The sequence below is a fragment of the Panthera leo genome, chromosome B4 (assembly GCF_018350215.1).
Source record: "Panthera leo isolate Ple1 chromosome B4, P.leo_Ple1_pat1.1, whole genome shotgun sequence".
Taxonomy (NCBI): domain Eukaryota; kingdom Metazoa; phylum Chordata; class Mammalia; order Carnivora; family Felidae; genus Panthera; species Panthera leo.
In genome coordinates, this window is record NC_056685.1 from 124546243 (window position 1) to 124690421 (window position 144179).

At 43.1% G+C, this 144179-nt stretch overlaps 1 protein-coding gene and 1 pseudogene across 1 annotated transcript; one reads left to right on the forward strand and one right to left on the reverse strand.

The window, feature by feature from the left end:
* Positions 1-4885: 4885 nt before the first annotated feature.
* CB4H12orf75 (chromosome B4 C12orf75 homolog) lies at positions 4886-81400 on the forward strand. Its single transcript, XM_042948340.1, has 6 exons — positions 4886-5017; positions 42563-43125; positions 75234-75269; positions 76380-76459; positions 77271-77305; positions 80529-81400. Exons 1-5 carry the CDS (start codon positions 4886-4888, stop codon positions 77273-77275), a joined length of 816 nt encoding a protein of 271 aa, XP_042804274.1. The 3' UTR covers positions 77276-77305; positions 80529-81400.
* Positions 81401-110564: 29164 nt separating this feature from the next.
* LOC122223727 lies at positions 110565-111006 on the reverse strand (annotated as a pseudogene).
* Positions 111007-144179: the final 33173 nt, after the last annotated feature.

The following is a 144179-nucleotide window of genomic DNA, read 5'->3' on the forward strand; positions in this document are numbered from 1 at the left end:
AAGTCCCAGTTCAAGCCTTCCAGGTACCAGATGTGTGACCCTCCTCCCTGGGCAGCAGACGTGGGGAAACTGGGTGTGGGGGTGGGGAGGGTGCTTGCAGTTTTCCAAGGGAACTGTTTCCCTCAGGACACCTGAAAGACCTCCATGTGCTCTTTTTAGTTTGTGGCCGTGGGTCATTCCATTCCTAAACCATGAAATTTGCCTGGACAATAGTTTTTCACTGAAAGAAGAATGCTATCAAAGAGAAAACCTTTGTTTACAAAACCTCTAAAGGAACCAGATATAAATTGTTGATTTACCTGTGTGCTTATTTTTCAAATGAAAAAAGAAATATCTTTTAAAAAATTGCTCGTCATACAAAACATATTGACATTACAGGTTTGTCTTGTTTTTTTGTTTTTGTTTTTGTTTTTTGTTTTATTTTTTGCTATACTATTGAGAGGCTGAGGAAAGTCCTGTTACATTTAAAATTCTTTTTGTATTAAAAAAAGGGACTGGAAATAACTACATTTGGATGGTTCAAGGATATCAGAATGAGGGGCGCCTGGGTGGCTCAGGTGGTTAAGCATCCGACTTTGGCTCAGGTCATGAGCTTACGGTTTGGGAGTTTGAGCCCCGCATTGGATTCTGTGTTGAGAGTTCAAAGCCTGGAGCCTGCTTCGGATTCTGTGTCTCCCTCTCTCTCTGCCCCTTCCCTGCTCACATTCTCTCTCTCAAAAATAAATAAACATTAAAAAAAATTAGGGGTGCCTGGGTGGCTCAGTCAGTTGAGCGTCCCATTTTGGCTCAGGTCATGATCTCACAGTTTGTGAGTTTGAGCCCCGCTTCCGGCTCTGGGCTGACCATTTGGAGCCTGGAACCTGCTTCAGATTCTGTGTCTCCCTTTCTCTCTGCCCCTTCCCCACTCATGGTCTGTCTCTCTGTGTCTCTCAAAAACAAATATTAAAAAAAAAATTTTTTTTAATTAAAAAAGAAAAGAATATCAGAGTGAGAATCTGATTTGGATTTTAAAGCCTATCAGTGTCCCAAGCAACACTGTCGGTGACTACTTTGCAAGAGTACAAGCTAAAAGATACAAACTGTTCAATAAACATAGAAAATTACTGAGTTTGGAAAAGAGTGTCACTTTCTAGCTATTGCTGCTGAGAAGTGCTTTGCAGCATCTTCTGGGTATTTTAAAGCAAACAGGTCAAGATTTGCTTTCTGGTTTGAGGTAAGAGCAGCCTGAGCCGCAACCAGCAAATGTTACTGGTTTGTTCACTTTTCACATACTCTTCCTAAAGAACACCATGGAAAGTCACTAGTTTGATGGGTCTCCTTCTGACATTCTTTAGTATTACCCTTTTGTTCATAGACTGATTTCATTCAAGCCTTGTCAACAAGTTGTTAGTTTTGTTTTTTTACCTGCTGATTTCTCCTAACTTACGTTTCATAGGCTGTGTCTCATGATACATTTTAACTCTTCTTGATTTCAGCCTTTTTACTTACCCAGTTACTCGAACTATCTACTGCGTGTAATACCCAAGGTTTCACACCCTATTCTGTTCAAAGAAATGACCAGAAAACCCCAAATAGAGTTCTTTTTATTTGCAAACTCACATAAGCCCTCATTTGGGACCGAGATTTCCTATTTGCTTCTCCATTTGGCAGAGCTTTGATTTTTACTTCCTGTCTGTTTGGTTCCAGAGTTCATGCATTTTCTTTAATATCACACACCTCTCTGGCTGAGTGCAAAACTAAAAAAAAAAAAAAAAAAAAAAGAAAGAAAACCTTTATCTTTTTTTAAAATGGGTTTTTAATTTTTTTTAAGTTTATTTATTTATTTTGAGAGAGACAGAGACAGCACGAGGTGAGGGGGTCAGAGAGAGAGAGACACAGAGAGAGAGAGAATCCTAAGTAGGGTCCATGCTGCCAGCGCAGGGCCCGATGTGGGACTCGAACCCACAAAGCCGTGACATCATGACCTGGGTGGAAACCAAGACTCAGACGCTGAACCTACTGAGTCACCCAGGTACCCCCAAAATCTTTATCTTTTTTGTATGATTATATGATCAGTATTGCTGATATATCAGGACCAAGAGATAGGAAATTCATAACAAACAGCCAGCAGTAATCACCTCTGAAGTGCTTGAAATCGGTTGGGAAGTATTTTCATAATCTTAACAAAAATTTTTATTTCTTTCATTTACCTTTTCTAGTCATTTTGGAGTTGTTCCCCAGCACAGGTATTTAAGATGAAAAAAAAAAAAAAAAGCATTCCTTACTCACTGTGTTTGCTTTTATATTTACTTTCATTACTGCCATTGAAACATCTCGTTCCTACCATTTTCCCCACAAGTAGGTAGAATTTGAGCAAAATCAAGGCATAAATAGGCTTTTGAGGGCTGATCCAGGAACCCTACCCCTTAGAAATTGCTTTTATGAGAAAAGATGTTCCAATTCTAAAAAAACAAAACCAAACCAAAGCAACCAACCAATCAATCAAACAAAAAAAAAAACCAATTAGAACACAATGCTTTTGTACTTTGGACATGGCTGATTTGTACCAGGTTAATGGAATGGATTGAAAGTAAGATAAACTGAATTCACATCCTGGCTCTGCTTCCAGTTAGCTGTGCCATTTTAAGCAAGTTTCTGAATTCCCAACCTCTATTTCCTCTTTTATATCTTGGGGGAAATACGAGTTAGTTACTGCAGAGGGCTGCTATGGGGTATGAATGATATAATGTATATGAAGCACATAGTAAAAGCTCAACAAATACTATCAGGATCATGTTCCTAAGGTCACCTTTAGACCCTGAACTATGCAAGTTGGAACTAGAAAGATCAGGGCTCAGACCAAAAGTCCTTTCTAAGAGATACCCAGTGATTTATTACAGAGAGATTTGCACTAGTAAGGATTCCTTGTATGACCCTGGAAAATTTCAGTCTTTTGTGTCTCTTTTTTCTTCTTTAGGAGAGGTGTCATAATAATACCTGCCTCTCTCTTCTTTTTTCCTCCACCTTAATAGCTCTATACATGGATACATGTAAGATTGTATAAGTTTGATGTATACATTGTCATGATTTGACACATGTATATACTGAGAAATGATTACTACAATAAAGTTAGCTGACACGTCCATCACCTCACATAATTACCACTCTTTTAGTGGTAATAACACTTAAGGTCTACTCTCTCAACAACTTTCAAGGATAAAATACAGCGTTGTTAACCACAGCCACCATGCTGCACATTAGATTCTCAGAACTTATTCATCTTATAATTGAAAGTTTGTAGGGGCACCCTGCTGGCTCAGTCAGAAGAGCATGTGACTCTTGATCTGGGGGGTAGTGAGTTCGAGCCTCACATTGGGTGTAAAGATTACTTAAAACAAACAAACAAACAAACAAACAAACAAAAAAAACAAACTTAAAGAAAAGGAAGTTTGTAGCCTTTCACCAACCTGGCCCCAGTTCCCCTACCCCCATCCCCTGACATCCACCATTCTGCTATTTCTATAAGTTCAAAAACCTGCCTCACTTTAACTCACAGGACTACTGAGAAAATAAGGAAAGAGTCTTTGCTCAAGGTCTTTGAACTAAACAATGCCACACGTAAGGTGTCATGAACCTCAGACGTGGGCAACTTTACATATACACTCATTCTTCTTTGGCGAGTAAGCGGCTAAGAGCACAAATGAGAGAGGGCGCTGCAGCCACGTGGATCTGTGCTGGGATGATTGGGTTCCTCACATTCCACGCTTTCTCACAAGCTTCAGTGGCATTGAAGAACTTTGGAGATGGATTGATTCAAGAGCTGGTCCCAGCTCTGCCACTTACCAGCTATGTGACCTTGAGCAAGTCAGTTCATTGCTCATGGGTAACAGCAGTATTTCCCTCAGAGGGACATGGTGAGGATGAAATGAGATGTTGTACACGGCACACTTATGACAGTGTTTGACACAGGCTCAGCACTCAAAACATTAGAGATGATGATGGTGGTGATGATGATGGTGGTGACAGTGATGATGGTGATGATGGTGATGGTGATGATGATACTAATGATGGTGGTGATGATGTTGGTGATGATACTGGTGATGATGGTGATGGTGGTGACGATGGTGGTGATGATGGTGATGGTGGTGATGATGATGGTGGTGATGGTGATGGTGGTGATGATGATGGTGATGATGATAGTAATGATGGTGGTGATGGTAGTGATGGTGGTGATGATGATGGTGATGATGGTGATGGTGGTGATGATGATGGTGGTGATGGTGATGGTGGTGATGATGGTGATGGTGGTGATGATGATGTTGGTGATGATACTGGTGATGATGGTGATGGTGGTGACGATGATGGTGATGATGGTGATGGTGGTGATGATGATGGTGGTGATGGTGATGGTGGTGATGATAGTAATGATGGTGGTGATGGTAGTGATGGTGGTGATGATGTTGGTGATGATACTGGTGATGATGGTGATGGTGGTGATGATGATGGTGGTGGTGGTGATGGTGATGATGGTGATGGTGGTGATGACAATGGTGATGATAATGGTGACGGTGGTGATAGTGGTAATAATAGTGGTGACAGTAACGGTGATGACAATGATGGTGGTAATGATTATGATGGTGATGGTGGTGATGGTAATGGTAATGGTGATGATGGTGATGATGGTGGTGGTGATTATGATGGTAATGATAGTGTGATGGTGATGGTGATGGTGGTGGTGGTGATGATGATAATGGTGATGATGGAGATGGTGGTGATGGTGGTGATGATAGTGGTGATGGTGATAATGGTGACAGTGGTGATAGTGGTAATAATAGTGGTGACAGTAACAGTGATGACAATGATGGTGATAATGATTATGATGGTGATGGTGGTGATGGTTGTGATGATGGTGATGATGGTGATGGTGGCAATGATGACGGTGGTGACAATGGTGATGATAATGGTGATGGTGGTGATAGTGGTAATAATAGTGGTGACAGTAACGGTGATGGTGATGATGGTGGTGGTGATGATGATGGTAAAGATAGTGTGATGGGGATGATCATGGTGATAGTAATGGTGATGATGGAGATGGTGGTGGTGATGATGATGATGATGATGGTGGTGATTTTGCTAATTTACTGCTTAGCTGTCTGCCCTTAAATATCACAGCTACTCATTTTTGGCTTTGAGTTACTGCTGTTACTATAGCCACAGGGGCTTAAAGTATAGACCTGAGCTCTCCAAAGTTATTCCCTTCTCTATTTTCTTTTTGAAACTGTTGCCCAGTTAAATTACAGTGTTGTTTCCATATCTACCTTCTATTTTATAATGCACATAATTTTTAAAGCAGAGAGCAAGGGAAAGAGAGGATATTAGACAGTATCTTTCTACATTTTCTTTTTTCATTTAATGTAATGAGTTTTCTGTGGGTTTTTTGTTTGTTTTTTTAAGAAATGATGATACTGACAGAGTGTGCAGATTGTCATTTTGATGGGTCCTCCTAGCATATGACAAGATTTGATCAAGTTTTCAAAAACTGTTAGGTTTGTCAAAAGTCTACCCTGTACTTTGTCCAGACCTGCCATCTTCCACTACAAACATAGGACTCATCAGATAAAAGTGTTATCACAGCAGGGGTTGGCAGTCAGTGCTCCTCGGGCCCCCGTGCCACCTTCAACCTTAATAGCTACAATTTTAGGGGCGCCTGGGTGACTCAGTTGGTTGAGCATCTGATTTCAGCTCAGGTCGTGATCTTGCAGTTCGCGAGTTTGAGCCCCACATCAGGCTCACTGCTGTCAGCGCAGAGCCCGTTTCAGATCCTCTGTCCCCGTCTCTCTCTGCCCCTCCCCTGCTTGTGCTTTCTCTCTCTCTCTCAAAACTAAAATAAAACATTTTTAAAAATAGCTATAATTTTATATCCTGCAATTACAGATAAGATTTCACTTGAAAAGAGGTTCCACTGCTAAAATGTTTACACTTTTATATATGCATGTCTTCCCATGGGCTTACACAAGATATATATTTTACAAACAGGGAAAAACAATTCTAATTAGCCGGTTGTAGTGGGTCAGAAATATAAGGGAGGAATGATGAGAAGCATAAGGAAAAAAGTGAGGGAGATAAAGACAGACAATATGCACTTGAGCAAGGAGGTACAGTTTTAACATGTTTTGTTGATGGAGGTTTAACACATCCATGAAATCTGAGTCAACCACCAGCTAGCTCCTTGAGGATGGGAAACTGGGTTTTGAACATCCTTAGGAACTGATCTGGTAGCATGCAGGTGTGGCTGAATCCAGAAACTCAAAGACTGATTAGTTACTGCTCCCTTTCTTCCACCTCTAGGTCCTGCTTCCTTTGACTTCATGTTCAGACAGGATTTTGCCAACAGCAGTGGTGCCTGCTGCTTCCACAGTCCTTCTTTAGTGATCCCGGGGGTAGAGGATTAAGGGCTGGAAAAATATTCTTCCAGGGGCACCTGGGTGGCTCAGTCGGTTAAGTGTCCAGCTTCGGCTCAAGTCATGATCTCACGACTCAGGAGTTTGAGCCCCGTGTGGGGTTCTGTGGTAACGCTCGGAATCTGGAGCCTGCTTTGTATTCTGTGTCTCCCTCTCTCTTTGCCCCTCCCCCTCTCAAAAATAAATAAACATTAAAAAAAAAGAAAGAAAAGAAAAATACTCTTCCAATATTACACGGAACATTTCTAGGCTTGACTCTCATTAGCCTGACTTGAGTCCCGTGCCCATCCCTCAACCAATCACTGTGGTTAACAGGACAAAGCACTCTCGTTAGACATTTCTGGGTCACATGTTCACTCGTGGAGCTAGAGTGAGAAAGCGAATCCCACCTGACATTCATGAATGTGAGTGCAAAAAGGAGGTGTTACCCCAAAGGAAAATCAGGATGCTATTCTCAAAGAGGAAAACAATTGATATCTATTACAGCCCCGAGGTTACCCTCTCGTTTCTCCTCTGGTTCACTCCAAAAATTCTTTTTTTTTATTTAAAAAAAAAATTTTTTTTAACATTTATTTTTGAGACAGAGAGAGACAGAGCATGAACGGGGGAGGGTCAGAGAGAGAGGGAGACACAGAATCTGAAACAGGTTCCAGGCTCTGAGCCGTCAGCACAGAGCCCGACACAGGGCTTGAACTCACAGACCATGAGATCATGACCTGAGCCGAAGTCGGACGCTTAACTGACTGAGCCACCCAGGCGCCCCCACTACAAAAATTCTTAAAAGTGAATATTGTAAAGAAGCCGTCAAAAACACCAGCTTTGAAATAAGACATTCTGTGTTTAAATTCTGTTACTGCCACTTGGTGAGTCCTGGGACAAATGACTTAACCTCATTGTGTTTCAATGTTCTCTTTTCTAAAATAAAGATAATAGTGGCATTCATTTCATTGTTTGCCGAGAAGAGTAAATGAGAGGAGGCTAAAGTAACACTTGGATGCTTGGATCTAGTCAGTATATAATCAATGTCATATCTCACAGAAACTTTGTTAACTATTGTCTACTTAACCCATCCATCTGATGAATGTCTGTTCTTTTCTTTTTTAAGTTTATTTATTTATTCTTGAAAGAGAGAGAGAGGGTGTGCATGGGTACACATGCAAGTGGGGGAGAGGCATAGAGAGAGAGGGAGAGGAAGAATCCCAAGCAGGCTCTGCACTGTCAGCGCAGAGCCCGATGTGGGGATCAAACCTGCGAAATGTTGGATCATGACCTGAGCTGAGATCGAGAGTCAGACACTCAACCGGCTGAGCCACTCACGTGCCCCTGGAGTCCATGCTTCATTCTCTCTTAAAACATACAGACAGACACCCACAACGCGTCCATGGTATGCTAAATATCTGGGCACTTCTGTTCTCACCTTCTGAGTTCCAATTGGTCCAAGACCTGTTTATTCCAGTTGTGCCTGTTGTGATTACATATTAATTATATTAAACCAAGGTCATGTAAATGTGAACAGAGAATTGTTTCTCTGAAACCTCTTTTGGATGCTTTGTGGATGTTTTGGAAAGACTTGGTTAAAAGGGAATTGCTAAAAAGAATAGCTACAAAGCAAGATATGAGCATGGCTGTGTTGTAAAACATTGGGGGAAATAGTAAAGCTCCAGAAGGATCCCACCTGCAAAATGGTTTACAAGTGTGGTTTATTCAAGAAACATGATACGGAACTCTAATCACAGACCTACACTCAAGTAAAATTTTGGCTGTAGTGTATCAATTGACTGGTGATTGCATATAAAATTATATGTTTCAAATTTTATTTTATTTTTAAGTAGGCTCCACCCAGCATGGAGCCCAAGGAGGGGCTTGAACTCACAACCCTGAGATCAAGACTTGAGCTGAGATCAAGAGTTGGATGCTTAACTGACTGAGCCACCCAGGTGCCCCGGTATATGTTTTAAATTTTAAATCCAAATAATGTCTGAGGCGTTTATGGTTTTTTTATGAATCCATGCTCTAGCTAGTTTTTTAAAATTAAGTGTACAATAACCAATCTCAATCTCGCTAATAGAAAATGGCATCTGCTGATTATTAAAACCTTCCTATACTTCCTATACCTACAGTACCTATACTCATTACCATCACGTTTTAGTCTCCCATCTACCTCTCAGCTGTTTACCATCCGGCATCTATAACCGTGACTCTCCTGAAACTTGTATCTAAGAAATGGCCAACCTCAGTTCTCTATTTGCTGTTTAAACATCGAGGCGTCTCAGAATTCTGCCCCCGCTGAAATATTCAGACCACAAGGGATTACTTCTAAATGAAAGAACTAGAAGAAGTCTATTAGGTACGGGTCCACTTTTCAGTACTACCAATGCATCCACCGACGACTCACCTGGTACAGTCCCTGGATCCTTGTCCTCTTCTGTAGCACGCCCTTGTTGGCCCAAATACAGGCATAGGTCTCTATCATGGCCGCCAACATTCCTAGTCCTGGATTTACCCTCACATACTCTGTCACGGCGCCTGCAACAGGTGCACCTTGGCAGGGGCTCCGGAGCCATGGAACTGCCTTAGCCACATGCTGGGATGAGCCCCGCCCCGGGACCCTGGTGTTGAGCCCGGGCCTCCCCGTCCTTCTGGAGGATTCCTCCAAGCCCCTCTGCTGCCTTTCTCTCTCAGCTGAATGTGATTAGAACAATCTGTGTCCGGAGAGGTTTGTAGGAAAAATGGTCAAAGACTTTAAAATGAAGCAAAAGATTCCTGAGTGTCTTTAATGAAAAAACAAAATGCTATCTAGCTGGTTTTTTTTCTGGATTATCTGATTCTGTGCGAGCTCTGTGCCTTTCATTGTCTTTGAGGGATTTTATAACTGTAATGGGTCAACAACTGCTAGCAATGTGTGTAAATCGTCTGTTGTAAAGACAAGCGTCCCCCTCTCTTCACCAGGAGAAGCCAGTTTTGCATTTCTTTGTAAATTCGTTTTAGTACTTACATCCGATCTTTGCAAGTGTGGCACTTTGAATTGTTTCGAGCTGACTGCAGCCTCTTCTGGCTCCCTAATTAATTAATGAGTTAAATAAAAGTTTTTAACCAGCGTCCATTTTACATTTAGATGAGAGTCGCGATTTTACCTTCTTTAAAAAAGCATTCTTTAACAGCTTTTGATATTTTTGATCCTCCAACAGCAGGGTCCTGTTACAACCTCCCCCAGGACAATAGGTACCAACCAACCTTCCTCCCTTTTACACCACCAAGAGAAGCCGCCCACGCATTTCTTCCCAGAACAGAGAAACTCTGCACCAAGATGATATGCTCTTTCCATTTTTAAAAGGATCTGGCAACTCTTAAAGGGCGGCTTCTCTCCCTCAAGTAACTTCTAACCAGGGACCTCCTTAAAGAAGTTCACAGAAGCATTTTTCACGTTCTGTGGGAATGTGTTCATTTGTACCTCGGATCACCCAACCCTGCCACCCACTCTTTGACTCTTTTGGACTGAAGACCCGTCTTTTTCATCTTTGTAGTCCCCACAGTGCCTAAAACTGTGCCTTGCAAATAGTAGGTGCTCATGAAAATGTAGGCTGAATATATTTCCTACTGTGGGGTGAAGAAAAATAAAATGGCAGCCAGTTAGAGGAAGGCTCTTAAACTATAATATTAGGCTGCCGGAATTTTATAATTAAAAGGAACCATAACCATCTTCTGGTGGATGTGATGAGAGGAGAAATAAAGTGGGAGTGATAGCCAACAGTCATTTCTGATGTCCCTTCATAATGCCAAGGTCACTGGTTCCCTCATTGCTCCAAGGGACAATGTGTCCCTACACTCCTATGGGGCCTCACTGTACTTGGATCAAGAATGGGCCTTTACAATAAACAAGGGTAAAACTTTGTATCGTTTCAAATCTGGGACACTCTGAACTAACAAAGGCTGAGTGATTATGGGCCAAATAATAACTTGGCCCTGGCTGTGCAGGAATTCTAGATAAAGAGAAAGATATTCTGTAATACTTCGAGATTCCTTGTTAGCTAGCACTCGCTGATCCCAGAAGAGATTAAAAATACCACCAAAACTTCTTTTCGCGAAACGAATCCACAATGTCATGAGTTTAATGGAGAACACATGGCTTTGGCCATTCTTCTGAAACTTATTTTTATTACAGAAAAATATAAAAACAGTGCTGTGCATGAGCATATCAAGGAGATGTTTGTTCTTTTTATACTTGTAAATGAAATAATATAGGATAAGTTAATCAGTCCCATTCATTTGGGGAGTGCCAAATTTAAAATCATAGACTTTCAGGGGTACCTGGGTGGCTCAGTTTGTTAGGAGTCCGACTCTTGATTTTGGCTCAGGTCATGATCTCACGGTTTGAGAGACTGAGCCCCGGGTTGGCCCCTCGCTGTTGGCACAGAGCCTCTTGGGATTCTCTTTTTCCCTCTGTCTCTCTGTCCCTTCTCTGCCCGTGTTCTCGCTCCCTCTCAACATAAATAAACTTAAAATACATAAATAAAATTACAGGCTTTCAGAACCACAGAGCTAGGATTATCTTAGATTTTCCAACTTAACACCAATGAAAAATACAATGTTTATATTTTGTGAATGTGTTCCAACATCAACAGAGAAAAAGACTCTAACTTCCCAAGTAATAACCATCATTAACTGAGCACTGTCAGTGTCCTCCAGCCAAAGGAACTTGTTCAGACCCCAGGAACACACCCTGTGGTTGAGCAGCCTGGGTTTATTACTCACTGCAGCCACGGAGATCACATACCACGGGGAACCGTGCAGCATCTCAGTAAGAAGAAGTGTTAGAAAAAACTTACAGGATTGGTGCATTGGTTGGGTAATTTGGGGGAGGGTCTGATGAAGCAAAGACTCACTCTAGACTGGGTACCATCAGAAAGCCAGAGCAATTCCAAGATTGAGCATCTCAAGAAATCTAACCTCTAGGGAGGGCAGACTAGAGTTGGGGAAAAGCTGTAACTGGTAAAGGAGTTGTGGTCGCTCGCTTTAGCAGAGAGAGGGGGATGTTGGGTACTTTGTGGGCTGCACAGAAACCTTGTTTTGTCTTTATCATGGTCTTCAAGTGACCTTGTCTAGGTCAGCGTGCTGTGAGATTGTGTTCTATAGGAGAACCATGTGGTCTGGCCGAGAGATCAGTGCCCGGATGCCACAGGCTGCTTTCTCAGTACGAAGTAGGTGCTAAGTGCTTCCCACACAGCATTTCATTTAATTCCTTTCATTATTCTGTGAGGCATATATTCTGAGTCCCATTTCTCAAGTGAGAAAATAGGGATGTGAAGAATTTAACGTTAGCAGCAAGGAAATGGCAGGCGGAGTCAGGAGTGACGGAGCCTGACTCCAAAGTCCCACCCTGGGAACACACAACACATGGTGCCCAGGGGTCTGAGAACTGAGGGAAGGACAGAGGGCGTGTGTGGGGGGGAGGGGTGGTGGGGGAACACAAGCTGGACCACAGAACCTTGGCCTCTGACTTTTTGTTTCCTGCCTTTACTATCTCTGGGACCTTCACCATCCCTTACATCAGCCACCTACCGTCCCCGTACTCCCAGAGTCTGGACCCCCAGAAATTCTGGAGAGAATTTTCTCTCCAACCCTTTTGGCCACCTCTACTTGTCCCCACAGCCCCCATCACACCTTGGGACCTGCCATTTCATCTCTAGAAATTAAAATTCTGAAATTTCTTTCTTACCCCAGCAACATATCAGCCCACCTCTTCCTTATACTCCTTTTATCTTCCCCTCTTTGCCCCTCCCTATCCTTCAAGCCTGTCTCCCCCCTCATGGCTTTACTCTATTTCCTCCCCCGTCTCCCTTGAGCCATATGACCCATCAATTAATTCCCCAGATCTCCAAACCTGCTCACCTCCTTGACCTTCTGGTGGCTGTCCTCCCTGACTCAATGATGGTTTTCAACTTTTGGACACGTTTCTCAGCTCTTTTCAATGATTAACCCATTTAACTATCACAACAATTCTGTGAGCTAAATCCTATTATACCCTCATTTTACAAGCGAGGAACAGAGACGTTCAGAGCCCTTAAATAACTTGCCTAAGGTCAAACTGCCAGTAGGTGGCAGAGTCAGGACTGGAACCTAGGCGGTCTTGCTCCAGAGTACCTGCCGGTGAGAGTAGTACTCTGCTGCCTTAACTACAGTACTCTCCTGCTGCTCCTCTCTGTCCTTCAGAGCTGCCTCTGGTTATTGAATAGTTTCCTAAATCGGCTTCGTTCAGTGCCTGCAAGAAGTCCTCACTTGACTCACAAAGCTAAGTTCACCAAGACCTGTGCCTTCTGCCTCAAATTTCTCTGCATGCTTATGATCTCTTCTCTCCTTTCATCAGGGAGAAAGAGCCATTATTTGTAATATAGTAATTTGATTTTCTGTGTACCTATCTCCCCATGCTGCAAGCTAACCGACTCCCAAAGACATGAATGCCAAGGGTACACTCGGCCACATTTACAACCTATAGGCTCAGATTTTAAGCCAGTGCTCACCAAGCACATATAATGCCCCCATTTGCGTGGCAAGTAGGAATTGGAATTTTAGTTCTTCCCAGGATGGGTATTTATTGGCCCTGCTACCCCAGGAGCCACCAGCTCTAGCTAGCCTTCCTTTTTCACCCACCCTGTGTGTCTGTTTTGACTGGCAGAGCTAACTCGTGACTTGGGTGACCATAACTCTTGCCAATCTTTCCCCAAGGGGAAGGGGGTGAGGGCTGAACCATCTTCTCTTTCCTGTCCATTGGCTGGAATCTCCCTTCACCCCTGATGAAGTTCCTCCTGGAAGCAAAATAATGCCACCACCTTGAGATGCATTGTGTTGCTGCCTAAAAACCACTGTGGCCACCCCCTACCCGTGGGCATGGGCCACTCTGATCAGTGAGTCATTGTTTTGTGTCATGAACACACATGGATATGCTTGAGAATCTACTGAAGGTTTAAAAGATCTGTTTATAAATATATGACTCATTTAAGAAAGTATCTTGAAGTTTTGCAAAAATTTTAGGGGTTTTCAGACTTCCCTGAAATTTTTTTTGTAGAACTACTCATTTCTGTACACAGTATAGTGTCTCAGATGCAGCCCATAGTAAATATTTATGGAATTGAATTTCATGGACTAAATCACAACTTCATCTGAAGTACAAAATCAGATTTATTGTCTTATTCTTTGTCTTTTCCCACAAAGTAACTTAAAGTGGTTAATGCTCAGACATTTGCTTTTTTAAAGTATCTTTCTCAGTACCTTGGCCTCAGTAGGAACAAATCCCCTTCTCACTTAATTCAACAAGGACTCAGAATTCTGTAAAGGCAATATCATTGGAACATGAAGTGAAAAAACAAAAGCAAGTCCCTCAAAATCCATTAAAAGGCATAAAACTGAATGTATGTACAGTCTGGATATTCCTTATCACTGTGGTTCTTAACCTTTCCCCCTAATTCAACGAAGCCATTGGGAACAGTGTCTCACAAACACACGGATTCCAATGCAGGTTGGCCTTGGCCGTGGGTCACGTGTCCTTGGAGGTCACAGCAGGATGTATGGGCAGAACTGTAGCTCAGAAAAAGCCCTTCAGGAAATTCTGGTGCCCCTACCTCTGCTCTTTACATTCTTATTTCCATCCGTATCCTAAAAGAACAATGCCTACTCAAACACTAACTCAGTTTGGCCTTTTGGCTGCTGGCCCTGCTGTGCCTCAGTTCCACTAATTCCATTGGCTGTCAACAGCCATCTCTTCCTTCCTTCCTGCTAACAGAACATGGATCTGTTCAGGTACTGTCACTACCTCACCTCACCTCAGGTGGCCCTATCTCTTATTCCAGCCGCAGGGCATGAATTCTGACTGGTCAAAAATAGTCATCGAAATCTCTGCCCTTTTGGCCGGGAATTAGTCCAAAGGTAGGCTTGTCACGGTGAGAGAGATGTGTAGGCTAATCGGCTGATGGGTGTGGTGGGGGGAGAATCCATCCCAAAGACGAGACAAATCCTTGAAAGGAGAAACTCTTCCTCATTCTCCCTGCCTGTGTGCTGACATAATATGGGAGATGTAGCAACTATCTTATGGCTTGAGAAGGAAGGGCAACACGGTGAGAAGGAAGCAGTGGAAACGGAAAGAGCTCGGTAGTTAATTGTGTTGTGGAGCTTCTGCTTCCGCTGTGAACTCAGACTTCTTATCCAGTGAGAAAAAGAAACAATTCATTTGTCAAGCCCCACGAAATTTTGTTACTTTCAGCTGAATGCGTTCCTATCTGATTTACTCAGCTTCTGATTTATAAAGCAAGAATAAAAATAGTACCAACTGAAATGAAAGAAAATTATCTGTTTTCACATAACATGGTCTTAGATGTAGAAAACCCTAGAGTCCACCAAGAAACCCTGTTAGAATTAATAAACAAATTCGACAAAGTTGCAGGATGTAAAGTCAACACACAGAAATGAGTTGTGTTTCTTTGCACTAACAATGAACAATTTGAAAAAGAACTTAAGAAAATGATTCCGTTTACAATAGCACCAAAAAGAATAAAATCCTTAGATGTACACTTAACCAAGGAGGTGAAAGACTTGGAGACAACTATAAAACGTTCCTGAAAGAAATTAAGGAAGTCACAAATAAATGGAAAGATATCGTGTGTTTATGGATCAGAAGACTTAATATTGTAAAGATGTCAATATTACCTCAAGTCTACAGATTCAGTGCAATCCGAACCCATGACTTTTTTTGCAGAAGCAGAAAAATCCATCCTAAGATTCATATGGACTCTCAAGGGATCCCAAATAGCCAAAGCAATCTTTAAAAAAATTTTTTTAATGTTTATTTATTTTTGACAGAGAGAGAGAGAGACAGAGACAGAATGTGAGCGGGGGTGGGCAGAGAGAGAGAGGGAGGGAGTTGCAGAATCCAAAGCAGGCTCCAGGCTCTGAGCTGTCAGCACAGAGCCCGACGCAGGGCTTGAACTCTTGAACCACGAGATCATGACCCGAGTGGAAGTTGGATGCTTAACCGACTGAGCCACGCAGGGGCCCCACCGAGGCAATCTTTAAAAAGAAGAACAAAGTTGGAGTTGTCACACTTCCTCATTTCAAAAGTTACTACAGGGGCACCTGGGTGGCTCAGTTGGTTGAGCGTCCAACTCTTGATTTTGGCTCAGGTCACGATCCCAGGGTCATGGGAGGGGGCCCTGGGTCAGGCTTTGCGCTGAGCATGGAGCCCGCTTAAGATTCTCTCTCTCTCCAGGGACGCCTGGGTGGCTCAGTCGGTTAAGTGGCCAACTTCGGCTCAGGTCATGATCTCGCAGTCCGTGAGTTCAAGCCCCACGTCGGGCTCTGTGCTGACAGCTCAGAGCCTGGAGCCTGTTTCAGATTCTGTGTCTCCCTCTCTCTCTCTCTGACCCTCCCCTGTTCATGCTCTGTCTCTCTCTGTCTCAAAAATAAATAAACGTTAAAAAAAATTAAAAAAAAAAAAAAAGATTCTCTCTCTCTCCCTCTGCCCCTCTTCCCCACTCGTGTGCTCTTTCCCTCTCTCTCATAAAAAATATAAATAAATAAATAAATAAATAAACAAGCAAACAAACAGGGGTAACTCCTATGAAGCACTAGGCAAAGTGCTTAACACACAGGTCAAACTCAACCTGAGCGATAACTTGTTTCTTAATGGTACTGCTTGGACTTAGTGTAAACTGAAGAAATCCTTCCTTGGGGGTGGGCTGAAGTGCTTGGTGATTAATGAGCAAGCATTAATTTCACAAGAAACTCATGTGAGTGCCCAATGATTTACACACAGGTTGTCAATGGGGCGTGATCTTTAAAATCTGAAAAGGCAAACATCAGCTTTCACATCTGCTGTGCTGTACCACATCTGGGTTCTTGAACCCCCATTTCTTACTTATTAAGAAATATTCTCTACTACCAGCAGGTAGAAAATACTCATTTTCTTTAGAGAATAGCCATCAGTATATGCTGCTTTCAATTGTTCAGACGAATTGGCCTTACCTTATAGACTCAGTTGTGGGAATTATTCCAGGATTATTTACTTTAAATAAGTTATTAAAGATAGTTAAGGCATGAAAGAAAAGTTGATTTTTTAAGGTTCAGCCAGAAAAAGGAAAAATCAGCCTCTGTGACAGTTTTTAATTTCCAAAATGCTTACATATGAAGAATACCTCCCCCCTAAATTCTTTTTTTATTTTTATTATTATTTTTAATGTTTATTTATTTTTGAGAGACAGAGAGAGGCACAGTGTGAACAGGAGAGGGGCAGAGAGAGAGGGAGACACAGAATCAGAAGCGGGCTCCAGGCTCTGAGTGGTCAGCAAAGAGCCTGACACAGGACTTGAACTCATGAACTGTGAGATCATGACCTGAGTCAAAGTCAGATGTTTAACTGACTGAGCCACTAAATTCCCACTAAATTCTTGAGATTACTCTGCTCATTTCAAGAGTGTCTCCTGCTGCTGAGTAATACAGATTCCTTGCTTTTGAAACATGTTCGTCTGTATAATAAAGGAAATGAATGTGAATTTACTTTGTTTAAAAAGCTAGAAAACAATTTCAAAACAATCCTCAATGCACTAATGTGACAAAATTTAAAGAAAAATGTAAAAAAATCAGTATTCTTGGAAAGGAAGAAAATTTATTTTTAGATGTTCCTGATGATTGACTGCAAATTTCTCTAACATTTATTCTGATTCTAGGTACTCCTTCTTTATGCTAAATTGTAGTAAAAATGTTCATTTCAGCAAATCAATTTTAAGGAAAGCAAAGCAAACACTAGAGAAAATAGGTGTTTCTTTTCTGAAGTCTAAAGGGGAACATTATTCTCACTGCTGGTGATCACATTCTGAGAAATCCAGGGTAACCTAACGTTCATTTGTGATTTCTGTTTTTCTTCCTTCATTTTCATCATGTCCCTTTACTGCTCAAAATCAAAAGAATACAACTTTTATTCTTTTAAACAAGATTTTTTAACTCATAAAGAACAAAAGGGTAAACAAAGAAGTATCTTCCCCTAGCTCCCTAGCCACTTAATTACCCTTCCTAGCGTCAACCAACCTAGCGTTTTTGCTTGACCCCTCCTTCCAGATATTTTATGCATTCTCACGCAAACACATATATGCATGCTTACGTATGTCCATGCCTTTTGAAAAACAACATGATATTTTGAACTCGTTTATGAATCACAAGAAGTTGCAAAAATGGTACAGAGAGTTCCTGGGTACACTTCACTCAGCTTCCCTGACGATAACACCTTATAAAAGCACAGCATGCAGTTAACAGCAAGGAATGTGACATTAGCATCATTGGTATAATGCTGCTGACTCAAATGCAGACGTTGTTCTATCCATTTGTTTTCATCCATTCTCTTTTCATATAACAATGTGTTATGCTATAATAATATAGCATATTGTATTAGGATAGTAGTGTGTTATTGATTCTGTTCAGCATCTCACTTTTCTACATTTAGCAAGAAAACTTGGAAATCATCTCATATCAATACATAAAGCTCTTCATTTTTAATTTTTTTTAAGTTTACGTGTTTATTTTGAGAGAGAGAGCAGGATAGGGGCAGAGAGAGAATCCCAAGCAGGCTCCTCATTGTTTGTTTTTTTTTTTTTAATGTTTATTTATTTTTGAGACAGAGGGAGACAGAGTGGGAGTGGGGGAGGACAGAGAGAGATGGAGACACAGAATCCAAAGCAGACTCCAGTCTCTGAGCTGTCAGCACAGAGCCCGAGGCAGGCTCGAACCTACCAGCCGTGATATCACGACCTGAGCCCAAGTTGGAAGCTTAACCAACTGAGCCATCGAGGTGCCCTGAGGTGACAACTATTAATAGTTCTGTGCAGATGAAGCTGTGGTTTTTAGGAAGGGGTGTGGGAGCCCCTCCTGAGGGATCCCCTGATCACCACGCCTCTAAATTTCACGGTCCTCCAGCTGATCTTTACTCACTGTGGTTCCATGCTCACTTTGTGCTGTTCACAGATCCTAATTCAGGGACTCCAACCACCCCCACCCCTCCCCTCCCCCACCTCTCCCAACCACAGGTGATTGCCGTGTCCCCAGTCCACTTCCTCATAGGGATCAGCAAGTGCATATAAACATGGAGTTTCCAATTGGGACTTTACCATTTACTTCCCTTCTCAGTATTAAATCAGAGAAAGTAGAAACCTTACTAAAGGGGCGCATACAACATTTAAAATAGCTGATAATAATTCTGGAGGCTAATCTGGCAATTTCAAAATTACAAATCCACATAGCCTTTGATTCAGTCATCCTACTTCTAAGGATTCTTTCTACAGATGTACTCATATATGTGCAAAATCACTTACGCAGAGAATTATTCATTATAAAATTGTTGATGATTGCAAAAGACTGAGAACACCCAACCTGAAAGCCTACTAATAGGAATCTGGTTAAATTGATATTCCATGCAGTGGTATCCTACAGTTTTTTTTTAAAGGATGAATATGGGGTGCCTGGGTGACTCAGTTGGTTAAGTATCTGACTTCTTATTTCATTTCAGGTCATGACCTTCGGTTTGTGAGTTTAAGCCCCATATCGGACTCCACACTACCAATGATGGGGAGCCTGGGTGGCTCAGTCGGTTGAGCGTCTGACTTCGGCTCAGGTCATGATCTCGCGGTCCGTGAGTTCGAGCCCCGCGTTGGGCTCTGTGCTGACAGCTCGGAGCCTGGAGCCTGCTTCGGATTCTGTGTCTCCCTCTCTCTTTGCCCCTCCCCCACTCGCACTCCGTCTGTCTCTCTCAAAAATATATAAACGTTAAAAAAATTTAAAAAATAGTTGTTACCTCTGGCCTATAGGATTGGGAAGGGGAAGAATCTAATTTTCGACTTGCGTACATTTCCAAATTGTCTTTTTTTTTTTTTTTTTGCAAAAAATTTAGTACTCTGATACTGATGAGGTAAAATGTGGTTTAAAAAGTAAAGGGCACATAACTTCATAAAGACAGAAAGTAGAATGGTAGTTGCTAGGGGCCAGGAGGGGGAAGTGGGGAATCATTTAATGGGTATAGAGTTTTGCAAGATGATGTTTTGAACATGGGTCGGACAGCACTGTGAATATATTTAACACTATTGAACTGTACACTTAATAATGGTGAAGATGGTAAATTGTATGTTATGTGTATTTTATTGCACTTTAAAAAAAAAGGGAAAGGGAAAGGGATTTTTTTTGGCATTTCAGGAGGCAGAACTTAATTTACTGCTGGAATGTAGCCAAGATCCAGATAAAAAGTTTTCTAAGTGTTTAATAAGCATGTATGGGCAGTCCCTGGAAATCATGATCATCTGAAAATTTTAAGCCTTATATTTCTCAATGAGGGCAAAAGGGAGCCAGTGAAAATATCTCTGGTCATTTTTCATAAAAACGCTGTTGGATATTGATCATAGTTTTAGGCTAGAGAAGGCAAAAAAATCTAGAATTTGTTCCTTAACATTACTCTCCATCAAAATCCTGAAATCGTTAAGTCAAAGAAGCTCTGATGTGCAACCCTCCATATAAGTTTATTGTTATGAACAGCCTACTAACTAGATTTCTGAGCAAAGATTATATTACCAGGCATCAAGAAGGATAAAGGTAATTTCGTCATGATAAAGAGGCCAATTAATCAAGAGGACATAATAATCTTAGATGTTTTTAAGGGTCATGTGTCTATCCCTGATATTCTAATTGGGAGCCACCGGCAAAGCCACCTGAGGAGTGGAGGAGTTAAGAAGTTTAGAAGAGGGAGGAGTTCTTGCAAGGCTGGAGAGGCCAGTAGAAAACACAATAGATACTCATTACAGAGATGCTTGGTTTGCCTCCAAGGATATATACAGAGACACGGTACAGAATCTTTGATGTTAGAATGCTCTGGAATGTCCAAGGGCTACCTTAAGCAAATCTATACAACATCCCTTCCTTTCTGCTCTCAAGCGTGCTTATTTTTGGACACGTGCAAGACAAGAAGCTGTCAATGACACCTCTGACATTGACATTTTTATTGATTTAATTTTTCAGGGACAAGCCAAATCATTTTATGATAGAAGTGTGGCTGGTTAATGATATAATACGTCTGAGAAAGCTAACAGGGTTTTAAAAATCCATGGTTGTTCGTTTATTTGACAGTACACAATACGCTTTCCACTACTCAAGGACAGTGACCTTTTGTCAAGTATAGCTCTTTGATACCTGATTACTTCCCAGCTCCAGTCCTCTAAACCTATGATTTCTAGGTTTGGTTTGCAAAGACACACTGAAGGCAATACGTGAGTGTGGAGTGACCCACAGTGTGAAAAATGTCATTGAGTTCTATGTCTATACTTTTTGGACAATGATTGCACAATGTATCTCCACATGAATTTCTCTGCCTTTAACATGGCTTCACATACATGATCTCTTCGTAACTTGATTCAAAAGGTTTTCTCCCACATCAGGTTTGAGGAGGCATTGCACCCCCATTGCCGGGGACCTGGTGAAGGGAGCACCAGTCTCTTCACGCGGGCTGATTATAGTCTCCTTGGAGCGGGTTCCTTGTCAGTACACAAACAGGGTACTTAAGGAAATCATCTGCATCACCGTTGTGGAATTCTAGTTCACAGGAATGATTTGGAATCGGTTTCATATTTATTTGAGGACTTAATGGGTCTCTTGGGAAAAATTAAAAGGAGCTATTTAGAACTGAGGGTTGGACTTGGAAACATTTTCTTTCTTCTACAAATACTTTCTCACTCTCTCTCTCTCTCTCTCTCTTTTTTTTTTTTTTATAAATAACCCCCCTTCTTCCAAAATAGACAAGTTTTCCTTGGGGAAAAAATGTCAGGAAACATTGATTTGCAGAAGAAAACATTCTATTTAGAAAAAACATTGTCTAGAATATTGGTCAAGCCAATTTCTATCCTCTCTAAATGATGATAAATTTTTGGCAAACCTCTTTTCTACCGCTTGGTCACCTGCTGTCTTTGCATTGTTACATAGCTGTTTCAGGCTTGTATATCTTTTATTCCCCACCTCTAGGGGAGAAGGTGGATTTTCTTCTCTTTGAATATTCTTCAGCACTTAGTATATCATCCGGCAGATAATACATATGCAACAAGCATTTGCCACATGAATGAGTAAATGGATGAATTAATGACTGCTAAAAGAGTGACAGTAGTGAGTTTATCTACCAATACTTTTAATGCACTGTGAATTAAATTATAATTTGCTTTATAATAAAGAAATCTGTAAGGAGGCATCTCATATTTAGGCACATTTATATCTTGATATATATATATATATATCTTTATATATATATTTATATATATATATATATTTATATATATATTTATATATATTTATATATATTTATATATATATATAAATATATATATCTTTATATTTCAAGTGTTTATTTATTTTTGAGAGAGAGAGAGAGCAGGGGTGGGGCAGAGAGAGAATGAGACAAAGAATCCCAAGCAGGCTCCGTGCTGTCAGCACAGAGCTTGTAATGGGACTGGAACTCAAAAGCTGTGAGATCATGACCTGAGCCGAAACCAAGAGTCGGGTGCTTAACTGACTGAGCCACCCAGGCACCCCTACATCTTGAAAATACTAATGACAGAAAGAGGCAAGACAAACTTCTTGGATTAGGGGAGAGTTGGCCTCCCAAGTTCAAAATGTGAAAATGTGAGGAGTCTTTGGGAACAAAGAGACTTTGGGAAAAAAGAAAAGAGAGATTTTAGAGAAATGGGTGACCAGATGGCATGACACAGGGGACCACATTGGCCTGCTAACCTGTGCATTTTAGCTCTACAGATAATAGAAAACTCCAGGGGCTTAACTGACTGAGTCAATAGATACTCATTACAGAGATGCTTGGTTTGCCTCCAAGGATATATACAGAGACACGGTACAGAATCTTTGATGTTAGAATGCTCTGGAATGTCCAAGGGCTACCTTAAACAAATCTATACAACATCCCTTCCTTTCTGCTCTCAAGGGTGTTTATTTTCGGCACATGTGCAAGACAAGAAGCTGTCAATGACATCTCTGACATTGACATTTTTATTGATTTAATTTTTCAGGGACAAGCCAAATCATTTTATGATAGAAGTATGACCTGGTGGAGGAAGAGCCAGTCTCTAGGGGGCTCAGTCCGTTAAGCGTCTGACTTCGGCTCAGGTCATGATCTCACGGTTCGTGAGTTCGAGCCCCGCATCGGGCTCTGTGCTGACAGCTCAGAGCCTGGAGCCTGCTTCGGATTCTGTGTCTCCCTCTCTCTCTGCCCCTCCCCAGGTCATGCCCCCCGCCTCTGTTTTTCTCTCTCTCTCTCAAAAATAAATAAACATTAAAAAAATAATAGAAAACTTCATTCGGTAGCTTAAACACAGATGTTTATTTGTCTCGTGTGTGGGGGGGTCAGTGCAGGACTGGTGTGGTGGCTCAGTAACACCATCAGGGTCCCAGTGTTTTCCATCATTCCATTCTCCTTCCATATAAGCCTTTATCCTCCTACATCTCATCTTGGGTTGTAACATGATTGCTGCATCATCGGGCCTCACCTCCAAATTCTAAACCAGAAAAGGAATGGGTAGGTGGTGGGCAGTGAAGAACAAAGGGGCAGGGGCATTTGCCTTTTTACTGAGGAAGGGATGTGTTCCCTGGGGACTTTTGCCTGTACCTCATTGGACAGAACTGTGTCATATGACCATCCTGGCTCCAGAGTAAACTGAGAACTTGCATATTTTCAGTTGCCTTGAACAAAACTGAGCTTCTCCTAGTAAGGACAAGGGTGAGGGTGGAAGTCGAGGAAGCAACTTCCATCTGCCAAAGCATGATTAGATGATTAGAGCAACCTGGTTGGAGAAGCTGATAACTGGAATGTATCCAAGTGACCAGAAGAGACCAGGCCGGAAGAGAGGTACCAGTTCAGGGAGACTTCCATGACTGAGAGGCCCACTGAGAATTACCGATCAGCCCTTTGGGGCAATGCTGTGGTCTTGCCTGGTCTGGCCCAGAAAATAACACTTAGAGACACCCAAAGCAAAGGACCTTGATGCTTCGGTTTCCAGGAAAGCCCATAAAGAATGTTCTTGCATGGGGTTGGTTGACAGAGAATATTTCTTCTCAATTGTAAATAGCTCTGTGTTTTTGTTTTACAGGTGGGTGGAGGGAGGGTGGGGAATATATACATTTGTTGCATGAGTAAATGAGTCAGACCTTTAGTATAAGCATGTGCCCCTTTGATGGACAGGACATTGTGTTGAACATAAGCACCTTGGTCACTAACTCCCTTTAAATAGCTATAAAGGTTTTAGTTCTGTATTGATTCAGTTGCTGTAAAAGCTTGGTTTTATTTTTTGTAGGACTTAATGGCTAAGAATTAGAACTAGCAAAGGGCTGCTCTGTTGAAGTATTGTAAAAAGTAATTATAAATAAACATGTGAGCCTTTAAAACTTAAAAAAATAATGTCCTTTCATTAAATAATGACAGAAACAGCTGGATAAGTAGGAAGCAACATGGAGAGTTTCCATAAAGGCCTGATCCCCGTGTTAATTTATAGTACCACAAAAATTTAGAGGTAGAAAAGACCTCAGAGATGATTATAATGTAATCCTTCATTCAATAGGGAGAAACTGAAGGCCGATTAAGACAATGTGACTTGCCCCAAATAACCAAGGTAGCACCAGACTTCAGCCTATAAAATCTAAGTACTTTTAATTCTCAGTTCAAAACTGTGTTCTCTCCATTGTTTTTCACATAAGGAACAGCAAAATCATGTGGGGGACTGGCTAAAATTCAAATTCCTGGGTCCAGTACCCAACTTATTGAATCCACATTTCAGATATGGGTGCTAGGGATCTGAATGTTGACCTGGCTGAAAGCCATCTATCTGTGTCTTCCTAAATTCCTACCTGCAGGAATTTCTGTCTTGAGATTTGTTTTATGTGTCTGTTAAGTTGCTTTGATCTCTAAAGGGCTAATGGCAGGGCGGGCATTGGGCCAAGGGTCTGGCGTGGATGGAGGAAGATGAAAAAGAGCAAAAGTGTATAAAAGCTAGAAAGCTGTCACCTAAAGAGTAGAAGATTCTTGCTCTTTGGCTCGTGGCAGTGGGATATTACTATTGAAGAATGCTAAAGAACATTACATCTGGGGCTGACTCAGCCTACCTATATCAAAATGATTACAATTCTTTAAAAAAAATTTTTTTTTAACATTCGTTCATTTTTGAGAGATGGAGAGAGACAGAGCATGAGTGGGGGAGGGGCAGAGCGAGAGAGGGAGACACAGAATCCGAAACAGGCTCCAGGCTCTGAGCTGCCAGCACAGGGCCTGACGCGGGGCTCAAACTCACAAACTGTGAGATCATGACCTGAGCCGAAGTCGGACGCTTAACTGACTGAGCCACCCAGACACCCCAAAATGATTACAATTCTTAACAATAGCACTCCATATGTTGGCCACTGACCACCCAACTTTTCAGGAAGGAACCAAAGCAATAAAAATTTTAGCTTGCCTCATGGATCTTTTCACTAAATGAGACAAAGTATTCTGTGCATCAGACATATAAGATAGTGGGTAGGAATTTAGCTTCTCAGTTGGCCACCTTTGTAAAAGTAGTTGTAAGACTTATTTCTTCCTGAGCTATAATGTTCCCACTTCAATTTCAATGTGGGCTATTTATTCCCCCGCATTATTTATTCTCTTTTTTTACTTTCTCTGCAGCTAAATGCTAGCAGGTGTCAGCGTTGCTTGGAGGTCTGGCACTCACAGGATAATTGGAAGAACCTGCATCTTGAAGGAAACCCGGTTCCTTTAATTGAGAAATTAAACTAATAGACTTTTATCTCATTTGCTTGGTGCGATGGTCCCTGAAATTGTTGATGATCAGAATGCCCTGGAAAGCTTTTAATGTACTGTCACTGTTGATTAATTAATTTCAGTTGTAAAGGCTGTTCCATGCTATCAGTTAAAATAATTCAGAAAAGTGCCAAAGGGTAAAAGTGGAAGGTAAACCCCTTCTCCTCCATTTTGCGCTTCCTAGAATAACCCCACCGTCAACATATTTTTCCGTATTGTCTTCCAAATACTTTTGTACATAGTATCATCATGGGCATGTTTATATCTTTTTTTCACAGATTTGATCATTTCCGCATCTACTGTTCTGTACCATGCTTTTCCAAGCCCTTGCCTCTTGGACACTTTTGTACCTAGTCCGTTTGGTTACACTTCAGTCTTTCAAATGGACACGTGTTCTGTTAAAACAATTGATTCATTCATTCCCTGGGTCTGTGTTTTTAAAAGAAGCTCTTCTACTATTCTGGAGGTAAGCTAGTCCATGAACTAGCATTCAGAAACCACTGTCTTAGCTCATGTGGCAAAACATGTTTTAAGAAATACCATTCCCATGTTCGGCTGAAACTTTTCTTCATTGGGATTAGAAACTGTGTTTTCCTTCCCACTGCCTGATAAGAATAAGAAATAAACAATTGCCTACAAAGATTTTTTATTTATTTATTTATTTTTTTAACGTTTATTTACTTTTGAGACAGAGAGAGACAGAGCATGAACAGGGGAGGGGCAGAGAGAGAGGGAGACACAGAATCCGAAACAGGCTCCAGGCTCTGAGCTGTCAGCACAGAGCCCGACGCGGGGCTCGAACCCACGGACTGTGAGATCATGACCCGAGCTGAAGTCGGACGCTTAACCGACCAAGCCACCCAGGCGTCCTGATTTTTTTTTTTTTTTATAAAGGTGATAAAATTCTATACACACAAGGCAAGGAAGTTTCCTTGGCAACTAGTGGCAAGTATGGAAGATAATAGGTGGCATTTATCATAAGAATAAGGAAACATTTGTAATGGGAGAGTGTCAGAAAGAAGTGAGCTAAACACAGTACTTACAGGTCTATGCATAGAGTCTTGGAACAAACACCTGATGTTCATAGATAAATAGATGAATCACGGCAAAGCTGTTCAAATTAAACAGCCCCTTCCCTTTTAAGCCAGAAGTCTTTAACTTCTGTCAAAATCATCTTTACCTTGAAATTGAGTCCTGGTGAACTGTCTTGACCATTTTTTTCTTGCCCAAAGATAAGACTGCAGTTTTGAAAAAATGCTATCCAAAGCCATGGTGGAGGTTTCGGACAGTCTTCTAGAAACAATTACAAGTCAGCAAACCTGCCAAGGAGCTTCTTTAGGGCTTTTCAACATTAGCAGCTTGTCACCTCCAGCAGTGAACTGTTTTTCTGTAGGATGAATCTTGGCCTGTCAGATTAAGACTTGCCAACAACACTAATTAAAGTAATATAAGTTAGAGTCTATTTTATCCCTTGGGAAATATTACAAATGGTGTGGGGGAGGGGACTTGAGATTATGGTCCATTCAATTCTTTAGCTTGGAAGAATGGACCTGTCCCTCCAACCTGAACATCTCCCAGCTTGTGACAAGTATCAGAAACGATGGGCGCCCCAGGCATGAAGACTAAGCTTTATTTTAACTACATGTTTTCCGAATGAGAAACATAATCAAACAAAACTCATAAGATCTTTTAGGCATTTTTTTTTTTTGCCATGCATATATAGGAACAACTGGAATAGAAGCCGAACACTTTTTTTTTAGTTTATTTATTTACTTTGAGAGAGAGAGTGAGAGAGAGCAGAGGAGGGGCAGAGAGAGGGAGAGACAGAATCTGAAGCAGGCTCTGTGCTGCCAGTGCAAAACCCGGGGTGGGGCTCGAACTCACAAACCGTGATATCATGACCTGAACTAGAGATCATGACCAGGTGCCCCCGAATGCTTTCAAAGAACATTCTCAGAGATTCCAATTTGGGTTTTATCAGCCATGGGACTATCCCATTTGGGAAATTACCACCTTCAGAAATCAAGCTGCATTTGAATGCATATTCTAACTTTGATCTAACTTTGCTACCTTTGGAAGAACTGCATTTTTAGTTTGCACTTCTAAGTTAATTTCTGAAGGAGCATTTATTAATTAATATATTTATTAGTCACTATGTCAGTTACATTCCTGTGGTTACAGTTACCAAGTCAGGTTAACCTAAGAAAAATGGGATATGTTGAAAGAAAATGGCATGGTTCTACAGAATCAAGGGAGGAGTTTGTCCTATGAATAGATAAATAATGGCAAAGTAATTAAAATTACACTCGATCTTAGCCAAAAGGCCGAGAAGCGATTCAAAGTAATTAAAATTAAATAAAAAAATTTTGTAAGCTAAAAGTATTCCCTTCTATCAAAATCATCTTTACTTCAAACTTGGGTCCTCGTGAATTGCTTTAACTGTTTTAGTTAACAGCGGGCCTTAGGAAAACAATAACCGTGGAAGCTTTGGAGATTCCATGAACAGGCTGCTTTGGGCATTGCCATCGGGGTGACGGCTCCAACTGCTTTCTACCCTGGTGTCACTCAGCTCACGAGCAGAGTCCCGGGAGAGAGCTGGATTGGTCCAGCTTGGACCACAGTCCACCTGTCATCCAATCCTTGTGCTTGATGAGTTCTCCTGGCTCATAATCCCATCAGGACCCCATGAAATAGGAAACAAAGGGTTACCCAAAGGAGAGTCAGGTGCTTGTGATGAGAAGAAGGGGAAGAAATGCTACACAAACGAAAACCACCCCTGTCACTCAGTGTACCACTTGGGCTGAGTTCAGTGGCATGTAGCAACACCTGACAGTATCATGACCCGTAGACTAGGACCGCGACAGGTGTTACATGTCTCACCACCTTCCAACTCCAGAGGTCGGTGGACCCAGAAGATCCTCAACAAATACTCATGACAAGTAGGCAGGGAGACTGTGGAAAGATAGGAAGCAGGCCATGAAGTGGGGAAGTGAGAAGAGCTAGAAGGAGCAGTGGGGAGAGAATCAAAAAGTAGAATTTATTTCTATAAATGGGAGAGATCTTCCTACTCTTAGAGCCAGAGAAGAGGTAAGAACTGATATTCCTTGTGAGGGACTTGAAAGTGGTAAAAATGAGAAGTCCTGGGGCACCTGGGTGGTTCAGCCGGTTACATGTCTGACTTCAGCTCAGGTCGTGATCTCAGAGTCCGTGGGTTCAAGCCCTGTGTTGGCCTCTGTGTGGACAGCTCAGAGCCTGGACCCTGCTTCGGATTCTATGTCTCTCTCTCTGCCCCTCCCCTACTCATGCTCTGTCTCTCAAAAATGAATAAACGTTAAAAAAATGCTGGGTGGGGTGCCTGGGTGGCTTGGTCGGTTAAGCATCTGACTTCGGCTCAGGTCATGATCTTGCAGTCCGTGAGTTCGAGCCCCACGTTGGGCTCTGTGCTGACAGCTCAGAGCCTGGAGCCTGTTTCGGATTCTGTGTCTCCCTCTCTCTCTGCCCCTCCCCCGTTCATGCTCTGTCTCTCTCTGTCTCAAAAATAAATAAATGTTTAAAAAAAATTAAAAAAAAAAATGAGGGGTACCTGGGTGGGCTCAGTCGGTTAAATGCCAGACTTTGGCTCAGGTCATGATCTCATAGTCCATGAGTTCGAGCCCCGCATTGGACTCTGTGCTGACAATGCCCATTTCAATTTTTCAGGAGCGTGGCCACATTATGGGATGGCCCCAGCTGCCCACCCCTGGTGATGTGGTGAATGAGAGAGAAAAAAAAGGTTGCTGGTTTTAGGTGCCCTTATTCTGCTTTTGCTGCCATAGGTGTTCTTTTGTTAGGTGTTGTTCATTCCCAGTGACGTTGGTGAAGCACTTCTCAGCACCATGTTGTATGTGACCTGGGGGCCAGCTCCCTGCTTCTAACTGGAGAGTCTGAATCGATCTCATCTATGTCCCTGGCAAGCTGTGGAGGGTAAGAATTTCTGTGCCCATGGGTGGAAATTGCTTCCAGTTTATTGTGCAGGGAAACCTAGGCCATGATTTCTAACATCTGGTGGGAGCTCACTGGATGTCAAGAGGAGGTCAGATATCAGGACTGTGTGCGTCATGGGCACGTGGGACTCCCAAGGTGTAATTTATTCCATTTCTTTTTTTCTGATTGGCTGTACATTTCAAAAGCAAGTGCTCAGGAAGCTAAGGAGAGAGAAGGTCAGGAAATGGTGCTTGATTTCCCTGCACAAAACTGCTGTCAACAATCCATGAGCTGGTAGATTGACTCCTTCCCCAGCAAACATTGCTTATACTAACTTCGTGACTCAGTGAGTGTTTGCTTAGCAACCATCAGAGAAATAATAGCTCAAGTTTATCAAGAGCGTATCACGTGTTTGGCTAAGCTCTGGGAACCTAAAGTCCAATAAAACCTTGACCTTGCGGAATTTGTGTGTTAGTGGGGGCACAGGGGGAGAGAGAGAAACGAGATGTAATGATACAATGTGGTAAAGAGTGTGCCTAAGGTGTAGATGGTGGAGGAATTATTTCTTCCCAGGAAGACAGGAGAAAACTTGCCGAGGAGGTGACATTCGATGGTGCTTGAAGGTGGAGTGTGAAGGTGCAGGGTGGGGGACGGAGGAGAGGGAGGAAGGATGTCACACAGAGGCACCTGTGTGAACCAAGGTGAGAAGCCCAAATGGAATGCGCAGAACATAGTGCTCACGAAGAAGAGTGGCTGTCGATGGGTTTACAAAGCAGGTAGGGCCAGATGATAAAAAAAGGCTTTGTTTTGGGGCACCTGGGTGGCTCAGTCAGTTAAGCATCCAATTCTCGATGTCAGCTCAGGTCATGAATGATCTCATGGTTGTGAGATCAAGCCCCAGGTCGGGCTCTATGCTGGCCATGAAGCTTGCTTAAGATTCTCTCTCTCCAACTCTCTCTGCCCCTCCCCTGCTCTCTCTCTCTCTCTCTCTCAAAAAAAATGCCTTTGTTTGAATGCCTACTAGCCTTTGTTTCCTTGGCAGTGAGAGGTCCAGATGGGATGTAAAAGAGAGAGTGATAAGATGAGGTACGTCGGGCCAGAAAGCACCCCCTGGCAGCAAGCGTGGGGTGTGGCTGCTTCCTCTCCTGGAACGCCTGTTGACTTCTCCATCTGGCTGGCACTGTACATATTTAATAGATTCAGCTCGAGTGTCCTCTTCTGTAAGGAGCCCTCCCTGATCTGCCTGCTCTGGGATGCCATGGAATCCTATATAAACATGTAGCATAGCACCCAAGACACTGTTATCGCACACTTGTTTCCCTGCCTGCGTGAGTGCTGCTGGGAGCTGGCCTCCGGTCTCTGCTTCTCTGTGTGGTCAGTGCCCGGCACAGTTGGTCGCTAGAAATGTCTATTGTCAAATGAAGGAGAATGAGCACCCCTGCCTTTATGTCTTCTGAAGCAGTAATAATAAGCACTATTGATTGAATATTTACTCCTTGTGAGGCGGTTTGTGATCTCATTCAGTTCCCATACAATTATTCAGTGACAGCGACAGTGACGTTTCTGCTACCACTACTGAAAGCTCCTATGGCCCTTGCCATGTGCCAAATACTGATGTGATTTACATATATTAACTTATTTCATTCTCAGAGCAACCTTCTGATGCAAGTACCATTCTTTTTCTTTTTCTTTCTTTTTTTCTTTCTTTCTTTCTTTCTTTCTTTCTTTCTTTCTTTCTTTCTTTCTTTCTTTCTTTCTTTCTTTCCAAATAAGGAAACTGAGACAGAGAGTAAGTAACTGGCTAGTAAGTGATGAATTAGATTTGGACCCAGGCAATCTGGCTCTAGAGTCTGGGTGCTCTCTGTTGTTTAGATTGGGTGCATACCATAGGTTTAAAGAGGTTAGGGGGCTTTAGGTTATTCTGTTATAAATGTCAGGAAGTGGCCCCATATCTGTCTGACTCCAGAGTCCTAAGGCTTCAATTCCCTGCCATGTTCCACTGTAAACACAGTATGAGTGTTCACCGGGTTATCATCGAGACATTCGGGAAACTGAAGGTCCGAAAAATTAAACAAAGCAGTGTAAGGAGAAGTCTGATTCATGCTTGGGTGAGAAGCAGCCAGTTGTGGGGGCGGCTGGACAAACTCAAGGTGGGTGGATGGAGAGTCAGTAAGAAATTGGGATTCAGAGTGCAACTTCAGTCCAGGAAGTTTCCAGCATGAGGCACTGGATCTGAAATCACCGTTTAAGACCTTCAAGCTGGGAACCACTGTATTAGTTTAATCAAAACAATGTTTTTGTCATTTGTTGTTGAAGGATTTAAAATCGGAAAGTGGTGTCCTCATTATTTCTCTGAATCCTGGCAGATTTTCTCTACTAAAAGGGCTTGAATTTGGAAATCACTTCCTTTTAGAAATCCCTTTGAGTCTAGACACAGGAGTCCAAATTCCATGTGCTTTAGCTAATGATTAAATGCCTCCTTTTCACCTTCCAAGTTCCCTCCCTCTTTTCCAAGCAATTTAATCTTAATCATTCATGTATATTGTTCAGTTAGTCATGGCAACGAGGCCATTTGACCAATTAACAACTGAACTTAGACTCCATATTGATGGTCCAGCTGTGATAGCCACAGTTTTGAGATCCTAGCATAAGGGTTTGACTGACCTCCATGAATGGACAATAAACTTGGAAATTATGGGGTTGTAACTAAAGAAGTTTCCTTGGTGTGTTAGAATGCATCATTTTGGCTTTTAGATATACGTATAAGGCAATCACGGGGGTGAACATGCAGCTCATCTGGTTTCAGTAAAAGCAGATTATTTTTATGAAAAAAATAATCCAGAAGGGAGAGAAATTCCTTTTGAGGAAATGAACTTCTCTTTTTTTTTTTAAATTAAAAAAAATTTTTTTAATGTTTATTTTTGAGACAGAGAGAAACAGAGCACAAACAGGGGAGGGGCAGAGAGAGAGACACATACAGAATCCGAAGCAGGCTCCAGGCTCCACACTGTCAGCACAGAGCCCCAGGCGGGGCTCAGACCCCGCGCCGATCATGACCTGAGCCAAAGTCAGACACTCAACTGACTGAGACACCCAGGTGCCCCAAGAACTTTCCAAGGGAAATGTAGATTTCAGAATTTCAATACCAAGCTCCCTTTTATTTTCCTGTTTAGAGAAACAAACATGTAATTGCTAAAAACCCCATTTTTAAAATCGAATTTATAAAATGACAGTCCATTGTAATGAAGACTTCATATACAAGCATCTTAACTGTCACTCACAGGTTTCCCTAAGACTCGATTGTATTTTATAATTTAAAATATATGATATTAAGTGTAATTCAAGTGAAAGAGCATTTACAAGTTTAACATTAAACTTGTAAATGAATATATAACATTCCTTGAAGGAAAGAGTCCTTCAAGGTATCAAATATTACTCTCATGTCTCAAGTCTTCAAAAATAATATGCTATAAAATACATAAACAAAGAAAATTTCAGGCAAATCACTTCCTGCTCATGGTTTGAATTCCCGATTTACCTCTCTTCCTTTCGTCGTCCGCTCCACACAGGCTAACAAATGCCTTTCACATTGTGAGTGTTCAGAGATCCAGGGAAAACGTTCACAGTTGTCCCCCGGAAATGAGGATATTTTCTTAATAGTTTGCTTCAGAGAAAATGACACGGCAGTATTTATTTTACATGTGCATTAGACTTTCATCATGATGCTGATTATACACCGAGCAATAGGCTGTCACTTGCCTGCTGTAAGTCTCTACCTGGTTCCTTCTCAATTATTGTAAATAACCACTGACTTCTGAATAAAACCTTTTATCCTAGAATCTCAGTTAGAGCTAATTAGTCTATAAGTTTATGGTGGGGGAGGGACACAAAGCAATGTACAAGCTTTTATAATGCAAGAATACTATTTAAAATGCAGTAGCATCACCATTTGTAAAAAAAAAAAATTCTTAACGTTTATCTATTATTGAGAGACAGAGAGGGACAGAGCATGAGCAGGGGAGGGGCAGAGAGAGGAGGAGACACAGAATCTGAAGCAGGCTCCAGGCTCTGAGCTGTCAGCACAGAGCCTGACGCAGGGCTCGAACTCACAAACCGCGAGATCATGACCTGAGCCGAAGTCTGATGCTCAACCGACTGAGCCACCCAGGAGCCCCATAACATCTCCATTTGTAAGGAGTAGCCAGAATGGGCAAATTCATAGAGGCAGGAAGCAGATTAGAGGTTGCCAGGGGTTGGGAAACGGGGGGAGGGGGGACCGAGGAGTGACCGCTCACATGTACAACGTTTCCTTCTGGGGTGATGAAAACGGCTTGGAACTAGATCGTGGTGATGGGAATACTAATTGCCATTTAATTGAACAGTTTAAAATGGTTTATTTATGTTACAAGAATTTGACGTCAAGTTTTAAAAATTGTAGCCACATCCAGTTGTGAGGGCCAGTAATGGTGAGTGGTGAGGGAAAAGGGTGCTGGACAAGGAGACTGAAGTCACACGCCTACTTTTGACTTCTGTCCCACCCCCTCCCTTTAAAAACAGCAAACTCATTAGGTGTCAGCCTAGAGAAAGGAAAGCAGATGCTTTGTGTGAGCCCTACTATGGGGTCCAGCAGGAGGGCGCTGGACCACATTTCCTGGGACCCCTTCTGGTTCTGAAATCCTAGGAAATTTGCTGAGCACACTTCTCTCCACTCTCGGGCACCGCAGGCTCTTTGATTCCAAGCCCAGGGTCTTGGTGCCCTGAGGTGGCCATGTCTGAGTGAAGCACGAAGCCAAGAAGCTTAAGAGCCCAGATCCTTCCTTTCCTCAGGTGTCACCTTAACCATAACCATGACCATCTAAGTAGCTTCTCTACCTGTGTTTTTAGTCTTAACCTGTTGTGTGGATGAATATCTTCCTTGCATTTACCCCAAATGTGCTTTGGGGGCATCTTTTTGATTTGGGGATTTTTTTTTTTTTTTAGTTCTGTCTTCTTCTCTAGAAGGTCAGCTCCTCGGTGGCATGAGTGAATGCTCACATATATTCCTGGGCCAGCTTTGGTCCAAACACTGAAGGAGGTGATAGAGAAGCAACAGTGAAGCCAAACCAGGCCTGGTCTCTGTGCTAACAAACAAAATCTAATGAGAGTGACAGACATTAAGCCAAGAATCACATGGATAGCTAATGCTGCAATTGTCACAACTGCTCAGAGGACCCAGAGTCTCTGTAACAGGGACATTTAACCTCATCGGGGAGGTGAGGCAGGCTTCTCTGAAGAAGTAATTCTTGAGTCAAGCTTGAAGGCCAAGATGAATTAATCAGGCAAGGAGGAGAGAGACTATTCCAGGCAGCAAGAACAGCTAGTGCAAAGGCCCTGTTGTGGCAGGGACAGGAGAAGAACGAGAAAACAAAGAAGGTCGTGAAAAGAGGACAGAAGCAGGAAAGTGGTTAGAGGTCAGACCAGGTGAGGCCTTGTAGGCCAGCTTTAGGACTTTTGTTTTTATCGTGAGAGTAGTGGCAAGTTCTTGAAGATTCTCAGGAAGATGGGAGGGGTTGACTTGATTAGACTTACATTCTGTAAAGGATTCTGGTGCAAGGAATGGAGAGGGAGGAGAAGCCAGCCTTGACGCCTGACTAAGGTCTGGCCTGCCCTTCCTTACTTAGCCCTGCAGTCCGAACAGAGAGGCAGGGGTGGAGCAGACCTGGCCAATCAAATTTCTACACCCTCTTGTCCCCCGCGACTGGTTCATGGGTGAGCATGGGATGGAAAGCTGGCTTGGTCAGAGTGACTACGGGGAATTCAGTAAGAATTACCACGTGCATTCTCTTTGGCCTTGAACCGAAGCACACACGAAGAGCTGCTATAGCTGTCTTTTCCACCACGATGTGAAGAGTCTGATGCTACCAAGGCCACCAAATGGGACCTGAGGATGGGGCCCAGCTGCGGGGGGGTGCGAAGCTGAGTCCTGCTGGCTTTCGGTCTCTTGTCAAAGCTCAGTCGAACATGTCCTTGCTTATGTACTTTTCAGTTCCAGAAGCCAATGTCTCCCATTTTGCTTTTGCCACAGTTCACCCAAAGCGTGAGAGGGCTGCCGGCAGTTGGGGAGCATGGAAGCCGTCTCCCTGGGGGCACGCCCATCTGCTGCTTTAGGACTGTGGGAGAGACAGGGACTCCTATTTCAACTAGTCCTGCCGAGCAGAAGGGGCATCAGAGCGGTGGGCGGGAGAGAAATGGCCCCATGGCCTGGGAAGATGCATTTTTGGGTGTCTGATAATCTAATCTAGTTAGGAAAGTTTGATGAACATTACCCTTCCCTATGGTGGAAAGGGTACTGTTGTCTCTAGGGATCCTAGTAAAGTTCCTTCAGGAAACTTGGGCGCTGATGGAAAGGGGGAAGGGAGGGAACCAGGGAACAAGAGAGGCCAGAAAGGCCTGGAAGCTGTGGGGTGCAGGAGGGGTGTGGCAGCCACTGAGGCCAATGAGCCTGTGGCCAGGCCCCAGGGAAATCCTTCTCTCCTACCCACGATGGGGAGGTCCCTGCTAAGTACCTCCCAGCACTGCCTCCCCAGCCAGTAACTCCCTGGGCTTCTCAGCCAATTCTCTAGGTTTTCAGAGCCAAAGCCACATCCCAAATCTGATGGTTATTTGAGACCCAAAGGTTAGCCTCCCTCAATCTCTCATTCTCCCAAAGGAAGAATAATATGGGCAAGGGAGGAAGATAGCGAGATGCCATCAGCTCGGTGGGCCTTTCAGGATAAGAGGGGCAGAACGAGTATCATTGAGAGAGTAGAACAGGAAACAAGAAGGCATGGGTTCAAGTTCTTACTCTTAACTATTAGTTAATAGTGCAATGGTGGGCTAGACCTCTCTGCTAGCATTGGATTCAACGTTCTTAAATCAAGTGGTAAGCATAGTATAGTAGATTACTGCCTTTAAAAACTACTCAGGAGGGGCACCTGGGTGGCCCTGGCGGTAAGCGTCCGACTTCAGCTCAGGTCATGATCTCGCTGTTCTTGAGTTCGAGCCCCGCGTCGGGCCCTGCGCTGACAGCTCAGAGCCTGGAGCCAGCTTCTGATTCTGTGCCTCCCTCTCCCTCTGCTCCTACCCTACTCACACTCTGTCTCTCTCTCAAAAATAAATAAACGTTAAGAAAAAAAATTAAAAAAAAAAATAAATAAAAACTACTCAGGAAAGTGGCACCTGGGTGGCTCAGTTGGTTAGGCATCTGGCTTCAGCTCAGGTCATGCATGATCTCACTGTCTGTGAGTTTGAGCCCTATGTCGGGCTCTGTGCTGAGAGCTCAGAGCCTGGACCCTGCTTCGAATTCTGTGTCTCCCTCTCTGCCCCTCCCCTGCTCGTGCTCTGTCTCTCTCTCTCTCTCTCTCTCTCTCTCTCAAAAATAAATACACGTTTAAAAAAATTTTTTTAAAACTACTCAGGAAATGAACTCTCTCTCAAGTTTGGCGAAATCACCTGCTGTGTTAGTCACGATGGGAAGCAGAGATCCCCACTTCTCTCTCAGCTGGAGGGAGGACAGCTTCTTTCTATCTCTGACCCTACATGGCATTGGACCTTGAATCTTCCCTCCTGAGGCTTTACAGAATGGCCCGTAGCTCAGTGAGGGTGGGGTTGGGTTTGTGACAGCAGCCTTGGTGGATCGAGGCAGTGGCAGCTGCAGTGGTGCTGATGGACAGGCACCGTGCACTGAGGCTATATTGTCCCCAGTGCCCAGAATCCAAGCTTCCTGACTGTTTCCCAGCCTTCGTATTAAGTCTGGGAACCATGCAACAGAACCAACGCCCGAGAGAGTTTTTACGAGGATTAAATGAGATAATTCATCAAAGTAGTCAGCATTGTGCCTGACTCATGGGAAGAGCTCAAAATGTTCATTATTATTGTTTTCAGAAAGATGATGCAAATTGTCTTGAAAAACCAGCCCTAGGATTAATAATGGCTGTTGGACAAAAAAAATGTTTTTATGATTCTGTCTCTCACTTCTCTCCGTTCACACCCACACAAAAACATTTTTACCTGCTTTCTTTGTGCAGTAAGGAAACACAGTGTGTAAGACCCCATCCCTGTCCTCAAGGAGCTAAGAGTTTAATTAGAGAGATACAACTTACCTACATTCAGTGTTGTCTGTTAAAACACATCATTTGTGGGCTGAACGATAGCCTGTGCCAGAAGAAAATGTGTTGAAACATGTTCGAAGGTTAAGCATGGAGAATGGCGGGGGAAGTCCCTATATTGCAGACCATCACTTTTCACAGCCAGTAACTCTCTCCAAGACCATGGGTACATTTTAAAACGAAATTCATATGGTAACAAAAGAGTTCTCAATGACTCATGCATTAATAGATAATGGAAGTTACAAAGTATCTATAACTGAACAACAGTGAAATTAATGAAATATGAAAACTTTTGGATGCAACATAAACCATATTGAGGAGAGGAAAGAAGGAAGGAAGGCAGGAAGGAAGGAAGGTAGGAAGGAAGGAAGGAAGGAAGGAAGGAAGAAAAGAAAGGAAGAAAGAAAGAAAGGAAGAAAGAAGGAAAGACTTAAATGAGTTTGGTGTTTAACTTAAGAAGTTATAAAAATAGGGCCACCAGGGTGGTTGGTTAAGTGTCCAATTTAGGCTCAGGTCGTGATCTCACAGTTTGTGAGTTCGAGCCTCACATTGGGCTCACTGCTGTCAGCACAGAACCCCTTTTGTATCCTCTGTCCCCCTCTAGCTGTGCCCCCTCCCCTGCTCATTCGTTCTTCCTTCCTTCCTTCCTTCCTTCCTTTCTTTCTTTCTTTCTCTCTCTCAAAAATAAATAAACATTAAAAAAAGGAGTTATAAAAATAAGAGTATTCTCAAAGAATTTAGAAAAAAGAAAATAATAAGATAAGGGCTGGAAATAAATGGAAAACAAAACAAAAAGAGATGGCCAAAAAAACTAAAAGTGACTCTGAAAACTCCAATAAAATGGACAAATGTACAGCTAAACTAGTCAAGAAAGAAAAAGTGCAAGGAACACTATAGGAAGGCAGAAGGGGGCACAACCACACACATAAAAGAGACAAATCACCGTGGGTAAATAATCAATCAATTTCGTGATCAGCTTCATGGCATTTAAAAGTGTCTATGCAGCAGACACAGGTGCTACCACATCTGCGTTATGATCCGTTATGAACCCTGTGCTGTTTTTATATGTTAATGGTTTGTCATGATAACACAACCCTAACATCTCAATGGCTTAAACACAATAAAAATTTCTTGCTTGCTCATTCTTCAGGTCCAGCACGAGTGTGGGTGGGGACCTGTTTGATGTAGTGACTTAGGGATCCAGGCTGATGCAGGATGCAGCCCTTTCACACGTGCTGCCAGGGTCCTTGAAACTGGAGAATCTAGAACTCTCAGTCAAGAGTGTCTTCCTGTGTGGACGGCTTGGAGATGAGATGTTCAGATCGCCCTTCAAGAGAGAACTTGTTGTGAGGAGTGGGGTTGGCTCACTGCCCCCAGCTTTTGGCACCTTTGGATCTGCTGCTGTGCCCCAGCTGAGGCCAAGATCTCTCTGGGCAGCTCACAGCCCAGCCAGGTCCCTAGGGCCTGGCCATCTCTGCCCAACAAGGGGTTCCCCCACAAACAATCTGCATTTGAAGTTCTCCTTGGCCTTGGTCAAGACTTTCTCAGAGCTGCATCGCAATCTGGGGTTCTTCCTACCTAGTCCTCTTTAGATATCCCTCTTTTTTTTTTTTTTTAAGTTTATTTATTTTGAGGGAGAGAACATGGGACAAGGGGAGAGAGAGAGAGACAGAGAGAGAGAGAGAGAGAGAGAGAGAGAGAGAATCCCAAGCAGCCTCCCAATTGTCATTGCACAGCCTGACGCGGGGCTCGAACTCATGAATCTCGAGATCATGATCTGAGCCAAAGTCGGACACTTAACCAACTGAGCAGTCCAAGCGCCCCATATACATATCCCTCTTCTTATTTCCCCCGTGGGTGTTAGACCTCCAATGCAGCCTGAAGGCTTTCCCTGCCTACTTCTGATCCTGCCCCCTGGATCTTTCAGGTAGTACCCATAACAAATCTCTTCTATACCTGTCTACTAACTCCCAACAGACCAGAAGTCACAGAGCCTCTGACTCATATTTCACTTTTGTTCACACTTTATTGTCCAAAGCTAGTCATATGTCTGTGCCCATCTCCAAGGGGGTAGGGAGCCTAATCTAGAAGAGAACTAATCTAGAAGAGAGAGATAGTACAAAGGGACACATAAGTTCTATCTATGACTACTACTGGTTAAGCAGCTACACTCTTACCCCCCTCCATGCCGGCAGAGCCCCAATTTTGTTCAGGTGTCTATCCTGCACTCCCTGTCATGACTCAGGGATAAATTGTAACTTAACCAGAGCCAATTACAGCCATCCTATTCACCTTCCCAGTGGTTGCATCAGGAAGAGTCATGTGATCCAAATCGTGGCCAAAGAAGTGGGAGAGGAAGCGTTCCCAGTGCCTCTCAGCTTGGACCCAAAGGGGGAAAACAAAATCCCCCTTTTGTTGCTGAGTTCTGTTGTGTCCAGTGGCTGAGCTACCCAGAGCCGAGGCAGCTATCTTGCAGCGTGTCCAGAGGGAAAAGGAGAGAAACAAAAATAAAATTCGGGTTGCCAAACTTCTTGGTGGGGAACTCTTTATGGAAGAAAAACCATGAAAACAGACTATTTAGCTCCACGTTCTCCTGTGTCTTGCTTTCCTTCCTGGCCAGATCAATTTCAGCCATGCACATCTTCTCTCCTCCTCACACCACATCGGTTCTTGTCTGAAGAATGAAAACAACAGCTCAATGGTGTGATTTAACTGGCACAGAGAATGAAGGCAAAATTGACCAGTCGGGAAATGAGACATGTATTAATGATTTTCTTTTGACTCATTGTTTTTGAAAACATCCAGATGCAATTAACTGTTATTTATAAAAAATAAAATAAATTCCTAAAAAGGATAAAGGAGACACTAGACTTATTCTTTCACTCCACACTAGGGAGAGGATTGACATTTATGGGGCACTTACTATGTGCCTGACACTTTATCAGGAACTTTGCCTATATTGTCTCATCAAACGACTTCGCATCGCCCTTTGAACACAATTTTAACTCCTTACAAAGCCCATCATACCCAGTGTGATCTGGCTTACCTCCCCAACTACCCCTCTCTATCTCTGCTCTAGACCTGTCATGCTGGCCTTTTGTTCTATTTGTGAACCATATTCAGCATGTTCCTGCCTCAGGACTCTTGCACTGGCCATTTCCTCTGCCTGGGATGCTCTTTCCTTGGTCTTTACAGGTTTGATTTCTTCTCTTCAATCACACCTCAGCTAAAATACCCCTTCTTTGGAGAGGTCTTCCTTGATGATCCTACCTGAAATAGTACCTCTCCTTCTACCCCTAGTCACCTATTTCAGTGCCCTGCTTTATTTTGTTTCCATCACACTTATAGTATCTAAAATTATCTTTTGTTTGATTCTAATCTGTCTCCTCCCACTGGCTTTTTCTTCTGTGCCTTGTTCACTGTTTCATCTCAAGCATTTAGAAAAGTGGTTAGCACAAAGGAAATACTCAATGGTGTTTGTTGAAAGAATGAATAGATAACACACTCTGTAACCTTATAAGGCAGACTACATATCACTCACAAGGGTCAATGTCCTCCAACCTGAGACCACCAGGAACATGCTGGTAGTTGAGCAAGTTGGGTTTACTGCTATTGCAGTGAAAGAGAAGCCACACCATAGGCAACCATCTCACTAACAGAATGTTAGGAAAGAATCCCTGGGACTTGGGTTCAAGTTAAATGATTATGGTTGGGATTTGAGAAAGCAGGACTTTTTGGGGCACCCGGGTGGCTCAGTCGGTTGAGCATCTGACTCTTGATCTTAGCTCAGGTTGTGATTTCATGGTTCTTGGGATCGAGCCCTCCTTCGGGCGCTGGTCTCACTTCCGCAGAGTTATAGAGTGTCCTGGTCTGATATTGGTGTTCTGTGTAACTGTGCTTAACAGAAGAACACAAAGGCCTGGCGGTGTCAGGCCACTTACTAGATGTCAGGATCTGTTTCTCTCTTTCTTGCAAGTGTCCTAGGGCTGGAGTCCAGTGTCAGCACAGAAATAAACAAGACTGTTTCCTTTGGCTGTTTGATAGTCCTCCCCTCCTCCTCTGCCCACCAATTTTGGGTTTGTATGGGGGTAGCCACTGAACAAAGATGGCGGAGGCCAAGGTAGAGAAACGGTGCTTCTAGAAGTCAGACAACTCAGAAACACCTTTATTTGCCGAAGAATTAGTTACCACCTCAGAAGGTGCCCAAATCTATTTAATTTTCAAATGAGGGATGGTGTATCCTGAATGGGATTACCCCATGTTTACCATTGCCTCAAAGGTCATGTTAATAGTCCACCAGGGTCTTGGTTCTAGTTCAAGGTTTTCTCTAAATACAACTGTATTGTTTTAGAAAAGTGTTTTAACCAGGATCCCAGCATCCTCTGGGCTCCCGTAGCACCCTCTATTCCTTTGCTAACATCCCTGCTTATATTGTAATTAATCTGTTTATAATCTGTCTGCCTGGTTAGACTGTCTCCTACATGTTTGTATCACTGGAACTTAATTTTAACTAAGGACTTGGCACAGGCTACGTTCTCTATAAATATTAAATGGATTTAAAATGGAGATTTAATTCCTGGCCTGAATTCATCTCACAAAACATTTATTGTGTCTGTACTACAAGCCAGGAAGACACTATGATAAAACTGATAGTCCTTACCTTCAGGGAATTAGTATTCGATTCTAATAGACTTAAGAACAAGAAGAGCTGGCCTTTATTTAGGATCGGGCACCGGGTTACGTGCCTGAGTGATTACTGCCATCTTAGAACAGCTGATACACTAATGGGTTAAGTAACTTTGATGAGGCCACACAATTATTAAGGGGGCAGAGCAGGGGTTGTAAATCAGACAGTCTGACTCCTGTCACACTTGCCCAAATGTTAGGCTGAAAGGTGCCAAGTAAATTCAATTCTGTTATTAAATGAGTGGAGGTCCTTTAGGCTATCAACATTGCAGCAAATGCAATTAAAGTGGAGTAGGTTAGTAGCACCAAGCTAGGGAAGACTTTATGCTCTTTACCAAAGAGCTGCATTAGCTCTCTGTTTCAGCAGAAATGGATTTCGGTGTTGGCTTCAGATCTGAGGATCATTCAGTCAGTAACATTTATTGGGCGCCCACTGTATGCAAATAGCTGTTTCTGCCACTTCCTTTCCTACCCACATCCTGAAGCAGGGAGGGGAAGTGGGGAAGAAAAGGCAAAGAGGGCGTGGAGGTCGGCAGGTGGGCATCTCCGGTCGCCTCCAGCCTCACCCCACTGCCGGCGCCGGCCACGCCCCCAGCCTCGCCCTAGCCCCCCAAACCCACTTTAAACTCCCGCCCCCTCTTAACGACGACCAATGCCCGGCCGGGGAGGCCGAAGGAGGCCGAGGATTGGCCGGCGCGGCGGTTGCCGAGGTGACGGGTGGGTCCGGCGGGGACCCCGACCGCTGCGGGGGCGAAGGGTGCGGGGCGGCTTCCGCCCCCGGGCCGCGCCGGCTCCTCTCGCGCGCCCCCTCCCCCCGCGTCCCAGCCCGCACCGCTCGGCTGCGGGAGGGGGCGACCCGGCTCTGCCCCCCTCCCCGCGGCCCGGCGCGCCCCGCGCGCCCCCCGCCGGCCTCCGGCTCGGGGCGCACCGCCCTCCGCCTCCGTCTCCGCCCCCAGGACCCGCGGCCGCCCGCTCCCGAGCGCGGCTTCCCCGGCCAGCGGCGCGATGGGCTGCGGGAACTCCACCGCCACGAGCGCGGGCGCCGGCCGAGGTGAGCGGGGGCGCGGGCCGGGGATTCGGGGGCGGCGGGGAGGTCTGCGGGGCGGGCCGCCCGTGCGGGAGAGGCCGGGGTAGGGGTGGGGGGAGAGGCGGCGGGGCGGGGACCCCGCGAGGCAGGGCGCGCAGCCCCCCTCTCTCCCCGTTCCCCATTTTCGGGCCGGGGGGCGCAGGCCGCCCGCTCTCGGAGGGACCCAAGGCAGGGCATTTCCCCACCCCGCGCGGGGGCGGTCTCGGCGGGACGCGGAGAGCCTGCGGGGCGGTCCTGCGGAGGGTGCGCGGGGAGGACGCGCGGCGGGGCTCCCCTGCAGCGGGTAGCCCGGCGCCCTCCGGGGGCAGAGGGCTCCTGCGCGCCGTCCGCAGCCGCTCCCTCCGCGCCCCGCCGCCTCGCGGTCCTCGCCCCCGGCCCCTCGGACCCCTGGCGCTGCGACAGGCAAGTGCGGCAGGGCAATTCAGGACTTTCTCGGTGGTGCTCGTGGCGGTGGGGTGCGAGTGGGTCGGGCAGAGCCGCAGACGGGGCTCCGAAAATTCATCCGAGTCGGTCCTGACGCCTAAACCCGGCCGGGCTGCCCGAAGGATTTCTCCGAGAGGCTGCAGTTTCAAGGATGCTTTAAGACAAAGTGTGACAAAGCTTTCATATTCGCAGTGATCGCTTCATGTAGTTTTCACTGGAAATTCTATTGAAACTTCTTTTACTCCGCTTCATTTTGTGGATTGGCAGGCGACAGCTCCCGAGGTTTCCCCCCTGTCAGCCAGGCTTTCTTGTCGAGTGACTTATTCTAAAGCTCAACTCTTCTTCGCATTTAGCCCAGCTAGCGTCTCCCACTTAAATAGTCAGGATCTGTTTGGAGTAATGTCTGCTGGCCTGTTTTGGTGATTCTTCTGGTTAAAGAGCTTCTAGTCTCCTCCAGTTGAGATCAGTCAGATGCCACATCCTATCCCCACCGGCAGGTGCAAGCAGCATTCCGATGCGGCAGTGTTTCCTAGGACGCTGGTGTGGGCGCCCTGTCAATAACTTGGTGACCTTGGGCCTGTCACTTCCCTTAACCCAGACCTCCGTGGAAGATGGAGTTTAAAATTCGAGCCCTGTTTGTTTATTTACTTTAAAGTTTATGTTGGCGTTTTGCTTAGTGGGATCAGATGTGGAAAGCTGCCCTGTTAACTGGCCAAGTTTGTTTTCTCCTGTTTGTGGGTAATCTCACATGGAATATTCCGTTTTCGGAGAAGGCGCTAAAATATGTGGGCTTCTAGTCTCAGAGCTGTGAATTAACCCAGGTGAAGGATTCACTGAAAAGTTGATCTGTTACAGGTGATCTTTATCATCTTGAATTAAATTCTTGTTCTTGGGATATGCAGAGAGCCACCAGGGAGGTGGCTTTTCCATCCATGTAACAGTGAGACGGGTTAGTAAGCACCTTGTGCTAACGAGGACAAACAGGATTCTAACCTGACAGTGGCCAGAATGCTCTGGTTGGAAACCTGGAACAGTGTCAAGGCCACATCCTGCACCATGCGTTGTGCCTCTCAATCTGACGTGCACCGGGACCCCGTGCAGGCCACTGCAAGGTTAAGAACAGGGCATCTGGGTGGCCCTGTTGGTTGAGCGTCCGACTCCTGATTTCGGCTCGGGTCATGATCTCACGGTTCTGGAGTGTGAGCCCCGCTTCTATCAGTGAAGAGCCTGCTTGGGATTCTCTCTGTCTTCCTCTCTCTCTGCCCTCCTCTCTCTCTCTCTCTCTCTCTCTCTCTCTGCCCCTCCCCCACTGGAGCATGCGCTTTCTCTTTCTCAAAATAAGTAAGTAAACTTAAAAACTAAATAAAAATTGGGGGCGCCTGGGTGGCTCAGTCGGTTGAGCGCCGACTTCGGCTCAGGTCATGATCTCGCGGTCCGTGAGTTCGAGCCCCTCGTCGGGCCCCTGTGCTGACAGCTCAGAGCCCGGAGCCTGTTTCGGATTCTGTGTCTCCCTCTCTCTGACCCTCCCCCATTCATGCTCTGTGTCTCTCTGTCTCAAAAATAAATAAATGTTAAAAAAAAACAAAAACTAAATAAAAATTAAAAGAAGGTCAACAATTATCCACATTAAAAAAATCATAGGAAGGATTTCTAACATTTTCTTTAAAGTGGAGCTATACGGTTGGTTAGTTCATTTGCGTTTTTATTTATTAATGAACTGCTTGTCAGATTTGGGGCCAGGAGGGAGGAATACTGTTGCTACATCAGAACAACGATAAGGTAATTTGGAAATGGTAATGTAAGAAAATGGGAAAACATGATTCTTTTTACAGATATTTGGTTGACCTTTTCTTTTTTTTCCCTAGGTGCACATCCCTTATTACGTAAAAGGAGGTATAGTTCTGTTGAACAGTACATGCAAAGTGCATGTCTTCTGGTTGGGTAGCCTCTCTTTTGTTTATGAAGAAGAGTTCACATAAGAGCATGCTGTTCTCTCCTCTGGCTTGCTCTTTGCTAAAAATTACTTTTCGTTCAGGGAGGAACAAGATAGCGAGTGCAGACCGTGAAACATGACAGAGAAGACATGATGAGTAAGGACTTACTGCATCACTTCTTTGATGGATCTGCCCCGTCTTTCACAAAGTCCTCCCCCAAACATTTCCTTGCTAGAGTCCAGCTGGCCAGCTTTGGCATTTGGTCATTGTTATTTTGAAATTTTCTGTCAGCTGGTGGCAGGACTTGAGTTTCAGAAAGGAAATGCATCAGGATGAACTATGTAAGGTTAAGAAAAATAAAACCACAGTGCAACGGTATTCGGGTATCTTTCAGTTGTGAACTTTGACATCAGCATCCAAAACGCTATTGGCCAAGTTGCGAAGTTGTGGTCCTGAACCCAAGTGGCATGAAATGCATTAAGTAGATGTTGTCCCTGCCCTCTAGGTACTTACCATGCACAACTTCTGAAATATCCCGGGGTCATACAGGTCAATAGCTATCCTTGAGCTTTTCAGCAAGCAATCCATCCACCCATCCATCCATATATACATAATATAAAAGTGCAGAGAGAAGGTGAGAAGGGTGCTGAACTTGGAGACTGGGGACTAGGGCTCAAGCTTGACTTTGGCTCTGTGCTGGTTGCGTTGCTATGGGTATTTCATTTCACTTTTCTGAGTTACAGTGAAAGCACTATGTAAGCTGTAATTTATTATAGAGTAGTGGAATATTACCATGTTGGAGGTAAAATGGCTTTCCCTGAGCATTTTTCTGCAAGAATGTGGCAAATCTACTTCCAAAGTGTACATTAACACCTAATAATAATACCCTTAAACCTAAAATCTTTATTATAAGCCCTGTTTTACTCTCTAAGTAATTCAGGTAAAACACGATAATTGTTTCTCCTCTCCCTGATCTATCTGAACAACTGCCTTTCTTGGCTTTTGCCTGGAGAAATTGGTTAATGTGACAAATTGATACTTAGTGTACTTGTGTAAATTTGATTCCATATGTCCAGTATATGGAGAAACTGATATGCAGTAAAATGATCGAACAGCCATAAGGAATCAGCCCCTAGATCACTCAGGCCCTACGTAATTTCTCCCAAGGAGATTTCTAACCATAAACTTCTGCACAGTCCACCTGTACATGCAGAGCACTGGACTTTACTAGGAGCTTTAAGGCAAAGGCTGAGCAACCAGCAAAGGGTGATTGAATGAAATCAAACTTTCACGCCCTTGAGAAGTTGATAGTCTAGGTAGGAAGATGAATCATTTGAGAACATTTGCAAAGCAAAGTATGATAGAATGCAAGCTGAACATCCAAGTGCCCAGGAGATGTTGAATAATACAGTTTAATCAGAGGAGGCTTCAGGGAGGAGTTGCACTGCTGGTCCACATGGGGTCATGAGAACCATTGCGATTGCAGAAGAGCTCTCTTCATCATAATGTTCTAGTAAGATCACTGTCTCAATGTGGGAGTTTGATTTTCCCCAACCTAGAACTGTGTTAGGTTTCTTGCATAGTCTAGAGTCTAGACCGTAAATGATAGAGCAACATTTGGATTAAATAATCCATTTTAAAAGTGCTGCATTTACTGTAAAGCAGGGAGGTCTGATTGTTTCTCTTTGCTCCCCACCCCCACCTCTCTCTCTCAGCAATTAGATTCTCTGTCCCCTTGTTTTTCTTTGAGCATATATATATTTTTAAACTTAAGTGGAGAAAAGAGTAGCCCTGCATTTAGGCTAATGATCTAAACAGGTCAGCCATTCCCTTTTATATAATCATACATATAGATGGCTAAGCGAGTCTGTAATGTAAGCCAGACCGTCTCTTTTTAGGTAAACCAGAAAATCCTTAAAACGTCTGGATGGTTCCAAATATCTACAATAGCCTACTTCAGTGCAGGCTAAGGCTGTGGAAATTCTTTGCAGCAGAGGACTTATTTCAGATGTATTCTGCTCATGGTAGTTGATTGAAATTTTTAGTTGTAGTTTTTCTACCAGATGTATATGTAACTGGTAAGTTTCTGATCATAACTTTGTGGCAGCTTAGTATCAGAAAGTTTCTGTAATGGTTCTTCTGCTCTTTATATAATACTAGTCTGAAGAGGAGGAGTTTAATAATTATTTACTCTATTTTTATCAGTGTACCCAGGGAGTTAATACAATCCTTTTGAGTCCAGTTATTTAGATTAGTTTTTTCCTCATCAATTCGCCAGATAATTGCATTCTCTTCTTTTGATGTAGCTGTGTGGTCCAGCTTTAGTGTACATGTATCAATGGTTCGGTAGTCCTGAAATGTTGCCGCTGTGCTTAGCGTTAGTGCAGGCCGTATGGGGGAATAACAGAAAATTTTGTTGATAGCACCCAGGAAGTCACTTATGTCATAAGTGGCGTTTTCTTTTCATGTTTATTTATGTGAGACAGAGTGCAAGCAGGGGAGGGGCAGAGAGAGACGGAGGCACAGAATCTGAAGCAGGCTCCAGGCTCTGAGCTGTCAGCACAGAGCCTGACGCAGGGCTTGAGCCCACAAGCCGTGAGATCATGACCTGAGATGAGGTCGGACGCTTAACCGAGTGAGCCACCCAGGCGCCGCGGGCCTGGCTGGCTTTAGTAGTTCACGTTGGTTATAGGGTGTTGGGAAGGAAGGAAGAGTGGGAAGGAAGGCAGGAAATCCTCAGAGTTGAGGGGGGGCCTCTGGTGCCACAGGGCCCCAGTTCAAATCCTGCTTTTGTCATTTATCAGCTGTGTGACCTTGGGCAACTCACTTAAACTGTACCTTAGTTTTCTCAACTATAAAATGAGGGAGTAATAATAGAACTTACTCAGGGTAAAATGAGTTAATGTAAGCAAAGTACTTAGAACAGCGTCTCGTATATTGTAAGCACTCCCTGTGCTGTTTATTATTAATGTAGGGAAAGACTTTGGTAACTGGTGTAGAAGGAAAGAGTGGGCATACAGCAGGGGCATACTTTAAAGCTGCTGCCTGGAGTCAGGGGAGTGAGAAGGGCCTGGAGTGTTGGAGGCATTGATGTCAGAGACCCCTGGGACAGCCAGGCTGAGGATGGGCTGCATGGGACGGAGAAATAAAAATGAACCCAAAGAAATGCCTGGGTCACTGGAAGATTCTGTCGCCTCTAAAGGGAAGGTAGGAAGGTGGGGGTGATTGGTATTCTCCTGGAGGTTGTAGTGAGAAGTGATGGTGAATGAGGAGAGATGTAGAAGTACTTCTGTCCAGGCATTTAACCATTCATGCGACAGAATCTGGACAGCATCAGGACGTTCCCGCGTCCTGGCTCCCCGGAACTGACGTTGCTGTTGCGTGCAGGGTTTGTAAAGGTGACCTCAGTGAGTTACTCAGTTCTGCCATAAGCCACTTAGCGCTCGATATAGACATGGTTAAATTATGATATAGGAGCGAGATGCCAATCCCTTACCTTATGTCTGTACTTATGTGGCAGCCTTTATTTATTAATTTTTAGCTGCCTAACGTGGAGCTGCTCAACAAGGACAACCTGCAAACAGAGAGGTTTTGTAAGAGCCTCCATATTCATGCACGTAATTTTATATTTCTAGGACACATTGACCTGGATTTTTTTCTCCCTTACTGAAGAGATGACTTACGAATCTAGTTCTTTTATTGGCTTCTTGAAAAAATAACATTGCTTTGGATGAACTATGAGCTGTTTTTCAACTTCTTTTGGCCAAACTGAGACTATGACATCGTTTTAGAACTATTATGGGTCAGAAGAGACATCACAAGCTGTCAAAATTAAAGAGAAGTTTGTTTAGTTTTTCTGTAGTTATGTTTATACAGTTCTCAGAGGGCCTTTTCTTTCCTTTTATAAAACAAATAAAGAGTAAGACATTCCTGCCTATTTTTTATTATTTCCCATAAGAACCATAGTCATTTGTGTTTCTGGTCATTTATGCTGAAAGAAGAGTGATTTGTAAATCTTTAGTGCTTTTTTAGAAATACTTCATGTACACAATTTTATTTTTTGGCGCGTGTGTTTAAATTATCACCACTCAGTTGGAAGAAGGAAGTATGATTTAATATGTAATTTAGCAATTTATTTACTTGTGAATATTTCGTCTGTAACATTTCTATACATAGAACATATATTTATAACATAAATTCTATACGGTGCAATAGAACGGTGATGAAAAAAGGCATTAGTAGGCTAGTTTGTCCTGGTGTCTGGGTTAGTCGGTTAAGCATCCGACTCTTGATCTCAGCTCAGGTCGTGATCTCCCAGTTCGTGAGATCCAGCTCCTGGATCGTGTGGGGCTCTGCGCTGACAGCATGGAGCCTGCTTGGGATTCTCTCCCTCTCCCTCTCTCTCTCCCTCTCTCTCTCTCTCTCTCTCTCTCTCTGCCCTTCCTCCGCTCACACTATCTCTCTCTCTCTCAAAATAGATGCACATGAAAGAAAGAAAGAAAGTAGAACTTTTCTCTAAAAATTAATTAATTAATTAAATAGGCCAGTTTTTGAAATGTAAAAATGTATGTAGCCTTTCTTTAAAAAAGATAGATCTTTTGTTTATATTAGCATTTGGCATATGGGAGGAAGCTTGTGACAATAACTGTATGAATCTGAACAATGTTGAGAACGTACCCGACTGTACAGCTCACTCTTCATTTGTAAGGCTGTTTAGATTGCGAAGGAACGTCTGTCTATAGGAACCAAGGTGTGACGTCCGTCTCCCTAAAACTGCTGAACCCGTGTTGTGTCTTGTAGCTGGCTTGCTTTATCGTTCATGAGGAGTAAGATTGTGTCTGTGTTTCTAGAATGTATGACTGTAACATTAAATTTAATCCCTCCCCCTGCAAACCTTAATTTTGCTATATATTTCTTTTCTTTTTTTAAATTTTTTTTTTTAACGTTTATTTTTGAGACAGAGAGAGACAGAGCATGAGCTGGGGAGGGGCAGAGAGAGAGGGAGACATAAAATCCGAAATAGGCTCCAGGCTCCAAGCTGTCAGCACAGAGCCCGACGCGGGGCTCGAACTCACGGACCGTGAGATCATGACCTGAGCCGAAGTCGGATGCTTAACCGACCGAGCCACCCAGGCGCCCCTATATATTTCTTTTCAAAAGAGAATTTTGGGTTTTAGAGGGAAGGAGGAGGACAGGGGTGAGAGGTGTAGTGGGAGGAATGGTGGCCTCTAAAAAGATATGGCTGTATCCTAATCCCTGAAATGTGTGGATTATCTTACTTGGAAAAAGGGTCTTTGCAAATGTAATTACGGTAAGGATTGTGCGATGAGGAGATCATCCTAGATGGTCTGGGTGGGCCCTAAATCCAGTGATAAGTGTCCTTATAAGAGAGACACAGTGATGTGGGGACGTGGGTGGAGTAGAGTGCACACACCATGAGGTCACAGACCAAAGAATGCCAAGGAATGCCCACTGCCACCAGATGCTAAGAGAAACATGGCAGTTTGAACCTGTTGATGTCTTAATTTTATGCATCTGGACTCCAGAACTCCGAGAGCAGAATTTCTGTTGTTTTCTGTGTCCATCACCACAGATTTAAGGGCAAGGTACTGTAAGATGTTCTCAATTCTTTTTTTTTTTTTTTTTAAACTTTATTTATTGTGCATGCACGTGTGCAAGGGCACATTGGGGAGGGGCAGAGAGTCTCAAGCAGGCTCAGCGAAGAGCCTAATGCCAGGCTCGATCCTGTGAACTGTGGGATTGTGACCAGAGCCCAAATCAAGAGTCAGACGCTTAACTGACTGAGCCACCCAGGCACCCCCAAGATGTACTCGCTTCTGACACCAGTCGCAAGTACTGGGTCCCCATTACTCCCACTTCTATCCAACTTGGCAGCAAATTTGGGTGTTCCCACAGCTCTTCTCCTCAGATTTGATAATTTGCTAGAATGGCTTAGAATCCAGGAAGGCACTTTAGTCACGGGTTTAAATTTACCAGTTTATTATAAAGGACACAAACGAACAGCCAGATGGAGAGGTACATAGAGTCATGTCTGGAGGGGTCCCGAGTATAGGAATCTCTGCCTCCATAGAGTTGGATTGTGCCACCCCCCTAGCACATAGATGTGGTCGCCAAGTCAGACGCTCTCGGAACCTTGTTGTTTAGGGGTTTTTAGAGAGGGTTCATTACATAGGCCTGATCGATGGAATCATTGGCTATTGGTGATTAACTCAATCTCCAGCTCCTCTCCCCTCCCTGGGGAACAGGGATGAGACCAAAAGTTCCAAGCTTCTAACAAGGCTTGGCTTTCTTGGTGACCAGTCCCCATCTCGAAGCTATCTTGGGTCCTGCCAGGAGTCCCTTCATTAGTATGAAAGAGGCTCCTGTTACCCTTATCACTCAGGAAATTCCAAAGGTTTTAGAAGTTTTGTGCCAGGAACAGGGGACAAAGCCCAAATATTTTTCTATGACCCCACAATATCAGATTAAATTTTTAAAGTGTTTGAATAAATTGGGTTTGCTATGCATTTTCAAGTGACTGAGGCTTTTGAACTTTGAGACTCATGAATAAAATATTAGTCTTTTGAAGTGTGTAAAGTAAAAGGTATACACAGTCTTGGTGAAGTGAAGTGATGTTTGAAACAACCAACAATGTTTAATTGTTTCCTACTTTTTTGTCTGTAGGGAAGTGTTCTTCCCTATAGACCCAAACCATTTATAATAACTTTTTGTCACTGAAATTGCATATAGTACTTGTCTGAGAGCAAACCTTAGACCCTTTCTCTTTTTTAGGAAGGTACTTAAAATTATCATCCTTTATACAGTTTTGGAAAATAGTCATCAGATCTCTAGTGTATATATTTTGTGATGATTTCATGCCACAAGAAGCATTGTTACCTTTCCTCCATCTCTGTTTCTTCTGAGGCCATTATATTAATGCGTCAAGGCTATGTTTAAACGGTAAAGAGTCATTTTGGCAGGAAATGAGGTGGTGCTAACAGGAATCAATGTTGTATCCCAGGGGCCAGGAAAGAATTAGATACCATTATAAATATTTGTTTAGCAAATGATAAATCACATGGACCATAAACACAATTTAAAGCAAATGGGATTTTGCCACTATCTGAATTGTTCTAGATATTTTTTTTTTTTTTTTTTTTTTTGTGGCATAAATTCTCTAGAGATCTCCCTCTGGTTAATTAAAATCAATATATAGGTGAATTGTGATTACAGTGTTGTGGTGAGGGTAATGATTTTTCTTCAATTTAGTTTTACAGTTTTTTTTTTTTTTTTTTTTTTTTTTAAACATTTATTTATTTTTGGGACAGAGAGAGACAGAGCATGAATGGGGAAGGGGGAGAGAGAGAGGGAGACACAGAATCGGAAGCAGGCTCCAGGCTCTGAGCCATCAGCCCAGAGCCTGACGCGGGGCTCGAACTCACGAACCGCGAGATCGTGACCTGAGCCGAAGTCGGACGCTCAACCGACTGAGCCACCCAGGCGCCCCAGTTTTACAGTTTTATACTTTTGCAGAACAAAGACATTTTACATTTAAAAAAAATTTTTTTTTTAACATTTATTTTATTTTTGAGACAGAGAGAGACAGAGCATGAATGGGGGAGGGTCAGAGAGAGGGAGACACAGAATCTGAAACAGGCTCCAGACTCTGGGCTGTCAGCACAGAGCCCGACGCGGGGCTTGAACTCACGGACCGCGAGATCATGACCTGAGCCGAAGTCGGCCGCTTAACCGACTGAGCCACCCAGGCGCCCCGAAGACATTTTACATTTTATGTACCTGCATATTCTGATAGTTTTGCCAAGGTTTGCAACAATAACACATTTTTTATTTTTTTTTACTCTGAGAACTTGTGTGTTGGGGAGTCATGTTATACCTGTTCTGGTTCTATAAAATCATTACTACCATGTTCCCTTGCTTCTAAGATACACATTTTCCTCCCTTAAAACAAAAAATGGAGCATATATTATGATCAAGTGAATACCTGTAGTGTTTCTGACTTCTTTGCCCACCCCGCCACTGCACGTATTAAACAGATGGTGCCCTTTAAATGAGGGACATTTGCAAACAGGAAAAATGGTGGGCTGACTTCCTTTGGGAAGGTAATACCAGGCACCTGCATGGGGCCTGCAGCCATCAGGTGAAGTGAATGGAAGGTTCCCTTCACCTTCCATTGGCTTCCAATGGCTGATTAAGTACTCGTTAGACAACATGTTGCTGTTTTGAAACTAGTTACGCACACATTGTGCTTTGTCTTCTCAGCTGCTTTTAATCTGCCCAGTATTAGCAATTGAAGCAGTGATTTAGTGACCTTGGACGGAATGATCAGAGCAAGGACTTTGCGTGGGTCTCTGCCTTCCCATCCCACACTGTTCTTTCCCTACCACCCTGGGGCCATCCCCAAGATGGAGTGAGGTGGCTTCTGTCCCCTCTGCTCTCTGTGTGGATTTATCAGATGGCCCTTCATCTCTCTGCTGAGGACTCATGGTCCACACTATGATCTCTGCTCTCTTCTCTCTGGAAGACTTTGCAGAATCAAAGTTTCCCACCCCTCTGGCTCTCCTGACCACAATAAACCCTCAAAACATTCCCTGTGCTTTTCCATGAAAATGAAAATATGAAAATCAAGATATTATTTTCTCTCTAGACTTTCTTCCAAATTCTTACACTCGTTTTGACTCTGAAATACAACATTCATTTACACAGGTTTTTGGTGGCACTAATCCTTTGCTTATTTTTTCTATCAAAACATCCAATGTTCTTAGGTTAAGATTTTTTTTTTTTTAATTTTAGGAATTTATTTTGGTTTTATGACTTCAGGTTCCAAACCAACTTTTATTTCTATAATTTTAATGATAGTTGTGACATAACAATGTCACTCTTCTCTAAAGAAAGGAATGAAGTTTGTTACAAAGTTAGGGTTTGGTCAGAACCTTAAAAGAATTTGTTTGAGACACAGTCTTGATTATCTTTATGCTCTGCTTTGAATGTGTAGGATTACAGATCTTAAATTAGTATCACCGGGGTACAGTTTGTGCAGTTTTGGCAATAACTTTTCCTGCAGGTTTATTGCTTACTTTGTAGCACATTTTTTGTTTTCAAATCTCTATGACTTGGGCAGAAATTATTTTAATTCCCATTTCATAGGTATGGAAATCGAGATATTAATTTCTAATGAAATTGACTGCTAATTAATAATAACACCTTAGCTATTTTTATGTAGCAGACTTTATTCTAGGTGTTGACATGCATCTTTAAAAAAAAATCTTGGGGTGCCTGGGTGATGCAGTCAGTTAAGTTGCCGACTTCGGCTCAGGTCATGATCTCACAGTTTGTGAGTTCGAGCCCCACGTCAGGCCCTGTGCTGGCAGCTCAGAGCCTGGAGCCTGTTTCGGATTCTGTGTCTCCTTCTCTCTCTGCTCCTCCCCTGCTTGCACTCTGTCTCTCTGTCTCAATCTCAAAAATAAATAAACATTTAAAACATTAAAAAAAAATCTCCACAGTAGCATCAGATAATGAAAGATGAAACTGAAGCTGCAAAATAAAATATGGGCATTTATTTGGAGTCTTAGGGATTGCAATCTGGGAGACAGGAATTTGACCAAAGTTGAAAACATACTCTGAAAAGACAAAGGAGGTTAGAGTTTTTAGAGGAAAGAGAAGGTATTCATAAATTGTTTTGAAGAAAAGGTGTTTGGTGCTGGCTTAAGTACAGTTAAAGCAATCCATGTGTGATTGGTTGCTAGTGTGAGAAAGCCCGTTTTGGTCCATTCTAACATAAGTAGATGCCTTAGCTTTTAGCTGAGTTCAGCAAAAGGATTCTGAGAATTTGCAACAGAATATGTGCATGAGCTGGGCCTGCCTCCTCACTGTCCTCCCTGATCCTTTTTTTTTTTTTTTAAGTTTTAGTTCTTTATTTTGAGAGAGAGAGAGAGAGAGAGCGAGAGAGAGAGAATCCCAAGCAAGCTCCACACTGTCAGCTCAGAGCCCGACACGTGGCTCCATCTCATGAAAGTGAGATCACGACCTGAGCCCAAATCAAGAGTCAGATGCCCGCTCAGCTGACTGAGCCACCCAGGTGCCCCCCACCCTGTTCCATTTTAAATGGAACCATAGCTCTTAGCTGTGGTTATTCCATTTTATTCTCTGTTCTACATTAACTTTTGAGAAAGAGACTCGTATTACCCTCATTTGACACAAGGGAGGGAAGTGAGGTTTTAAGAGATTGAAAAACACTACCTAGTATAGTTGGAACCAAGTTCTGTGTCGCTCAGATGAGGATCCTGGGAGGAGGCAGTGTGTAGATGGGGCTGGCCATGTTGGGGAGAGAATCTGTGCTGAATGATAGGAATGGGGTCTAGAAGAGAGGGGTTGTTTTTGGCATGTGGGTGGGAAGCCAAGATGGGACAGGGTTCAGTAGCAAATAGGAGCAGAGTTAGATATGCGTGTAACACCCTTGGGAGCTAGGCTGGTGTCCTTAAGACTCGTAGTTTACTGAGGATGTCCCTCCAATTTGTCTTGTGCTTTACTTTGTGACTAGTGCATGGTGTGACTTAAAGCAAGGCCATGTGGACACCAGCTTAGAACATGTGTGACTTAGAAATGAAAATATTTCTCAAATCTGTCAGCTTATCTGGAAAATGAAGGGATCGGATTAGGTGATCTGTAAAATCCTGTCTAGAACTGACACCTTAGAGTTTATAGAATTGTTAAAAGTGGGCAGAAGAAATTCAGATTTTAATATTTGAATATAATGATTTTCTTGCTCTCTTTTTTTCTTTTTGAAGTGATCTTTTTAAAACATATTTTCAACTTGTCTCTTCTAGAACATCATTTTGGATGGGTATCGGGATTAATATTTTTGTAGCAATTCTATCACAGTAATGCAAACCTTTTTTTCCCCCCTAGGCCCTGCGGGAGCAGCTAAAGATGTGTAAGTAGTTAATATTATGATTTTCTAAACTCTTTTTGAGGAAGACACTGTTTTTCATGATCATGGCCTTTCAATATATGTAGGTATGCCTGAAAAGACATGGGAATACTGGCTGTACTGTGTAAAAATCAAGAGTTTCATCTGGTGTATAACTAAAGTGGTATTTGAAGAATGATACTGTGTTACTAATTATTCCGTTTTAGCCTTTCAGTTACCCTAGCACTGTAACTCAGAACTTTTAGGAAGGGAAACATTTAATTGTGCTTCCTTCCCAACTTATGCCAAAATTTCTTCTAATTGAAAGCAAGTGGTTATGGGAGAATTAATTTAGCACGTAGCTCCTATGACTATGCTGTAGAGTTAGCCAGTGGGGAGAGGCTGGAGCGAGCATTTATCAAATGCACACTGAATTTTAAAACTAAAATTGAAAATTTTCTTTAAGTTTATTCATTTTGAGAGAGAGAGAGAATGAGCGGGGAGAGGGGCAGAGAGAGAGAGGGAGAGAGAATCCCAAGCAGGCTCTACACCATCAGCCTAGAGCCTGATGCGGGGCTCAAACTCACGAACTGTGAGATCATGACTTGAGCTGAAATCAAGAGCCACATGCTTAACGGACTGAGCCACCGGGTGCCTCTGATAATTAGATATTGGAGTGAATGTATGTGACCATTCAACATAGTCAATATTGAGTTGATCCTTTACACCACAGGACATTGATAAAGGGGCATGTATCTCCCTGGGAGAGGTTTCTGGAGCTCAGGAACCCTTCCAGTGTTTCCATCATGCCCCTTCTCTCCATCTTAATACCTCTCATCTAGGACAGAAGGGACATTGCTGTAGTGAGTATTTGTGGTTACTCAGTGGAGAGTGGGATGGACCCCACCCCCCAGCCAATTTGGATGGTAATACTGATGGAACCACACACATACCAAGGGAGGATAGGAAGATTTCTTTCTCTACACACATAATGAGGCTTTCTGGGGGAGAAGAGTAGGCACCCACCTGGCCCATCAGCTTGAGTGAAGGAAGAGGGTGGCGGTGAGTGGCTTTGGTTTTTATTGGGGTTGGGAGTGGGGCTGGTTGAGGGGCTCGTGTGCAGGGGGAGCGGCCTGCCTGATTTTGTTGTCCTCACTGGCACTAAGGAAGTAAAGTCCCTGCTTTCTCGGATCCACTCACACCTGTGTGAGGCGAAATGGGGAGTGGTCAGACTTGAAAGCTGTCAGTGGTCAGACATCAAAAATAGAGTCAGACTTTTTTTTTGTTTAATTATAGGGAAGATTCAGAGAAGATTCGAATGGGATTGTTTTTCAAGAGGTTTTTCAAGAGTTAAATATGTATCTTATGTGGGACTTCAGGTACCCAAGAAGGAGTCTACATTGCTTCAAGCTCCTGATTGCAGCGTTTGAGTTTATTCCCACAACTTTTAGCAACAACAGCTTCTGCATCCTGACCTTATTCCTGTCATTGCTGTATCTTGGTCTCCCTCAGCCCCTCCCTTCCGTTTCTATACATTGTTGCCAGATTCATTTCCTCAGGCACTCCCCTGCCCTTGTAGGACGTCCACTCAAAAATTTGCAGTTATTCTCCATTGCCTGCTGGATTGAGCCCAGAATCCTTTGGGAACAGGAAGGCCATTTATGTTTTAGCCTTTATTTGACACACTCTGCATGAGGTGGAAGGAATCACTGCAGTTGGGGTGAGCAAGGCCAAGGATGGGAAGTGAGCTAAGTCCTGCTCTGTGAGGCCTCTGTCAGGGGCCCCCTGACCTCCTGTGTTCTGCCTCTGATCCTTGTGTTTTGCTGTTCCCTCTGCCTGGAATGGCATTTTTCTCAATTCTGTTATAAAAAAATGCTATCTCTTCTTCAGGGCTTATGTCTTGTTTGTGGGAAGAATTTCTTGGATCTCTCAACTGGATAGAGTGTCTTTTTCTTCTCAAATGTTATAGCATTTTGGACCTTTCTAATGACACATCGAATTGGGCTTATATTGTAGCTATTTATCTTGTCCTCCTCGGGCAGTGAGGGAAGTGAAATGTCTTACCCATCTGGAACGTCTCCCATAGTTATTAGTATTGTGTTTTGAAGGTGGTGTTCAATGAACAGTTGCCGAATGAATGCCGTCATTTCTGTTCCAGGAGAGAGATTGACAGCTTGACTTTTTCTTTCTTTAAGAGGCATGGAAATTTCTAATAAAATTTAGTGATGCTTTTGTCAACAGAATTAACTATTCTAGGATATGAGATGGGTAATTTAATTACTTTTTGAAATCCTAACTTCTCCAGATCTAAAATTTCTGTGACTATATATATACTTCATTGTATGTCCTAGAAAGATATAATTTTAGTTAATGATTGACTCTTTTAGAAATTAATGTAGCAAACTGGAAAAAGTTAACGACTATTATAGTATTACTTTTTCTTGCACAAAAGGTATATTTAAAAGTGTTCTTTTGTTTTTTTCTAACTAGAAGGTAAATATTTATAAATCTTGACTATGAATGAACAAGGAGCTATGAAATAAAGACACTTAAAACTTTTTTTTTTTAAAGCATGGGGCTTGAACTCACGACCCTGAGATCAAGACCTGAACTGAGATTAAGAATCAGACACCTAACCGACTGAGCCACCCAACAATTTAAACTTTTTAATATGAAGATTTAATTAAAAAAAATTTTAATATTTATTTTTGAGAGAGAGAGAGAGAGAGAGAGAGAGAGAGAGAGAACGAACAGGAGAGGGACAGGGAGAGAGGGAGGGAGACACAGATTCTGAAGCAGGCTCCAGGCTCTGAGCTGTCAGCAAAGAGCCTGACACAGGGCTCGAATTTATGAACTGTGATATCATGACCTGAGCTGAAGTCGGCTGAGGCACCTAGGCGCCCCAAAGATTTAGTTTTTTTAGGTTTATTTATTTACTTTGAGATTGAGAACATGAGTAGGGGAGGGGCAGAGAGAGGGAGAGGGAGAGAGAGAATCCCAAGTAGGCTCCACAATGCCAGTGTAGAGCCTGATGTGGGGCTTGAACTCATGAACCATGAGTTCGTGACCTGAGCTGAAATCGAGAGCCGGATGCTTAATTGACTGAGCCACCCAGGCGACCCATGAAGATTTAATTTTTTAATCTAGAGAGACTGATCCCAAACCGAAAGAAGTGGCCAAAATTATATAATGGGTGCTAAGAGTACAGAACTTCATGTAGGGCAACCATCATATTAGTATGCAGAGAACATAAAAGTCTTTTGGGGGGATTATGGTTTAGTTTTAGAAGTGAGAAATACTATAATCACTCTCTTAGTATAACACAAAAAACCCATTCTCTAGGGAAGGTTTGCCTTTTCTTTCCCATTTGCCTCTTTTCTGTAGACAAGAAGCCAGGATACAGTAACAAATAAAATGATACTTCTGCCTTTTAGTAGGTTATTGTCTATTGGGGACCAAAATAGAGTGATAGGTGCTGATTATGAAAACAGAATTTAATGCTGGTCTGGGTCTTGAGGGATGAATAGGAGCTCGTGTGGAGAAGAGAAGAATGGCAGCCCAAGCAGAGGAGCATGACAAGAAGCACATGGGTGCAAGAGAGCCTCAGCTCTTCTGTGAGGAGCCCGTCAGTTTGTTCTGGAGCCTGGAGGGCATGCTCAACAGAGATGCAAGACGAGGCTGATGGCCTGAGCTGGCTTGTGAAGGGCCTTTGGTGCCAGACCAGTAATTGCATTTGATGTTATATGCATTCAGGAGCCATTAGAATTTTAAGGTGGGGAATTCAAAGATTGTGTTTGAGCTTTTAGGGTGACAACTCCCAAGACAGGGCAGTTTGTGAACTGGGGGAAGAGTGGACGCATGGGGAGTTAAGGGGGTGAGGGAGTTAAGAGGGAGGCAGACGGAGGGGCAGACTGCAAGCAGTAGCCTGGGAAAGAGAAGAGCTGCTCTGAGTTCAAAGTACTCTTGGAATAGGATTAAGGTTTGTTGACTGACAGATTGGAGAAGGAAAGGAAGGGCAAATCTGAGGATCACGTTGTGGTTTCAAACTTGAGCCAAGGGAAGGGATGGCTAACAATCCAACTAGGCAGATGGGCTAAAGGGGGAAGGGAAGCCATTGGATGTGGCGTGGTGGCCACACGGGTCACCTGGGGGACTGTAGTTTCCACTGAGTGATGTGAGTAGTAATTGGCTCAAGGTGGAAGTGGGCGGGGAGCGGGGGAAATGGTGTGTGGTCTTTTGTTGTAAAAGGTTTGCCAGTAAGGGAGGGAAGGCTGGTGTTAGGTTACGAGAGGGTGATGAATGGAAGCGTTGAATTACTGTATTGTGCACCTGAAGCTAATATACACTGAATGTTAGCTAACTGGAATTTAAATAAAAACTTTAAAAAAGGTAAAAAAAAAAAAAAAAAAAAGAGGAAGCATATTTTTAAAAAGTGTATTTCCATTAAATTTTTTTTTTTTTAACTCACAGAGCATGAGCAGGGGAGGGGCAGAGAGAGAGAGAGAGGGAGACACAGAATCTGAAACAGGCTCCAGGCTCCGAGCTGTTAGCAGAGCCCGATGGGGGCTCGAACTCACAAACTGCGAGATCATGAACTGAGCTGAAGTCGGATGTTTAACTGACTGAGCTACCCAGGCGCCCCAAAAGTGTATTTCTGTTATAAAAGGAATACCTAGAAAATTTGGAAAGTGCAGAAGAATATTTTTTTAAAAAGAAAATAATTAGCTATTATCCTACCACCAGAAACAGTCATCATGAACACTTTACACAATTTTCTTCAATTTCTTCATTTTTCTATTTCTGCTCGGTTGTGTGTGTGGATGATTTTGTCTGTGGAAGTTTGTTTTGCTTTTTGTTTATTTTCTAAGTGCCCATGGACGGAAGGGTGGAAACCAGCGGAGTGAGATGTGCTGAGGGTGGTTTGGGGAGGGCGTCATCTCTGATAAGGGGGACCATCTGATGGAAGTGAATCCCAGAAGAGGCGGAAGGGCTAAACAACTTAAGAGAGAAAGTTAACCTTAGTAACTTGAGATGTGGAGGGAAGCCTGGGCGAGGATATACAGGCATACCCTCCTTTTATTGCATTTTTGCTTTACTGTGCTTTGCAGATACTGCATTTTTTACAAATTGAAGGTTTGGGTCATCCCCGAGTCAAGCAAATCTGTGGGAGCCTTTTTTTTCTTTTTTGGCAACAGCATTTGCAACTTCGTGTCTGTGTCACATTTGGTAATTCTCAATATTTCAGCCTTTTCAATGTCATATTTGTTATGGTGATCTGTGATCTGTGATTATGGCTAACAATAATGTACTTTTTGATTAAAGTCTGTACATTGTTTCTGTAGACATAGTGTTATTGTACACTTAATAAACTACAATATAGTGCAAACATAACTTTTATATGCACTGGGAAACCAAAACATTCATTTGACCTGCTTTATTGTGATACTTGTTTTATGGCCGTGGTCTGGAACCTAGCCTACAATATCTCTGAAATATGCTTGTAGAGAAATGTAATCACCATAGCGTATCAGTGAGTGAGGCTTTCTTTTTCTCTCTCCCTCTGTCTCTTAAAAGTTAAATCACAGTGCTGTAACATGCAAAACAAAATAGATGTGGATTCCATGTGATGGCAGTTGGCTGCTTTCACAAACCTGCAAAAACCAACCATGCTTTTTGCCTTATTTCAGTGAATTTTCGTAGCTATTTGGCACAAATAGGTTGTGTTGGGATATTTTTGGTTGGAAATGGCAGAAGCCCAGCTTAAACTGGCCTAAACAAACAAACAGGAAGGAATTTATTGGCATGTGTAATGGAAAAGCTCCAGGGGTTTGGCCCTAGTCACAGCTGGATCCAGGTGATCAAATGACAGGAAGAAACTCATCTCTGCTTTCCTGTTTTAGGCTCCATTCTTAGGAAGCTTTCCCAAGTAGTGATGGAGATGGCCAACTTTTTATCTTATCAGCTTAATAATTCCTGTGGAGGGGCGCCTGGGTGCCTCAGTCGGTTGAGCGTCTGACTATTGATCTCAGCTCAAGGCATGATCTCAGGGTCATGAGTTCAAGCCCTGTGTTGGGTTCTGTGCTGGGTAGTGAGATACTTTAATAATAATGATAATAATAATAATAATAATAATAATAATAATAATAATAATTCCTGTGGAAAAAGAGCTTTTCTTTCCCAGCAGTATGATTAAAAATCCTAGGGCTAGGACTCTCCCTGCCAGTGCATGGGGTCATGTTCCTCTCTCAGAATCAACCAGTGAGCCAGGGGAATGTTGGCTTCTCATTGGCCAGGCCTGGGTCATGTGTCTACCACTGGAGTCAATCAGCATCATTAGCTCCACCTGACCATATATGGTCAAAGAGTGGGAGAGTGGTGGTCCTCACACTACAGACAAATTGGGATGCTGTTACCCAAATGGGGCAAACATACGCAAAGTACATTCTGCACTAGGTCAATTTCCATCTCTTTATTCAAATTTTAAGCAATAATTATAAGAATATTACAAACATATTTTAGTAAGAAACAGTATTAAAGAAGATGACACTAATTTAATGTTTGCTACTGAAAATAAAAGATCATAGCCACTCAGCTTAAATGAGGTATTTCAAATACTTTTTTTGCTTAGAACTTGTATGGTGACCTTTCATGAGGATTCCGTTCTTGACAAAGCAATTTTATTGCTCTGGAAGGTAGCAGCTACAGAGGAGAATATCTCAGAATGAGTTAACAGCAAATACATTGAAGCGCTGCTTTTTAAATTAAAATGAGATTATGACTCTTTCATCTCGAGTGTCCTTGGAATCCTTTATGAATTTCTCATGTCTAATGCACCTGTGTCAGCTGAACATTCTCTACTCCTAGTTACAAACCTGAGTGTATTGGTGAAGAAGCAGGAGGTTGAGGTGCATGGTGTGGAAGTGACAATGAAAAAGCATGCATTTTGGAGGCAGAGAGACCCGCATTTATTTATTTTTATTTTTTATTTTTAACTTTATTTATTTTGAGAGAGAGAATCCCAACCAGGCTCTGCTCTCTCAGTGCAGAGCCTGAAGTAGGGCTTGATCCCACGAATGATGTGAGATCATGACCTTGGCCGAAATCAAGAGCTGGACGCTTAACTGACTGAGCTCCCCGGGTGGCGGTGTCCTCTGTAATCTTAGCCGTAAAATTGGGATGATGGTAAGTGTACAGGGCAGCCATCTTCATCATTATCGTCATCATTGTTCTCAGTTCCTAGAGCTTATCTTTATTGAGGACTGTATGCCATACAGTGATTTCCAGCATCTATGTTATCCCATTCTGTACCCATGACAATCTGATGGAGACAGTAATGCTGCTTCATTTTACAAATGAGGATATGGGGCCCAGAGAGGTTAAGTAACTGCTCAAGGGTTGTGATGGTTATTGGTACAGTATATTTAGTATCCCAGGATGATACTTGGCATTATGCTTTGCTGCTGCCTATACATGGGAGTTAGAAGTGTTTGATGCTTTAAGTGTCACTGAAAAGACTTGGCAGAGGCTCTGTCACAAACACTTGGCAGTAGAAGACCCAGCGCAGAGCTGCAGTTCAGAACCACGCAGTCCCGCTGTCTGCCTGTCGGTACACGGTTCGATTCTCCTTAGGTAGGGCAGTGCAGTAGGAACAGGAAGACAGAAAGCAGATGGGTGGGTTCATCCTGGGACACAGAGATTGGTGTGACCAGCAAGGGTGGATGAAGTGCTTGGCTGCAAGGCACATGCTGGAGAGGGGGAGCCTAAGGGGCTGATGAATGGGGAGAGCGGGCGGATGGCTGGACTGGAGGCTTCTTGGGGATGCAGGGAGAGGGGAAGATCGGAATAATGATTTTTCCCCCCTCTAGGGAGTGAGATTGTCTACTGTAAAATGTCAGAGGTGAAGTAATTCCAGGAACTAAGCTCTTCAGAGCAGTCATGGAGGGAGTTATTAGAGTAGCAACAAAAGTTGTTGGAATAGGGGAAGTCAGCAAAATGTGAAGCAAAGGTTGATTGGGTGATTTTCATGGAATTTAAAATACTCCAAGATAATGATGGTTCAGAAGAAAACCTCTGGGTCAGGGCCAAAATCTTTAGTGTATTTGGGGCTGCCGTAGCAGGGTTCCAGTGTCCAGAGGAGAGTGTTTGAATGAAGGTGACATTGGCCCTATCCGAAAGAGCTCTGTGGGGAGGTTGGGAGCCTGCTGGCTTCATCTCCTGTTTGGAGACACTGGGAGATTTTGAGAAAAGTGATACCATCAGGGAAAAGCAAGTTTTCTTAAGATAAGGAGGTGGAGAGAACATTCCTGTCTTTAACAAATGATGCTTCTGCAGCCATTGCCAAAATAATCCTAAACACTGTGTGTTTCTTAGAAGGAGAGCAGAAGGAGGGGAGGGGAATTGCAATTTGGCTCTCAATCCATTGCCCTCATACAAAGAATGAATGTTATTCATGTTTTCCAGTAATACATTCTGGAAGAAAGAACAGGACCAATATTGGCCAAGGGGGTCATACAAGAAGAGAGATTTAAAGATAACTCTTCAAAGAAGTTTTGAAATCTTGAAGAAATGAATGAGATTACATATATTCCAAAATATGTAATTAAGTGTTTGGTAGAATTGATTGGAATCACACTTAAAAAGCAGGAGTCATCAAAAGAACGTATTATAAAGAAAATTAAATGATTATACTTTATCCAGGGAGCTGTAGTGTCAGCGGGAAGTCAACATTGTCAATTAACAAACCTATTCCAAAATATTATCATGAATGGCAACTAAAAATAGATAATTAGAGCTACGCACATGGTCTCCAGAGGTTTCCATGTTAAATCTTATTGTTTACAAATCAAAATAAGTTTGGCCTCTTTAGCAACACTGCAAATATGGAAAAAGAAGAGACTGCAGGCTGTTTTTTCTACTTGTTAGATTATCGCTAATAAGAAGCTCTATATTTAGAACATTTTTCTTGATAAGTAAGTAAAAATATAAATCATTTCCTTGCCACACAACTGTGTTCGTTCTGGAAGGCTAGGGAAATGAGAACTTTGTGAATTTTAAGGCCAGCTGTGGCGAGGCTGAAACAGTAGATGATAATTGGAGTGGCTGGCTAGCTGGCTAATATTTATCATCTGTATTTGTTCTTGAAAGTGAACATCATGTATCCATGCCATGGTTCCATTTAGTTTATCTTCGGAACCATTTTTTTTTTTTTTTTTTTAGGTCACTTGGGATAGCTATTCTACACAACCCAGAAACCAAGCAAATAATAGTGACGAAAATATTTTGACTACCAGGTATTACTGAGGATGAAAAAGTAGTGGTTTATATTTGACAGAGTGACTCTGAATAAGGTTTCTCTTAATTAAAGTGATAGTTATTGATCGGGTTGAAATCACAGCAGAATAAACTAAAAGATTGAAGTGTTCTATGCAGATAGTTGGTTTTAAATAGGCGGCCGCAAATATGTTCATGCAAAAAAAGGACAGGCAGAAGGGAGCCAGCCTGCCCCAAACAGTGACCACAGACACGTAGCTGGTTTTGAGGCAGCTCATTTTCTGGAATCTTGACTTTAAAAAAGTCAGAGCTTATTTATGTTTAGGGGGAAATCCAGTCTCTCTGGTTTATTTAGGAAAGGTGCTCAAAGCTAGTATGAAGCAGACGGGGTGTGCCATTACCTAGAGAATGTGGATCCGTATAGACACTGAATCTGAGAAGGGTAGGAGGGACCCTGTGCTGGCTTTAGTAGGTTCACAGGAAGTAGCTAGAAGTATATGATGGAAATGCTGAGATAGAAGAAAGCAGTTTTGAAACTGTGAGCTCAGTTGTGGTGGTTGCTGTTGGTCGGTTGGGGTTTTTTGTTTTTTTTTTTCTTCTTCTTCTTTTTCTGCCATGCCTGTGGGAGGGTCATGGGCTGGGTCAGTTTTGGTGAGATAGAAATCAGTAACCAGTCTACTCGTCTGCAAGGGTGTGTCATTTTTAAACTAACGGAGGAGTTATCTTTTCAACAATCCCCAAAGTGGGGCAAATGTGTTCACCTGTGGTCCACCCTCAGTAACCCTGGTCTTTGCAAACATGGTGGTTGATGCTGCGACCAAGAATCTGAGTCAGAGCCTGTGAGCCTGAGTCCCGAGGGGTGGCTTTACCCTCGACACATTCTTTGCCTGCGAACATCTATCTATTCTTTGATAAAGGAAGCTGAACTTTTTATTAACAGACGGAGACCCATTTTTAATTAAATGCCCAATGTATTTCTTAAACCTGGTCCAAAATTGTTATGTTCCATATGTTTGTAAGAAATGTTCTTGTGGTTTAAAAGGTTTTCCTCCTAAAATGGGGTGTGAGCTTGTGATTAAGAATGATTTCGTTATTACATTTCTTCAAATGTGATGTCACTTTCCACACATTTTCAAATGCTGTCTATGATTAGAAATAAAGCATTGTCCTGATACTAGAGGAAGCCATTTAGCAGCAGGCTTTCAGTCATGCTCCCTCTGGAGGAAACAAGCAGATCCCGCAAGTGCACTCTGTATAGCAGTGGGTCACACGTAAGCAGAAAATGGAGTGTCTTCTTGTTAAAATTAATGGAAGGCTGTTAGTACTACTTTGTTCCTTTGCTCTTTGCACAACGGAAGTAAGTCTTCCTTCTAAGGCCGTCCTAGGCATGACTGCAAAATGGACCATGTTTGTACCCGAACCCCTTCCTGCAGGTTCTGTTCCTTGAATCTCTCTCCTGTGCCTCTCCCTTCACTGACACTGAGTGGGGCACACGTCCCTGCTAACAGAGGACTTGAAGTTGTAACTTTAGCCGTAAATTAAACTGCGTTTAAATCTTGGCCTTTCCAGACCCTTAAACGTATTCAAATACGTGTTTGCTTACACCACTAAGTAAAAAAAGCCAGCCTATGTGCCTCTCTACACGTTTCCTTCCCTCCCTTTACTCTTGACTGAGTTGGGGAAACCAGGAATCAAGAGGGCCCTGACTTTCTTTTTTTTTTTTTTTTAACTGTTTTAAAATGTTTATTTATTTTTGACAGAGAGAGAGAGAGAGAGAGAGAGGGAGAGCGAGCGAGCACGAGTGGGGGAGGGGCAGAGAGAGAGGGAGACACAGAATCCGAAACAGGCTTCAGGCTCTGAGCTGTCAGCCCAGAGCCCAAGGCGGGGCTCGAACTCACGGACCGCGAGATCATGACCTGAGCTGAAGTTGGACACTCAACTGACTGAGCCACCCAGGTGCCCCGAGGGCCCCGACTTTCTTGCCTTGTGCATTAGGGCAAATGGCAGGGGTGGGGGGGTAGCGCCTGGGTGGCTCAGTTGGTTGAGTGTCTGACTCTTGATTTCAGCTCAGGTCATGATCTCCTGGTTGTGGGATTGAGCCCCATGTTGGGCTCCACACTGAGCACGGAGCCTGGTTGACATTCCCCCTCCCTCTGTCTCTGCCCCTCTCCCCAAGCTCTCTAAATAAATAAATACATAAATACATAAATAAACAAACAAACAAACATTAAAAAAAAGACAGTCTGCCTGCCTCTTCACACTTTTCCTTCCCCCTCTACTCTTTATTGAGTTGGGGAAACAAGAAATGAAGAGGGCCGTGACTTTCTTGCCGTGTTGTGTTAGGCCATTGAAACGGTGTCAGATAGAAGGGCTTTTTCTGTTACTGTTTTAGATTCAGTTCCACATTGAAGGACTACTTCATAGCTTTTCAGTTTCCAGTTCTAATAGAGACAGCTGTTTGAGCCTCTTCTGTTTCTTACTTCTCTGGTTAGAGCACTAGATTGGCCTACATTAGAATTGATGTGAAACAAAGCTGACTTGTCTTTCTCCATTTTTGCCAGACAGAAACATCTGGTTTTCCTGGCAGTGCCTTTGGGAAAGGAGTAGCCTGGCTACGTGGGGAGGTGTGGAATAGGGTCCCCTCATCTGGGGAGGTGGTTTGGTTAGGTGCTGCTTGTCCTCAAGACCTACTCCGTCCACCCCTTCTTTTCCTCTAGACACACAGATAGAGTCAGAGCTCCATGTGCTCCCAAGGCACAGACACAAAGTCTGACCTGACTTTGTGTCTTATAGGAAAGAGCTTATACTACAAAGTAATTGCAGGATTGTGTAGTTTATATTACCAGGAACTGAAGAAATGTGTGTGGAAATGGATCTAAGGGTGTGAGACCAAGGTGGAAGGAATATATACGGGGCTGGTATTGTATTTAACAGAGATTTTGTATTGAATAATTTAGGTGCATGGTGGGGACTCTAACAGTTTATTAACCTGGTTGGCGAGACTCTGCATCATTGAGCTTACTCTATTCAGGGACAGAGTAGGTCACAACTTCCCTGGGGTCTGGAGAGGAAGGAATCCAAAGGCTTAAGGAAATTGGGATATTGGTGTGAATTTCTCAAGTATGACCTGCTCCCCACTGCAGAGGACACCGCCCCCCATCCCCACTAAGCTTTGAGTAAATTGGGGAATGCATAGTGAGAGGGTGTACCAATAAGCACTAAGGGGGTGGTCCTCTGCAAGGTGGCTGTGCCCCTGAGATGGGCTCTTTATCTCATGTGGTATGACGGAATCCCAGAGGACAGGATCGCATGTCTACCAAGTGGAACTTAACCACAAGGTGGACACACTTACCATAATAGATAGCAGGGTTGGGATGACGGGGCACGGGCTCATCCTGGAGGGAACTCTGATGATAGCTGGTGGATTACAGCCTGTCTAGGGATAAATTAGAAGGATAGCCTTCTAAAGGGTCATTTTCTCCCTCTCTGTATTTTTATAAGAGGAAAACTTCTGGTCTATGAGCCAGAAACCTAATTTGAGTCATTACAGTGGAAAGGCATAGCCACTTAACCCAGTTTCCCAACCCAAGTCAGACTCCCAGTGATTGAGGCTATGTTCTCTTGAGGGAACTTTTGTCACTGCCACCTGTATATACTAGAGGTATTTCTCCACACCTTCTCAAGGGACCTTTGTCTGTTTACTAGAGTAGCTGTGTCCAGAGCAAAAGGAAGTACCTGGACCTTTTAGAGCTTTCTAGATACTGACTCTAAATTGATGTTAATTCCTGAGGACCCAAAAATGCCACTGTAGCCCAGAAGTCCATGTGTGGGCTTATGATAGAAAACTTGGCTAATGTTCAAACTATAGTGTGCCCAGTAGCCTGGAGACCCATGCTCTGGTTTTTTCCTTAGTTCTTGAATTCATAATCAGAGGAGACATATTTGGCAACTGGGAGAAGCCACCCATTGGCTCCTTGACCTGCAAAGTAATGACTGTCATGGCAGGAAGGCCCAAGTGGAAGCCCATGGAATTTTCCTTCCCTACTAGAATAATAAACAAAAAGGGATACAGCATCTCTAGGGGGAACTGCAGAAATTAGTGCCAGCACCAAAGACTTGAAAAAATGATGGAGATACTTCTCACATCCCCATTTAACTTGCCTGTTTGGTCTGTCCAGGAGGGAGGTTTATTTTAGAGAGTGACTTTGATTATTGCAAACTTCGTGAAGGGGCAATTTCAGCTGCCATTCAAGGTGTGGTGTCCTTATGGAAAATAGCGTAGCCTCTAGCCCCTGTTATGCAGCCTTTGGTGTGGCAAGTCCCTTCTCTCTGCACCAGTTTGCAAGGAGTACAGAAGCAGTTTGCTTTTACCTGGCAAGGCCAACAGTATACATCACAGCCTTGCCTCTGTTCCATAGATCCCCCTGCTTCCCCTCATCCTCTGTTCTGCAATATCCTGATCTTACTGGTATCCTTCAGCACATCCTAATGGTCCCGTACATTGACCTGGATAAACAGCAAGTCACAAGTGCTTTTGATGCTTCAGTAAGACATTTCAATTCAGGAGGTGGGAGATAAACCCCTCTTGCTTCCAAGTAATGTATGGGTTAGCATCCACACAGAGAAAAGGAAACCACATTAACTATATTAACAGAAAGAATTCACTATGAGGAGTTGGTTAAGCGGGTCTTGGAGGACAGGGAAGGCTGACTGACTGATCAGGGGTGGGAATAGCAGGAAGTGGCTACCACTTCTCAGGCTGGAGTGACGAAGGAAGGAGGTTGGGGCCGTCATAATCTGGGAGTTGGAGGAGGAGGAGTCTGTGGGTTGGGACCCAGGCTTCTGAGGCGGTGGGGGTGGGGTGCGCACTGCCAGGTCGGTGCTGTCGCATCTGAATGTTGTAATCCGGGGCCTGTTCTGGAGACTGGAGCCAGCTGCTGGGCTGTTGCAGACAGGGACAGAGCACAGCTGGAAAGAGCAGCCCTCTTTCCCTCCTTTGCATTTATGTCTCTTTTTTATGTCCCTCTAGCATTCCCTTTGGTGGAACCTAATAGGGAGCCTGGCGGCGGAGGAGAGCATTTTGTCAGAGTCCCAGCCCCACAGCCCAGGGTGTGGGGAGGGGCAGGATTTGGAAGCGAGAGGTCACAGCTGACAGGAGACAGAGTCCTGCACAGGTCCCCGAGCAGGAGCAGAATTTGTCTTGAAATGCCATATAGTTGTCTCCAGATCACTCTTGACCTCTTGGTAATCTGTGCTGGTTTTCCCTCCCTCTCCTTGACCCCAGCCTGTGGCTCCATGGAGGGGAAAGGAGTCAGTAAAAATTACCTTTCACTTTTTGTTTGTAGGTGATTTGGTTATGGTAGCTGGTCCCTTACCTCTTATAACTCCGTGTTTGGATCTCCTAGTAGAAACCTCAAGGATTCTTCCCTGTTTCTGGTACATTTCCCAGTTTTCAGTGCCTCTGCTTGTAGCTGTCTGGGCATTGACTCTTGAACTGTGTTTCAGAACTATTCTTTGGGAGTGGATTACCATGATGGGGGATTTAGCCTGGTTGATGTATGTGTCCTTGCTCCTTTTCTAAGGGAACAAGATTATGGGTAGGCTGAGTTTGTAGAGATATTGGGACCAGTTAGCTCCTGAGAAGGGTGGTGCTTAAGTGCAGCAAAGCAGTTTATCCTCTTTTCCAGTTTGTCTGCCATGAATTGGCCTAGGTTTCACTCTATTGATGTTTTCTAGCAGGGAACAATTCAGGCTTCAGGCTCTTCTCTCTAAGGTTCGAGGCTGGAGCCGTCTCATTCTGTGCCCTTACCTCTCTGCTTTAGTGCCGGCAGCGTATAGGGTAGTGCTGAGGACCTTCTAGACCATCTGTCCATGGCTTGTTGTTCACACAAAGCTGGGGGAGGTGTGGCTCCCTCCACTTCCTTCACCGGTTGGGGGACCAGATTTAGTACTTGAGCCACATTCACAGCTGCAGGCCTCACAGTAGCTACTGCCCTCCCACTTAAACTGTAGTGACCAGAAAAGAAAAATAATCAAGTCCTTAGTGGAAAATAGAAGTTCCTCCATGGTGGGGGTGGGGGTGGGGGATGCTCTGGCCTGAGCACGGTTCCCAGCCTGGTGTTCTGGATCAGTGGGACTGACAGACGACCACAGACTATTTTCATGACTTTGGAAACCAAACAGAAATCTGCATGTGTCCGAAAGGAGATGGCACAGGCTTACCAAAGTGTAAAACTGATTTGCCTTTGAGTCAGAGACACAGGCTCCCCCTGGGTCATCCCGTGCTCATCAGAAGCTCTTTTGGGCACCTGCACGTCTAAGAAAATATCTGCCAATGAATTATTAAGGCGGGTTGATAACAAAATCTTTCCAAATTTTGTTTTATAAGGAGACAAAACCCAATGATTCCTTAAAATGGTGTACATGTGGGGCAGCCCAGATATTTAAGCAGCAAGGGCATTCTTCAAAACTTAAGAATTTCCCCAAGGATTAGAATTCTGAAGGCTTAGTAAGTGCTTAGAAGTATAGTAAGTTCAACCCCAAGTTTTGGACTGCTCCAAGATAATGTCCACTTCTCTTCAGTAAGAAATGACCTTTCAGGAATCTCTGCTGCTGCTTGATGGACCATTTCTTCTTCTAATGCAGTTGGGTCAGGACCACATTATGCCAGCTGGTAGGATGCTGTCCACTTGGCCATGGGCAGGGCAGCATTTGGTTCCCAGGCATCTGACCACACTGGCTTGGACCTGTCAGTTCACAAGGAGATTGGACTTAGACCAACCACCATTTTCTGATTTAACCTCAGTCTGGATCTGGCTGTTCAGATGAATAGATTCTAACATAACTGTCCATCAGGACAATTTTTAAACTTGTATAAAAATGAGTTGTATAGCAATTCAGCAAGTTCTGTGAGGATTGATTGCCCCTGGAGCAGTTAGAAGTTTCTCCGAATGCTAACAAAATGTTGACTAAGACTCTTTTACTGTCTTACTTTTTCCTCTTTCCTTAAACGGAGTGCTAAAAATTGGAGAGATCCAGCTTGGTAGATGGGGGTGTTTCTCTGATATACCCGCGTATGGGCTCACAGTTTCTGAAACAGGAGTCGGAATCACACAAACTGAGATTTGAATTCTGGCTCTGTTACCTGGCTCTGTAACCTTGGTCATTGCTACTCACTCAGCCTTTCAGAGCCTCAGGTTTTCATGTTGAAAACGTGGCTAAAAGCCACCGTGTGATGAGGAAGCCATGTAATAGCACGAGCAGAATGCCTGCACAGTTACACAGGAGACTGTGAGAGCCAGGTGGTGCTCAAAAGCTTTTGCAAGAGCGGTGTGGAGGCAGGTCCCAGGTCGGGAGTGGCCACCTGCTGTTTTGTCACTGGCAGCGTTCTGACTTTTCCATCTTCCTATTTGAGAGACAAGTGATGAATTAGAACACGGAGCACGGTTTTTGGTGTCAGGCGGGGTCTAAATGTCAGTCTTCCTTGTTGGTCTCGCATATTTATTAATTGGTCTCACATATTTATTAATGACACGGCTCTGTGAACCTACTTCCCCAGGTCCAAACTCGCAGAGCTGTTGTGAGGTGCCCTGTGAGATGCCCGTGAAGTGCCCTGCCCTGTGTCTGACACACAGGAGAGACTCAGCGATGCCACCATTTTTACCCATGTGGTCTTTGTATTGTAGAATAATTGTTTGTGGAAGGAACAGATGAAGGAGCGGCCTCGCACGTGGGGGCATATATACAAAGGCAGGCATTGTAGCGTATTTGAAGGCTTAAAAGAGTGGGTATCTAATAAGTCTTTATAAATGGTATTTTTAATGACTTAGTAATTTGTCTGAAGCTTAATTTATCACCCAGTATCTGTGGCAGCTGCATTATCATTTCCTGCAAGTTAGATGTACAAGGTTGTTGATTAATTTTATAATGGAGAGCACAGAGTGGGTTTCAGGACATTGAATACTTTATAAGAGATAGTAGATTAAAAATAATTTACTATTTTCTTATATTTGGGGGAGCTAAAATATATTTTAAAACTTTTAGTGTATCCTTAAGCAGAATCAGGCAAGGGGAGAAAGAATTAAAATAGACAGAGTTGGATATGAAAAAAAAAAAAAATCTGTGCCAGAAAATGAGACATTGTATTTGTCCAAACCTACCAGTAGCTTCAGAAACAACATCATGATGGGATTAGCCATTTGGGACCAAGGTAAACAGTTCTAATAATCTCGAACCAGTTAGTCACCATCATTGTCCTATTATCTATACTAACGGGTTATAAATCCATTTTAATTAAAAGTGGTGAACAACACCTTGTATACCACTTCACTAAAGCTTAACACCATTTCTAATACAGTATGACTTTGACACCTTTGAATTAAAAAACGATCCAGCTTTAGCAAGAAATGAATGAAATTGACGGTTATCTGGCAAATTTAGGTTATGTGCTCAATCTGGATAAATTAGATCTCAAGATGGATTTTGCACTCCATCGGAGTAGTAGCTGTGGGCATGGCCAGTGTTCAACGGATGATTTCCAAATCTACACCTCCCTTCTGCAGAGGCTTGAGACTTACTGGAGGTTGCAATGAGGCAAAATCTCTTGTACATATTCATTTGAAGCATTCCCAACTTTTAAATGGATGAACCCACGATTAGACAGTCCCTAAAATTAGAAGATTCAGTGATTCATTCTTTCTTGTTGAAATCCTAAAGCCCTTTAGGATTACATGTTGGATTCAGCCAGATACATTTGAATCTTGGTTTTTTGCCTTTAAGAAAAGGAACTTATGTATGCTAACTAGTGCTTGAGGGAAAGCTTCCCTATCCTCTTAGAAACATGCCAAGGAGTATCAGTAGAATATGGATTCCTCTCATGCAAGGAAAGATGCTGTACATTTTAAAATTGTGATCCCCTCTAAAAGTCACCTTTTAAACATTTCTTCCTTCTCTGTGCAGTAGATCATATGTAAAATGGCCCGTTTATATAGAAGGAAGTCAAACTAACGTTAACTCTTCTGCACTAAAGAAATCTCTCATACCTAGAGAGAATTGTACCACCGAGTGGCATGAGAATCAAAAAATCACAGTACCCTAGGACTGGCGGGTGGGCACCTTGGGCATCTGGTCGGCCACTTAATTTACAGATGAGATGCAGGCTGGCAACTTGCCAACAGCCTGTCTGTGCTGGTGGCACACCCATGACAAGAGGCCAGGCTTCCTGAGGCTGTGTTAGTGTGCTCTTTCCAATCTTGGTTGCCGTCCATTTGTCCTTTTGTTAGCGGTTGGACTTTTTGGCATTTGCTGGATTTGCACATTTTGTTAAGTAGAAAATGACATTTTTTTTTAGTGCATGAATGATTGAGGTGGGAACAAGAGTGTTATGGAAATACTTGATGGGAGAACTTAAATAAGCAAAATTGACTTTAAGTCAGTAGCCCTCTTCTTTTTATAACCAAAAAATAAAGTCTGTGGCAATGTGACCAAATGGCTCATAGCAAATATTTTTGACCTTTCAGAACAGAAGAATCGATAACGGAAGATGACAAGAGGAGGTATGTTTGTTATTGAATCTGGCTTTAATTAAGTGAATAATTCTGGCTGTCTTTCATGGATTAATTTAACTCACGGATGTAATTTAACACTGTAGTGCATTGCCAATAGCATTGGTTACACCCAGAAAACTTCTGGCACAGAGAATACAGGTAGGAGCATGTGATCTGAAAAAGAACTTGCCCAGAGTTCATAAGCCTTGCTTTCTTTTTTTTTTTTTTTTAAATTTCTTTTTTAATGTTTATTTTTGAGAGAGATAGAGCATAAGTGGGGAGGGGCAGATAGAGTGGGAGACACAGAATCTGAAGTAGGCTCCAGGCTCCGAGCCGTCAGCACAGAGCCTGACGTGGGGCTCGATCTCACAAACAGCAAGGTCATGACCTGAGCCGAAGTCGGACACCTAACCAACCGAGCCACCCAGGTGCCCCACGGGCCTTGCTTTCAAGCATGCTCGATTTTTGTCTTTTACACATGGCCTGTCATAGCTGGTTTCCATCCTGTGGCCTTTGGATGTGCTATTTCTCCCTAATTGATGACTTCCTTCATTGTCGCAGCAATGAAGGAGGTGTTCACCTCCACCCTCCCTATCCTCCTCTGGTTGGCTGCACTCTACTCTCATTTCTCGTTAGCTCTCTCTCCCCTCCTTTTATGTTTATATGTACCTACAGGGAATTATTTCTGTGTGTCCATAGCAACTACCACATTGACCACTCCAAATTCTTGATGACTGTTGACTCATTAACTACCATGTCACTCTGGATATTTATTACTGTACTAAATTACAAAAATCCCAACTTCTTTTTTTCTTTTTCATTCCAAGTTAAATATCAAAAAATTCCATTGACATAGCTTTCTTTTTTCATATAGAGCTTCTTTTTAACATAGAAAACATTGTATTTCCAAGGGCAATTATATTCCAAATTCTACTTTTGAAAGGTCATGAGTTAGGTGGGTCCCATGGTGTAATGGTCAGCACTCTGGACTCTGAAAAGTCATGAGTTATTTTAATAATTCTCTATGTTGGCAGTATCCCAAGCTTCTATCACTTTCTGCAAATATTGAGCTCCCTTAATATTGGTCTGATTTTTCTGTATCTGCTTCTTTTCACGAAGAAACTATGGAGGGGTATATGTTGGTCTACCGTCTGAAGCTGTCAATATGGTATCCAATCAAACAAAGACTGTACGAAAAAGTAAGTAAAATTGTGATATTTACTTTCTCTAAATATCTGTTCGTTTTGTGGGGGAAAATATGAAATTTATGTTTCAGCTTGCCCAGCTCAACCTACGTATTACTTAGTTGCAGTTAACCATGTAGAAAAGCCATTATCTGTTCATTGTAATCATTGGTTGAAATTGGCACCCACATCGTGAGAGTAATTCCAGGGCAAAATTTAGCGTCTATTTGTGGTTATGCTCCATGGATTAAATTTTTTTTTCCCCATGGATAGTTTAAATTTATTGTTAACCTCAGTGACGATTGGTGTGACAGTGATAGCAAATGATTCAGTAAGTTTACGGAGTTCTTCTAGAACATAAAGGTAAGTTCTTGTATTATATTCCTTTTATATACTGATGGCAGTCTGATGATCGGATGAAAAAACAACTGCCTATTGTATAAGTAAATGAAGCGAGGTCCCTTTTTCTGTTTTAATAAGTAGTGATGGTGGGGCTAATGATGTCTTTTTCATGATAGCGTGCATAACAGCAGCGTCACAGCTAGCTTGTTAAATGTGTGGCTCGTGGTGAAGAGTGCTCATTATCGCCCACCGTACAGTTGTCTGGGGCATAGTTTGAAAGGATTGTTAATATGTATAATTTGCACACAGGCTATGTTACCTTATTTGTAACATACTATAGTTGTTTGTTTCTCATTGTTATTTCTCTGCTTTATGATCTGGACTAGCACATACATATATGTCACTAGTATTCATCATTTTATAGGAAACTAGAATATGTTCTTTATAATCTGGTTGTTTAACTTTTCTTAATTTTCTCTTTAAGATTAGAAGAAAATATCATGACTCAATGATCAAGAGGTACTGTATGTTTTCTAAGTAATTGTACATATTTAGCCTTGATGAGTGATATTGCTATGTATATACGGATGAATAGATATTATTGCTATGTATTTCTAAGAAATCTTGAACTTCAAGATTAGGTAGGCGGGGTCACATCTTGGGGTTAACTCTGTGAAATGGAGCATCTGATATTGTAGAGGGGTCTTTGATAATTAGATCAATTTTCTTTGCAGTTAATTTTATTTTTCATTTCTTTTTGTTTCAAATGCAACTTAATTCATTTAGTAAGAACAAGCTAAGTGTTTACCTAAAACACAGAGGTGTCACTTTTCATTACCAAAAACTGAGGGGCTGAGACTTTGGAAATGACAGATAGGGAGAGACCAGGGAGGCTGGGACTGGGAATTAGATCAGGATCAATATTAAGTGTTCGGCAGTAGCCAGGGTTCATACAGAGCAGAGATGTAGAGATGGGCGGTCCTCAGTATACAGAGATGCCCTTATGCAGGTGGGAAGAGTAAAACCATAGACCAAGTTTACAGGTTGGGTATTACAAGACACGTCCAGTATGCACAGAAGCAACCACTGTGTAAAAGATGAGGCATTGTGGACCTGCTATCCTGGCGGAGAGCTTAGAGTTAGAGTTATCATAAGACAAGCAAGAACAAGGACAGGAAAAAAGTTTTCCTTTATTCACTATGTGTGCCGGTCTCTAAAAGATCTAAAAGATCTAGCATTTCCATAGAGGCAGAAAGCCTCACTCCACCTGTCCAATGACACATATGATGCTTAGATCCCCGCTGCCTCTCAGTCTTGCTGAATGACATCCAGCCTCTTGAATGTCCTGTGATCAGGAATGCCCTCTCTCCTGAGACAGCCCATTCTCTTTGGGAGTAAGACAACCTTGGATTTGAATTCAGGCTCTTTCACTTATTAGCTGGGCAAGTTACTTTCCCCTCGTAGCTTCCGTTTTATAATCTGTAAAATGGCACTAATGCTTAGCTTGAAGCGTGTTGTTAGGATTCAGTATGAAATAAATGGTAGTTTCTGCAGTCATTGTCATCATTATCATCATCATCATCATCCTCCATCATACTAGTTTTTGTAACCAGAATCCAGCCTTTGGCAGACCCAAAGCAAAACTGATTTGAGACTGAACCAACTTCTTGCTCATGGCCAGTTACTAGAGTTGGTGTTTGGGATGGGGAGGGATCACAGAATAAGCTTACAGGTGCAGACAAAGAAGCTTTCCCACTGGGGGACAGGGACACAGAAACCGTAATCAGTTTCTCCCTGACAAGATATACAACAATCTTGAGTAGACACGTCTTCAAAGACTTTCTCTTCAAGGCAAAAGCATCATGGAGCTTTATTCCCTAGTGCCCATGACCACGTCATAGAGTGTTGAGTTTCTTTTTGGGAATTGGCTGGAGATTTTCTATTTCTAGTATTTTTTAATATTTATTTATTTTTGAGGGAGAGAGAGATAGAGCGAGCACGAGCAGGGGAGGGCCAGAGAGAGAGGGAGACACAGAATCCGAAGCAGGCTCCAGGCTCTGAGATGTCAGCCCAGAGCCCAATGCAGGGCTTGAACTCACGAACCACGAGATCATGACCTCAGCTGAAGTCAGATGCGTAACCAACTGAGCCACCCAGGCGCCTCTGTTTCTAGTATTTCTAATAGAGTTCTAACCCTCTAGATTCCCTGCTAGTTTTCCCCTGTGCAGAAATGCTTTTGTTATTTGCTTCGAGTAGAAAAGATAATCTAATTGCAAGCAAGCATGTGTTATTCTCCTCAAAATGGGTTGTATTTCAAAAAGTACAGGAATAGAGTGGAAAGAGGTGTCTTGAGATGGGTATCAGGAGATTCAGGAGCTCTGTTACTAACGCACGACCTTAGAGGAAGCCCTTACCTTCTCTCAGGTTTTCTCAATATCTGTTTTCTCATGGGACAGCTGGACAAGATAGATGGTGGTTCGACTTTGTGTGTATGAAATTCCCTGATAACAATTTAACAATCTTGCTGGTAAACCAGCCCACGACTTCTAAAATACCTCTTTACTGCTCATGACTATAAACACATATTATTTTATTGCCATCCCACTCTGTTTGAATTGCCTGAGAAGTTTTCTAAGTTGAAAGGCTCTCCTTTTTCCGTAGTTGCTAAGCATCACTTCCCTGTGATATGTCTGAGCTCATGGCTCTCTGGGCTTAAGTCATTGTTCAGAAACCCCGAGAAGACTGTCCTTTGCAGAGAAAAATACTTCATGGAAAGGGTCAGAGACTTTTTTGACCTAGCATGTACAGAATCTCTTGAAATAACGCCACTCAGTGACCAGAGCTCAAAGTTAATTTGGTTACTTTTTGAAACAAACTGCGGAATGATTTCAGAATCTCCTGCAAGACTTCTGTCTTGTTACAAAAGTATAGTTTCTTCTACAGATGACTCTTGGGTGAAAGTTGTGCCCATCTAGATGTGTGGAGTACTCCCAGCCCAGACAAGCTTGAGTGATGCTCTCAGATGCCCATGGAGGGCCTGGCTGAAGCAGATTCCCCTGGGAGAGCTGGAGATAGTGTGGATGGCTACACCTCTCCCAGCAGGGTCTGGCCAAGTAGGAAAGAAACGATGTTATGGCTGAGCGGTCTGTGTCTTTAATTTGGGTGATGTTGATGTGCAGCTGGTCTGGGCATTATCATATCATATCATATATATATATATATGTGTGTGTGTGTGTGCGTGTGTGTGTGTGTGTGTATTTTTAATGTTTATTTTTGAGAGACACTGAGTGAGAGCAGGGGAGGGACAGAAAGAGAGGGAGACAGAATCTGAAGCAGGTTCCAGGCTCCAAGCTGTCAGCACGGAGCCCGACGCGGGGCTCGAACTCACGAACCGAGAGATCATGACCTGAGCCGAAGTCAGACACTTAAACTACTGAGCCACCCAGGCGCCTCTTATCATGTCATATTTTAATTCTAAGCCCATAAGTCTCTTTCCCCACTGCTCTTTGTCTCTTTATATATGTGTCATCAGTGCTTCGCGCTGTGCTGGCCACATATTTAGACTTAAATAAGTATTGAGTGAATCTTGAATGTGTGTTTTACTGAAAGGAAGAATAAGTAAGTAATTTAGCTGAAATTATCAGCTAAAAAACCAGCTTAAAGCTGATATTTGTTTTCCCTGAGTTGTACTTTTTTTAAGCTCGCTAACTCTTTCCCCCTTTGACATTTGTTGTCTTCACAGCTTGCTCGTTAAGATTTGGAAGGAATTGCACCCCATGGGACATCATAATGTGCACAGAAATTCCCAAGGAAATTCTAAATAGTCACCTGCTTCGCCTCCCCTCCCCACCCAGATTCCTAAGTCTGTAGTTGAAACATGGGTACATGTTGAACGTCGTGGTGCTAGACAGGAGGTGGGTGAACAGTACATGGGCAGATGGGACTTTCTGGGGTCCACCTGCGGAAGACAAGCTGACACAAGCTGGTGCCTGGAGCCAGCCTGCTATGCCTGGCAGCATCGTCACCTTGGCCACTCAACACAGCTCATGAAGATCATGTCTTTTCACTGATACTTTTTTGATAGCTTTTATATAACAAAATCCTTATTCTAGTTATGACTTCAGATACTAAGGCACTATACGTGAACTCCCTAAAGTAATATATTTGTGTGTTACCTTTCACTATTTCTAGGTCACGTTAATTTTTAGCTGTAATAATGGTTAAATTGATTCTTACTGTTACCTCTTTCCCTTTTTTACCTTTTGGTTTTCAGCTTTATTTAAGCGTCAGAGAATTTCTTCAGTTAGGAACGGTGTGTCTTATGTTGCAATATTTAAAAATAAGCCACTGAAATTTGCATGCCCCACGTGCATTTCGATTAACTTTCTGTTTTCTTTAGCCGAAGGCTCATGTCACCCTGGATCCTTCGTATCCATCGATTCTCCCGTTCTCATCATGTTAATTCTATACTCTCTTCGAGGATTTGTGACTGATGGTTCGTGGGGTGTATGGAAAGTTCTTTATTTGAGGATGTGTGGCCACTTAGTACTGCAATGTAGATTACTCAGTTTACCGATGTATTTCAACAATTAAAACATTTTTAATCCCTCTTCACCTGGATTTCTTAATTGTTTTTTAAAAGATCACTTTCAAAGAAGTCACACATGGCATTGTGATATATAGATACTGTATCAGTGTATAAAGCTAACAATGTATGTAACTCGATTGCCATGAAGAATCAAAATTTTTCGTAAGAAGGAAGACATTGTCTTACATATCTGGTCTATGTGACAACCGCTGGGATGTCAAATTGACAAATATATATCAAAAGTGCTTTTCTGAGCAGGTGGCCAGAGCGGAGTCTTGGATCTTGCTTCGAGTGGTTGCTGGCTGCATCTGGGGTGTCATGAGCCATGGGACCTAGCTCTGAGGAAAGAGTAAATCAGACCTGGGAGATCTGCGTGGTCCTGATAGCTGTTGTCAATATTTTATCAGGACAGTTTATTGGCAGGAGGTTCAAGATGGCAACATAGAAAGATCCTAAACTCATCTCCTCCCACGTGCACAGCAGACTACATCTCCACGTGAAGCAGCTCCCTCCGAAAAGGACCTGAAAGCTAGCTGAACCGCGCCTCCACAACAAAGGATAGAAGCGCCACACGGAATGGGGAGGAGGGGCACAGTCATGCTCTTGCAAGCAGCTCCACCCTGGGCACAGGGACCAGCAACTGGGAAGGGGCTCACTGATACAGAGCTTGTCCCTGAGGAGGGAGGGGTTTTGCTCCACATCAGGTAACCCAGCCCTTGGGAACTGCGTCAGAGAAATGAACCCTCGAAGCACCTGGCCTTGAAAACCAACAGGGCTGACTTCCAGGAGAACCAGAGGGCTTTAGGGAATGAAAAATCCCCTCTTAAAGGGCTTACACACAGACCCACTCATCCCAGGACCCAGCACAAAAGTAAGTGTAAAAGATGCTTAGATCATATGCGTAGGGGACTCATTTGTTAATCCTACAGCATCTGCCAGAGAGACGGGAACCTGTTGGGAGTCTCTGGGGACAGACGTGCTGGCAAACACCATTTTTGCATTCTACTTCTGCCTTGTTGGGACTGGTGCTGACGGTCGCCATTTTTGTACCCCACCCCCCAAGCCTGCTAGCTCTGGTGGAAGTGTCCTGCTTGCAGGTACAGCAGCCGAAGCCCACCCAGCTCCAGCTGAGTGCCCTGCCCCCATGGCCCACTGTGCCAGCCACAGGGCATGTGCAGCCCACACAAGGGTCACCTTGGAGCACCTGGCTTTGGTGGGAACGGGCGATTGTGTTTCTAGACCCGTTGGACAATCAGTCCTTGATGGGTTGCCACCCCCCAGGGCACTGCACAAGCAGAGGACTGAAACATACCTCCAGGGTTCATGTGAAAAAGGATATTTTCTTGTCCTGGAGCCTCAATCCAAGGGGCAGGCTTCTAGGCTTCTGGTTTGCCACATATTCTTAGGCTACAGAGGTGCCCCCAGGGAAGATGGGCAGGAAGATAACCATATTGGAGCTCTCCCTTGGCCTCCTAACAGCTGGCTGATAACCTTCCAGAAAGCTATGAGTTTTGCAGTTGTCCCCCTGGGGACGCCTCCAGATTTCCTGGTCTGGAAAGTCTGCAGGGTTTAGGATTGCAGACCCACAAGACTGTATATGTGATATACCTTGAAAGGTGCTCCCTGTGGATCTAGATGGCTTATTCTTACATAAAAGAACTAGGAAAAGGACAAATGAAGCCCAAAGGAAGGAAATAATAAGGTGGAGATAAATGAAAGAGAGACTAAAAGGATAGTAGAAAAGGTCAGTGAAGAGTTGGTTCTTTGTAGATAAGCTAACATGTAGGCTAACATACCTAAAATCAAAAATGAAAGAGGAGTTACAACTGATACTATGGAAATACAAGGATCGTAATAGACTACCACAAACAAACTACTTCTATATAGTAGTTTAGTATACTACAAACATACTACTATATGCCAGCAAACTGGACAATCTGGAAGAAGTGGATAAATTCCTAGAAATATACAATCTTCCAAGACTGAATCTTGAGAAAATAGAAAAATCTGAATAAGCCAATGGCCAGTAAAGAGATTGAATCAGTAACCAAAACCTCCCAACAAACAAAAGGACCAAATGGCTTCACTGATGAATTCTATTAAACATACAAAGATGTAATACCTATTCTTCTCAGACAAGGACCCCACAGCGTAGAACATTACAGGCCAGCACAATAATCCTGATGAACATAGATGCAAAAGTCCTCAACGAAACAAATACTGGCAAACCAAATTCAACAATACATTAAAAGGATCACACACCATGATCAAGGTTGGTCTGTCCCAGAGATGCAAGGATGATCAACATCCACAAATTAGTCAATACGATACACCAATTTAACATTTGTATGTAAGAATAAGCTGTTGTGTGGAAAGAAGCCTGAATGAGAGGCAGGGAGACTCCAAAGCAAACACAGAGAACTGTCTAAGTTCCTAAGGACATGATAGTCCTGGGGCCATTGTGCCACGGGGAGTGTGAGTTGGCTTCTGTGAAACAAGTTCGTGGCCCTGTGATCGGTTCTCCCCTTCGCTTTGGCTTAGGTTGCTGTCTGTCCCTGGATGCCAAGACACATTCTCACTTTTCCATTTACACTGCTTACCACCCTGGTCTCGTCTCACACGAACCTAGAATTGTATGAAAGCCCGTTGAACTTTTAACATGACAAAAGAACATTGAAGGTAAGAGTAAGACATGGTCATAATATCCATCCCCCTGTCCCCTAATGGCATTTCGATGGAACAGCAGCAGTTTATTCCATTAAGGATAACAGATTAACTTTGTGAAAACGTTTAATTTTGACATAATTTTAGCTTTATAGAGGAGTGTAAAGTTGGCACAGACAATTCCCATATGCTTCCCCTAATGCTAACGTCTTACACAGATTTGTCAAAACTAAGAAATTAAATATTGGTACAATCTACAGACTTTGGTGGGATTCTGTTAGTTTGGGCATAAAGGTCCTTCCTCTTGTTCCAGGATCCAATCCGAGGTTCCGTTGCATTCCATTATATTAGGTCCTCCTGGCTTCTTAGTCTCCCCATTCTGGCAGTTTTCTCAGTCTTGCCTTGTTTTTTCATGACCTTTACACTTTTGGGGCCTCCTGATAGATATTTTGTAGCATGTCTCGCAATTTGGATTTGTCTGTGTTCTTATGGTTAGACTGCGGTTTTAGATTTTGGGGTAGAATACCACAGAGGCGATGCCCCCCCCTCATCACACATCGTATCTCATGATTTCACCACAGCTTGTTGCTGGTGATAATGACCATGATCGCTTGGTTGGTTAGGGGGGCATCTGTCCGGTTTTTCCACTGTAAGGTTTCTAATTTTTCTTTTCCAAACTCTGGTCCTTATAAAATGAGTTACCATGTTTAGAACATACTCAAAGGAAAGGAGAATAAAACTCTACCTCCTGGAGGAAGGAGTATCAAGGAATTTTTAGACATTTGTTAACAAGCACTACAGTAGTATTTTGGGGGAGATACTTGGAGACTCTGAAAATGTCCTGTTTCTTCTTAAAGGTTTGCCCACTAATTGTAGCATTCACTCTCAGATGTTGCCTGTAGCATTTATTACTGTGGTGTTTCAGTGCTGGTTTTCTACTTTCCTCATTCAGTCAGATGTATTATTTGGAATTCTTCTCTAAGGAATATTTGTCTGTTCTCCCCTATTTACTTATTTGTGCAATCTCTTATTTATATCAGTATTGATGGATATTTATTTTGTTCTTTAGATTATAATCCGATACTGTCACTATTTTATTGCTCAAATTCTTTGAGCTTTGACCATTGGTAGTTCTTCAGGTTGGTTCTTTTCTTTTTATTTTTTTTTTAATGTTTATTTATTTTGAGAAAGGGGTAGGGGCAGAGAGAGAGGGAGAGAGAGAAAATCCCAAGCAGGCTCTGCACTGTCAGGGCAGATTCCAACACAGGGCTCTATTTCATTATCCCAATGCGGGACTGATGTCACAAAATGTGAGATCATGACCTGAGCTGAAATCAAGACTCAGTTGCTTAACTGACTGAGCCACCCAGGCACCCCCAGATTGGTTCTTGACATGGCTTATTTCCCCCCCACCCCCCTGCCTTAGGTTGACTTTTAGTAGCAAGCTGGCCTACAAAACAAAAATCCAAGTCAAAAGTTAAAGCATACTCCTAAAACTTCATCAATTTTATTATAAATGAATAGTGTTTTCCATATTATGACAAGTCTTAACATTTTCCTTCAACTAGACATTACTTAAATTTAGAACCTTGTGATTCTCACATGCTAATAATACTTGCCACTCACTTACCTCTGCCTTAAGGCGAATGATTATAATATTTATTAAGGACTGCAAGAATCTTGAGTGAAAGACTTAAAGTAGGAGATCTATTAACATTAAGATCTTTCAAAAGAAAAGTGAGAGATTAGTGAAGCCTTAAAAATGCCTGAAAGCTAAGAGGTAACATCTTTTCAAACAATATATCCTGGTTGTTTGCAAGATTATTATTTAAAAATATTAACAGAAGGATGAGTTTCAGAAATTTTCTGATTAATAGATTAGAGAAGGCCTTCTTAAGAAACTTTCTGAGCTAGGACACATTTACTCCTAGACTTAGTTAAGAAAGACCACTAGAGTTTAGTTTTGGAAGAAACTGAATCTGGGATGTAGAAGTCTGGTTTTGGCAGGTACAACTAACTTCTGAGGTGTTACTGAAGAATGGCTGGCCTGATAAATTGAGTTCTCAAAGGTGATCTGGAGTAAGGCTTGGGGGAGAGAGGCAGAATGATAGAAGATGCTAAGTTAGCATGACGGGCAAGCTGTCTCTGCATGTTTGAATTGGTAAGAGCTTGAAGAAGAAGAGAAAAGGTTCAGTTTTGCAAATGAGAGCTTTGTGTAGTCATATGGTATCCATGTCCAAGGTTGTGAGGAATTTCAGGGGTGAAAAGTTCTGTAAGAGACTCATTCCCAGGAAGACATTTGCTTATTTGCTTACTTTTACATAATGCATGCGATAACTTCAAGCAGTACAAAGTGATGTGCTTTTCCATAGATTGTGTTCTAGTACCCAGTTCTGATTTTCAGTTGCTCATCAGCCACATCAGTCAAGTTCTCGCTGTGCCCCAGCTGGGTATTAGTTAACAGTATGGTTGAAAGTCCTTGCATGCTAGGCTCTTCAGACTAGTGAGGATATACCCGGTAACCTGCAGTGTATGCAGAGCCATGCCCAGTGTTGGCATGGATTACTTTGGGAGCACAGAACAGGGGCAGCTAAGTCAGACTGGCGGGTTAGAAAAGATTCCCCAGAGGGCAGTCCTCTGCAGAACCACATGAGAGAGGGTGAGCTGGCCAGCCAGAGGTGGGAGAAGAAAGAGGCTTCAGACGCAGAATCTCAGGTACAAAGAAGGCACCGAGGGTCCTTGGCATATCCTGGGAACTGCTAGGAGTTCATCTTGGCTGGATGGGAGCTGATGGTGATGGGGTGAGAGGGGCGATAAGATGAGCTAGTGAGGCACTTCATAAGCCACACTAGAACTTCTAAAAGCTGTGGGAAGGCACTGAGGGAGAGAAGCAGTGGTGGAGCTTGTGTTCTGGGTCCTTCCATTTACCTGTTGTGTGGGGGCTGTCGGAAGGTTCGGTCCTGCTGTCTATCCCAGCTCCGGGTTTGTGGTCTCTCTGTGGGAGGCATGAATGATATTATTAGGTCTAGATGGTGAAGGTGGGGCTTTCCTATTTAATCTGTCATACAAAACACTTGGAGTTTTCAGATACAGTGCAATTTGTGGAAAGGTTTGAGGCAACCAAGAGTTTGATAGGGTTCACCCCGTACACGAGACCATACCTTCAAGACTGGGAGAGATGGCTGTTAATCTAATGCATAGAAACCAACACGGAGAATCAAGGAAAATGAAGAAACATAGGAATATGTTCCAAATGAAAGGTTCCATCAAGAATATCAGAAACATTGCATTAAGGCAGGGCCATGCCCCTCCCAGCACCAAGTATGACCAGGTACTTAGTAATTAGGTGTTTGAGAATGTTGAAATCATCCTGTTGTTTCATTTATTTCTTCCATATCTTTTCCACAAAACCATTCTATTAAATGAAGACAAGCTTCTTTGTCCAGTGGAGACTTTACACTTAGATAACTTAGCACTCGACTGCATATTTTGCTTATTCTCTACATATGTAATATTGAAGTACTCAGACTCCTTAGAAGGCAGGTATATTCGTGTATATCTGTATACAATTGTATATTCTTTTCCATTCTTAGAATTGGGTCCCCTAGACCCACTATGAAGAAATGGCCTTATGTTGGTAGGGAAAGCAAAATAATTTGTGGCTCTCTCCCAGACAAGAAGCAACTATGGTGTCTTTTCTACAGTAGTCATACCTTTGAGACAATTTTAAGGTCTTTGGCAAGTCATTTGGGTTTTCTTGCACCTTGGCAAATTGCAATGAATGGTACAAAATCTATTCTAGTTCTCTTCTAAATTGTTAGCAGAATTCATTCATTGATTGATTCATTTATCCAACAATCATTTCCTGAGTGTCTACTCTGCCTGTCATTGTTTCAGGCATTGGAGATGCAGCGGTGAACAAATCCTATGACATTGCTTATGTTTTACAAAGGAGCCACACACTAAATGAGTGTGTGTGTGTGTGTGTGTGTGTGTGTGTGTGTGTGTGTGTATGTATATACATATATATGTATATACATACACACACACACACACACACACACACACACACACACACATTATAGTTTGTGAGAGTAATAAGTTCTATGGGGAAGACTAAGCCAGAGAAGAGGGAATAAAGAGTTAGTTGGGAAGGTGGGAATTATAACTTTAATGTTTACTTTTGAGAGAGGGAGAGAAAGAGAATGAGTGGAGGAGGGCAGAGAGAGAGAGAGAGAGAGAGAGAGACAGAGGATTGGAAGCAGGCTCTGCATTGACAGCAGCAAACTCGATGTGGGGCTCGAACTCATAAACCATGAGATCGTGACCTGAGCCAAAGTTGAACACTCAACTGACTGAGCCACCACTCAGGTACCTCATGGGAATTGTAACTTTAATCTTAAATAGAATGATCAGGGAATTTTTCACTGTAAATATGATGCTTGAATCAAAGACCTGAAGAAGTAGCTACTACCCATGTTGTATCCAGAGGAAGAGCATTTTAAAGAGAAGAGAGGGACAAGTTAAAATACCTCATGCAGGCATGTGTTTTCAGTGTTTAAAAAGGGCAAAGAATTCAGTGTGGCTGGGCAAAAATCGCAAATGGGAGAGAAATAGGGGAGGCTAGAGGGCTGCTAGAGAAGAGATTTTGGAGGAAGATTAGGTTTGTTGTTGACCAATGGCTTTGTAAGTTATTCATATATTTTAGAATAAAAATTGTATATATTTAAGATATACAACACAATTTGATATAAATACAGTCAAGCTAATTAACACATTACCTCCTTCATATAGTTCCTTCTTTGTGTGTGATGAGATCACTCAAGATCTCTCTTGACCTATTTCCAGTGTTTAATGCAATATTATTAAGTATAGTCATTATGCTGTACATTAGATCTCTAGACTTACTCATCCTACATAACTAACTTTATACTCTTGACTAACATCTCCTCATTTCCTCCATTCTCCCAGCCACTGGCAGCCATCATTCTACTCTCTGCTTTTATGAGTACAATCTTTATTTTTTTTAGATTACACCATAAGTGAGATCATACAGTATATATCTTTCTCTGTCTGTATTTACTTAGCGAAATGTTTTCTAGATTAATCCATGTAGGTATCAATGGCAGGATTTCCTTTTTCATGGCTGAATAATATTCCATTATATATATATATTTATATATATATATTACAATAATATAAAAATATAACAGCATAATATGTATCTATAATGGAATGTTATATAAACTATATATATTATTATATATCTTCTTTCATCTTTATGCTCTCATCTGTTGATGGACACTTGGATTGTTTCTATGTCTTGGCTACTGTAAATAATGCTGCAATGAGCATCTCATTGACATACTGATTCCATTTCCTTTGGATATATACCTGGAAGCAGGAATTACTGGTAGTTCTGTATTTAATTTTTGAGGGATCTCCATATTTTCCCATAATGTCTATGATAATTTACATTCCCATCAACAGTGTAAAAATGCTTTCTTTTCTCCACATCCTCACCAACACTTGTTATCTTTTGTCTTTCTGATAATAGCCATTCTAACAGGTGTGAGGTGGTATTTCATTGTGTTTTTGATTTACAATTCTTTGATGATATTGAGCATCTTTTCATTTATCTGTTCAGATATCTGTTGGCTATTTGTATGTCTTCTTTTGAGAAATTTCTGTTTGGATTTTCTGCCCATTTTAAGATTTGGTTATTTAAATTGGGTTATTTGCTAGTGAGCTGTTTGAGTTCCTTATATATTTTAGATATTAACCATCTATCAGGTATATGGCTTGCAAATATTTTTTTTTTCCCATTCTGTATGTTCTCTCTTCACAATGTTGATCGTCTGCTGTGCAGAAGCTTTTTAGTTTGATGCAATCCCATTTGTCTATTTTTGCTTTTCTGTGTGTAGACACTTCATTCTATGAGGTGGGAAGCCCCTGGATGGTTTGGAATAGAGATGGTTCAAGTTTTAACTGGATTACAGGTTGATGTATTGTGTGTGGTGAGGAGGGAAGCAGGGACATCAGTTGGAAGGTGGTTGAAGTAATCTAGGAGAGAGAAGAAGATAGTTTGGAAGAGGGTGATAGCATTGGAAGTAGTCAGATTCTAGATGTATTTTGAAGGTAGAGCAGGTAGAATTTGCTGCTGCATCAGATGTGGGATATAAGAGTAAAAGAAGAATTAAGGAGTGCTCCAAGGATATTGGCTGAGCAACTAGGAAAATGGAGTTGCCATTTGCTGATATGGGGAAGATCGTGGGAGGAGCAGGCTTGAGGGATAATCAGGTGATTGGGCACATTAGCTTTGAGATGACTCTTCAGTTTCAAAGTGGGTACATAGGAAAGGAAGGTAAGATGGCACACACATACATACCGTGTACAGATGGAATTTATAGCCACAGGGTGATGGGATTGCCAGCAGAGTGAATAGATGGAGGAGAGATTGAAAGGCTGAGTCCTGGTCACTCAGTGTTTGGGTCTTGGAAGATGGGGAAGGACCAGCAAAGGAGAGTGAAAAGGAGTAGAGAGAGAGAGAGAGAGAGAGGGAGGGAGAGAGAGAGGGGAAATCTGGGAAAGTTTGGCGTCCTGGAGATCACACGCAGAAAGCATTGAATGGAGTATCATATTAGAAGGGCCACACAGTGGTAAATGGTTAAGACAACCATACCCTCAAAAGCACAGATTCCCATAGAAACAAAGCCAGTGGGAACAGAGAAGAGAGTCAGGAGATACTGATTTTGTTTTAGGCAAGTGGTCTGTTAAAAAAAACAACCCTCTTTAGGTCTATTATAATTATTGGCCTAGGTATATTTTTGACTGATTTGGTTCTGTTTGGAGCTAATGAATGGAATCTGTAGCTCTGGATTTCCTAATTCTCTACATGAGGGTGGTATATTGAGAGGGAATGCTCAAAGGAAGTTGTGTCTTCTACGGACAAGTTATTGTCTTTCTATAATTGCTTGCAGCTTTAAAGCAGTTACAGTCATAAAAACATGTAAACTGGGAAAGTGATGAGTAGAACAGGAACATCTCTTCCCAGATCTCGGAGCACTAATAAAGCTACAATAGCCACAATAGGGCTGGTACAGGAATAGATAGATCAATGGAACAGAAGAGAAAATATATAAATATCTATTTTTGCATATGATGATGTCATTATAAATTAGAATGTAAAGGATGATTTGTCCTTTTTTAAAAATGTATCTTTTTTAAATGGTGCTGAAAATAATTTGCTGATTGGGTAGACAAATGGCAAGAGTCACCAAATAACCTATCAATGTATTTGAGTGGATGTGAGCATAATATAAATGATAAAACCATAGAAAAGGAAAATATTGTTGACTATTTATCTGACCTGGATCGGAAAAGAGATTTATGTGAATGACACATAATGCTGAATCCATAAAGAAAAGTTTTGTTAGATTGGACTATGTAAAAAATGAAAGCCTATTTAAGAAAAAAAAACAAGCCTGGAAACATTTAAAAAGCAAATAACTGAAGAAACAAACAACATTTGTGATAGAAGGTTAAAGTGCTTTGCAAAGTGCTCTTAGATGAACGGCCTAAGAGAATTATGGACAAAGGAACCAAAAAGGCAATTCATAAAAGGGATACAAATGGCCAGTGAATCATTGTGGGAAAAGTTCAACCTCATTAAAGTCAAACGTTGCAAAGAAAAGTCACAGTTTTCACTTTTCAGACACTGCTCATCACTGCATCTGCTGCTCTATTAGGAGGGCCCCTCTTGGTCATGTGACTCCAGTATTATTACTCTTTGCTTTCAACATCCATGAGTGGGAACCTTTCAATTCCCTGGCCTCAAAACTCCTTGACCTTATCTTCCCCAATTAACTTGTTCTCTACCCGACCTCTGACACTCACTCCCACTGCATGCCCCAGCTCTTGTTATTTACACATTTTTTAAATGTTTATTTATTTTGAGAGAGAGAGAGAGACAGAGAGAGGGAGAGAGAACCCCAAGCAGTCTCTGCGCTGTCAGCGCATGATCGTGAGATCATGACCTGAGCCCAAGTCTAGTCGACCGCTTAACCCACTGAGCCACCCAGGCGCCCCAGCTCTTGTTATTTACGTAACTATAACTTTTTACAGTGACACTTCCTAACATTCCACACTGTTGCTCACTATCCCCTCTCTTTCCATCTCCTGGCTCCAACAGTCTTTCAACCCCACCAGGACCACTCATTGCTGCTTTCACTGCTAATCCGTCTTGTGCCCTCATGTCCTTCCTTACCCAGTTCAAACACTAAGGTCAATCAATATCATCACTCCATTGCACACATCATCAACTCGCTTGCTCCTGTTTTCTGCTGCAATCACTTGACTAACTATGACCCTGGATGGAGCCATTCCCCTGCCTGCACATGTGCAGCTGAATAGAACTGCATAGAAATAGACAATCAGCTAACAGAGACTTCCAGTGGGTCCACAGTGCTGCCTGGCCATTACCTTCTATTTCCTTAGTCCATTCATACTGCCATTCTCTTAGATGGCTATGTCATATTTTCTCACTTCTCAAACATCTACCACATCCCCTCCCATCCTCACTGTAAGCTGACACCATTGCTTCCTATTTCACCAAACAGAAATAAAAACAGGAACAATCAAGCTCCCCCAACCTTGGGTATCCCATTTTTCCTTTCCTTGCAAACTCCAAATACTGCAACTGGAGAGCATTGCATCCTGTCCACTTTGACCCAAGGAGGGGCTTTGCTCCTATAAGTCTCTCCAGTTCTCCAACAATTCCCAAATCAATTCTCCACCCTTTACAGTATAATTTCCATCATCATAAAAATGTGCTTTTATTTCTCCTACCTTAAAAAAACCCTCTCTATTGACCTAATACCCCTTTCTTTCCTTCCTTTGCAGCAAACCTCCTTACAATATTTACTGGTCTATACTCACTGTCGCCAATTTCTCTCTTCCTCTTCTTGAACTTACTCCATTCAGGTTTTCACTCCTTTTTCCACTACAACCATTGTTCTCAGAGTCACCAATGACCTCCTTGTTGCTAAATCTCATGGTCAGTTTTTGGTCTTCATCTTGCTCTTGATGTTTCCAGCCTCCCTGAAACATTTCTGCACTTGGCTTCCAGGTCACCAAGTTCTCTCGATTGTCTTCCCGCCTCTCTAGCTGCTGATTCTCAGTATCCTTTGCTGATTCCCTCTGATGATCCAAACCTCTATAGCTAGGTGTGTCCACCAGCTTGGTCTTTGGACTGTTCTTCTTTTCTATTTATTCTATGCACTGCCAGTTCTTTTTTTTTTATTATTTATTTTTATTTTTTCTTTCTCTTTTTCTATAATTTATGTTTTTTTTTGTTTTTGTTTTTGTTTTTTTTTTTTTTTTACAATTTACATCCAAGTTAGTATATGGTGCAACAATGATTTCAGAAGTGGATTCCTTAAGCCTCTTACCCATTTAGCCCATCCCTCCTCCCACAACCCCTCCAGCAACCCTGTTTTTTCTCTATTTAAGAGTCTCTCATGTTTTGTTCTTATATCTTCATGTTTTTATATCATTTTTGTTTCCCTTCCCTTGTGTCCATCTGTTCTGTGTCTTAAAGTCCTCATATAAGTGAGATCGTATGCTATTTGTCTTTCTCTGACTGACTAATTTCGCTTAGCATAGTACCCTCTAGTTCCATCCATGTAGTTGCAAATGGCAAGATTTCATTCTTTTTGACTGCCAAGTAATACTCCATCGTATATATATATACCTCATCTTCTTTATCCATTCATCCATCGATGGACATTTGGGCTCTTTCCATACTTTGGCTATTGTTGATAGTGCTGCTATAAACGTGGGGGTGCATGTGTCCCTTCGAAACAGCACCCTTGTATCCCTTAGATAAATACCTAGTAGTGCAATTGCTGGGCCATAGGGTAGTTCTATTTTTAGTTTTTTGAGGAACCTCCATACTGTTTTCCAGAGTGTCTGCACCAGTTTGCATTCCCACCAGCAGTGCAAAGGAGATCCTCTTTCTCTGCATCCTCACCAACATCTGTTGTTGCCTGAGTTATTAATGTTAGCCATTCTGACAGGTTTGAGGTGATATCTCAATGTGGTTTTGATTTGTATTTCCTGGATGATGAGTGATACTGAGAATTTTTTCATGTATGCACTGTCAATTCTTAAGTGTTTGTCCTCAGTCTCGACCGCTCTTGAAACTTGAGTTCTCTATGCAATTGTCTGTTCTATATCTCCATTTGGATGTTTTAAACCATATCTCAGACTTAACAAGTCCAAATCTTTGTTCTTTTTTTTTCTTAATTTTCTTATTTTTAAAATTTACATCCAAGTTAGTTAGCATATAGTGCAACAGTGATTTCAGGAGTGGATTCCTTAATGCCCCTTACCCAGTTAGCCCATCCCCTCCACAACCCCTCCAGGAACCCTGTGTTTGTTCTCCATATTTAAGACTCTTTTATGTTTTGTCCCCCTCCATGTTTTTATATTATTTTTGCTTCCCTTCTCTTGTGTTCATCTGTTCTGTGTCTTAAAGCCCTCATATGAGTGAAGTCATATGATACTTGTCTTTCTCTGATTGACTAATTTCATTTAGCAGAATACTCTCCAGTTCCATCCATGTAGTTGCAAAAGGCAAGATTTCATTCTTTTTGATTGCCGAGTAATACTCCATTGTGTGTGTGTGTGTGTGTGTACACACACACCACATCTTCTTTATCCATTCATCCATTGATGGACATTTGGGCTCTTTCCGTACTTTGGCTGTTGTTGATAGTGCTGCTATAAACATTGGGGTGTATGTGTCCCTTTAAAACAGCATACCTGTATTCCTTGGATAAATATCTAGTAGTGCAATTGCTGGGTCATAGGGTAGTTCTATTTTTAATTTTTTGAGGAACCTCTGTACTGTTTTCCAGAGTGGCTGCACCAGTTTGCATTCCCACCAGCAGTGCCAAAGAGATCCTCTTTCTCCACATCCTCGCCAACCTCTGTCATTGCCTGAGCTGTTAATTTTAGCCATGCTAACTGGTGTGAGATGGTATCTCATTGTGCTTTTGATTTGTATTTCCCTGATGATGAGTGATGTTGAGCATTATTTCATGTGTCAGTTGGCCATCTGGATGTCTTCTTTGGAGAAGTGTCTATGCATGTCTTTCGCCCATTTCTTAACTGGATTATTTGTTTTTTGGATGTTGAGTTTGATTAAGTTCTTTATAGATTTTGGATACTAACCCTTTTTCTGATATGTCATTTGCAAATATCTTCTCCCATTTGGTCAGTTGCCTTTATTTTAAAAATAAAAAAAATTAAAATAAAATTAAGAAATTAAAAACAACAACAACACACACACACAAATCAAATAAATGATGCTAGATCCTAGGTGTGTTTTGGTCTGGGTATTGAAAGGGGCTTGATAGATTAGAGAAAAAAGAGGAAAGAAAAAAAATAGTTTGAAAATTTGAAAAAATGAATACAGTGAAATAGAATAAGATGAAATGATGGAAGTAAAATAGAATTTGAAAAAATTTACACAAAAGTAAAAAATATAGTAGAAGAAATTAAAGAAAAATATTTTTAATAAAAATTGGAAATAAAAATAAATTTTTTTCTTTCTGTATTCAAGAAAAACGAAAAAGAGAAAAAAAAAGAAAATTGAATAGATGGACCAGCAAACAGACAGAAATACGATTGAAATTACTTCGTTTTCCCCTAGAAGTCAAACTATGAAGTGCTTTATGGTCCATAAACTAAGCAGGCAGAGAGACTTGTGTTCCTGAAGAGCGAGGTTGGCCCAGTCGGGCAGGGGTCAGATTAACGGCTCCGCTCTCCACCAGATGGCGCTGCTAGCCTACTGGTGTGGATTGTTGCGGCGCTCGTAGGTGCGCATGCTCATGCGTGGGAGCAGTGAAAATGGCGCCACCCAGCTGCCCAGTCTCTAGTATCGGAACTCTGTTCTCCCTGCTCAGCAACCGCGCACCAGTCCTTTGTCTTTGGCTTCCGTCCACTCCCCTCTTTTACACTGTCTGTGACCATGCTGTCAGATGGCACCTCCCTCCTGAGTTTTATCTCCGATGTGTCTGTGTTTCCTGGCCCCTTACTTCTGAGGGACTGCGGCTCTGACCCACTCAGATCCTCTGGGGGACGGTCTCACCGTGCAATGGTTGGGTGCCGGCTGCACCCAGGAACGTTCTCGGGACTGTGCTGCTGCCGATGCTCAGAGACTGCGGCTGGGTGCCAGCTCGCCCCAGAGAAAGATCACACGATTGTGTAACGGCAGCATTTCAGGGATTATGGAAAATCACAAAGCGCATCTGACACCAGGCTTCACCCCAGCGACCTTGTTCCAGCACCAGTGAATGTGGCTGTTCTCCCAGGTCCACTGGAGCCTTTGCCTGTCAAGCGGGGGCACACAGCCTCTACCCGAGGTCCTCCCAGCAGGGGAACTGCCTCTCCCGTGTGGCCCAAAGAACCCCAGACTCCACTCTGCTCCTGGGGATTCACCCTTCCCACCAGAGCACGGCCAGGTATAGAGCTGCGGAGCTTCAGAGTCTGCATTCCCCCTGTTTATAGAGTCTTAATGGAATTTAAACCCTCTCCTTTCTCCCTTTTTTAGTTCAGTCCCTGTGGCTGTTTCCACTTTTCCACTTTCTCTCCAGCTGCTTTTGGGTGGGTGCTTTTCCCGTATTCTTCCCCCACCCCCCGTCTCCATCCTCTCTCCGTAAGCAAAACAGCTCCCTGCCCTCTGGGGCTTCTCTCTCCCCACGCATACCTGCTGAGTTCTGTGGTTCAGGTTGTGCAGATTGTTGTGTTAATCCTCAAATCAGTTTTCTAGGTGTGCAGGATGGTTCAGTGTTGGTGTGGCTGTATTTCATGGACACGAGATACAAAAAAACCTTCCATGCTGTTCTGCCATCTTGGCTCCTCCTCTCCCAAATCTGTGTTCTTTGTCTTCCTTCCCAGTTTTTCTCCTGTTGTGGAATTCTCCAACTCGGTAAAGGGCAACTTCATTCTTCAAAACGCTGGGCGTCATCCTTAATGCTTCTTTTTCTCCTCTGTCTTCCACCTGCTGTATCAGCAAATCTGGTAGGCATAGGAACCACCTTTGTGATGTGCCTACATTTCTGTTTCTTCTCTCCATTGTCATTACTGCTATCCCAGTCTATACCATCATCTCCCTCCTGGATTACTGTAATAGCCTCCTGAGTCCTGACACATCTCGTGCTTCCTTCCTTAACCTACTCCAGCCTGTTGTGAGCACAACATTCAGACGGTTCTGGTTAAATGTCAAGTCAAAACCCTCCAGTGCTTCCTCTTCAATTTCAGTGAAAGAGCTGAAGTCCATACAGTCCTCCACAACAGGTGTCTTACACCACTCCTAATTCCAGTAACCCTTCTGACTTCTCCCTTTTTGCTCTAGCTACACTGATTCTGCATTTGAACTTGCCAACCAGGCTCTTTTCTTTTTTTTTTTTTTAATTTTTTACTATTTATTTTTGAGAGAGAGAGAGAGAGAGAGACAGAGAGCAAGCAGGGGAGGGGCAGAGAGAGGGAGACACAGAATCTGAAGCAGACTCCAGCAGAGCCTGACGTGGGGCTTGAACCCATGCACCGTGAGATAATGACCTGAGCCAAAGTCGGATGCTTAATTGACTGAGCCACCCAGGCGCCCCATCGTCTTCCATTTTCATACTTGCTGGCACACCCATGCCTGCACCCAGCTTCCTCTCTCCTTCAGGGTTTGACTCAAATGCCCCCCATTAAGGCTTTCCTTGCCCACCTCGTCTAAAACCCACCTCCTTTGTACCCGTGCTTCTAGTCCCACTTCTGGGTTTGTATTTTTTTTTTTTTTTATTTCTAACTTTTCTCCCTAGCATTTGTAAGAAACACATTCTACACTTTACGTATTTTCCTTCCTGGGTGTGGCCTCCTTCACTGGGATGGAAGCTCCAGGAACAGGGATCTTTGTCCTTCTTGCTCACTGCTTTATCGTGGCACCTAGCACCTGGCACATAGTAGATGCCTAATAAATACTTATTTGAGTGACAAAGATATCAAATGCAAGAATGCTCAGCCTTGGCATGAGTATGGTGAAGTGTACGCTCTCATCTTTGCTTGGGAGCTTCGAGTAATAAAACCTTTCTGAGGCCAGTTTGGCAGCTTGAATCAAGAGCATTTTTAAATAATGCCCATATCTGGGGCACCTGGGTGGCTCCATCGGTTAAGTGTCCAGCTCTCGATTTCCGCTCAGGTCATGATCTCATGGTTTGTGAGTTCAAGCCCTGGGTTGGGCTCTGAGCTGACAGTGTGGAGCCTACTTGGGATTCTCTCTTTTCCTCCCTCTCTGGCCCTCCCCCGCTCATGCAGGTGCACACCTATGCTTTCTCTGTCTTTCAAAATAAATAAACTTAAAAAAAATGGTCACATCCTGGACTCAGACGTTCAATTTCAGGGATTTATTTTAAGGAAATAATAAGGGATGTACAGACTTACATGAAAAGGATGTACATCAGGTTTTTTTAAAATTTTTTTAACATTTTTATTTATTTTTGAGACAGGGAGAGACAGAGCATGAACAGGGGAGGGTCAGAGAGAGGGAGACACAGAATCCGAAACAGGCTCCAGGCTTTGAGCCGTCAGCACAGAGCCCGACGCGGGGCTCGAACTCACAGACCGTGAGATCATGACCTGAGCCGAAGTCGGCCGCTTAACCGACTGAGCCACCCAGGCGCCCCACATCAGTTTTTATAGTAAAGAGAAATTGGAAGCAATATATTTAAAAATAAGGGAATGCTTAAACATTATGAATCAGCTATACAGGAATATTGCATAGTCATAAAATACATTTGAAGAATATGTAATTTATTGGGAATATGTGCACAGTATATTTCAGAAAGCAAAGACACAAAATTATATACAGAATTATCCCATATATTACACACACACACACACACAGTTTCCCTGCCTATCCAAAAGTAGAGCGTTCTTATGAAAACTTTTGTAAACTGAAATGGCATAAAACAAAGAAGCAATTACCATCAATTTATATGGAAAAATCTTAGAGTGTTCCCAAACCCAAAAAGTCACCTCTCTTAGACTCTTCTGATACCTTAGGACACACCTTGCTGATGGATGCACAAAATAAATTGAGATAAAGCACAGATGCTCAAAGATATAGCTCACAGCTATGGTGGCTTGATGCTGATCTAAATGCTGAGTGCTGAGTATGGTTCCCAGGAGAAGGAGCCTGTTGGCCACCTTCACTGTTCGGGGCACGTGTTGCCTCTTACTGGCTCAGCTCGCTGCAAAACAAATGATTAATGCTATTTTCTCTTTCCGCCTCTTCTTTCTCTCCTTTTTAAAAAAATGTTTATTTATTTATTTTTGAGAGAGAGAGAGTGAGCAGGGTAGGGGCAGAGAGACAGAGAGAGAGAGAGAGAGAGAGAGAGAGAGATACAGAATCCAAAGCAGGCTCCATGCTGTCAGTGCAGAGCCCAACTCAGGGCTAGAACTCATGAACTGTGAGATAATGACCTGAACTAAGGTCGGACGCTTAACTGACTGACCACCCAGGTGGCTCTCTGCCTCTTTTCCTAAGAGGAAACATTTTCTTTGGGTTTCTTTTGGTTAGCAAAAACACGTACTAATGTAGATCTTCTGTAAAAATGAAGTGGCATAACGTAAGCTTTCAAAAGGCAGGGGACACCTGCATAAACATAATAATATGTCTGTAAGTGAGACAATAAAGAAATCCTGCTTTTTGGTGAGTGATGAAATATACATTCTTAATACATTTCCCAAAAATGTGTGTGAGACTTTTGTGATCAGAAATACATAAACTTTATTTTTCAAGGTAGACTATTATTCTTCCACCTGTCTTGGGTGTGTAATATTCTGAGTTGGGGGCAGCGGGATGGATATCTCTCCTCCTGTCCCTCCAGCTCATCCCACAGGGCTTGCTGAGCACCCTCTAAAGGCACAAGCACCCTCCATGCTCTGCAACCTTTATTCAGAGTATTTCTTCTTCTTGGAATGCTTCTCCATTTCCCTCCGTCTGACTTGCAAGCTCTTTTTGGTCTTAATACTGAATTCCAATGTCATCACCAGGCAAAACTAGTCACTCCCTCTCCTGCGTTCCTGTTGGCATTTGGGCTCCAACACAGCACCTACCACAGTGTTTTCCAAGTTCAGTTTTGTCCAGTTGCCCCAAATATATGCCGAGCCCATGGACTGCCTTCTCTGGGCCACCACTGCCGACCAAACCACTGCTATCATGTGTCTGGACCACTGCCAGGCTCTTTTCACTCAGGACAGGGGTGGGTGGAGAGTGGTACAGTGGCGTGGCCGGTCCTTGTCTCTCCTTGGTCAGTGAACGTCACGCCTGGGACACGCTGATCCCCAGCAGCAGGGCAGTGCCAGGCTCATCAGAGTGAGTAACAATGGTTTATTGAATGTTGATGGAAGGAGTCCTTTCATTTGCTTGACAGTTTACCAGACATATTATTTTTAATCGTCACAGAAGTATTCTACGCTTTAATAGGGAAATAATTTGAATCAATTTCTTCCTTAACAATCGGCATAAATATCTGTGATAACACTTTCAGTGTTTAAGGTCTTAAAAAATCCCACAAAATCCCTTGGGCTAGCGTCATGTCTGTGTAATGCACGCGTGTACTGCCCCCTAGTGGATCTAGCTTATAATAGCCGTTTTATTCTCTATTGCCGGCGGAAGTAACCGGTATCTTTCCTTAATATATTCATGGATTCCAGAATACAGCAGTTTCTTCATAACAGCAGGGAGTTTATATCCTGGCTTTGCCACCTATTAGCTGTGTAGCTTGGGTAATTTACTTAACTTCTCTGTGTCTCAGTTTCCTAGTTTATAAAATGGAGCCAGTGACAATGGTAAGTCATTAAAAACGAATATGTACTGAGTGCTTACAATGTGCCAGGCATAACTCATTGAATTTCTGCAACTCATAGTAAATAGGAACCATATTTTATTTCCAATTTTATTTAAATTCTAGTTAGTTAACATTTGGTAAAATTGGTTTCGGGAGTGGAATTTAGTGATTCATCACTTACATACAAACACCCAGTGCTAATCATAACAAGTGCCCTTCCTAATACCTATCACCCATCTAGACCATCCTCCTGCCCACCTCCCCTCCAGCAGCCCTCAGTTTGTTCTCTATAGGTAAGAATCTCTTGTGCTTTTCCTCTCTCCCTGTCTCCCCCACCCCTTTCCCTGTGTTCATCTGTTTTGTTAACGCCACATATGAGTGAAATCATGTGGTATTTGTCTTTCTCTGACTTATTTCCCTTAGCATAATACACTCTAGCTCCATCCACAGGAAAAATGTTATTTCCACTTTACAAACAAGGAAACCAAGAGCGCAGAGAGAAATAGTTCCTACCTCTCAGAAAGATGTGTAAAAGTAGTTAATACATGTAAAGTGATTATAAGAGGGTTGAAGGTGGAGTAAGAGCTCAGTCACATCATCATTAGTATCACAAGATTCTGTCTGTGACAAGGACACTGCTGTGGACCACACAGACCCTTATTTGCATTTGGGTTGCTCTCATAATGCATGGCAGTTACTTGCATAATGAAACATATACTATATCACATGGCAAGCTATGTTATTTATACATATTTTTCTAGACATTTTTCTTTTTCTTTTTTAAACTTTTTTTTAACATTTATTTATTTTTGAGAGACTGAGAGGTGGGGCATGAGTGGGGGAGGGGCAGAGAGAGCAGGAGACACAGAATCAGAAGCAGGCTCCAGGCTCTGTGCTGTCAGCCCAGAGCCCAACATGGAGCTCGAACTCACAAACTGTGAGATCTTGACCTGAGCCCAACTCAGAGGCTTAACTGACTGAGCCACCCAGGTGCCCCTCTAGATATTTTTCTTAAGCCAAGACATAATTCCTTCTCATTTCTCCATTTCTGATATGAAATCAGTCTATTTCATTCTTTTTTTTAACAACTTTAAAAACACTTTTTAATGTTTATTCATTTTTGAGAGAGGCAGCATGAGCAGGGGAGGGACAGAGAGAGAGGGAGACACAGAATCCGAAGCAGGCTCCAGGCTCTGAGCTGTCAGCGCAGAGCCCAATGTGGGGCTCAAATCCACAAACCATGAGATCATGACCTGAGCTGAAGTAGGACGTTTAACCAACTGAGCCACCCAGGTGCCCCTGTTTCATTCTTGACTGCACAGAAGAATCACTGGAGAAGGGAAATAAGAAGAAAGGGGCAGATTTAGTATTTATTAGTTTGCAGTTGTCTGGAAGTAAGTGCATCCACACATATTTCCCCAGGGGAGTGGGGATGAGAGGAAAAAGAGGATGCCCAAACCTATTCACGTAGCTCCTTAGGGTGTCCACTTCTTCATCTACTCAAAAAACATGCACCGAGCCTCTGTGTGTTCTACAGAGTTCTACACTGTTCTAAGCACCAGCCTCTCTCTCACGTCTACCTTTTGACATCATGCTTGTGGCTCCAACAGAAATAAAAGAACCAGATTAAGTTGGGAATACAGATCCTATATGGATTTTCTCATAGGTTTTTTTCCATGGCATTTCAGAAAGAAAAAAACAGGTATTGTGTCAAGTGATTCAATAGTGTGAACAGTTTGAATTCTCAAGGTCTGGTAAGAAATTTGATTCTTGATCAGAGGGTTAATCGTGCAAAATTATTGAACTTCTAATGAATTAAATTTGAACAATCAAGTCCAATATTGATGGGGGCAGATTATTGGGGGTGGGAGGGAGTCCAGTTTGGAAATTGATCTAAAAAAAAATCGAGCACTAGATCTAAAAAAAAGAAAATGTATCTAAAACACAAAACAGGGCATGGAAAGCTGAGGAAGTATTAGATGATGGGCGCCAGGGAATGGCCAGGACACAGGGTGTTCCATGGAAAGATAGGCGTGGTGCCAATTTCAGTGCCAAGATTAGAGGTGTGTGGGTAGCACCGGCAGCTGTCCCACGGCGCCTTTTACCTGAGAGCACCAGTCTTCGCCAATGATGCCGTGAACGTGCACACTGCGCGCAGTAGGGGGCAAGTCGTTGCCATCCAGCATTCTCCCCAGCACAGACTATAATTTCATCCTTGCTCATTTCATTTACCTGAGCGTTTCAGAACCTAAGTTCCAGATACCATTCGTGTTTCCATACGTGGCTTGAGAGCAATGCCCAAACGCGTAGGATCGCCAGCTTGTTCAGGGGCGCTGCACCACGAAATGTCAACTGGAAAAGATAGGGAACTGCTGCTTAATTTCTCCTCCACAACTTGAAAAAGAACAGTGGGTCCTTTCATGCAAGAGTGTGATGAAAGTCCAGCAAACCTCTACTGAGCACTTACTCTGTGGGTCAGGCCTGTGTTCGATCCTTCCACGTACTGTCTCATTTAATCCTTGAAGCCACGGACTTATCAAAGTTGTAGAGGTTGTCATAACGCAGCACGGTAAGCCTTCTAGGCAAAGGGTGAGGAAGAGTAAGCTGTCACCCCTGTTAGTGACAAAGCTGACTTTAGGGATTGTGGCTTGTATCTGGGCGCTCGTAGTTTTCTTAATTCTGAACTCCACCTAGAATTAGAGATGCTCGCTCACCCAGCCTCAGGCAGTGCCGGACCACGAGGGGCCTCCACTCATGCAGGCCCCTGCAGAGCCTCCAGTGTGGAAAGGGGACCAGAAGGTAGATTTCCAGTGGGCAGTCACATCCCAACAAGAAAGGGGCACAAGGGTCGGTGTTCCTGCTCTCACGGTGTGCCGGAGTTGGCCGGCTGGGCTTGTGTACATCTCTTCCTGACTTCATGCTGGTGGCTCGGAACCGGCCACGGCGAGATGGGAATCTTTACGCCATGGGGATCGTCAAATGCGACACACCAGGGCTTCGGCCCCACAGAGCCAGTTGTTAAACATTTACCAGCACACCACTGCCTGCTCCCCAGTTTTTCCAATCCGAGGTGTCTCCTCTTCCTCAGCAACCAGGAGAGTGAGGAGGCTAGAGAAAGGCTGGGAGTGTCACACTAGTGGACGCCTCCCACATGGAAGGAATATCAGGAGGTTAAGTAGAGTTCAATTGATCTCAAGGGTTCCGAACTGCAGCAGGCTTGAGAACCATGCCTCCAGCTGGTGCTGCTTCGCCATTCCCCCTTATAGGAAACTCTTCAGAGATGCCTACACTCTTTGTCTTCTGGAACTTTCCTTTAGGCCAACCCATCAATGAGGTGCCAGTGATTGAGCTGCTTACCCTACTGGAAGGCACTAGGCACTTACAAATGGTGGATGTGTAATCCTTTTTATTTATTTTTTTTCTTAGTTGCTGTGAGAATGCTTAATCCTTTTAGGTAGGTAGGAATGAAGTGGAGACCAAGATCCATTCTCTCATCCATAGTCCTTCAATTCATGGTCCATTACGCTGTTCAAGACCGTGGCCATGTGCCCCGCCTCCCCCCAGCTTTACTTTACAAGGACATTTTGTTTTAAGAGATAACAGGTAATAATTTAATTGCCGGATTTACCCATGAAATGCCCTGTGCTGCCAGAGTCCCATCCTCCAATTTCAGCTATTTTCTCTTGACTTCAGACAGAACCAGGCCAGAGAATCCATTCTTGAGTCCTGCGTCCTTGAGTGTCTGCTGCCTGGGACCGTCCTGATACTAATCACTGTAACAGGCAGGGCTCCTGTGGAAACAGAATTGGCTTTAACTAATTTTAGCAGCAAGTGCATTTACTAGAGGATGTTAAGAGCGCACGACTCTGGGAGGAGAAGGAAGGCAGAGAGTGTCGGGCTCGGAGGCCATTTTGGCCCGAGGGAACACCCACACCGTCTCACAGGGGCTGCCCCAGTGAAGATCCCACCATGCTCCTGCTGCTCAGCACAGACACTGGTGTTGATTGTGGCTGGACACCCCAGACCCTGCCTGTGCTGCCTGTCATGGGTTTCCTTGTCACCAAGTTCTCAAACCAGCTTCTCCCGTTGCCTGAGATGCTTGGCTCACCTCATCACTGCTCCTTCATCTGCGTTACCCTGAGGTGGCCTTCAGTGTCCATTATCAGCTCTTCTGGGAAGGCTTCCCTAGCCTCACAAAGGCCTAGACGCATATTGTCCCCCACCCCACCTTCCCGCCCTCCCTGGAAGCTGTGTTTATGTGTTTATGTGGCATTCATCATCATGATGGGCCTCTACAGACACGGTGCTCCTCCTGCGGAAGCTTCCCCAGGTTCTCCCTCACACTGTTGCTTTGCTCTTCTCTCAGGCTGTGGTGTTGCAATTCCATCCATTTTCTTCTTGCTTAGGCCTTAATGGAGAAGGATCACTTTAAAAAATAATACACAACTTCATGTGGGAGCAACACATACCAACCAATTCCTACGTCAGCGGCTTTGGTGAAGAGTCAAAGTGTTTCTCAGGAGTGCTCCAAGTGCTCAAGACAATAGCACCTAGAAACTTCATGGCCGGAGAAGCAGGAGGCTAGGGCCTGTGTGTGGGAGTGTAGAGGGTGCTGTGAAACAGGCACTCAGGCAATGGAAAAGGAGAGGGGGAAGGAGAGAGAGAGAGGAGAGGGAGAGGGCAAGAGATAGCATGAGCCTGCTACAGGAGTAGCTCCTGGTGTTGTGCCTAGCCTGAAAGGTCTTCAGGGCTGCCCCGTTTATTATGGTAATGCTATTGTGGGTTCTCTTTATTTCTAGAACCATTCACCAAGTGACATTCCTGCTTCCTTGGTCTTGCCCTTATGGAACTGTTATTTCATGATGACTTGTCTCTTTCATCAAGCATAGGGGTGTTCCACCTGTGATGTTTATTATTACTTCCACATTTCTGATGAGGAAACTGAGATACAGGAGAGCAATGCACCCATCTCAAGGCCTCTCATCTAACAGCAGATTCAGTCCACATATTTACTGAACACTCATGAAGAGTCAGGTCCTAAGGGCTGGTAGGTGGCAGGGTGGGATGGGAATCCAGGTTTGTACAACCCTAAAGCCTTTCCACTACAGCATGGCAACATCTGTCAGAGACCTAACCACCACAAGAGTGGTTAAGGAGCACAAAGATAGAGAAATGATAAGAGGAAATGATAGGGAAGAAGAGAAAAAAAGGATGGAGGGGAGAAATGCACCTAATTATAGTGCAGTTTAAAGATTGCTCATGGACAGGGCACCTGGGTGGCTCAGTTGATTGGGTGTCCAACTTTGGCTCATCTCATAATCTCGCGGTTTGTGAGTTCGAGCCCCACATCGGGCTCACTGCTGTCAGTGGAGATCCTGCTTTGGATCCTCTGTCTCCCTCTCTTTGCCCCTCTCCCTGCTGTGCACGCATGGTCTCTCTCTCTCTCTAAAAAAAAAGGTTGCACACTGCTAACATCCATGAATGTTGAATATGGCTGTTGGAGTTTGAGATAAAGAAACAATATTTGATTTGCTGGAGAGGTCATGGGTGGGGGTGATGGGCTAAGTGGGCGATGAGCATTAAAGAGGGCACTTGTTGGGATGAACACTGGGTGTTGTATGTAAGTGATGAATCACTGGGTTCTACTCCTGAAACCAACCCTACACTATATGTTAACTAACTTGGATTTAAATTAAAAAAACCCAAAAAACAAAAAACTTCTGGGGGGAGAATAAAAAGAAACAGTAGCCCTTGTTTTCTCTCTCAAATGGAACCTTTTTGGAGACAGATGCCAGAATCAGGTGGAGATTAACATGTAACTCTTTTTAAAAAAGAACCTATTCTGTTGTGTTGAAGAGTGTTCCTTTCCTCCCTGCCGTCCCCCCAAATTCATGTCCACTCAGAATGTGACCTTATTTGGAAAAAGCTTTGCAGATGTAATTAGTTAGGATGAGGCCATACTGGATGAAGTGGGCCCTCATCCAACATGACTGGTGTTCTTATAAAAAGAGAAAACAGACACAGAGACGCACAAGAAGAAGGGCAAGTGAAGAAGAGGGGGACGCTGGAGTGATGAGTTGCAAGCTGGGGAACGCCAAGGATGGCGGGGAGGCACCAGAAGCTGGAAGAGGTAAGGAAAGATTCTTCCCAAAAACCTTAGGAGGAAGTACGGTCCTGCTGACCCCTTGATTTTGGATTTCCGGCCTCCGGATTTGTGAGAGGGTATCTGTCGTTTTAAACTACCCATTTGGTGGCACTTTGGTATTGCAGTCACAGGAAGCTCATGCTCTGATAAAGCAGTTTGGAGAACTTGGTTTTCTGTTCTCAAGGAAGTGGGTTTGTGGGCGCCCCATCCTTGAATAGTTGGGCTTTCCCACCCAGCCTGAGGGGCACAGGCTGTGCACTCCCGGAAGCCACGCTGGCTCCCAGGATGGAGATTCCTGGGCATGCCCACTTCCTGTGCCAAAGCTCACCAATCAGAGGAAATGGGCGGGAGGTTGGGGGTGGTCTGGATAAAGTTCCTCCTATGGGAAACACAATAGTGCAGAATCAGAGTTCCGGCCTAATGGGGGACCGCAGATGCCAGTTTTTCGGCCTGCACAATGTATTTCAAAAAGTGTTTGAATCAGTGCCCAACATTTAAAAGTTGGGACATTTAGTATAAAGTCCAAGATTACAAGCTTCTCTTTGAAACTGGAAACTGTGGCCACACTGGACCACATTCCCTGAAGGCTCTGACTGGCTGTTGCTGCAATCGGGCATCCTCTCCAGATGGGGTGCAGGCTTTCTACCTCACCATTCTGCCCCTCACACCCCACGTCTTCCCCCTGGTCTGCACTACTCCTTTCTGTGCCTCCCTGATGCCTGTTGACATTTTAGTTTAGGATTCCCAGAGTGGTGGTTAAGAGCAGAGACTCTGAAGTCAGACAAGTCCTGGGTTCAGATTCCAGCTCAGTCACTTCCTAAATGTGTGGTCTCGGGCAATTTGCTTAACCTCCCCGAGCCTCAGTTTCCCCCACTTGTAAAACGGAAATAATAATAGAACCTACCTTATTGGGCTGTTGTGAGAATTCTATAATGTAATCATGGGAGTCTTTTCATATACATGCAAGGCATGTAAGTGCCCAATAGTTAGGTGTTATTGTTACTATTTGAAAAAAGCTGTAAGAGGAATCCTGGAAGAGAAAGAACCTCTAACCAAGTAAGCTTGGTCTGGTTTTAGCGCTGCCCTCCATCTCACCAAGTTTCAGAAAAAATATTTTAATAAGCCAGCTTCCAAGGAACCCCCTCTCTGTAGTAAGGAGTCCAATAGTTTTGGGAATTAGAGGTCCAGTTAAGGTGGTTTCCCTCCTCTTCACAGTTTGATTCTCCTCTGGAAGGAGATTGCAGGGAGGCAGGAAACTCTGGATCCTAGCCAAATACTTAGATGTCTGGGTTTTAAAATAGCTGCGATCTTAGCTGGCTTTGCAGACTTCCTAGTGGCCCTCAAAGGACAGCTTTTGCTTTGACTGATCACTTCTTGGCGGCCCAGAATGATGGAAGATGCAGAAGGAACCAATTGACATCAGATAGTCTACTTCCGGGTAGAGGCAAGACACCAGATGGAATTGGGAAGGAGTCAGGATGACAGACAGGAATTAAAAGATTTTTTTTTTTTTTTTTTTTTTTTAAATGAAGAACGTATAAACTTCTCCTTGTGTAAAGGAGTGCCCAACTGGGACGCCATCAAGCTCTGAAATGATTGCATGCTACATAAACCAACTCAAACCAGTCCTTGCAAAAAGGTGAATTTCTTTGGAAGGCTATTGAAGTATTCCCTAGAACCGAGGGGCAGCAGGACCTCCCTGCAGACTAGAACAGGGAACTGGGAAGCGATCAGGTGCCAGGTGTGAAGAATTGATACAACTTAGCTGTTGACATAACAGACGGTTACCTGGTTATTCAAACATCAAGTATAGAGTAATCTATCTTTTCTCAGCGGGTTTGAATTGCCACATTTATCACATGAGAATGTGATAAATTTTCAGTGTGTGTTTGGGTAAGTTTCTGGTAAAATTCTACTCCATTTGCTATTCATGATTGTTACGGGTTGAATTGTGTCCCACAAAAGAGACACGTTAAAGTCCTTACCGCCAGTACTCAGAATGTGACTTTATTTGAAAATAGGGTCTTGGGCTCCTGGGTGGCTCAGTCGGTTAAGCGTCCAATTCTTGATTTTGGCTCGGGTCATGATTTCACAGTTTGTGAGTTTGCGCCCCGAGTTGGGCTCTGTGCTGACAGTGCGGAACCTGCTTGGGATTCTGTCTCTCTCCCTCCCTCCCTCTCTCTCTCTCTCTCTCTCTCTTAAAAATAAATAAATAACTTAAAAAAAAAAGAAGATAGGGTCTTTACAGAGGAAATCAAATTAAAATTCGGTCACGAGGGGCCCCTAATCCAATATAACTGGTGTCCATTTGGACACAGGACAAATGTGCACGAAGATATCTGCACACAAATGTGCGGGAAGATAGCTGTATGAAAAAGGAGGACTGGAATGATGCATTTCTAAGTCAGGGTGACAAAGATTGCCTGCAAATCACCAGAAGTCAGGAAAAGGCAAGGAAGGATGATTTTCCCAACAGTGTTCAAAGGAGCATGGCCCTGCCCACGCTTTGATTTTAGACTAATAGTCTCCAGGACTGGAGACAATACATTTTTCCCAGTTCGTGGTATGTTGTTATGGCAGCCCTAGCAAACGAATATCCAATATAATACTCTAGTACCCAACTGTTTAATTATCATGGCTTTATAATATTTAAAAAGTACCTGGTCTTGTTAATCCCTGGGAGGATATATATTTTTTAACTTTAAAAAATACTATTTTAGTTATACTCATGTATGAAAAAAAATTGGCCATACTATCATGTTTACATATACACCAATATTGGAAGCAGAATTCAATAATGAATCACTTTTAAATTTTATAAAGAACACACAAACATTAAAACACTGATTGGTTATAGAAAGCAGAGTGGAGAAAAAGGCACTAGCTATCATTTTCATTTTCATTAAAGAGCAGCACTCTCTGAGAAGAATCAAATCAATTAGCAATATTCATCTATATTGCAAAATAATATACATATAGAAAAGGTAGTGGTTGTACTGATTTTATTACTTTTGCTAAAGCCATTTTACCTTCCTCACACTCAATGCAAAGAAATAAAACAATATAAGGAAAAATACGTCCTCATTATTATCCACAATAAAAAATTCTGCAGGCCTGGGCATTTTATATAACGGGGAGCACTTAACGGCTCAAGTGGATCTAAGTACCATTTTGATTCTGACCCCCTGGATAGAAACGCATGCATATCTGGTGACTGGACTAACTCCATGGGAGCTGTGATGTACTGAACCATTTCTGTGGTATCCCCAGATCTCACTAAATTAAAAAAAGACCCTACACAAGAAAAGATAACAATCTGTCCAGAAATTATATCTATGAGCTCTTTCTTTAGTGGAAGGTGGGGAAGGAGCCCTTTCTTGAGTATATGGATACAAGCATTGCTGTGTCTAAAGATTGTTGGATTGATATTGTGTCTGTTATAATGAAAATAAGGTGTACGTCAAAACCACTGCCAGATTAAGAAACTTCCACAATGTGTCTCAATTCTTTGACTAATGGAGCAAGTTCCTTTTCTAGGCTGACGATGAGTCCTGTATTGGTGTTGCTGCTGGCTATGAAACTCACCACCAAAGGCAAACGACTGAATTGAACCACCTGATAGGTGTTATAGTAACAGATAATAATACTTTTATTTTTTGAAAGTCCAAGTTTGCTTCCTTGGTCTGTTGCCAGGGCAAAAGTAGATAAGGAACCAGGTCTCAAAACATGTTCTGGAGTATTATCATTGGCCACTTTAATAATAGGCTCTCCATCTCTATCTGACCCAATGATAACATGGAGCCCTTCAATACTTGGTAATTTTTTCTACAGGAATTGCTTCAGGTCATCCACCATGATGAACCCCTTTCTCTCGCAGGATCAATCTCCACTCCTGGTTTTCTGGGTTGCCGTGTTCTCTCAGCTGTGAATTCAGGGACAGCTTCAAAAACCATCTCCCTGGGAGGGTATTTTTAAGATGGGAACGATTAGATCCAATGTAAATGCTGAAGATTATAATCTAGAATATCATTTTATTTTATTTTTTTTAAGTTTGTTTATTTTTGAGAGAGAAAAAAGAGAGAGAGAGAGAGAGAGAGCGAGCAGGGGAGGGGCAGAGAGAGAGGGAGAGAGAGAGAATCCCAGGCAGCCTCCATGCTGTCAGTGCAGAGCCCGATGTGGGGCTCGATTCCATAAACTGTGAGATCATGACCTGAGCTGAGATCAAGAGTCAGACGCCTAACCAAGGGAGCCGTCCAGGCATCCCTAGAATATCATTTTAAAAATTAATTTTAATTGTTTAGAAAACTCATTGAAATATACTCTTGAAATGGGTTCATTTTATTGCATGCTGATTGTTCCTCAATAAAGTTGATTAAAAAGGACTGTAGACAACATACACCAGAATGTATTATATATCACAATGTAGCAAATGAAAACCACCACCATTGTGCTTTTTAACGTATATCGTATGGTTTATGCAGACTGTGGACCAGAGCTCTGCATATATTTAAAATTCTTGTGGAAGTCTCACTGATTTGCGGGGCTGGGATGTTACACTAATATTTAGAAACAATTTAAGCCAGCACTCATCTACTTGTCTAAAATTGTGCGAGTGAATACATTCTTATAACACATGTGTAGGCCATTGTCAAGTACAGATTGGGTGAGGCGTAGTCTTAGCTTAATAGATCAGCTGGGTAGAACAGCAGAACATAGAACATGCTGAGTGTGACTATATAATGTCATAGATCATTTCCATATTTAAGTTTTTGTTACAGTTCTGACTTTACTAAGCAGAATGGCTTCAATATGGCACTGTAGGGCTCACAATATGGCTGTGCCTCCAGCAACAGCTAAAGGTTCATTAAAGCAACAGAAAGGTTACATTTGTACTGAACATTCAGTACAAAATAGATAGTTTTGAAGTATCTTGTGAACAGCCTCCAGAACAGGAACTGAGATTTCTAATTATTAAAAATGTTGTTGAATGTTTCAAGACATATTTGAAAAGTATTCTGGTTTTGCAAAACAAGAAAGATTTAAATTGGCTGAAGATAGTGTTCATCAAATCCCTCCTAAGGTAACACTTCGTGATTAAGGAATCTGAATAACTGTTAGTGATTCATTGTCAAACCGAAAACTCCTGCTATCCCTCAAGCTCTGAGTCTGTTCCATTACACTGAGATAGGAAGGTGAGCTATCAAAACTCTTATGTATGCAACTATTTATGCATGTTAAGTGAGCTCTGGGAGCTATGGGTTTTGTCTACCTAGCACATTTCCCTTTCACTTCTTGTTCTGCTAACAGAAACCCTCTTCCCTGTGGGAAACCCATTCTTCATGCATGGGAGGGGCTGACCTCAGATCCTAGCTCACCACCAACATGGCAACATGGCCCTAACCTGGCCAACAAGAGTTCCCCATTTCCCTGACCTGTAGTTATCCCTTCTGAAAAGAGCATGTGACCCAAGACTGCCTGATCAGGGCCTGTCCTTGAATTTTCTCCAGAACTTTAGGGGTAAAACATTCTGTTTTCTTCTAGGATCATGATCTTTAACTATAGTGTAAGCCTAGAGCTACTGGGACCATGTTTCCCTCCAGCTCAGAGAGTTCTCTGATGATAAAGTCTACCCGAGGCAGAGCAGGGCTGAGAGGTGAAGAGACTCTCACGGCTGAATCACCTAAAGCCCTTGACTCTTCCTTATGTGAGCTGAAAGAAATGCTCCCCTCCACTTTTATCCCCTTTGATCTAAGTTGAATGGAGTTTTTCTCATTTACCACATAAAGATTACCGACAAATTGTAATTGCCTGATTGTGGAAATCAGGATCTGGCACCTGTGCAGCACTAACAACAACAACAACAACAACAACAACAAAAATACAAAGAAAAAAATTAGATGCTGAAGCTAGTATAGGACGGAACTATCTGTATTATGCAGAATTCCACAGTATAACTTGTTGGATCCGTCAGAGAACCTCAATCAAAATCATTGACAAATAACTTGAATTCATTACATGGAAAATACTTCTTTGTTTCCTCATTTTCTGCAGTAGGGTTTTGGGTAAAAGTTTCATCTGACAAAAGTGTCCTGTGTCAACACTTATTTGAAAATGACTGTGTTGGACGAGCTCTCACAGCTCACTAGCCTTGACATTTTGAGATTCGAATATACTTCTCCAGGTTGAATGGAAGAAAGATTAGGAAAAATATCACGGAGAAGGAAAAGTTAGTCTTATTCATTCATTCATTCATTCATTCATTCTTGATTAACCAGACTGTGTTGGCCCCCTGCTGGGCTGTGAAGCCAGGGAAGAGGTGCCATTCAGGAGAATGCATGGATTCATTGGAACCCAAGGCAGGGATGGATCCCTCAGGGAAAATGGCCAGAATAACTCTTGAAAGGCTAAATGGAGATGATTGAGATCCTACTATTTGTATTATTTCTTACCCAAGTTGCTCAAAGAACCCTTCTCACCAAGAGTTCTTTGGTTAAGGACAGTCATGTTCATTCATTCACTACTAGTTTTCTTTTCTTTCTTTTTTTAAACATTAAAGAGAAAGGAACTGGCTTCCTCTCATTAGCAATAGTGAGATATTTCTGAAAACTCTTTGGCTCCATTTAAATGCCAGGAGACCTTTTTGCTGTCCCTTCCTTTTGCTCTTTCTCCAAGAAGACTTGGTTTCCCACTGCCAGTTAGCTCTGAGGTAGAATGAGCCACAGAAATGCAGGCAGGAATGGCATGTTGAGCGGGAAACGTGGCATTTGTACACTTGTCAACCCCCCCAAGGCTGACATCTGACTGTGCTGAATAACAGAAGTAATGACCATTTACAGAGCTCTGGCCATGTGCCAGGCACTATTCAAGCTCCCAATCTCATTTATTCCTCAGAAGAATCTATGAGGTAAAGATGATTATTATCCATGACCTCTCCAGGCTAAATTAGTCTCTCCCATACCCTCGTATAATGCTCTGTAATTTTCCCTCAGAGCACATACCTCAGTTTGGAATTCTATGTCTCCCCCAAGGGAATGCCAACTTAACAATGTCAGGACCTCTGCCCATTAATTATGGATGCCCAGACCTAACACAATGCCTGACATGTAGCAGGCACTTCAAAAACATTTTCTGAATAAATGAATCCTCATTCAATATGGACAAATTAAAGCTCAGAGAGGTTCAGTATTTTGCTGAAGATTGCACATCTAGCAAGTCATGTGGCCTGTGTTGGGACCTGTGTTCTTATCACTTTGCCTCTCAGGAGGGAAGCCTGCTTTCCAGGCTTCCTGTGTGATGCCTGCTTTAGGCAGGGAAGCAATGTGCCCAGTGTAGCTTAGCAGCAATGTTGTGTTATTTGAGTAACCAGGGTGAGAATCTTGCACCAGTTGATGAGAACCTGTAGGACTGGAGGGGAAAGACTAGACTGGCATCATTGTGAAGGAGAAGTTGGCTTTCAATACTCATGCATGCGTAGACTCTGATGTTTGACTTAAGTTGTTTCTGGAAGACATTCACCTAATATATCATTTCCCCCCAAAGTACTTGAATCGTTGGAGACAAGTATTTAAATTGGAGGAGTGGGTGTCTTGAGTTGAGATATCTTATTAGCTGATTACCAAATCATATCTTAGTAGAGGTAATGTAGACCTTCTCCTACCTGATGTCCATTTAACAGTTTTTCCAGAAGGGCTGGATGATGTGTCTATATCTGCACTCTTTTTTTCTCTAGTTAGCCCTGAAGATACACTAAATAATCATGGCTATTGCCTCCTTTATAGAATGAGATTCTTTTTCTCCCGTCATTGTATTTTTACCAAGAGGGAATAATGTTTGTTTCCAAACCTATCCAGCTGATTATACTTAATGCACTTGATTACCAATAAATATTTTCACAAATGTTAAAAAGTGATGAAACAGGACTGCAGGTGAGGGGTTGTTTTTATGAAAATGAGGATGAATGTTTCAAAAAAAAAGAGTAATGAGATGCTTAAAAATAACTGCATTAAAATAGTTGTGGTATAGAAAAACTTTAAAATTCTGCAATCAGATTTCTTACAAGCATCTTTGACTTCTTATTCCATTTTAAAGAAACAGAAATAGGATAGTTTAGATAATGTTAAATGGCTATGATTTTTGCCAGAAAGAAAAAATGGAACTTTGACCAGCAGATCAATATTCAAGGAAAAACCCTTGGCTCAAACATGGCAACATTGGGTTAGTTTTCTTTCCTTCTCCTTTTTTAACAATAAAAAGAAATGAACTGTTTTCCTTTGAGTAGCAATAGCAGATTGTCTCAGGAATTTTTGTGTGCTTTTTGTTTTTTAAGTTAAAATACTCAAGGTATGTATGCATCATTTTAAAAAGATGACTCCCTACTTTAACCATCTTTTTAAAAAAATTTTTTAACGTTTATTTATTTTTGAGACAGAGACAGACAGAGCATGAACGGGGGAGAGTCAGAGAGAGAGGGAGACACAGAATCCGAAACAGGCCCCAGACTCTGAGCTGCCAGCACAGAGCCCAAGGTGGGGCTCGAACCCACGGACCGCGAGACCATGACCTGAGCTTAAGTTGGACACTTAACCGACTGAGCCACCCAGGCGCCCCTAACCATCTTTTTTGATTGACAGTCTCTGGAATCATTCAGGCAATAGGGTCTCTATTGTATATATAAAGTTTTATAAGAGATCTTCAGATCCTTCCAAGATGGTGAATTAGCACAGGCTTCAGTCTCTTCTTGTGAAAACCAAGCTTCAATCAATTCTGGACAAATTATAGAGGAAAGCATGGAATATAAGAAATACAAAATGAAACCCCAAACAAACCAATAGCAACTAACCAACCAAACATAGAGGCAACCAAGTTCTGCTCTTGGGAGATAGACCCCTGTTTTGAACTATATGTTGGGGCTGGGGTGGTTGGGGGATGAGATGGCTATAGCCTGGGGCAAAGAGCGATAGGCTCAGGTAAGTTAGAATTAGCTAGCTAGGGTGCTCCAGAGTTCTGGACCCATAGGAACTGATTGAGGTAATAAGTATTTGATACTCTTTTAAGCTGCTAAATTTTGGGGGTTATCTGCAATGGCTATGAATATACTGTCTTGTTTCCTTGTTTGAATTCTTGAATTCTTTCCCCTTTCTCCTTCAAATGGCTCTCAGGTGTGCTTCTGTGTAACCGAGTCCTCTCCATGGCTCGTAGGCTGTGCATGTATTGAGCCTTTGTCTTGTTTTTGCCATTCTCTGTTTCAGAGAAAGATTCAGTATGGAAAGATCCTTCTTTAATACTGGTTCATTTTTCCAAGATGCAGTATCAGGACTTTAATTTGCAGTATTAAATGTAGTCTTGGAGCCCATCCCTGGGGAGTACACCTGAAGGGGACTCAGGTGTTGGTTTTGCTCAATCATCGGTGAAAGTCACATGAAGTGAAGCCGTTGATTTTGGCTTTGAGACCAAGGTTGTATTTTCACTAATTGGTGAAAGGAGTAGTGGGAGGCTTTGGCTGCAGAGAGAGGATTCTTCTTTGTTGATCCATGGAAAGTGACTTTCCTTTCTTGGCCAGGGCCTTCTCAGATGGCTTTTTAAATGGAGTTCTTTCAACTGAAGATGTGTGGTTGAGAGTCAGGCTGTTGGAAAAGGCATTTGGCAGACTAGTGGACACTCTGATGAACTTGTGTCCTTCCTCCTGGAATTTCAGCAGTACCGTGTTGAGTTCTAATGAACACCCAGAAATGTTTGCCTAAGTTGTTCACTTTTGATGATTGGGAATATTATGTTCTTTACGATCAGCATTTCGGTCCACCCTAGTCTCAACATCTGGATGTTTTTTATGTGAGGACAGTGCAGGTTCTAATCTCCAACTCATCTTGAAATCTCTGCTTTTGATGTTCTTATTTCTTGGGCTGTGATGAGCTTGATAGTTTCCTGTGCTAGAATGCTCTTGTGTCTTCCAATGAAAATAAGAGCCACCCTTTATGTGGTGGCTATTGTGGGTCAGGCCCCATGCCAAGTGGTATATTATCTCATCGAATTCTCCACAAACCTATGCAGTGAGGTTCCCTACTGCCATGATGTAGATGGAGCAGCTCAGGCTCTGACATGTGAAGCGATATGTCTAAGGCTGTGCATCTAGCCAGTGCATTAGAGAGAATTGACCACAGGCCGGTGGGATTCCACTGCTGATTTGTTTAACCACAACACTAGGAGGCCACTCCTGCTATGCCAGGAGCCCTTCTAGAAAGTTGAGAGTGATGGAACAGAGGCTACCTGTTGGCTCAACCCTCCACCAAGGGCTTCTGGGGCTCCTGTTTTAGCAGGCCACCCAACACCAAGCATTGCTTTTCCACCTTGAAGAACGTAGACACCAATCACTGCAAGCATGGCTCCATTGACAACAACAACACAGGTCATTCCACAAATACTACTTTTCTTCAGGGAAGTCCGTATAAAGGAGGCCTGATGCGCTCCATCCTCTTGAGGTGTGTTAGCTGTGTGTGTGCTTCCATTTTGTTTTGAAGGTTCCCATAGAACCCACAGTCACATATGCTGCTTAAGCTCTTGATACAACTTTGGTTTTCCTTACTTTTATAATCATGTCATAATAATCACAAAATAATTAGATAATTACATTATAAAAATGATAGTGAACACCTATGGAGTGTGTCCAGTTTGCCGCTGTGCATGAATCTTCACAGCAATCCTCTGAGGTAGGTGCTATTTTTAATCACCCTCATTATATAGATGAAGAAACTGAAGCCCAGAAAAGCTAAGTAACTTGCTCAAGGTCATTAGCTGGTGACTGGCAGGGCTAAGATGTGGTCCCAGAGCTACCTGATTTTGGAGTTATGGTGCTTCTCTCTGTAAACTCAAATGGAATCCCTTTGCTACACTTAGCTGTTGCCTTATTTAAAGAGGATCATCCTCTTTTATCTTTTTAAACCCATGTTGGCTTTTCAAGTTCTATGTGCCGTTATATAGTTTCCTAGTTGTTGATTCTTGGGTATGGGTGTAGGGCTGCGGGTTTCTCAAGACAAAACTGGAGATGGTTAAGGTCTACCAGTTAGCTTCAGAGAGTTGACAATTGGTATTCTTTGCTCCATTTTCTCTTTCCATTTAACAACTTTTGTCTCAGATGGAAAAATTTATAGTTTTTTTTTAAATGGCTTTTGAAAAAAAAAATTGAGGGCTGGAGGTGATGGGTGGAAAAACAGGCAAGGGGAAGGAGAAGGTCTTTATTTTTTAGTCTGGTCTCATTTAAAAAGCTCTTTTTGCTCTGTCCTTAACATTTTGGCTTTCCAATTTCTCTCTTGTTAGTGGTTTTGCCCTGTCTCTGTTTATTTTGTGACTTGTGCCTGAAGGGATGTTTTCTCAAAAGAGAATTATCCACACTACATCTTGTTCTGGTCACGTGCTGACCATTCTCTCGGACAAGGCCTTCTTTGTGCAGGGGAATGGAGGGTTTATTCTGGTTAACGGGGATTTGCCATATAGAAGTAGCAGTTAGATGGGGCTTCCACTAGATGGGATGAGCTTCCACTAGAATAACCAGACATTTGAGCTGTAATACCCATGTCATGATGTTTTTCCTGGCACCAGAGCCCTTAGGCAGAGGTTTGGTGCACTGGATCTAATGTGGGTGACTGAAGCTCATCAGAATTCTCGTTGTTTTAGTCAGAACTCAGAACAGAAAACTTCACTCAGATGAAGGGGGATCATTCAAGGACTTCACCAGGTTATTTCACTTGGGCCTCCCAGGACCTGGAGTTGGACATCAGGGTCACAAGTCATACTCTCTGGCTTTTGGGCCCCTTCCCCATGTCCCCCTACCCAATTTCTTGGAGCTGCAGGATCTTCCCTGGGCCTCAGTTTGCTTACCTGCCTAATGAAGTAGTCACAGAATGGTGAAGGATATAGGCTCTGAAGCACAATGCTAATCTTCATTCCTGCTGTCGCCATTTCCTAAACCTTTGGCAAATCAGTTTATGCCTCAGTTTCCTCACTGGTGAAGTCCTGCCAGACTCAGGGGTTGTCGTGAGGTTTTAGTCGGTTGCTACTTGTCAAGCAAAGTGCACAGTGCCTGGTGATGGGAAGTGTTCAACCTGCGCTAGAATTGTTGTCTCTTGTGACTGGCTTCTTTTGCTCTCATGTGGCCAAGCATGGTCATAGCCAAGGGTAGTATTAACCCTGCTAGTAATATTCATGATAGCTCATAGTTATTGAACTTTTACTATAGAAGTATTTTTATAAACATTTGCACTCTATCCTTGTGAAATGCACATTGAAATAGTTACCTTTATTACTCCCACATTATCGATAGGAGAACAGGGGTTCAAGGACACCAAAATCACACAGGTAAACTGGAGCCAAACCTACATACATAGGTTTGTAGGTCTGTTCAGGCTGCTTTAATAGAATACCACAGACAGAGAAGCTTATAAACAACAGAAGTTTCTGGAGGCTAGAAGTCCGTGATCACGGTGCCGGCACGGTCAGGTTCTGGTGAAGACTCCCTTCCAGGCTGCAGGCTGTCAACTCCTCTTTGTGCCCTCACATGGCAGAAAGAGGTGAGGGAGCTCTCTGGGGTCTCTTTTAAAGGCTCAAATTCCATTCACGAGGGCTCCACCTTCATGACCTAATTATGTCCTAAAGGCTGACCTTTAAACACTGTCATGTTGGGGATTTGGTTTGAGCATGAGTTTTCAGGGGACAGGAAAATTCAGTCCATTGCAATGACCTTATAAGTTCGATGCCTCTATTGTGTGATGGTGTGGTTCGCAGTTATTAATCTTGGTTTCTAAGTTTACTTGTTCCAATACTTGAGTAGGAATGCGGTGGACTAAACTCAGTCCATGAATTTTTTCCCCTTTGGGTTAGGTGTGCATTCTTGGAACAGTCAGCTGTGGCCAGAGGGGTGGGGTCATGTGGTTCCAACATGGCGGTCTCAACCACATAGAGGCTGAGAACTTTTCCCAGAAAGAGAAGGTAGGCAACCAAACCTTTCTGTTATGTACTTCCCCATTCAATCCTAAAATTGTCTCAGTGGGTTGAGGCACAGCAGGTACTACCGTCTGCCTTTTTCCTGCCAAGCTCAACTGTAGGCATGGGGGACCTTTGCTGGCAAGCTCAGTCCCGCCCAGTTCTGGAATCAATCTACACACTGTTGGCAGTACATTGAGTGCCCTGTGTCTGCCAGCGGGTGGGGTCTGGAAATTAGTCTGGCAGCCATAAGCAGCAAGTGTCTATGTGTCTACCATGCTGATCTCCCCCCACCTCTCTCTAGGTCTTTCTGATGATATTCCTGCCTGGTGCTTGGGACTGTACTCCAGTTTTAGTGTTGTTGTTAGAGTCCCTCAGTGAGCCTGACCATTTACCTAGTGCTTCCTTCCCACTTCCTGGAGTTCCAACCACTAGCTGAGGTCCTGCCCCAATCCAAATATAAGGCTGTGAAGCACAAACTCTTTCTTGCCACAGCTTACCCACCCACCAAATCAGTTCCCTTTGAATATTTTTCTTTTAACTTTTATTGTGGAAATTTATAAACATTCGCAAAAATACTCAGATTCATATAATAAATCTTCAGATACCATCACCTGGCTTCAACGATGATCAAGTTATGGCCAAGCTGGTTTTGTCTATACTTCTACTTAATCTCCCCCAATATTATTTCGAAGCAAATTCCAGATCATATCCTTACATCTGTAAATATTTCAGTGTCCATCTCTAAAATATTAGAACTGTTTGTTTTTTAAAAAACACTTAACACAGTTAACAGATAGTTTACACAATCACAATCCTACTATCACACCTAAATATGTTGACAATGATTCCTTAATATCATCAAATAATACACCAATGTTTATATTTCAGTTTGTCTCATAAATGTTTTACAGGTTTTTTTCATTAACTGTTCGTTTGTGTCAGAATCCAAATAAAGTCCACATATTGTGATTTGTTGATGAAATCTCTAGAATTTTGTCTCCATCTTTATTTCTTCTCCCTGGAACTTATTTCTTAAAGAAATTGGTTTGTTTGTCGTGTTGAGTTTCCCAGTTGGGCCTCCCTAATGGGATATTCCTGTATGAATTAGTTTTTGGATAAAATGTCTTGATCATGTTAGATTTGATCTCTCTTGTCAAGACTTCTTCATAGGTAGTGTTGTGTTCTTCTACCAGAGGTATATGTCTGATTGTCTTTTTTTGTGGCTGTAGTGGCTGTTGAGGCTTCATGAGGAAGTTTATTAATTTCAGGGCTTGCAAAATGATGAGGTTTTGAATCCTATAATCCCTTCTTCACTTATTAGGTGGGATACTTTTTTAAAAAAGAGGTTTTGCCTCATCTACTATTTGGTTCCCCAGTGGCATAGTCCATATAGAAAAATTAGAATAAATGCTTGATACTTTTTCTTTATTTACCAGCTTTATGAACATGGAGTTTGTTCACTGGCATCCTCCAACAGTGAGCAATTAGGGTTTTCTGAGAAGTATCACTGAAACTCACAGATTAAATATAGGTTTCAATCCATTTCAGTTATTGTATTTATTTATGCTCAAACAGTTCCATCTTTGGGCAGAGGAAGCCTCTTTGAACTGGCTCCTGGGTCCATTTAACATCCTCTATCCCCTTGGCATGTTGACAGGAGCCCAGGTTGAGCCCAAGTTTTTCAGGCTATTTGTTTGTTTAGCACAATGTCTGGCACATAGTGAGTGGTCAACAAATGGTAGATATGAATGTTATCTTAATCTCCCCATCCAGGACCAGTACTATGACTGGGTTTCTTGAATACCTGCTTCACCCATCCCTAACTTCCGGCAGAGAAGGGAGCTCTATTTCTGTCTCTTTTGATACATCTATGTCCCAGATCTCCATTTTTTTTTTTTCACTAATCCCTCCCCCAGGGGGAGAAGGGACATATCTCATTGGTGAGACTGAGACCAGGGAAAGTGAACATATACAATATAGCCCTTCCTGAACTCTCTTTCTCAGAGGTGGGCTTTGTCCAAAATGTGTGGGTGTTCTGTTTGCACCTGCCTTCTCCTTGAGTGAGCAGCTCAGGACAGGTCTGGCATCTGGGAGGGGTTGCCTGCATCTGGTGGTGTTGAGGCAGGGGGGTGCAAGGAAATTCACAGTTATACCTGAGGCTGGGTGTGTAAACTGAATTCAGGAGGGAAGGAGTAAAGTATTGCTTTTGGCTTCATGCCTCTGCTGGTCTCTAATCCAGCTACAGCAGCCAGAAAGCCGATAACATTGGTCCTTATCAGACTCTCCTTTCTACTTCTCAAATGGCTTGTCATCCAAAGAAAAAAGGAGTGTGCTAAATCAGCACCTTGGAAATGCCACCCACTGCCTTCCTTTCTCCACCAGCCAATGGCTGGTGGGGTCCTGTCCCTCCTCCTGGCAAACTTTGCCCAAGGTAACACAGAAGGCTTTTGTAAAAGTGCAGATGTCACCTGGAAGATTGGCTGTATGTAGTAAGCTGAATAAACACGTCATCTGGCACATTTCTTAAACAGGTGTGGCTAAGGCAAGTGTTTTAGTACGGAGCAGAGAGAGACTTTCCATTTGTAAACCTTTTAGACATTTGGGGTACAGAAGACTTTGTGCAGCTTCTATAGAGCTTTCTGGTCAGCCCTGCCTGTGGGTGCATTGGGTGTGCAGATGGAGGCTGAGGTTGTTGGTGCCACATCCCTGCCATACTGGAAGCCCCAGTTCTGTTCCTTTTCGGTTGATTTGAAGTAAGCTCAGTTCTGATGGTTAGAGTATGACTTAGTCCGTTTGGGCTTCTCTAACAAAATACCATAAACTGGGTGGCTTGTCAACAGCAGAAATTTATTTTTGACAGTTCTGGAACCTGGCTGACCAAGATCAAGGTCATGGTTGAGCTCTGGTGAGGGCCCTCTTCTGGGTTCCAGACTGCCACCTTCTCTGTGTCCCTGCATGGTGGAAGAAGTGGGGGAGCTCTTTGGCTCTCTTTTATAAAGACACTGCTTCCATTCCTGAGGGTCCCATCCTTAGTAGCTAAGCACCTCTCCAAAGTCCCACCTTCTGACACCATCACACTGGGGATTAGGGTTTAATACATGAATCTGGGGAAACACAGACATTCAGTCTAAGCAGGGTATGACTTGGACTAGACATGAAATAGAACCCAAATAATGATACGTTAAATTAGGTAGACATTTATTTCTTTTCTCATGGAAAAAGTCTAAGCTTTCATCGTGGCTCTGCTTCACAGAGGCATTAGGAGCCCAAATTCCTTCCGGTTTTGGGTTCCAATCTTTGGCTGCAGTAGATGAGCATTTCTTTCTATGGTGCTAAAGAGGTCCTTGTGCTTTTGTGCATAGATTTTAGTTGACTTTTACTTACTATCAGACATTCGTTGTCTTCTTTCAAAGCATACATTGTTCTCCAGCAATAGTCCTTTACTTCCATTAACTTTATAATGACAGTTTCCTCCATATTTTTCAAAAGCCTGTTAAGTGGCACCCATTAGTGCCTTTTCCTCCACCAGGATCACCACCCGTGGCAATTTTACCAGTTCCACTGCCAACTTGCATCAGGGGCGAAACACACTGCTCATGTCAACAGAAAGAGGGTTCTCATCACCTGTCAGCCAGCAGGTGACACAACCCTAGGTTTCTCTCTTTGCAGCTGCTGAGACAGAGATTAGATAGCAATAGGTCTACTGGGGAGTGTGCTCAGGACGGACACCTGTGGTGGAAGGGGAGGGAAGCAGGATTGGGCAGAAAATGGAGTTAGGTTGCAATTTGGGTTCAACAAAAGCCAAACTGTTGGGGAGCTCCGAGGCTGACCTGACTCCTCAGACTCGTCTCATCTTTGGGCAAGGAGCTACGCTGTTGTGTCTCTGTATTGACCAGTTACCACTGCAGACTGCTTCTGGGAAGAAAGGGGAATGTCCTTGAGAGAGGTGGCTTTCTTTGGGGAAAAAGGAACAATTTCTGGGGAAGGCTGACAGTGGAGGGTCCTCAGCCTGCAAAGCTCCCAGCATCCGAGGGAATAAGAAAAAAAAATGGTGGCAATATTTTGTAGACCCACCCATTAAGAAGTAGAGTCTAGGGGCGCCTGGGTGGCTCAGTCGGTTAAGCGGCCGACTTCGGCTCAGGTCATGATCTCGCGGTCCGTGAGTTCGGCCCCGCGTCAGGCTCTGTGCTGACAGCTCAGAGCCTGGAGCCTGTTTCAGATTCTGTGTCTCCCTCTCTCTGACCCTCCCCTATTCATGCTCTGTCTCTCCCTGTCTCAAAAATAAATAAAATGTTAAAAAAAAAGAAAGAAGTAGAGTCTATTTTTGCACCCCTTGGATTTGACTTGGCTTTGGGCAACGGGACAGTAGAGTGAAAGAAGAGTCTTGAAAAGTGCTTGTCCTTTGGGACTGGCACTCACTTGCTATTGAGAACCCTTCATATGTATGTGATGAGGCCCAGCTGTCCCCTGAGAGGAGACAGGCCCCATTCAGCATAGGTGAGTCCCAGACATATGAATGTGGGTGGCATCCTAGACAAGGCAGGCCTGGCCAAAGAGGCCTATACAACCACCCAGCAGACACAGGATCAGGATTGTGGGAAATGATGTATTTATTATTTTCAGCCACTATGTTTTCGGGTCATTTGTTACACAGCAAAAGTTTATTGATGAGTAGACCAGCATGAACCTGGCGCTTAGTCTGACCAAATGGGGGATAATGTTTTAGGATTTGGCAAACGTATATGGTTTTATTCTCTTCCTTGCCTCCCCACTGCCCCTGCCCAGGTTTCTAGATTTCTAATAAAACTCAAGTCGAACTCATGCTTTTTCAGAGCCTTTACAAAGCAGCCTTTCAATTACTCTCCTCAGCTCAGAAACAGGAATCTAAGAGGCCTTCACTATTCATATTTGCTAAAGAAAATACATGCTTCCAGACCTTCCCGTGTTACTGAACAGAAAACACAATTACAACTGGAAAAAGCCAAGGACTGTTATTTGATCATAAATGTTCTAAAGGTAGCTGTATGCTGATTATTAGTTGAACTGAGGTTTTGAAGGAGCATTTGAGGACCTGATTCAGTGAATTAAGTGGAAATGCACTAAAATGAACAAGAAAGGTCAAATCAAAAGGAAATGCAAATCAAGCACCTTCCGGTTGCTTATTGGAAAAATATTTTCATAGTACACAGTTCTTGGCCCTTGAAAGATGTTCTTTGAGTGAGCAAATGAGTACACAAATGGTAGCAATATATGCTACTGTGCTAGAAAAATGTGCTACCTTGCTGCCCAAGCCTCAAGATTGGAAGGATCCTCTGACATTAAAATCGAGGTCTGGATAGAGTCATCTTAAAGATTTCTCTTCCCAGGCCCCATAGAACTCCACTCAAATTCCATCACTTCCGATGTATGTTGAGCCCCTCTTCTTTGCTCCCCTTCCCCTTCTGAAAACAGGATCGGACCATCTAGAAAGCCTCTGTTTGGGATTCTCCACGGGGTAGTAGAATTTGCCTGGAGAAAGAGCGATTTGGGTTTCCTCCCTTACTTGGCCTTTTGCCAGCTGTGTGTGGGACCTTGGGTAAGTTATGCAAACTTTCTGCCTCACTTTCCTAACCTGTAGAATGGGACAATAATAGTAATAGTACTTGCAGGGTTGTTGGGAGAATCTGGGGTAATAGATGTGAAGTTCCTGGAGTGTGGGTACCAAATGGCTGGAATTCATTTATAATGGGTGTAGATGGGCATAGAGCAGGGAGAATACAATTTGTATGTTCTAATGGGCCTTATGAAATCTAGTATTTCCGATTTTGTTCATAACTGTTAAACATGGGGGAAAGCCCTTCTGGGCCCATTCAGCTCCTCATCTTCATTTAGAATTCTGAACTTGTTCTTTCTGACTATTCCTTCCTCCAACTCCCCCTGGGGACAAGTCACATTTCTCAAGCTGCTAAGTCAAATGACAGCTGCCTTTTATTTCATATGTTTCTCATTCCAAAATGTTGTTTCAAATACTTTCAGCTACTAAGCATAAACTCTGGTCGCCTATGTTTTGCCTTGTAATTTCTTTCTTTCTTTCTTTTTTTTTTGAACATTTCAGATGCCTGCTTTTGGGTTTTGTATGATTCTGTGGTTTCCTACTCATTTGCTCCGCCCTTTAATCGCCCCACCAGCACTTAGTCTCCCCGCCTGCCACGGCTGTCTCCCCCTTGTCCTTATATCCCTGGCTCTCCCTGAGGGCTGTCCTTAATCCAGCGGGCTCTCGAATGCTTTGCTAAATTGAAAGTCCTCTGTTTATCCTGCCCCCTCCCCTCCATGTTCATGGCAGTTATCTCCCTTGGGCTCCCGTTTCCTGCTCTTATTCTTGGCTCCCTGCCAGGCATCACACGTTCACATGAAATCCTGCCTCTCCTCACAGAAGGAAAGGCTGGCAGTTTCCATTCATGGAATGCTCCTTCGCCACAAAGATGCTACACCCTGGCCACAGTCAGGGTGTTCTGGGTTTCCTGACGTGCCCAGGGCAAAGTTGGAGGGCTCACGCCTCAATAGTTATTTCCAGTAATGGCGAGTCAGGCTGGAGAACAGTGTGGTCTTTGTGGCAAAGAGGACAGAACATGAACTGTTGATTCTAACTGACCTGTGTGTTGGTCCAGGTACCGTACTGAGCCTCAGTTTGTTTGTCTGTGAAATGGGAAACAGAATTATCCTCACCTTATCACATTATTGCGAGGATCGTGAATGCAGAGGGCTTTGCACAGTGGAAAATGATATTTGCTCCTAAGTCTTTTATTTTCTCTCCCTTGTATTGGTTGCTAAGCTCTCCAGTCAGCAAGAGTCCCAGCAAGAAACAGAATGGCACCTTGAAGGAGTTAATTGAAGAAAGTATAAGGAAGGGGTTATGTATAGATTTATGGAGGTGTGGGTAGGGAATGAGAAACACCCTGGGACGCTAGAGCCAGAAGCCATAGCACACACTGAAGAGCAAGGCAGGAGCCTGGGCCGTCCCTGCCTGGTGAGAGCAGAAGCCATGGCACAGGGTCAGGGAAGACTGAAGCTTGGGAAGTGGTCTGGGGTCTTGCAAACTTAGATCATATCCACCCCTATTTCCCAGGATTTTAGATTTCTAATAAAACCTAGACAAACCAAGTGTTTCCTCCCTCCTCCCTTCTTTCCTCCTTCCCTTCCTTTTCTCTCTTTTACTCCCTCCCTCCTTCTCTCCCCTTCCCTTCCCTTCCCTTCCCTTCCCTTCCCTTCCCTTCCCTTCCCTTCCTCCCCTTTTCTTCCTTCCTCCCTTTCTTTCTTTTCTTTTCTTTTCTTTCTTTCTTTCTTTCTTTCTTTCTTTCTTTCTTTCTTTCTTTCTTTCTGTGCTTGGATAGGGGCCATGGCTTAGGTGGAAGAATGCAGCCACTGCTAACAGTAGATCCACCAGAGAGAGAGAGAGAGAGAGAGAGAGAGAGAGAGAGAGAGAGAGTAGGGGCCTAATACCACTTTTCTGTCTTCCTTCCCATGCCTTCCATTGACTGACTGCAACCAAAGCCACAGCATGAGGGGCCTGAGTGATGAAGTCCAGTAGTGGTGTCTTCTAGGTGCAGAGACAGGCAGAGAAACATGGAGAATGGACCTGGAGGAGCAGAGAATTATCTTATCATTTGTCACTTATTCGCCAGTCATTTTGTGCCGGGCTCTGAGCTTCAGTTTCCTATTAAGTAGGCATTAAATGAACCTGTTTATCCATCTTACAGGACTATCGTGATGGTCAAATGAAGCACTGTGATCATTTACTTTGTAGCGTGCTCCCCTTTTCATCTGCATTATTTCCAACCTTCCAAAGGCAGAGGGAAGCTGGGTTCAGGGGTGGGTTGTCAAAGGCGGCTTGACTGAGCTTTCTAACTGTGACATTACAGGCAGGTGACCAAACTCTCTGGGTCTTGGCTGCTCTTTTATGGTGGGTTCCCCCACCCCCCAAAACAGATCCTGAGACAAGTGTTTGAGTTCAAGTACTTTATTTGGGAACTGATTCCAGGAAACAATATAGGGGAATGAGGGGTGAGGCAGGGAAGGGAGGAAAGCCCATAGGGGGGTCTTGGTCCCACAGGGGATTCTGGGAGCGTGTGTAGGATACACATCCTTGGATTGTTCTACTGCAGAGGGCGGGTGCCGGGGTGTTTATCCCCCAACTCACATCCTTCAGTGCCCGAGAGTCACTCCTCGGGCTCTACCTCCCTTCCAGGCTGCCTGTTTGTAGATAGAGAAGACCCAAGCAGCCAGAGACATACAAGAAGCCATGTAGATGCCTTCTAATGAGCCAAGAGATGGCTTGGAGACCCATGGCATATGCTTTGTTGTCCTAATTTGTATGATGGAGATGTTGCCTATCTCACAGGGCAGCTGGGAAAATGAAATGATTAATGATAAAACAATTGAATGTCTGCCAAAGCCTGGCCCATCGTAGGTATCTGGTAAATAGGGGGTACTCCTAATAAGGTGGGTAAATATTATCGGTGTATTATGGGCTGGGGCAAATAGCATGTGCAAAGAGGTTGGGACACTTGCGCTGAATCTCACAGATAGTTTTTTAGGGGCCAAGTCAGATCTGACTCCCAATTTGTTCTCCTTCCGCTCTGCGTAACAGACTATGCATGCAGAGTACTTTTGCATCATAAAGTGTGAGAAGCTCCATAAATATAAAATGTTTGTAGTCCCAGATGTGCTAGCTCAGATCCAAGTTAAATTGACCTGGGTAGCTCTTCCCTCGGTCCCGATTCCCACAACCTCAAATATATATTTTCTTAGTCCCTCAGGGTCTTCCATTCTGTGCCCTCACCACCCCCAGCCCTTCATTAGTGATGCCTAGGTGTCTCCACATATTTCAAAGGGTGCCAGAAAGTCTCCAGACAAAATAAAATGTGCTGTAAATCACTAAGAGCATAAAACTCTAGACACCTTGTTCTCCATGTAATGTTTCCTTTTAAAAACAAATATTTGGAAATGCCCTCTTTACTATCCTGCTGATACACACATAAAAACCAACAAAACACATAACTCTTTTTTTAAAAATTGTAGTAAAATATACATAACATAAAATTTACTGTTTTAACCGTTTCAAAATACAGTTCAGTGACATTAAGTACATTGTGGTACAACCACCGCCACTGTCCATTTCTAGAACTTTTCCATGTCCCCAAACTGAAACTCTGCACTCATTAATAACACTAACTCCCCACTCCTTTCTTGCCGAGCCCCGGGAACTCACCATTCTACTTTGTCCCTTTGTACCTGCTTTGTGAATTTGACTACTAGGTCCCATACACAAGTGGCATCATACAGTATTTGTCCTTTTGGGACTGGCTTATTTCTCTTAGCCTAAGTCTTCAAGGTTCATCTATCATGTAGCAGGTGTCAAAATTTCCTTCCTTTTTAAGGCTAAATAATATTCCAGTGAATGTATATACCATGTTTTGTTTATCCATTCATCTGTTGATGGACACTTGGGTGGTTCCACTTTTTAGCTATTGTGAATAATGCTGGTATGAACTTGGATGTACAAATATCTGTTTGGGTCCCCACTTGCAACTCTTTTGGGTATATACCCAGAGTGGAATTGGTAATTCTATGTTTGATGTTCTGAGGAACCTCCATACTGGTTTTTTTTTTAAGTTTATTCATTCATTTTTTGAGAGAGAGAGAGAGAGAAAGAGAGACAGAAAGCAAGCAGGGGAGGGGCAGAGAGAAGGAGAGACAGAATCCCAAGCAGGCTCCACACTGTCAGCGCGGAGCCTGACGTGACTCGAATTCACGAACTGTGAGATCATGACCTGAGCCGAGATCAAGAGTCAGACGCCCAACCGACCTAGCCACCCAGGTGCCGGCATACTGTTTTCCATAGCGGATGCACCATTTTACACTTCCACCGGCATAACTGTTTTAGGAAGGACAAAAAGAGGAAAGAAAGATGTACTTAAATAGCATTGGTGTTTCAGCGTGTCCTCGCTGGGCTGGGGTGCATAGAGACACAACGCAGCGATTGCACATCCGCATGAGTGCCCGTCTGCCATAAACGCAGACCAGTGTACAGGTGTGATCCTGGAGCGCATTGCGGTTAGTGGTTTTCCAGAAACAATGAACAAGTGAAAACCACTGCCACCTGCATTTGACTTGTTACATTCTTTGTGTACAATATAGATTGAATGTATATTAAAAATGTGCAAACAGTGCCTTGGTGTGTATACGTGAAACAAAATTATAATCAGAAAATTATAAAAAGGCTTTTCATCTACATGCCTTTCCAGTAGGACATTTAGAAGTCGTATGGGATGGGGATGGTTTTATTGTAAAGAACTATTCTTTGCCTCACCTAGCAATTTCCAGTAGCAAAGTTCTCCCCAACATGATAGCCAAAAATGCCCCTCCAAATCCTAAACGCTCCCTAGGGAGTGAGATACGGCCCTCGTTTAGAAATGCTTTGTCACGCTCACCTAGTGTCTTGAACATGTAGATGGGTGATTTTGGTGGCTGAGATAATACAAGCGAGAATTGTTGGAGCAAAGGAATTTGAAAGTATCCAAGGAGTCCAAGATCTTGGTAAAAAAAAAAAAAAAAAAATCACCTAGAGTTTCTTTCATCCTACCGGAACTCAGTTGTTCTCAAAATCTGTTTTTGGTGCCCAGCCCACAGATCAGAAGGACAGAGGGCAGGAGCACGAGTGGCCTTGGTGGGAAGGAATGAAAAGGGCAGATATGTGGGATGTTTTCAAGGCTGACTCTCTAACACGAAAGTGACTAGACGTGGGGAGTGAGGCTCGAAGGCACACTCTGGAAGGAGAGCGTGGACCTAACTCGAGGTTTCTGCTCTACCATTCATAAGACGTGAGATTGGGACAGACTGCTCACAAGTGCCAGTCTCCTCATCTGTAAAATGGGGCTCGTTCCAGCCCCAGCTTACCTCCCAAGGGCACCTGTGTGTGAGCATGGTCTTCTAGGCTTTACAGCTTTATCTGAGACCTGCCACTCCTCTCCCTCATACCTGGAGTGCTCACAATTGCCCTGTGTATCAGACAGGGTCCTCCAGAGAAACAGAAGCAATAGAATGAGTGTATTATACACTAAGAGATTTATTTTAAAGAGTGTGTTCACATGATCACGGAGCTTGGCAAATTCGAAGTCTGTAGGGCAGGCTGGCATGCTTGAAACTCAGACAGGGTTTCTATGTTAGTCCTGAAGGCTTGTGAGGTAGACATTATTAGCCCTACTTTGTTGTGTGTCCTGACTGTGGCCACATAGCTAATACACGAGGGGCTTTTTATTCCTTTACTTTGTACTGTGTCCCTCTTAGAAACCCAGGACACTGGAGCAGAGCGTCTGCCTATAACTTAACTGATCGACTAGAAGTAGTGATGCTTTTCATTTACTTCTTCACTGGCTTATTTTTTTCATTTACCCTGCACGTGAATACATCCCAAGTGCAAAATTTGTTCCCTAGGGAGCGAGTTACCGGGGCCCACCACACAGGGCGTGAAGTGGTTCTGGGCGTTTGTACGTGGCATCGTCAGGAATGCGGAGCTGGGCAGGGAGGTGCAAAAAAATGCTGACCATGGGCTCAGCATGAAACAGCCCTTCCCCATAGCTCCCAAGTAGGAACACCAGTGTCTCGGAATGTGTTACTCTTAAATTCCATCCCAGCTGCACGGCCCACATTGGCCCCACCCAGGCTGGCAGGGAAGGGGTGGGCTGGGGCCAGCCGCCATCTTTCCAGTCCCACCTCAGGGCATGGGGGTCAGGCAGATGTCTGTGAATGTTGGAAAGCGTGGTACAAATCTAAAGAGCTGTCTGGTGTGACGGTGCCTGCCTCCCGGCCTTTGGCTGCCTCTGTCTGCGTCACCCTCCCTTCTCTCTCTTGTGTAACGGAATCTGCTTCTCCTTCCCCTGGCAAGTGATTTTGGAGCTCTGGTAGCCACACTGTCGCTCTCTCTCCCTTTTCGCAGTGTCACGGATGTTTTGTGGCTTGTGCCTGTGCTATGTGCCTTGTTTCCCAGTGTGGCTATAAACTCCCTCTCAGGCTGCCCAAGGCCTGAGATATTGGAGGTGCCTCTCCTGTCTCCACACATTCCTCTCACTGGCTTCCTTTCTCTGATTCTCTTGTTCTCACCCAACAGGGCCCTGCACTTTCGTGCATTGCTGGTCCCCACACCTGACTGCCTTCACCCTCCCGGGAGAGAGTTGTAGCCTCTGTGCAAATGCTGCCCGATCCTGAAGATGTAGCAGCCGAAGGCTGTCAGGCACCTGTGCCCTCCGGCAACGGTCTCCTGAAGGGAAAGGGGAACAGCCCACCTGCATGCATGACACCGAGAAGCCAGTGCATTGGATCCAGAAAGATCCGACTGGCTGGTCACATGACCGCAGGTAACTTAAATGAGGTTTTTTGGATTATTTCAGTTACCTCTGGCTGACAGCTGGATTAAATGAGGTAATGGATATAAGATGGCTGCCATGGTTCAGTTCCTTAAAAAGTGAGTTAACATCCCTTTTTTGGAGTCAGTATAAAATAGGGGCGAGCAGGACACATCCCGGGCACAGGGCACTTGGGTTCGAATCTCATTTCTGCTGCTTGTTAGCTGTGTGGTCTTGGACAAGTTACCGTTCTTTGGAATTCAGTATTCTCCTCTGATAAACAGAAGTCATAGTAGTTCTTAATCTCATGGGGCTGTTGTGAGAATTAAATGAGATAATCCATGTAAAAGAGTCAAAACATAGTAGCTGTTGTTACCTGCCTGAATTCTGGTCAGGCTTCCCTCTTAAAGGGCCATGCATGGCAGTGGCCTGCAGAGGGCAGCATCCCCGCAGTAATCAGGCTCTCCTCCGGGCTAACGTCCTTGGGCCATTCAAGTTTAGGGCAGGCAAAAGCAAGGTATATACAAAGCGCAGCAGACTGACCAAATGACAGAATGTATGAGAGTGATGCGATGGCGTGGGAGAAAGGGCAGAATTAAAAAAATACGTATATTTATAGGTGGGCAGGTGCAATGAGACAGAATGGAGAAAAAGACCCAGAATTTAAATAAAAAGCCCATGAAGAACTTTAGGTGAGCATGCAGAACAACACATGTGCTCTCTTTGGGCCTGTCTTGGGGGACCTCTGGAGTCTGGTGACCTGTCCCTAGTTTGTTCGTACAGTTTGTGCCTGGAGATCAAGACACTCTTTGAAAACACTTGGAAAGCAACTGAAAGATCAACGATCCAGAGTTGACCACACTGAGAATGGAACATCTCTGGACTTAACCCAGGACATCCATCCGGTGTCTGGTGCCACCTCAGTTCCTAACCGGCTGGGTGACTTTAAATGACTATTGGGGCAGCTCTCCGTAGGATGAGGGCAACCTTTTGAATAGTCAGGAGAAAAGGCCAGGGTGGGGGTTATCATTATTTCGTGTTCCATGCCACCTCTCCAGAAGTCCTTCTTGATTTGCCTCCATGTTATCTTGCAGGACATTCTTCTAGTATCTCTAGCATCTTGGATACAGGGGGGCATTTTCCTATGCTCCAAGCATGCCAGTGACTCTCTTTGCTCCTGGTGACTAATTGTAACATCTACTACCTGGCCTCTTAGGAGTCTCTTGGGACCATCATTAACCATCATTAAACCCAGAAATCCCCACAGCTAATTGCCACGGAGCCTTGCTTCATGTACAAAAGTACTGTTTTGTTTTATGTTGTTTGAAACCTAAATGTTTAAATACCTGCCTCATTCTGTACATAGCATTCTGCAATTCGCCCTTTTTTGCATAACCCTGTACCTTAGAGAATTTCCCATACCACACGTAGAAATTGACCTTGTTCTTTATAATGACTTGACGGTAATCCATTGCGTGGATATGCCAGAATTAATTTAAGAAGTCTAGTGTCGATGGACATTTAGACTCTTTTCAATTTCCCTCTTTCAAAAGCAGTGCTGCTCGAGTGTTCTGTGTGTGTCTAGTCGTCCATATCTGCAAGTTCTCCGCTAGGATGGATGCCAAAAAATGGAATTGCCAGATTACAGGGGGCGAGTGTTTAAAATTTTGACAGATACTGCTGAGTTGCCTCCAAAGGCCATACCTATTTACATTCCTGTCTCTAACACGTTTTTTATTATAGCCCACATAAGACAGGTAGGTTCTAAGTCAAACACGGATGGACTTGAGTGGAAGTAAAGCCTGGTGGTCAAGTGCCAGATACTGCATTCGAATCTTAATTCTACCTCACAAAATTTATGTGAATTTGGCAAGTCACTTAACCTCTTACGATCTGGTTTCTCCAGGGTAAATGGGACTATAAATTGTACCTAAATCACAGGTGGTTGTGACCATGAAATGAGTTAATGTATGTAAATCACTGAATCTTGTTACACTGAATCTTGAGCCATTTCCAGTGTTCTCCACTCTTTTGCTTCATGCCTGTCTTTCTGGTGTGTCTTTGTCTTTTCACGTTCGTCACGTTGTAGTCAGTTACAAACCCAGTTTGTGTTCCCCCAGCAGCTCCTTTTAGCAAGCTGAAGTGAAGAAGTGACTTCAGATCTTGGGTTGGTTATTAATAAACCTGTAAACTTGTACAACTTAGCTGATCTTTTGGAGCCTTGTTTACCTCAGCTAGAAAATAGGGATCATTTCTGCATCAGGTCGGAATCCTTCTGTTGCAAAGGTGAGGGAATTCATCCCAAACAGAATTTAGTGGCTCACAGTAAGTGGAAAGGCTGCAGATTCCCATTTTAGGCATATTTCTATTAATGACTAAAAGGCCATCCCAGGACCCGATTTCTTTTGCCCCCTTTTGATTCTCCAGTTTTGACTCCATCCTCAGACTTCAGGTGGTAGCGAGCTGCCTGTAGGTGGTCCATACCTTACACACCTCCGGTTTGTCGTCCCAAGGAAAGCCTGTCCGCCTCTGTCCCAGCATTCCCCGCAGCCTCACTGGGTCTCCCTGAAGCTGATTGGGTCTTGCACCTGTGCCTGAACCGATCACTAAGCGTAAGGGAGTGAGAGGTGCTGATTGGCTTAGGCTAGATCACATGATCCACACTTGCGGAAACGGAGCTGCCCTGGACGCCTTCGACTGAACGTGGGAGGAGCACACCCCATAGTGGAGCTGTTGGGTGTTGTTAGAGAAAGAGAAAATAGATGTTGGGAGGCAGACGACAAATGTTTGCGCTCATATCTCTTCTCCAACAAGTTTGTTGTGTGGGTGGTGAGGTGTAATGATGACTGGCGCAACTCCTGGCAAAGTGACACCTGCTGTACAATTAATGTCTGTATTCTGTCCATGTCTTCTGTCTGGTGATACTTTGGGTATTGCTGCTTTCTCTTAATGTTCTATTCTTTTGAGATTTTGTTCACTTTGCAACAATCCCCCAATTTATATTTTTATCCCCAGCCCTAAACTCTCCACAGTTTTAATCCTGTATCTCTAGTTGACTTTTTATAAAAATTTATTTATTTACTTTGAGAGAGAGAGAGAGCACACACGTATGAGCAGGGGAGGGGCCGAAAAAGAGAGAGAGAGAGAGAGAGAGAATCCCAAGCAGGCTGGGTATCATCAGCACAGAGCCTGATGTGGGGCTTGAACTCATAAACGGTGAGATCAAATCAAGAGTGGGATCCTTAACTGACTGAGCCACCCAGGCCTCCCTCCAGTTGACTTTTGATCATTTTCACTTGGTTATCTCACTGCAGCATACAGTTAACACATCAAAACCCAACCCATCTTCTTGATCCTTAAATCAGATCCCCATTCCCATTTCTGCTCTTGGATCCCATACATGCATTAGTAGGTGCTGGAACTGCTTCGATTTTTGTTCCTTTCCGTGTTTGCTTGATGTCTGGGTCATGAAAACAACCTCTTCTGCTATGTGCTTGCTCACCCCTCTTGTGAATCCCGGGTCACTGAAGATGAAGTGATACACAACTGCCTGGGATCATTATTTGGTTTAAAGTCTTATAAACTGCCTGAACTTGAGCAAATAAACTTTTGAAGCCTCAGTTTCCTCATCTGTAAAATCTATTTTGCTTTTTTCCAGTGTCTTTTTGACTTAAATCACATGTTTCTTTGATAATGGATCTAACTTTTAGGGCAGTGTATGGGCAGTCAGGTTTGTAGGTATGGTCTACTGGCTTGACTACCCTATATGATCTTTCCTATCCCATTTTATTCTAGTTTATGATTCACTTCACCTTTATTATTTTTTTTCCTTCAGCAGCAGATATTTTTGATTTAGAGAGTGTTGGCCAACCCTATAGAAATGCTACTTTCACACCTGTGGAATATCATGTTGCCTGACATTCACTTCTGTAGCACTTCTAATCCTCTCCGGCTCTGGGATATGTAATTATATACACCCCTTCCCAGCTCTGGCTGCTGCAGTCCCACTGCTGGATTGCTTGTCTGTTTCCTCTTCACCTTCCAGTGACCCCTGAAAGGGTTGTACCTGGGAGGTGGGTTTCTCCAGGCAGAGGCAGATGCACTAGACGCAAATACAGGCTCATCTACAGGAACCAGTGGGTGTGTGGTGAGTTACTTGTGGGGCTGGACTTGACCGTGAGTGGCTAAGCAACGCTACGTGAGGTGAAGTGCTGTCTGGGAGCAGAGACACAGGGAGAGCACCTGGTTGTACGTGCATTACACTTGCACTGTCCAATATGATAGTCATTAGCCACAGCCACATGTGGCGATTTAAATTAAAATTAATTAAAAATAGTTATGGGCGCCTGGGTGGCTCAGTCAGTTAAGCATCCAACTCTTGGTTTCAGCTCAGGTCATGATCTCATGGTTCATGGGTTCTAGCCCTGCGTTGAGCTCTGCACTGATGGCAGGGAGCCTGCTTGGGATTTTCTCTCTCCTTCTCTCTCTGCCCCACCCCTGCTCATGCTCTCTCTCTGTCAAAATAAATAAAGAAACAATGAAAAAATGGTTATAAATTTCTATTCCTTAGTCATACTTACCACATTTCAACTTCTCAATAACCACTCGTGGCCACTGGCTTCCATTTTGGGCGGCACAGATCTAGAACAGTTCCATCACCCAGAAAATTCTGTTGAGTGGTCCTGCTCTGAAGTGTGGCAACAGGAGTGGGCATGCTGGGATCTCAACCAAGGTTGTCAGGAGGGAAAGTAGAACCCTGCCCCCTTGGCTGATAGGATGTGGACTGAAGAAACTGGCTTGGTTTCAGACGTCGCCCTGGACCTGGCAGTGTACAGCATCCAAGGAGCTTACAAATCCAAGTGACTCTCCAAGGCTCTGCAGGGAGGGTGGTCTAAGTGCAGTCTTGAGGGATATAGGCAGATGGGAGCTTCCCCCTCCCCCACCTCAGGAGACACGCCCTGTGCTGAGCACTTTACATAGATGATTTCATTCAACCTTAGGAGGAGATAGTATTACCTCCATTTCATAGGTAAGGAAACTGGGCCACATAGAAGAGAGCCTGTGTATAAGCCCTTCTGTACTGCTCCATGCTGCCTCCAAGTCAGGCAGGAGAGACCCGAGCTCTGGGGGAGCAGGGGGCTGAGCTCTTGGCAGGAAGCCGGCTAGGATCAAGCAAGCTCAGATTGGGGTTGGGGCCAGCCCTCCTGCTGTCCAAGAGAATAAGGCAGAGAAGAGGAGGCAGGGCAAAGTTATGGCACAGGACAGACCTAACTTTGGGGGTGGTGATGTTCATGGCTTGGGGTGCATGAAGACGCTGTAGTAATGTCTTCTGTAGATCGAGAAGAGGACTGCTCGTCCTCCAGGGCTAGGACTATGTCACAGCGCTGGCCTGACCATGGACTCTGAGCGTCACATGGCCCTTCTGTAAATCCCACTTCTGCCGTTTATTTCTTTGCTGCAGCTGAGGTCACCTCCCTGAATTTCAGCCTCCTCATCTGTAAAATGAATATGATAAGATGACATTTATTAGTATCATCATTATCCTTGTAGCCTCAGGTATGAATACCATACTTAGCATAACCTCAGTAAAAAATGGAATAAAATTGAATCTGGTGATGAGGGCTGGAGAATGTAAGGGCTGAAAGAAGAGTCCACTTGGATGGGAAGAAAGAGGCCTACTCAAGTCTACACTAGGGCAATAATTACAGGAAATTACAAAATCATTTCCTTCTGGCCCAACAAAGGCATTTGTTTCCTTTTGCTACTGGGAGTCTCAGAGATGTGTTCATCCATTGTAAAAATACCCATTTGGTGCCACCATTTTGTGACCATTGGCATTATCAACATTATGATCTATGTTTACCTGGTGAATTCCTTGGCTCAAGTTAGAAATTACCAAATTATCATTGTCCTCTAAGTGGGGATAAAATGCTGTACCTCTATGCACAGAGTGGTTTAAAACCATTTGGCTTAATTTAGTTAAACAATAAATTATTTTGAAAGTATTCAGTTTCCAAATATTAAAGCCAAATTTCAAATTAGTTTGTCTGTGTAGTGCTAAGAATTGGTGCATGGAGGCTTCCCCAGACCCATATTCTGGCTGCCTGGTGATGCTGGTGGGCTTTTGGCTTATCCTATGTATATATCTTGGGGTTAAACTCAAGATCAGAACTATTGTGATCAAGGTCTCCAGCATTAACAACATTGTCAACAAATACAATTGTATGCCTGTCATGGATATGGATGCTAGCAACTTACCTACCAATACCACCTACCCAATACATAGGTGTAATCCTAACCCAGTTCCCAAGCTAAATACCAACTGCTTCCAGAAAACCCATTTCAGGGAGTTTAGTTATTAAATCACACAGCCTGATAAACTGAGCATTTGACCTCGCAAAAGGTGAGGATCCTTGCAATGAGTCCCTCAGTTGAGCTCTCCAGGCATAAAGCTAAAGACAGAAAATATAGATCCTGGATCTGCTGTCTGGTGTGTGTTTGTGTGTACATGTGTGTGTGAGATGTATGTGTACATGCATGCATGTGCATTAGCAAGGGAGAGATGCACCTGTCTCAGGACTCAGGCTTGGAGTCTAACTGAGTTGCAGTTCACACAGTCCTTTTACCCTAAGACTGTGTAGATAACCTTTCATGAAGAAACTGAAGAATTTAACACCAAAGGTGTTAAACTTCTTAAATATTTTCCAAATAACTTGAAAACCAAGTTTTAGTTTTCTCTCTGCCTGAAAGGATCATCTCCGTTAAGGTTTTGGGGAAAGAAGATAGGGTGAAATTGGGCTAGGCTGTCCCTTATCTGCTCTGGAATTGTCTACTAGTAACTGTATTCTTCTGCTGATTCCAGTCATGCTGGTCCCTGCCTGAGCAACAAGATCCAGAGCCCTAGCGAGGATGCTGCTGTGTTCTTGCAATGGCAGCTGAAGGGTGAAAGTAGGCAGGCCATGTATCCTATCCCTGTCTTCTGCTTCATTTTATAGAAGCCTGACCATTCAAAGCTCTATCTGAGCATCAGACTGCAGTGCAGGACTGAGGGAAACTAAGAAGAAAATTCTGGAAATTATGTGCTAATTTTAATGTTCCTGTCCTAAGGAAAAGTCCCCCAGGGAGTTCAAACTCTTTACATGCTGTTGATCTCTTGTGGGCATCCCTATTTCCTAACATCAATCCTTTGTCTCAGGTCAGGGCCTCTCTGTGAGTACCTTCTTCCTCTGCTGTGTGCTCTCTGTTCGACTTTCAGAAAACCTCTTTCTACCCATGGAATTGATCTGTCCTCTCCAACTGAGTCATTTCCTAAGTCTGACTTATTGAGATAAATTGGCCGGAAGTGTTGCTGCTGTGGTCAATCCACAGTTGTCCTTTGCTATTGTGTTTTTGGTACAGTCTGGGTAAGAGTGGGGTTGTAGGGTTGGCTGAGTCTGAATACTCTAAGCCTCATGGTGAAGTCCTTGATGAACCCTGGGCACCTGAAGGGAAGTATTGTTGAAGTGAGTTGTAGCCTTGAGTCTTTCCTCCCTCTGACTGGCCAGCTACTAATTGTTGGGACCTCCTTCTGCCTCCAAACACTATATACAGATCCAAACACACACACACACACACACACACACACACACACACACACACACACCCTTCCCAAGGACCAGTGTGGATTCTCAACAATAGTATAGTCAAAACACACATGATTGCAAAACATCTCTCTCAAGATGGCATTCCTGTCCACCTCCCTCAACTTGCTTTCAAATCATGCCCCCTCCAGCTTACTGGGAATATGAAATATGCCTATCCCTGAATTGCACAAAGATCCAGGAAACTTTGGGCCCACTTATCTTCTTAGGGGCTATTTTCCAATCCTCTCTTTATGGAAAGAAAATCTGACTGGGTTCATTTCTCCAGCTACATGATTGTGTCCATTCACCACCACAAAGATCTGAGTTTTAAAGAATCCCAATTCTAGTCTTCTTAGAAATGCAGTTAGGTGTTTTGAGTTCATATTCAACCATTACTAACTTGACATAATTCTCCAAATTACCCCAATGTATTAAAACTGTTATTGCACTTACCAACAAAATAGTCCAGCTGAGTGTTAAATAACATCACCAGCACCAACTGTACTTTCACATAGATTATGATCTCATTTGACCCTTATAACAATCCTGGGAGGTGGCCAGACCATGTACTTTCGTTCTCTTTTTATAGATGAAAAACTGATGTTCAGAGGAACGGACTCTTCAGATCTCTTCGCTAGTAAAGTGACAATTTAATGGCAAATAACTGATCGAACACTTTTGCAACTATCCCAAGAAGCATTCTCTGCTTAACCTAGAGCAATGACCTTCCATTTCTTCATAAAGCAAACAGAAATGATTTTGCAGATGAGCTTAGGGAAGATTTAAAATGCAAAAATTGTTGTGGTGGAATTTGGCTTTTATTTTTTGCCCCATAAGGACTCCCCCCCGCCAATGTTCATATTGTAAGAGAGAGAGAGAGAGAAAGAGAGCGAGTTCAGCTGGCTGATCTGTGAGCTATTGAAGCTTTTGCTTAAAAAGGAAATCTGATCTCTGTCTAAGTGGCACTAATGTGTGGGCTGAGAGCTGCTACTGTAAATTCAGCAAGGGATTCATTAATGCCAGGAGCCTCCTAGAGTGCTGTGGATGGGTGACCTCTGAAATAAAAGCATAACCAGCAAAGATAAGGCTTCATGCATGATCTACAGGGCTCTGTTTCTGGTGATCTTCAAGATATCTTAAGCCAGGAGTATTTAGGACCAGAAAGCCAGGAGTTTGGTGGGGAGGGGGAGACCACCCAAAAAGATTAGATGATACCACACAATAGATTCTTGGCTTTTTGAAATTCTTTGGCAAATCTCTCTCCCCCCACTCCCCCCCCCCAACTCTTCCCTTTGCTGGGAATAGTTTTTGCACTTTTCTCTTTGCTGGGAAAAATAAGCTACTGTTTTAGAAATGACTAGGATGCCGTCAATAAGGCTCACGAGCTCTTGATGGGAAGATGAGCTGGAAAACACATCAGAAGACTGCTGGGAACCTCAGTTGTTGGGGGGTGTCACACAGCTTTGTAAGATTCTAATTTTGACATGAGGTATGGGATTGGGGTGTTAGGCGGCAATGGCTCTTCTAAGACTAGCTTTTGAGAGCTTCCTCTTATGATCCCGGAGCTCTCCTGACCACAGGGCATAACTGTTTTTTTTTTTTTTTTTGCTTTGTTTTGTTTTTAATGTTTGTTTACTTATTTTGAGAGAGAAAGAGATGGGAGAGAATGTGAGTAGGGGAGGGGCAGAGAGAGAGTGAGAGAGAGAGAACCCCAAGCAGGCTCTGAGCTGTCAGCACAGAGCCCAATGTGAGGCTTGAACTCACGAACGGTGAGATCATGACCTGAGCTGAAAACCATGAGCCAGATGCGTAAGTGACCAAGCCACCCAGGCGCCCCAGGGCACGACTGTTTTCATTGCAAATCAGTACTTTGGATTTGGATTTCAAATAAGCTATTTAAAAAATTAGGCCCCCCCTTCCCCAAAACTACTGTATAGGTTTTCTCAGGCTGCTATAACAAAATACCATAGGCTGGTGGCTTAAACAACAGAAATTTCGTTTCTTACCATTCTGGAGGCTGGAAGTTCAAGATGGAAGAGCCAACAGGGTTGGTGTCTGGTGAGACCTATTTCCCTGGCTTGATGGACCATTTTCTTGTTGTGTCCTAACATGGCTCCTTTTTTGGGCAGAGAGAGAGAAAAAGGGAGAGAGCGAGAGCGAGATATCTATGGGGCTTCTTCCTCTTCTTTTAAGGACAGCAGTCCTCTTGGATTAGGTGCTCACCTTTATAACCTAATTTCACCTTAATTATCTCCCTAAAGGCCCTATCTCTAAATAGAGTCACATTGGGGTTTAGGAGTTCAACATATGAATTTGGGGGGACAGTTTTTAGTCCACAATAAGTACAAAAGGATATACACATATTGTAAACCATTGAACAATGTTGAACCATAACAAGAAAATGTCAACTGTCTTCTCTTATTTTTGCCCGACCAGCCAGGTGACCAGTTGGTATGTATTTCTCACATCTTTCCCTTCCTGGTGCAAACACATGGCACGTTGTATTTTTGTTTTTTACAGCAGTGATGTTACATTGTATTTACTACTTTGCAACTGCTTTCTATTTGACTAACATTAAACTGATTTTTAAAAATCTGTTGAAATTTCCCCTGGGCGTCTATGACTATTGAACAAGTGTTCCCAGCTGGAGTTTGGGACTTATAAAAGTCTGTGGATAGAATTCACGAGGTCTGTGAACATGACTGGGAAGAAAAAATGCATCTTGATTATCACTCACCTCTCACTGAAATTTAGTGCATCTTTTAATTAGGAATATAGACAACAAAGCATAGTTACATTTTCAAGAACCTCAGGTATTTTTATATCGCATCACGGTTTTGCAGATATCTCAGAATATCCTATATGCTTTATATTAAAATAGTTACCAGATATACTACTGGACTGTAGTAGATCTAATGGTTTATCTAATGGGTTATTTAATGGGTTACTAACGATGCACTTACATCACTCCATTGCAAAATTTTAAATACAATCTTTTTGAAGACGTTTCAATATAATTGTTTTAAAGAAATTATCCAAAGTTATTATTTTTTTCCAAACATTTAAAAACAGGATTTTGAGAAGAGACCCATAGACCTTACCAGTTGTTGAAGGAATCCATGGCACAAAAACAGTTAAGAACCCTTGCTATAGAGATATGACAGACTGAGGATGTAATATTTTACTTGGAAGCCAAAAGAGATGTGGAATGTGGAACAAAACGAAGTTTTTAATACCCAGCCAATTTGAGAGGTTGATAAAGGATAAGAACACATCAGATGATGGGAGCCCTGATTAGACCTGTCCCTGCAATGTACACAGTGATTTGTGTCCACTCATTCCTTTGAGTTTTATATAAATAATGAGAATTCCAACTGCCATCGGTGAGTATCTACTGTTAAAGATGATTTTCAAAGAAGGTAAAATCATGACTCTCATGTAGATATGAAATAATGCATGAAAAAGATTTTATTTAACTCACAAATTAATAAGAGTGACAGAAGCAATGGGAGAACTGAGACCTTCTACCCTTAGAATTACACTGGACACTGAAAACCAAAGCCACAGGTCACTGTCTGCATTAACATGACTTTGTGTTATTTTCCTGCCTTCATTAGCATGATCTATTCCCCCAGGAGTCTGTTGCCCAAGCAAATGGTTTGATTCATTGCACGAACCTCCTTAAAAAACCATCCTAAGATTCTTTGAATTCCTTGCATTTAAATTCTCATCTTGCTGCTTCTACCAATCCTGGACTGTTGTTTCATGATCCTTACTCAGTCCTAACCAACACTTTGAAAGATCTGTCTTAAATCAAACTTTCAAATCTCAATAAATTCTGACATCACATTTTCTTCTCCACGACACTGCTAAACTTTGTGACATGGCAGTCCCTCTTAATGCAGTAATTGCAAGCTCAACTTTGACATATCAAGAAGTTGTGTTGGTGATATTTGGGGAGACAGCTTTCGACAGATTTGGAGGTCTCACTGAGATCCAGTTGGGACCAAGATCTCACCGTCATGGCCAATGCCCTGGAATGGGAAACAGAATGTCCCTCTGAGGTCCTTTGAGCCTTCTGTTTGGAGACTTTCTGACTGTGATGACGGGGTAGG

Coding starts and splice junctions, on each gene's coding strand:
- CB4H12orf75 (XM_042948340.1), top strand. CDS start 4,886: ATGGTGATGATGGTGATGGTGGCAATGATGACGGTGGTGACAATGGTG. Junction 5,018..42,562: donor TGGTGGTGGTGATGATGATG/GTAAAGATAGTG, acceptor ATCCTGAAGCAG/GGAGGGGAAGTGGGGAAGAA. Junction 75,270..76,379: donor ACGGAAGATGACAAGAGGAG/GTATGTTTGTTA, acceptor CTTTTCACGAAG/AAACTATGGAGGGGTATATG.